This window comes from Chiloscyllium plagiosum, unplaced genomic scaffold (genome assembly GCF_037043375.1).
Source record: "Chiloscyllium plagiosum isolate Xiang-an unplaced genomic scaffold, Cpla_swu_hap1 HiC_scaffold_18, whole genome shotgun sequence".
Taxonomy (NCBI): Eukaryota; Metazoa; Chordata; class Chondrichthyes; order Orectolobiformes; family Hemiscylliidae; genus Chiloscyllium; species Chiloscyllium plagiosum.
Window position 1 is genome coordinate 35,986,157 of NW_028270156.1, and position 144,179 is coordinate 36,130,335.

General features: G+C 40.7%; 3 protein-coding genes across 5 annotated transcripts in view; 2 read left to right on the top strand and 1 right to left on the bottom strand.

Moving 5' to 3' along the window:
* Positions 1–2,136, top strand: part of LOC122557771 (uncharacterized) — a 23,240-nt gene extending 21,104 nt beyond the window's left edge. The window contains exon 8 of the mRNA XM_043705769.2: positions 1,155–2,136. Coding sequence (XP_043561704.2) covers positions 1,155–1,343 — 189 coding nt within the window. The 3' untranslated portion in view covers positions 1,344–2,136. The remainder of the gene's footprint in view (positions 1–1,154) is intronic.
* A 15,004-nt stretch (positions 2,137–17,140) lies between these two features.
* LOC122557773 (uncharacterized) lies at positions 17,141–34,895 on the top strand. Its single transcript, XM_043705772.2, has 8 exons — positions 17,141–17,211; positions 20,536–20,718; positions 21,762–21,880; positions 23,097–23,163; positions 26,610–26,763; positions 29,476–29,621; positions 32,813–32,923; positions 34,282–34,895. Exons 2-8 carry the CDS (start codon positions 20,566–20,568, stop codon positions 34,483–34,485), a joined length of 954 nt encoding a protein of 317 aa, XP_043561707.2. The 5' UTR covers positions 17,141–17,211; positions 20,536–20,565; the 3' UTR covers positions 34,486–34,895.
* A 5,727-nt stretch (positions 34,896–40,622) lies between these two features.
* nucb2a (nucleobindin 2a) lies at positions 40,623–117,904 on the bottom strand. 3 transcript variants are annotated; one of them, XM_087996493.1, is made up of 13 exons: positions 117,662–117,898; positions 108,537–108,674; positions 77,860–77,967; positions 75,807–75,933; positions 70,592–70,695; positions 67,728–67,913; positions 66,054–66,144; positions 65,089–65,147; positions 55,647–55,739; positions 54,091–54,180; positions 52,534–52,704; positions 45,149–45,233; positions 40,623–43,922 (listed from the first exon to the last, which is right to left on the bottom strand). In XM_087996493.1, exons 2-13 carry the CDS (start codon positions 108,672–108,674, stop codon positions 43,813–43,815), a joined length of 1,362 nt encoding a protein of 453 aa, XP_087852619.1. In that variant the 5' UTR covers positions 117,662–117,898; the 3' UTR covers positions 40,623–43,812. The 3 variants fall into 3 exon arrangements, with proteins under 3 accessions (XP_087852619.1, XP_087852618.1, XP_087852620.1); XM_087996492.1 differs by having other exon boundaries at positions 75,801–75,933; XM_087996494.1 differs by lacking the exon at positions 40,623–43,922 and having other exon boundaries at positions 45,141–45,233; positions 117,662–117,904.
* Positions 117,905–144,179: the final 26,275 nt, after the last annotated feature.

Sequence of the window (144,179 nt, forward strand, 5' to 3'; positions counted from 1 at the left end):
ATTGATAAGCCAGGGAACTTTTATGAATGAGCTAGCCACTTTGTGTTGTTGCTTAATCAGAAGAAGCATATTGAGAAAGATGGCTGAAGCAACATGCTAGCCAGCAGAAGAATCATAAAGATCATCTGAACAACAAAACCTGGGAGCAAAGACTACTGAACAATCTTTCCAGTTTTTCCCGCTCCCCAATAACCTATTTTCACAGTCTCTGTTTTTGTACATGTGCATAACTGGGAATTTATAAGAGGATTAGAATTTCAATAACTAGTATTGCCAATGGTTTATTATATTTATCTGATCCTGTAGTCTAATTACTTTTAATAAAAGATGATTCTTGTTCAGTAGAGAAACAAAGTCCGTTCTTGCTGTCAACCTGGGGTCTCAAAGTCAGGCAAATTTGTACCAACTCTGCATATAGTGGAATTCAATATCCAGCATGTTCCTTTCGTAATTTGTAGCAGGTAAAAGTATCATGCTTATATGTAGACTGTATGCCATATAGGTTTGTGGATATTGCCAAACAGCATATTTCCTTGGCTGTTCTCAATAAGTCAGGTACTCGCCATACACAACAGCCAGTGCTCACAAACCTACAGCACAGTGACTAACATTTGATGCGATTCTGTAATTGGACACAATTGCTGCATACTCCTGAGTGTAAGGCTAATGGCTAATGTTATTGCAACTTTATAAAATTGTGAAATAAGTCAACAGAATAAGCTTTCAACAGGCTACAAGGCAGTAGGTACAGTTTGGAAGTGATCTTTTTTACAAATACGAAATGCCTTTGGATTGTTTGCTGGAGAGAGTCAAACTCCAATGTTCAGTTTGTTTCTTCGTATACTACTGTACAGAAATAAAATGCTTCAGTGGCTATATATAGACAAAAATATTTTTGTGAATAAAGTATGTTATTGAAATTAAAAAAGTGAGAGACAGACAGACAAACAGAGTACCATAAAGACACAAGTTGTCTGCATATTACTGAATTTCTTTGCTTTTCAGCTCAAAAAATATGTACGACTCATTCTTTGGTTGGTCAGCAACTGCAATTACCCATTGCTTGTTTGGTTAGAGTCATTGATAAAGTTACTGTTAATTCTGTTTTACAACATACAATTTAACTTGGGTAAATATTTTCTCTTTTGCTTTAGGTTCACCGAGTCGTCCTTCCAAAGTCTGAAGACAAGATGTGCAAACCTAGACAGTCGTTGGTTTTCTTTGTTGATCCAGACAGTGATGTGATGGTCACATGCTGTAATGGGCTTCAGAAGTATCCACCCATCCCGGCTCTGCAGCACATACAGGGGCGTTTGAATTCTTCAAATGTAACAAAATCCTGATCCAATGAATTAATTCATTGGCAATTGTGAGGCAAGGCTTCAAGATTATATAGAAGTCAAAAAATAAAAAGGGTATTTGATGAGCTTTTTGATAAAAGCGATAATCTGATTAATTAAACTATGATTTCTGAAGGTCATTTCTCGGCATAAATTTCTGATCCCATAGTGATAATTTGGTCTCTTAGTTCATGGAACTCTACGTCTCATTCAACCTTCTGTGAGGACAATCTGAGGGGTGAAGAGCATGAATTGCCTTAGATGAAGGAAGTAGAGAGTCTGTCCCTAGAACGTTAAAAATCACACAACGCCAGGTTATAGTCCAACAGGTTTAATTGGAAGCAGTAGCTTTTGGAACGTCCCTCCTTCATCATGTGGTTGTCTGATGAAGGAGCAGCACTCCGAAAGCTAGTGCTTCCAATTAAACCAGTTGGACTATAACCTGGTGTTGTGTGATTTTTAACTTTGTACACCCCAGTCCAACACCAGCATCTCCAAACCATGTCCCTAGAACTTCCTGCTTGTTGGCTGCATGGGAAAAGTATTTCATCAAATAAATGGGGAATAAATTAGAAGGTAATGCTGGTAGATACAAAACAAAGCAGACTGCAGTTCAGTATTTTTTACGAATTTACAGTTAAAAAGTAAATGTTCATTTGTTTGATAATGCATCTGATATGTTTCAAATCAAGATGAGACTTTGTCAACTTTTCCTGAGATTACTTCCTCTCCATCATACCATTTATGGATCTGTTTTGCATGTTAATATTTTTATTAAAATGGAGAATGCCTTGACTGTTTTGTTTCAGCTGACTTTCATTGGGGTTTGATTTGATGCATATGCCCTGAACTTCTGAGCCAGTTGCACACATTACAGATTGTACACCAGTTTGTTGAGGAGCAGAGTCATATTTGTACTTGACAAAGCATTAAGGTCCAAATCTCTTTTGGGCATTTGGTCTGTCTAGCTGCCATCTCAAATGGGATAAAATACCTTTTGACTCCATTCTTATTAAATTTAGGCACTAAGAGAAGATTCTTGGCTAAATCAAATGTCTCACTGAAATCAGAATCATAGAGTCCCTATATTGAGGAAGCAGGCAATTCAGCCAGCATTCCACCCAGACCCACCCCCTGCAACCCTGCATTTTCCTAGCCTGCACATTCCCCGGACATTATCAGAAATTTAGCATGGACACTGCAGACTGTGGGAGGAAACTGGAGCACCCGAACAAAACCCTTGCAGACACAGGGAGAAGGTGCAAGCTCCATGCAAACAGATGCCTGAGGATGGAATCAAACCCGGGTCCCTGATGCTTTGAGGCAACAATGCTACCACTGAGCTACTGTGCCATCCCATATCATTGATTTGATTTTATTATTATCACATGTACTGAGATACATGTACTGAGAAAAGAATTGTTTTGCGTGCTATCCAGGCAAGTCATACAATACATAAGAACATATAGATAGTAGAACAGAATGGAGATTTTAGTGTTATAGCCACAGAGAAGGTGCAGAGAAGGATCAAGTCTGATAACAGATGGGAAGAAGCTATTCTGGAATCTGTGGTACTCTTTTCCAAACTTTTCTATCTTCTGCTCAATGGAAGAGGGTTGAAGACAATATAACTGGGGTGGGAGGGGTCTTTGATTATGTTAGGTGCTTTTCCAAGGCAATGGAAAATACAGATGGAATCAATGGAAGGCAGGCTGGTTTACATAATGGGCTGTGTTCACAACTCTCTGTAGTTTCTTGCAGTCTTTGGCAGAGCAGTTGCCATACTAAGCTGTGATGTATCCAAATAGGATGCTTTCTATGATGCATCTATAAAGGTTGGTAAGAGTCATTATGGACATGCCAAATTTTCTTAGCCTTCCGAAGAAGGAGAGACATTGATGTGCTTTCTTAACAGATGTGATTGGACCAGGACAGATGGTTGTGATCTTTACTCCAAGGATTTTGAAACCTCAATCATCTCCACCTCAGCACCATTGATACAGACAGCAGTGTGTCCTCCCCACGCTTCCTGAAGCAATCTTATAAGTAGAGTTATAATGGAATTTGGCCACACAGTCATGAGTGTATAATGAATATAGTTAGGGGCTGAGTATGCAGTCATGCAGGGCATTGGTGTTGAGAATTATCATGGAGGAGATATTGTCATCTATACTTACTGATTGCAGTCTGTAGGTCAGGAAGTCGAGAATCCAGTTGCAGAGGGGGAGCAGAGTCCTAGTTCTCAGAGTTTGGAGATGGACTTGGTTGGAATTATAATGTTAGAGGTGGAGCTAAAGTCTATTAGTAGGAGTCTGACATAGGTGTCCTTGTTATCCAATGTCCCAAGATGAGTTTAGGGCCAGGAAAATGGCATTTGCTGTGGATGTATTGTGATGGTAGGCAAATTATAGTGGATCAAGGTAATCTGTGACATTGGAGTTACCATGTGCCATAACTAATCTCTCAAAGCACTTCATAATGATGGAAGTCAGAGCCATCAAGCGGTTCAAACTACTACTTCTACTACTACCACTTTCTTCCTTCTTTCGTCAAAACATTTCTTTTTTTTCATTATCTTCTTTAATTTCCCTATCTCTTTGGAGTTTTTGTCTTTTCAATTGAATTTCATTTGTTTCTTTATTCCTCTTTTTCCATTTCAAGTTTTATTACTCTTTTTGTCCTCCATTTTCCATTTTTCTTCAATGTCAAGTTTTTAAATTTAACCTTCTCTCTCCAAATTCAGGTCTGTATCATTTCTAACTGTCTCTTAACTAATGCCAACAGAGACAATCTAATTTTAAATGTTTTCATCCCACCAAATTGACAAAAGTCATATAATCATTTGAAAGTCCTCATCATTACACAATCCTGCTTTTGCTTCTACATTCAACTTATCTGCTAAATTTGTAAGTTTAGCTCCTTAAATAATCCACTGTTATATTTGGCACAATTATTTACAACATTTAAAAACATCTTCAAATTTTGGAGAATAAACTTCACCACAACACAGCTGTTTTATGCTCTGTAGTCATAACTTCATGAATTCATAAGTCGTAGACAAACCACCGCTTAGAATCCCTACAGGGCAGAAACAGGCTGTTCAGCCCATCAAATCCACACTACTCCTCCAAAGACCATCCCAACCAGAATCAGTCCCCCACCCTATCACTGTTCGCTTGCAGTTCCTGTGGTTAGTCCACCTAACCTGCACACCTTTGGACTTTAGGAGGAAACCCATCCAGACATGGAGAGAACATGCAAACTCCACACACACAGTCACCCAAGGGTGGAATCAAACCCAAGTCCCTGGCTCTGTAAGGCAGGAGTACTAGCCACTGTGCTGTCCCCAAAGCTTCAAACCTTCTGTGTAGATCAGATCTTTTCCCTCTGTCTAATCACTTAGAGTCATAGAGTCATAGAGATCTACAGCATGCAAACAGTCTGACCCGTCCATGCCGACCAGATATTCCAACCCAATCTAGTCCCACCTGCCAGCACACGGCCCTCCAAACCCTTCCTATTCATATACCTATCCAAATGCCTCTTAAATGTTGTAATTGTACTAGCCTCCACCACTTCCTCTGGCAGCTCATTCCATACACGTACCATCCTCTGCGTGAAAATGTTGCCCCTTAGGTCTCTTTTATATCTTTCCCCTCTCACCCTAAACCTATGCCCTCTAGTTCTGGATTCCCCAACCCCAGGGAAAAGACTTTGTCTATTTATCCAATGCATGCCCCTCATAATTTTGTAAACCTCTATAAGGTCACCCCTCAGCCTCTGACGCTCCAGGGAAAACAGTCCTAGCCTGTTCATCCTCTCCCTGTAGCTCAGATCCTTGTAAGTCTTTTCTGAACCCTTTCAAGTTTCACAATATCTTTCCAATAGGAAGGAGACCAGAATTGCCGGCAATATTCCAACAGTGGCCTAACCAATGTCCTGTACAGCCACAACATGACCTCCCAACTCCTGTACTCAATACTCTGACCAATAAAGTAAAGCATACCAAACACCTTCTTCACTAGCCTATCTACCAGCAACTCCATTTTCAAGGAGCTATGGACCTGCACTCCAAGGTCTGTTTGTTCAGCAACACTCCCTAAGACCTTACCATTAAATGTATAAGTCCTGCTAAGATTTGCTTTCCCAAAATGCAGCACCTCGCATTTATCTGAATTAAACTCCATCTGCCACTTCTCAGCCCATTGGCCCATCAGGTCCAGATCCTGTTGTAATCTGAAGTAACCCTCTTCGCTGTCCACTACACCTCCAATTTTGGTGTCATCTGCAAACTTACTAACTGTACCTCTTATGCTCGCATCCAAATCATTTATGTAAATGACAAAAAGTAGAGGGCCCAGCACCGACTTGTTATGATTCTACTGGACAAGTCAGATTCTGAACAGAAACTTGGGTTGATAGATCATATTTTGATTTGATTTGATTTTAATTAAGTGGCTGAAGGTGGGGGCTTCCTTTATGTTCAATAGTTCTCTCACTGAAACATTAACATGCAAAGTTAAAAGTTTATTAACAAATGAATGCAACCTAGAATAAACAAATCTATTATCTTCTAATACAAAATCAAAGATAATTAAACACAGTAAAACTATACTTCCATTCACTCTAAAAATGGAAAATAAAAATGCTTTTCTGTAGGAACCAAAACTTCACTCATTTAATACTCACATCACAATTGCTGTACCTAACATTCCAGAAGCATAAAGTCACTTGTGACTTAAATATACTCCACATTAAGTAACCTTTTCTGGATTTTATCCCAACTGTTCTGATTTGAAACTAACACTCACTATATTTCCCTCCCTTCACAGGAGCACATATATATATATAACCATGTTGCCAGGATGGTGTAGAGGAGAGGAGTCCTCTTACCAGAGGACTAGCAAAGCAAACTGCACAGTGCCAAAGAAGATCAATGATATCCATTGCCACAGGAGCATATCACTTCTCTCACCTACCCCACACTAACTCTATTTCTGCTGCTGCACCCACCTGCCACCAAGGCTCATATTTTACTATTCTCATTACTGCCTGCACTGTCTTCCCCCACCTGCTCTTATCCCACCCCCATACTCCCACACTATTAACCGTATGTGCTCTCTGTGCTGCAGGAAAAGGACAAGAGTATTCCTCAGACACCAGCTCGCAGCTTCCACGTGCACTTGTTGGTGAGCCCCTGAATATCCACATTCCCTTCCTCATAGCCCATCCCATAAATCCCAGATAGGGGTTTCCCACCACCCCTCCCCAGTTCCCCAGTTATGCTTTACATAACTGCATCTAACTACATTTCTCACCCAGCCCTGGTATTAGAGGTGAGCTTACCAACTATGTAATTCAGTGCCCCATTCCCACTTGGACTTGCCCCTACAATCAGAAAAGATGCAAATCCTGCTGGCACATCACCCCCTGCACCTCCATGCAGGGCCCCAAACAGTCCTTCCAGGTGAGACAGAGGTTCACCTGCCTCTCTTCTAACCTAGTTTACTGTATCCAGTCCTCCCAATGTAATCTTCTCTACATTGGGGAGACCAAACATGAACTAAGGGAACAATTCACTGAACATCTCAGCCAGGCTCACATGAGTCAACCTGACCTCCCAGTCACCCTCTATTTGAATTCCTCTTCCTACTCCCTTTCAGACCTGACTATCCTTGGCCTCTCTATTGCCACAATGACTCAAACCGCAAATTGGAGGAACAACATCTCATTTTCTGTCTGGGCAGCCTACAGCCTGGAGGACTCAACATTGAGTTCTCCAATTTCAAATAACCTCCCTTCCTATCCCCACCTCCCTTCCCAGTGCTTACCCTTCCCTTCCATTCCTCTGAATGATCCTTCCTTCCAGCCACCAAGCAGATTCATTCCTCCTATTGACCAACCAGCTCACATCCTCTACCTGTGTTCAGCTATCACCACCTCACCACCCTGCTCCCCTCCCCAACAACTTTATCTGCAGCTCCCCTTACACCCACCCCCAGTCCTGAAGAAGGGTTACACCCAAAATGTCAACTTCTGCACCTCCTGATGCTGTCTGGCTTACTGTGTTCTTCCAGCCTCCCCATTGTGTACTCTCCCCACTTGAAGCTAGGGTCCTTCTGAATGTAAATGATACCCCCCATCCTGTGTTATCCCTTTCCCATCCATGCTTTACCATAATGCTTCCCCCACCCGTTGCAAGTAGTAAATCTTTACAATTGTACTCTTCCCTTCCTCAGGGTCTACAGCCACCAGTACAAAAGACTAACATGCTGAATCACCTTCCTACAGCAATGGTCACCCTTGGCCTTTAGCTTCTGTGGACAGACCCAATGGACTGACAAAAGCATGCCCCCTTGAGTGACTTAACCAGAAAGCCCTGGGCAAGCCATGCCCAGATTCCTAACTAGTGGCTGAATATTGCCCTGAGTGTGAAACCCTGTCAGCCCAGAATGGCTGCTTCTATGGACTCACAGTAACACATTCTCTTTCACAGTGGCATGTACCTGTTGACCCAGAAGTCCACAGCTGAGTGCCTGACCCTGTCCAATTCTCTAGACTGGTCTCTGATGCTGCCCTTCACTTACAGTGCTGGGAACCTTTGACTGGCAAGTGCCTTGATGGACTTCTCTGAAGAAAAGTCACAGAGTCATAGAGATGTACAACATGGAAACAGACCCTTTGATCCAATATCAAAAATTAATCTAGTCCTATTTGCCAGCACCTGCCCCATATCCTTGCAAAATCCTTCCTGTTCATATACCCATCCACATGCCTTTTAAATGTTGTAATTGTACCAGCTGTCACCATTTCTTCTGGCAGCTTATTCTATTCATGCACCACCCTCTGTGTAAAAATATTGTCTTTTAGATCCCTTTTAAATCTTTCCCCTCTCATCCTAAACCTAAACCCTCTAGTTCTGGACTTCCTTATCCCAGGGAAAAGACCTTGTCTATTTATCCTATTCAGGCCCCTCATGATTTTATAAACCTCTATAAGGTCACCCCTCAGCATCTATTCCTCCAGGGAGAACAGCCCCAGCCTATTCAGCCTCTCCCTATAGCTCAAACCCTTCACCCCATCAAAAAAATCCCTTTCATCTGTTCCATCAGTGCACCTTAAGCAAATATTTCAGTTAATTAAGCAGCAACAACAGATATTTTGCTTTATCGATTCCAAATGTCCTTGATTGAACTGTACAGTTCAATATAATAACTAACCAAATGTTGCACAAGGGCAAAGTACTGATTTATTATCAAACAAGCATAACGGCAGGGTGTCATCGGGGTGGTGATAACTTGGTTGGGGATTGGGAAATGATTTTGAAGGGATCAGGGAACAGCAAACAACAGAGAAATCAACATAGAAGGGATAAGGCTGAGGAGAAAAGAAAAGGAGGAATACGAGAAACTCGGCAAAGAAATGAAAAAAGGAAGAAGAAAGAATGAATTAGCTTTAGAGAACGAGAAGGAGAGGATGGGGAAAAGTCGAGTCACTGATCTACAGTTCTCTGCCTCCGCCTCTTCCCATCACCTGCAATTTGAAGTTCTCAATCTCATGTTCAAATCCCTTCAGAGCCTCATCCATTCCTATCTCTTTCTACCTTAGAATCCAGTCAAATCTTACAGAAATCTCAACTGTTCCAACAATTGCCTATTATATAGTCTCTTTCCATCTTTTCATTAATAACTGTGCCTTGTGCTGCCAAGTGCCTGAGCACTAAAGTTCCTAACCTTGGCCATCTATCCACTTTGCTGTTCTCCCTTTAAAACCCACCTGTGTAATCAAGCTATCGGCTATCTTCTTTTTAGATTATTCTTTGGTTCAATGCTAAGTTTTGTTTAATTAGATTTATAAGGATATTTTTGCACATTAAATAGATTAGGAACACAGGAACATAAGCATAGAAGTGTGTCATTCAGCCCATTAAGCATTCAATATGGTCATGGCTGATTGATCACTTCAATGCCTCACACTCACCTCCTCCACATAACCTTGAATACCATTGGTGAACTGAAATCCATCAATCCCAAAGCCTCTGCAGTAAAAATATTATAAAGGTTCACAAACTTCCAAGTAAAATAATTTCTCTTCATCTCTGATTTAGGTGGACCCCTCTTATTTTTAAACAGGGTTCCCTGGTTTTACACACCCCCTCCCTCCCCAGCGATCTACCCTGCAACTACCCTGTCTATCCCTTTAAGTATTTTGTACATTTCAATGAGATGACCTCTCATTCTTCAAAACTCTAGTGAATACAGACCCACATTTCCTATGTTCTCTTGTTCAGAATGTCCCACCATCTCAGGAACAAGTCTAATTGCACTCTTTCTATGGCAGTAGTATCTTTCCTGAGATAAGGAGACCAAAGATGCACACTGCATTCAAAGTGCAGCATAAACAAGCTCTTACACAATTTAAGTAAAACTTGACTTAATTCCTCTTCCAATTCCATTAGCCTTCTAAATTGTTGCTTCCTAAAAACTGCTGTAACTTGCCTGGCCAAACTTCCTGCATTTCTTCTCCTTAACCTATCCTGGATTCACATTTTTCTTAACTTTCTTTCCTATCTCCCCTTATGCACTCTCCTTGCTCAATTGTCGATGTGATACATCCTTCTGTTCCCTCAATCGTTTTCCCAATAAACTGCTGATTGCCAAACCTGACCCTCATGTTCGCCCACAATGTAAATGGCTTTCTCTCTTCAAATGTTGTCCTTTTCTCCTTTAAATTAAATGCCATCACCCCTCCCAAAACAACATTTGACTCCACCAAGTTTGTAAACTACTGTCCAATTTTCAACCTCTCTCTCTTCTCCAAAGTATGTTCGCACCTCCCAGATGCAATCCCATCTTGCCCAAAATCCTTTTTTTTTGCAAAGGCAGACAGTGGTTCCTGTGTAGCGAGCAGGAAAGTGGTGTTGAGGCTGAGATGAGGTCAGCCAAGATTGTGTTAAGTGATGGAGCAAACTCAAGGGGCTGAATCCTTTTGCTCCTGGTTCTTATGTTAATGAGTGCATGTAAAATCCTGCAAAGATGAGCTGTTTGCAATACCTACATGCATGACAACTTACAGAAAAAATAATCACCCCATTTCACTGTTCAAACTTGCCTGCTGAAGAGTTAAGGGAGATATGTGTTTCCTTTAGGCTTTTCAATGGCTAGCATTTACATGCGATGTACATCCAGGGTATTGGAAAACTGTGAGATTATAAATATCCTAATCATCCTCAGAAACCATTGCTACTGTTAGTCTAAGTCAGCAGAAGTTTCACCTTAAAAGACTCTGACATTATGTTAACATGTGATACATTTCCATTCTGAATCACACTGAGTGGGGAGCACACTGCTCAGAAGGGAGATAGATAATTGACTTAGAACTGCTGACAGTTGAACATTTTTCATGTCTTATGAATCAAATGATGCGTAATGTCTATCTGACTTAATTGCTAATCTAACCAACATTATGTAACTCAGGGTTACGATCTGTAAATCATCTTTGTTGACAATTCCAAAGTGCTTGCTATTTTGAAAATTATAGGATAAAACGTAAGTATAGAATTGTTGGGTGCAAAAGGAATCTCTACACCAATGAAGTTTAATGCTGTGATGCATTGTTAAGTATGGTGGATGGAAGCTCAGAAGATATATAAAATAAATGTTTTAAAATTATCACAATAACAGTTCAATCTAAGAACTCTGTTTATGGCAGTTCACATATATCTATTCTACACTGAATTGACCGAAGGGGCAACCTTTTCATGCAAAGGATGGTGCACATGTGGAATGAGCTGCCAGAGAGAGTGGTGGATGCTGGTACAATTACAACATTTAAAACCCTGGATGGGTTTATGAATAGGAAGCTTTTAGAGGAATATGGGCCAAGTGCTATCAAATGGGACTAGATTAGGTTAGGATATCTCATTGACGTAGACAAGTTGTATATGTTGAAGGATCCGTGTTGTACATCTCTGTCACGATGACTCCATAAATCTTGGGTGTGTGGTAACCCTATGTGGAAGTGATGGTTAGTGCAGAACATCCTAATAATTTTAAAGTCAGTTTTTTTAAAAATGCAGAAATTAAACTTTAAATTGCAAAATGCACTGTCTTAAGTAAAGTTTTCATAATATGGCTAATAGAGTCATTGTGTACAAAATGAGGCCATTTGCCCAAAAACTCCATGCTACTTCTTTACAAAGTGTCTTTGTCCTGCTATGTTCCCATAGCCCTGCAAATGTATTTCACTCAAGCACATATTCAGTTGTCTTTTGAAATGATTAATTGTCTCCACCTCCACCGCATCATTGACAACGAATTCAAAATCATTGCCATTTATCATATTAGAAAAGTTCTTCTGCACATTCCTCCATTGTAACTCTTGCCAAAATGTTTAAAAGTGTGTTCCACAGGTCTTGTGCCAACAGTAATTGGAACAACCTCACTTTGTCTATCTCATCTGAATCTTTCACATCCCCCTTTAAGTTGATTTGTTTCCAAAACAATCCTTGCTTTTCCAATCTGAAATTCCCTCAACCGTTTCACCATTATGGAAAATCTCATCTCAAGGGCCTTCCTAGACTGAAGTGACTGTATTTTATGCAATATTCTGGTTGTGATCTAATCAAAGCTTAATAATGGTGCATCAGAACATTTCAGCTTTTGTATCTAATGCTTCTATATATGAAAACCTAATCCCAAATGTTCTGTTAACTATTTAATGACGTCCTACCACTTTTGAAGATCTATGCACACAATTCCCAGATCTTCCGTCCTTGTGTAGACTTTAAAACTACACCTTAAATTATACCTTTCTTATCCCTTTCACCAAAATGCATCATTTGATATGTCCCGTGTCAAATTCAATCTGTTCCTTGTCCATCTATTTTGCTGGCTTATCTATGTCTTGTTTCAGTCACTTGGTGTCATCCTCACTGTTTTCAGTAAATCCAAACTTTCCTTTGTATTCCAACATCTACATCATTTAAATGAGAAATATGAAACCTCCAGCAGCAGGTGGCAGGAGGAGTTGAATGGACCCTGAATAGAAAAAGGGAACCCTTGGGGAAAGGAGGCCTCATGGGAAGAACGTACAGACAGAAAAAGATTCCTCAACCTAAAGTAAACCACAGGCTTTATTATATGTGAAGACTACAAATATTTTCTTGTTTAATCTTAATACCCCTTCACATTTGTAATGACTTGATTCCAATGGAATAATAAATCCCTGTTTCCTGATCTTTGGGCCACTAAGGCCTCATCTATAGCCAACTTGTTAGTACATGATTGAGTTTCCATTTTGGTGTTCCACATTTGAATCACAGTGATTGGGGTGCAACTTTAAGAGCAAGACCCTATCGGAGATTTGCAACGTCTACAGCAATGCCAAAATCTGCACCACTCACCTATGATCCAGAGGGAAATGGACAGTAGGAATGAACTTGACTGTTTGTCCAGCTTGCCTCCTGAGAGTTAACAAAAATAACTTGAGTACTTTCTAGAGCTGTATTATGCCTATAATAGCAGCCTGGAATCATTAGCAGGCTGCTCTCCACACTATCTCTTGTTTGGGCAAGGTAAAAACAATGACTGCAGATGCTGCCTGAATTGTTTGGACAAGGTCCAGTTCCTGTTTTTGACCATTTCTTTGGACTTGCCATACTGCTAGGGAAAATGGCCAGGTCAGTGAATGGATAGTTGAGCATCACACAAGGTGAAGCCACACCTTGAAAAGAGGATTGGGAGAGAAATGCTGAGAAGAAAAACATTATACAATTGGAAAGCTGGCAGGACTGACCTTCCAGTCAGCGTAAGGTTGGAATAACATACAGGGGTGTGTCAGACCCTGAACCCCACAGTGTCATCAAGTGGCTGTCCATAGATAGTCAGACTTATGTTGTTGAAACAATAGTTGGAGGCAATCTCAGAAAATGACTCACAGAACAAAGTTGCTTAGACAATGGGGAGACATGCAGTTCATCCTGCAGTATTGCAGAACCTGCAGTATTGGTGGATAATGGCTTGAGAGAAGTAGAGTCAGATAGTGATATGCTCTGGAGTGACCAGCACATTGCTAATCCAGGAAGTGTATCCAGTGTGCGGAGGCCCATTCCCACCCTGGAACCTATCACTGGGACACATCACCTTAAACGATACATGCTGTTGACAATACATTCCTGCATACCTGACCAACCTAGACCACAGTGTGGCTGATCCTTTGCAATGTACCAGTACCAATAGTGGGCTGAGAAGGTCTTCCCTCCTTACCCAATTCTTATAATTTGCCCAGATTAGTGATGGAAGACAGGAATGCATCCACTAATGTGATCTTGAACATCCTAGCAATGGTGATAGCTAGACATTTGTTGAAGACAATATGTTGACAATGTCTTCAACATATGTCTAGCTATCACCATTGTTAACAGCTAACCCGAGAATGCAACTTTAAAAAAAAGGTTTTGTGATTTAGACATGAAAGAAGTGAAACTATCACTATATTCTAACAGATGAAAGGCTTAACAGACAATCAATTTTTCAATGTTTAATTTCAGTTACATCACACTGCAAATTTTTGCTATAAATTCTGTGTTACAATCGAGCTCTCCACTATCACCTGATGAAGGAGCGTCTCTCCGAAAGCTAGTGTGCTTCCAATTAAACCTGTTGGACTATAACCTGGTGTTGTGTGATTTTTAACTTTGTACACCCCAGTCCAACACCGGCATCTCCAAATCTCAATTTAAGTGGTAGGCTTCATTCTATGTAACTATTGAAAATGTGCCTTTGCTTAACCTTTATTTGCCTTCACATTTGTAATGACCTTATGTCAGTGGAGTCAAGATTCCCTGTTTCATGATCTTTGAGCCATCCACGTGTTCAAATTTCTAAATCTAAAAAAATGCAGTGACTTCTGCCAAATGTTAGTGTCTACTGTCATCCAGTCTCAAAAATAACATTGACCACAACTCATTGATTTCTGTCTTTAAACCAATTTTTAATATATTCTGGCACTGACCCCCCCATTCAATAAGCCTCAACTAAATTTACCAACCTTTTATATAGTGCCCTGTCAAGCATTTTCTTAAAATCCATATAGACATTCATTCACTGCATTGACTACATAACCTTCTCAACCAAAAACTTAAAATATCCAAACAGAACTTGCCTTTCAACACCAGGGATATATTTCCCGCCCCACCCCTTTGCTTTCCACAAAGACCATTTATAGCAAAAGTTTATAGTGTGATGTAACTGAAATTATATATTGAAAATGACCTGGATTGTTTCGTAACATGGTCATCTTTTAGAATGACCATGTTGGTTTCAATTCGTTCATACATAAATCGCAAAACCTTTTGTAAAAGTTACATTCTCAAGTGTCCTCTAACAATCGGTGTCATGTCGGCCCAGATAATGTATTGAAGGTGTTAACTCCCTGTGAGGCTGTTTGCGCCACAACGGTCAGACTGATTCTAATCTAAAAAACGGATTTACAGAATCTTACATGAATTCATGCAGTTTTTGAGCAAAGTAAAATGTAATTCTGCAAGTACAAATTCACCCCACAAACTTATATGTGTACGTGTGCATGTGGGTGTGTGTGTGTTGGGGGGAGGGGGTGTGGTTTTATAAGTGTCTGTGAGAGGGTGTGTGTATGTGTGTGAGTGTGAGTGTAAAAGGGTTTAAGTCTGTGAGAGGGTGTGTATGAGAGTGTAAGTGTGAGTGTATGAGCGAGGGTCTGTGTGTGTGTGTGTGTGTGAAGGTCTGTCTCTCTGCATCTGTCTGTCTGTGTGTGTGTCCGTCTATCTGTGCGTGTGTATTGTGCAATGGGGTCACCTTTGGTTTGACATGAACCAAAGATCCCGGTTGAGGCCATCACCATGGGTATCGAACTTTGCTAACAGCCTCTGCTCTGCAACGTTTTGTTGTTGCCTGTCCCGAAGTCCGCCTCGGTGCATAGTCACCCGAAGTTCTGAGGTTGAATGTCCTGGACCACTGAACTGTTCTCCGACTGGGAGGGAACACTCCTGTCTGTTGATTATTCTGCAGTGCCCATTCATCCATTGCCATAGCCTCGATTTGGTCTCGTCAATGTACAATGCCTCAGGGCATCCTTGCCTGCAGTGTATGTGATAGACAATGTTGGCTGAGTCGCATGAGTACCTGCCACGTACATGGTGGGAGGTGTCCCCACGCGTAATGGTGGTATCCATATCAACATTCTGAACATTTTGCAGCATCTACCATGATGAGATTGTATGGTACACACACACCCACACACCCACATGCACACGTACACATATAAGTTTGTGGGGTGAATTTGTACTTGCAGAATTACATTTTATTTTGCTCAAAAACTGCATGAATCCATGTAAGATTCTGTAAATCTGTTTTTTAGATTAGAATCAGTCTGACCATTATGGTACACACAGCCTCACAGGGAGTTAGAAACACACCTTCAATACATTATCTGGGCCAACATGACACCAATTGTTAAAGTGCACTCGAGAATGTAACTTTTAAAAAAAGTTTTGCAATTTACATATGAAAGAACTGAAACCAACATGGTCATTCTAAAAGATGAGAGACTTAACAAACAATCTGGGTCTTTTTCAATATATAATTCCAATTATATCACACTGTAAACTTTTGCTATAAATTCTGTGTCTTACAATCTTATTTTCCACAATCACCTGAAGAAGGAGCAATGCTCCGAAAGCTAGTGCTTCCAAATAAACCTGTCGGACTATATCCTGCTGTTGTATGATTTTTACCTTCATAACTTCATGCATTTTTTTTCTTAATTAATACAGACTTCTCTAAGTTCCTATATTATTTTACAGAATCAAAAAGTGCTCGACAAACTCAGCAGATCTGGCAGTGTCTGGGAGACAAAGCAGAGTTAATACTTCAAGTCCAGTTACCCTTCTTTGAAACAGTTACTGCCAGACCTGCTGAGTTCCTCTAGCAATTTTTGTTTTTGTTTCAGATATCCAGTATCCATTGTTTTTAATTTGATTTTATTTTACCTACTATTCTTTTCCCTGGTTATGGTTGTAAAACTGTACCCACCATAGATATTAAAGCGACAATCTTGTAATTACTAAGAATGTCCTTTTCTTGAACAAGGTGTGACATTTGCCACTTTCCAATCCACTTGATATTTCCTTCCTATCTAAGTAGGAATGAAAGATTATGACAGGTTATTCTGTCCTTAATCACTCACCATAGGCTTTGCCAGCCTTTCTGATAGATTCTGCCTATCTCTTTTAACCTAATAAATTTCATTTACTACTATACGTTTACTAATAATTTGTCAGATCCTTTTCTTTTGAAAAATGTGATACAACCACTCATCAAGTGTTCCAGCTTTGCCTGAACCTCTCTGCACTTTTTGTCACTTATGGACCCAATGTAGCACTTTTCTGCCCACTTGCTATTTAGATTCCAGCAGATGATGCTTGGGTTATAATTATATTACTGACATTCTATTTTCTTCTTCCCTCTTTGCCAATTTTCCTCTTCACTTTTCATTTCAACTTATTTAGCATGGTTTGTGCTTGAAACATTCTCCTGACATCCAATCAAATTTTGGTGCAGTTCATTTGGTTAGATGCTCTCTCACCCCATTCAAGTTAGTCCCTTATAATTTTGGAAGTTCTTCTTTAAATTGTTCCTTTCTTTTCTCCATTATTAACATGAATGTCATGCCAAAGAGTCAAAGTCTAACTGATTGTTTTTCTGGCAAACATTTATCCAAAAAGCACTGAATAAATATTTGAATAGCTACTTTTATAAATTAGCAACTCTATCGAGTTTAAGCAAATGCATAAAGTCAGCTTCCAGAACTATTTAGCAAAATTCTTTTAGTGGTAAGTATTGTAAAGATTAATTTATTAAAAATTGTCAGCATTTGATAATTAAAAGTTTAGCATTGCTTTTGTCACCAATTAGGAGAACAATACATTTATGCTGCAATTTTAGATTATATTTGTTTCAATCAAAATTTGAAATCTGGCATGTTTTGCTTGTCTGAGAATATTCTATAAAAATGAACTTAGTAACTTTTGAAATAAGCATCCTGTGAATCCTGGATCTAAATCAGAAGTTAGGAAGTTGACATTCATTTTTATTGAGCTGTACATTTTAGCAAGAAGGGAAAAAGGAAATGAGAAACAACAAAGACAGAGTCTGTATTTTCAAAATGTTGAAATGGAGTTGGAAGCTATTGTGTTATTAGTGAGAATTGGAAATGGTTCTTGGAAATTAACTATCAGCACAATAATAAATTGGAAAAAAAAGAGGAAGGAAATGATTAGAACCTTTTAGTTGTCTCCTCAATGACATGTATGCTCATGATACATAACCTTTCTCTCTGAGGATACTGACAGATCTATTATTTATGACCATTAATTTTTGTGCTCATTGAAAATCTGTAAAATAATTTTAGTTCATTTTTTCTTAACATTTTTTCCTTTTAGATGGAAATCTGCTTCATATTAATTCTGTTACAAAGTCCTATAAAAGGTCCATTAAATTAAAACCCATGTACTCCTTCCTCTCAACTGACTGCCTTTCAACTTTAAGGCAGCTTTGCAATTCTAGTGAACATGAACCAATCAATAATGTCTGATCCATTTTTAAACTTTACACACCGTGTTCAAACTTGTTGCTTTTGTTACTTACTGAGCAATGAAGCAATATGACTCAATATGCAACTGCAACATAGAATGCAATATATTGAAGGTGTCATGGCAGCTGCCAGAATATTGGGCATTGATTTGCAAGATTTATTGTATATGGTCACATGTCAACTGGATTTAGAGGCAGTGTAATTTGCTTTCAGTTCTAGCATAAAGCACAACTAGATTGCAATATTCACACAGTAGTACAGCATGAGGAAACCTAAAATCCAAGCAGCACTTCACATTCAGTCTGCCTGCATCTGCCTGAGAGGAGAGAATGAAATGTAACTTGCTCTGTAAATATTGAGCTTCAGTGACCATCCTTATACATGAACAGAATGCAAATTGGAAGATGTTGCAAGTATCTCTGCTCCAGTTTTAACGTTTCCAGATGCATAAAGTTTCACAAACAGTAGTATAATGGCCCTTACCCTGCTATGAGTCGTAGATGCAGCAGTTGGAGGATTTCAATGATATGTTCTTTCCTCAAGGCAGGTGTTGAACACATTGTTCATCATTGAGGTTCAGATCAGAGAATGGCTTCCTGAACACTCAGTCAGATCCTTGTTTGAAGCCCTTACAATACTCTACTCCTCCTCCTCCATAGGTTTAATCAATTCTGCCTTGACTCTATTCATTCTTAAGGTCATATAGTAGCTATTGTTTTAAAACATTTGTTCAGACATTGCAACAAATATCTGGGGCAGGTGGAATTTGATCCCAGATGTAGGTACACTACCATTGAACTTCTAGATCCTCCAGGTTATGCTGTATACTAAAGGTATTGCTGTTTTAACTCATCTATGTCTAGGACCAATTGGTTTGCCTGACAGGAGTCAGCAAGATGTTATTCAACACCCATCAAAGCAATTTCTTTATCTTTTTGAAACCTGAAACTGCAATGGAAGGTACCAAACGTTGGTAGAATCCATGCAATTGAAGAAGAAATTAACCACATACTTACCAAAAAGTGACCCCTTGAAAAGTCATGACAAAGGGTACTTCCTGCTGCAAAACATATGTGTATTAGGTTGAGGCAATCGGAGTGCTAGCTGGGAACAAAGGTAATAAATCAGCCTTGCATGCTGATTCTATTCCAATCTGCCTGCTCTCCATACCTCTGATGGATGTTCAAAGCTTAGACTAAGACCTATACCAATGTAACATCCATTGTGTTTTACCCCATATTTGAGTATATGCTTTTTGGAGCATTCATAGAATCTGACAAATAAGTGACACCAAGGCCTATTTCTCAAGTCCAATATTTGGCAAACATTTCAACAGCTGAAAATGTGCTGCTGGAAAAGCGCAGCAGGTCAGGCAGCATCCAAGGAGCAGGAGAATCGACGTTTTGGGCATGAGCCCTTATTCAGGAATGAGTAAAGTGTGTCCAGCAGGCTAAGATAAAAGGTAGGGAGGAGGGACTTGGGGGAGGGGCATTGGAAATGCGATAGGTGGAAGGAGGTCAAGGTGAGGGTGATAGGCCGGAGTGGGGGTGGGGGCGGAGAGGTCAGGAAAAAGATTGCAGGTTAGGAAGGCGGTGCTGAGTTCGAGGGATTTGACTGAGACAAGGTGGGGGGAGGGGAAATCAGGAAACTGGAGAAATCTGAGTTCATCCCTTGTGGTTGGAGGGTTCCTAGGCGGAAGATGAGGCGTTCTTCCTCCAACCGTTGTGTTGCTATGGTCTGGCGATGGAGCAGATGCCAGACCATAGCATCTGCTCAAACATTTCAACAGATCATGTTGAATTTATAATTAGTTTACTTCATAAACTTACTTTCCAGGCAAATTTTTAGCTTTTATTTGTCATTTCTGGTATAGTAAAAAAAAGGAGAGAGCTTTCCTCTAGGAGCAAGGTGTTGAATGGACAGCACAAACCACACGATCATACACAGGGCGGCATAAAGTGCATAAGAAGTGCGAAACATGCAAATTACATTGTAGTAAAAGAATTATAATTAATAGGCATTGTTCTAACAACAATTCGAAGTTGTGCGAAGAATTTCAGATGGAAATGAGTCTGATCATGCAGGGTTAAGGAGCCTGATGGTTTGGGGGAAACAACTGTTGCACAGTCTGGCTGTGAGAGACAGAATGCTCCGGTATCTTCTGCCAGATTTCAGAAGGGAGAGGAGTTTGAATGAGAGGTGTGTGGGGTCTCCCACAAGCTCTTAGCCTTTCGAATGCAGCGTGTGGTGTTAATGATTGTAATGGAGGGAAGAGAGACCCCAATGATCTTCTCAGCTGTCCTCACTATCCATTGTAGGGTCTTACGATCTGAGACAGTGCAATTCCTGAACCAAGCAGTGATGCAGCAGCTCAGGGTACTCTCAATGAACCCTCTGCAGAATGTGGTGAGGATGAGGTGTAGAAGGTGGGCTTTCTTCAGTCTACCCTGAAAGTAGAAATGCTGCTGGGCTCTCTTGGCTATGGAGCTGGTGTTGTAATAGCTTCAATTTCACTTTTAGTTAATCTTATTTCAATCAATTTGTCTGCCTTTTTTACTGAAAGCACTGAAGGAGACAGAAACCTTGCAACAAGATGAACATCGAAGTGGTTGATTTTGGTGCAGCTGGCTTAGGGAAACCTGAGCCCTCAGCCACTGAAATGGAGCAAATATCCAAAGAGATCATAAGAGCCTTCAGAGATATTGGGTTTGTGTATCTGAAAAATACTGGAATTGAAGATCAAACTGTGCGTATTAATTTTATTTTCTTATTTTATATGTAGTACTCTTCAATTTGCTGGACATATTAAAATTGCATGCTTAATGAAACAAGATGAGTGGTCTTGTCCTACTCTGTTGTAACTTTACCAAAATAAAGAGTGATTCATTTTCACAAATGTGCTTTGCATTATGCCATATAGATATTAATATGTTCATATTTGCTTGCTCATTATTCTGAACTGTTAATTTGTTCAATGATTATACTTTAAATTTTTTATTTTTAACCTCTTTCATAATGTGACACATGCCCAAATGCAAAATTTAAACGTGCCATGTCTAAAAGTGTTAGATTTATAGCACGTTAAAATTTCATCTAATCAAACTTAAATATATTAAGTATCACAAATGCATCCAGACAGGACACATCAATAAAAATGCTGTGTAAAGTTATTATCAGAAGGGCATTTGAACATACAGGTGAGGAGGCACAAGCATTGACAGTAATTAACCTAGTGTGGATTTAACTCAGTTTTTATCATGAGAATCGCATAATGAATAGAAGATGGAATGATGGTGAATCTGATTCTCTAAAATGAAGATTTTAAGTGAAAATACTGGCTACCTATACGACGCACACCTCTTCCCTATTTTCTTCACTTCTATCTATGGGAAAAGGAACAAAACATTTCTTCAGTGGTAAATCTTCAGTGAAGTCTGTCTAAAATGGCATATGTCACCAGGAGTTGATATGTTGCCATAAAAATCTACTACTCCACCAACGGAAAGGCCTGTATCTAAAAAGTATCTTTCATTCAGGTTAGGTTCCTACAGGCATCACTACTCTGTCCCAGCTGTCTCAAAAGAAAAAGCCAATCTCCTCAGACACAGAGTTAGTTGGAGGTACAAGGCCTTAAAATGTTCTTCCTCCACCACAGAATCAGTTGTGCAGCATTATAGATGCTCTGGCTAAGTGTGAATGTTAAAGTTTATAAGCTAGTGAAACCCCAGCGTTGCTATAGTTAATATAGAGCACACATTTTATAATCATTCAAACAGTTATGTTTCTCAGGTGTTTAGAATGATGGACATCAGCAAGAATTTCTTTCAGCTTCCGAAAGACATTAAACAACAATATGCTCGTATAGTGGACTGTGAGATTCCAAGCCAAGGGTGGATTGAATTAGAAAGGTAAGATTCCCAGAAAAATGTCATCCAGTATGACCCAAGATACTTCAGTCCCAAATACAAGCACATAGAGTCATGAGGATGTACTGCATAGAAACAGACCCTTCAGTACAACTTGTCCATGCTGACCAGATATCCTAACCCAATCTAGTCCCATTTTCCATATCCCTCTAAACCCTTCCTATTCATATACCCATCCAGATACATTTTAAATGTTGTAATTGTACCAGCTTCTACTATTTCCTCTGGAGGCTCAATCCATACACACAACTCCGTCTGCCTGAAAAAGCTGCCCCTTATGTCTCTTTTAAATCTTTTCCCTCTTACCATAAACCAATGCCCTCTAGTTCTGGATTCCCCCACTCCAGGGAAAAGACCTTGTCTATTTACCCTATCCATGCCCTCATGATTTTATAACCCTCTATATTGTCATTCCTGAGCTTCTGACTCTCCAGAGAAAACAATCCCAGCCTATTTAGCTTCTCCTTATTAGCTCAAACCCTCCAACCCTGGCAACATCTGTGTAAATCATTTTCGAATCTTTTCAAGTTTCACAACATCCTTCCTATAGGAGGGAGACCGGAATTGCACACTATATTCCAAAAGTGGCCTAATCAATGTCCTGCACAACTGCAACATGAGCTCCCTATTCCTGTATTCAATGCTTTGACCAATAAAGGCAAGCATACCAAACACCTCCTTCATTATCCTATCTACCTGCAAATCCACTTCCAAGGAACTATGAATCTGCAATCCAAGGTCTCTTTGTTCAGCAATAGTCCCCAGGACCTTACCATTAAGTGATCTGTAGATAAGGAATGCTGAATGGAAGTTGCATTATGCTGAATAAAGCATTACTTTGTCAACATTAGTACAGAGGCGGTTTGGTACCATCATGACTCATTAACAGCAGTTGAAAATCATGCATTTGTATTGGTTATCTCATTATTCCTTAAACAAACCAGTCCAGGGTTACTTGACAGATATCTCTGCCAATTAACAATGAGGCATGGGAATCCGTTTGTGTAGTGGACTGTGGTTTGTTTTACATTTGGGAAGGAATATTAATGCAGAATTTTTCTCTGAATTGATTGCTTGGCTTGGGTAATTGCTGATAGACATAAATCTTAGTATGTGAAAGGAGTGGGCTTGAAGATGAACTGAGTACAGTGTATTAATTCTGTATATCTCTGTTTATTAAATACTGTATTCTTTACAGTTTAAACTCCACAAACTCTGAAGACCTGAAAGAAGTTTTTAATCTAACATCGCTGTCTGAAAGTCATGTAAGATCTCAAAATTTGGACTGAATTTTGTTTCTCTCTTTATATGTTACCTCTGTGGTAGGATTGAGAATTTTATGCATGATTTATTTCTTTCAAAAAATTACAGGAAGGAAAAAGTACACAATAGACAGGCTGCAGAGAACTTTGTGCTTTATTAGTAATGTAATCAATCCTTGATTTCCCTCACATCCCAATGACCATTTCCAATAAGACAATCTAAATGAACCTCCTTGTCACTCCCCAGTGTTACCATTACTGAAGCCCTCACTATCAATACCATAAAGGTTACCATTAACCAGAAGCTCAACTGGATTCACCACATAAATACAGTGGCTACATGAGCAGGTCAGATGCTATGAATATTGCATTGAATGACTTATCCCTTGACTCCCCAAAACCTGTCCACAATTTGCAAGGCATAAATCATGAGTCTTATGGAACACTCCCCACTTGCTTGGAGATGTGCTGCTCCAGAAAAACTAAACTTAACACCATCTAGGACAAAGCAGCCCACTTGATTAGCATCATATCTATCAGAATCCACTCCCTCCAACACCATCACTTAGTAGCAGCAATGTGTATTACCTACAAGACACACTGCAATTCACCAAAGATCCTTAGACAGCACCTTCTGAACCCAATGACCATTTTCATCTAAAATGGCGAAGGCAGTAGATACCTGGGACGACCACCACTTGCAAGTTTCCCTCCAAGCTATTCTGACTTGGAAATGCATCACCGTTCCTTCACTGTTGCTGGGTCAAAACCCTGGATCTCCCTGCCTAATAGCATTGTGGGCCAACCTATTGCATGTGGACTGCAGCTGTTCAAGAAGTAGTTCACCAAACCTTCTCAAGTGAAGCTAGGAATGGGCAATAAATGCTGGCCAGCCAACAAAACCCATGTCCCATGAAAACATCTTTGTGTCCTAATCATCTATTATCTCCTTAACTTGAACACATTGTATAATATATCTCCAATTAAATTTAGCGTCAGTTGGCACTAAGTTCTTTTAACTCAGCATTCTAAAAGCTCACTATTTTTGTAGCAGGGATAAGAGCTTTCACCTCAAACTAGATCTTGGATAGAAACTCCTGCCTAACAAAACAGAAGGTTAAAAGTAACTCTTTATATGGCTCAACAGAGTTAGACTTATCAACCAGAAAGAGACAATTACACAAAATACCAACAACTATCTTAATGACTCCAGGATGTATCAACCACTGAGATTCCTTAATGGTCTGAGCTGATCCAGAAATGTTTCAAATGTTACCCCTCTCCCAACTCAATTGTTTTAGCAGTTTACGACAAACACTCACTAAACATCAAAATGCAGTCCTTTGAAGAAGTTGGAGCCCGAGAAACAATCTCAGGTAGCAAGTTCCCATTATATTGGAACTGTTAAAAATAGTGATAGACAGTGAGAGGTTGCTGGAATGATTTAATACATGGCTGATGAAATTTAATGCACAAAAATGTGAAGTGATACATTTTGTGGAAAAAATGAGGAGAAACAATATAAAGTGAAGGATATACCTCAAAACTGCAACAGTTCAAGTAGGTAACTCACTATCACTGTCTCGAGAACAAAAATGAGCAATAGATAGCAACAACCATATTCCAAGAATTAATTAAAATAAGTTTAAAGGTGGTGCACACTGGGTGGCATGGTGGCAGAGTGGTTAGCACTGCTGCCTCACAGTGCCAGAGACCTGGGTTCAATTCCCACCTCAGGCAACTATCTGTGTGGAGTTTGCATGTTCTCCCTGTGTCTGTGTGGGGGTGCTCCGGTTTCCTCCCACAGTCCAAAGATGTGCAGGTTAAGTGAATTGGCTATGCTGAATTTACCCGTTGTGTTAGGGGAATGGGTCTGGGTGGGTTGCTCTTCGGAGGGTTGGTGTGGACTTGTTGGGCCAAAGGGCCTGTTTCTACACTAAGTAATTTAATCTAAAAAAGAACCTGCATATGTTACTAGGCTAGATGAGAAATTAAAAAGGTAAACAGGATCCTGAACTTTACCAATAGATGAATTGAATGCAAATCCATGGAGAGCAAATCATTCGCTTAGCCCCAATTCTAAATACCAAACTTTAGGTTGGATGTGAAGCCTTTAATGAAGGTGATGAAATGATTTAAAAGAACGGTTTCAGGAAAGAGCTTAAGCTTTTAATAACTCATTCATGCAACCTGGGTATCACTGGGTGGCCAGCATTTATTGTCCATCCCTAGGTACCCTTGAGAAAGTGGAAATAGCTGCCTTCTAGAATGTTTGCATCCTGTGCTGTAGGAAAACCCAAAATGCCCATAAGGAGGGAATTCCAGGATTTTGACCAAGTCATAGTAAAGGAATGGCAATATCTTTCCAAGTCAGGATAGTGAGTGACTTGGAGGGAACTTGCAGGTAGTGGTTTCCCCATGTGTCTTCTGTCCTTGTGCTTTTGGATGGAAGTGATCATAGGTTTGGAAGGTGCTGTCAAAGGATCTTTGGTGAATTTCTGCAATGCACCTTGAGATACTACATACTGCTGCTACTGAATACTGGTATTGGAGGGAGTGGATATTTGTAGCTATGAGGCCAGCCACTTTGGCTGCTATGTCATGGATGGTGTTAAGTTTCTTGAGTGTTGCTGGAGTTGTACCTAACCAGGCAAGTGGGGTGTATTTCATCAGACTCCTGATATGTTCCTTGTAGATGGAGGACAGGATTTGGGCAGTTGGGGGTGACTTACTTCCTGCAAAGTTCCAAGCCTCTGATCTGTTCTTGTAGCCATTACATTTACATAGCCAGCCCACTTGAGTTTCTGGTCAATAGTAACCCCCAGGATGTTGATAACAGGGGATTCAGTGACGATAACAGCATTTAATGTCAAGTGACTGTGATTAGATTGTCTCTTGTTGGAGATGGTAATTGGCTGCCACTTATTGGCCCAAGCCTGGATATTGCCCAAGTATTGTTATTTAAACATGGACTGCTTCAGCACCTTAGGATTGTCAGTAAATGTGCTGAATATTGGTAAATAATCAGTGAACATTCCCACTTCTGACCTTCTGTTGGAGGGAACGTCATTGATGAAGATGGGTAGGCCTAGGACATACCCTGAAGAACTCCTGCAGACAGGTCCTGGAGGAGAGTTGACTGACTTCAAATACCCATAACTATCTTGCTATATGCTAGGTATGACTCCAATCTTTAGAGTTTTCTCCCTGATACCCATTTATCCCAGTTTTCCTAGGGCTCCTTGATACCACACTAGATCAAATGCAGTCTGGATATCAAAGATTGTAACTCTTACCTCACCTCTGGAATCCAACTCTTTTATCCATGTTTGAGTCAACACTAGAATGAGGTCAGGAGTTGAGCTGCCCTGGATGAAGCCAAACTGGGTGTCACTGTACAGTTAATGCTGGGTAGGTGCTGCTTAAGATTTTTTTTTCATTTATATTAGAACTGGCCTGTTGACCATGATCCTGAGTTTACAAGGAGTATGGAATCATTCTTCAAAGCCTGTTGGCAGCTGTCTGTCCGAGTCATGAAAATTATTGCACTGGGTCTGGGCCTGGAGAGTGATTTCTTTACGAGCAAACACAAACGAATTGGGAGTAAGTAGTTATTTTGACAATAGTAAAATCTGCTGCAATTGTATCCATGATTAAATGGTCTGTCAACTTTCACAGTCATGTCTTACACAATGGAAGCTGCTCAATCAAGGTAGACAAAGATGTCAGAAATCAACAAATGCTGGTGATCACAGCAGGTTAGACAGCATTCACAGAGAGAGAGCAAGCTAACGTTGAATCTTGATGACTCTTCAAAGCTGAAGTGTAGCGGGGATAGCATCAATGTTATAGCTTAGGTAGGGGTGAGGTGGGGAGGAGCTGGGGTTAGTGGGTGTAGGCTGCTGGTGAAGAAAAGATGTTGATAGTTCATTTTAAATGTTTGGAATGTGAGAATAGCAGAACAATGATGTGTCTCCTGCCAGACTTGAAAGGATAGTAAAGTGGGATGGGGGTGCGGGTGGGTGTGGGATGGGAGCACATGATAACAAGTGAACAGAAAAGGAAAAAATGCTCACAATCTAAAGAGGTTGAACTCAATATCAAGTCCAGACGGCTGTAAAGTGCCTAGTCTGAAGGTGAGATGTTGTTCCTCCAGTTTGCGCTGTGATTCACTGGAACTCTGCAGTATGCTAAGGACAGACTATGGGTATGCAAGCAGGACACAGTGTTAAAATGACCAGCTATGGGAACATCAGGGTCCTGCTTGCACACAGACCATAGGTGTTCTGTAAAGTGAATCACCCAGTTTGCGTTTGGTTTCTCCAATGTAGAGTAGGCTGCATTGGGTGCAGTGAACACAAGATTGGAGAAGGTACTGGTGAAATGCTGCTTCGCCTGCAAAGACTGTTTAGGCCCTTAGATGCTGAGCAGAGAGGAGGCGAAGGCGCAAGTGTTGCACCTTCTGCGGTTAAGTGGGAAGGTGCCGTGGAGAGGCAAAGGGTGGTGTTGGTGATTGAGGAATGGATTAGGGTGTCCCCAAGGGAATGATCCCTGCAAAATTCAAATGGGGGAGTGAGAGGAAGATGTGTTTGGTTGTAGTGTTCTGCTGGAATTGTCTGAAATGGTGGTGAATGATTGTTTGAATGCGGAGGCTAGAGGGATGAAAAGTGAGAATGAGGAGAACCCAATCACACTGTTGTTGGTGGGGGAGGAGGGAGGGCGGTATTTTCGATTAGAAACTCACTGTCTGGAAATCTTTACCACAGAAAGCTGTCAAAGCTAAGTCAGTAATATATTTAAGGCTAAGATAGATTTTTAATCAGAAAGGGAATCAAAGGTACTGGGGATAAGAGAGAAAAGTTGAATTGACAATTTTCACATCGAGCACGCTGTCACTGAATAACAAAGCACACCTGAACGACATTATATGCCATTCAGAAAAGGTAGCTTTGTCACTAGAACAGTGGATTTCAGTAAAATTGGATACGCTGTCAATACTTAAGGATGTTGGAACAGGATGATATGACCCAAGGATATTAAAGGAAGTGAGAGTGGAAATTGTAAAGGCAGTAGTCATAATCTTTCAGTTTTCCCAAGATTCAGAAGAGATGCCAGAACACTACAGAATGGCAGACATTATGTCATTGTTTAAAAAAAAGGTTATAGGATAACTACTAATTACAGGCCAATTAGCTCAGTAATGTCAATTGTGGGGGCATACATCAAAACAGTAATTTGCAATAAATTAGTAACCACATAGAAAAAAGTTGATTGTTTAGAAAGAGCTAGTACAGATTGCTAAATGTAAAACTGTAGTTGACCAACTTGCTGGAGTTTTTTTTGGAAGAGGTAACAGGAAGAATCATGAGAGTAATGATGTTGATGTGGTAAACATGGACTTTCAAAGGACCTAGAAACACAGGAACAGAAGTGGTTCATTCAGTCTGTCGAGCCTGCTTTGCCATTCAATACAATGGCTGATCAAACAGTTCAATGCATTTTACTCATACTATCCTCACAAACATCTATTGATAAATTTCTGAAAAGTTGACATTCAAAAATTTATCAGTGTAGCATTCAATACAATGCCACACAACACTTTAAAAATGTTATAGCTCATGGAATAAAAGGGACAGTGAAACACTGATTTAAAAAATAAATTGGCTGAGTAATAAGAAAGATATGTTTGAGATAGAGGAAGGTTTGTCTTGAAGCTTCCCAGTGGTTGGAATTGGGATCTTTGCTTTTCCAATATATATTAACGATCTATATATTGACGGGCAAGGGACAATTTTAAGATTATGGGTGACACGAAATGTGGAAGAATGCTAAAGTGTGACAAGTGTAATATAGAGTGCCAAAACAACACGGATAAATGGGTAGCTGAGTCAGATAGATGGTGACTGAAGTTCAATGTGGAGAAGTGTGAGGTGATGTATTATGGTAGGGAGAAATTTACAGACCGTATAAAATGGAGGTTACAATATTAAAGGGGGTACAGGAGCAGAGGGGCCTGGTTCTTTACATACATAATCACTGAAGGTGGCAGGACAAGTGGAGGGATCAGTAAATAATTTGTGGAGCTGTACGCTAGTAAAGAATCAACAGCTTCAGAAAATGAGAAGCAGAAGGAATTTGAAAAGAAAAGTTATTCAAGCTGATAGTATGACTATTTAAATGGAAAATGTGTCAAATTTCACAGAGAGCAGATTAATAATTGCTATTTGTTTTATTTGGGGCTTAATAAGAATAGGTTAATATAATTGTGCTTTTCAATGTAAGTTTATAATGTAGAAATAATGTAATCTCCCAAAGGTAATCAAAATCCTACAACTTTGAGAACTGCATACTACCCACAAATACAGAGATCCTCTGTGAAGGAAAATCAAGTGCGATGTGGAGAGCATTCTGATTATGGGACATTCACCTTACTCTTTCAAGATAAGAACGGAGGGTTGGAGGTAAGTTTCAATCTCTAAACCATGATCCTACTTTAAGATTCAAATTTTCAATGAGTTGCAACTATATACTGACTATATACTGAATCACATTTAACATATATTGAAAAGCAAGCTTCAATCAAAAGACTGAGGGTAAGTTCAAACTGAAATAATGCATAGCATGGCATCTTGAAGTTTTCTGATACTGGAGGATAATACAAAAGAGAAGAAAGGGTAAAATCATGGAGGCATTTGTAAACAAAAATGGTCATTTTAAAATCAAAACATTGCTTGGACAGGAGTCAGTGATAGTTAGCAAACATAGGAGTAAAATATGAAAGCAGCTTTGTGTAAGATATAACGAGCAAAGTTTTGAACGATGACAAGTTTACAAAAGGTAGGAAGATTGAATGTCACTGACATGAGAGTAAGACAATTCTCCGAGCATCTCAGTCATCTCTATTCTAAGAAACAAACAAATCAATACCTCCATGTTTGGGAGCAACCACTTTGTGCAGAAGACTTGAAGCGAGCACCTGCCATATTGGCAGCCAATCTGAATACAATGTATTGCTTTTAAAGGTAATTTCTGTGAATTATCTGTGAATTAAAATTTGGAAGAGTACTTTTGATGTCATTCCTCTCTTTCCATGAAACAATGAGCAAATGGCTCCTCATAACTCAAATAGCAATTTTAAATTTGTACATGAATAGTTTGTAGACAAATAATGAACATAAATTCATGCCATTTTATGGCAGAGGCAGGGAGAGTTTTCCCTCTGAGGGTTCTACAATTTTGTAACTCTCTGCTAAAGATCATGGAAAGTTGGGTCACTGAATTTATTTATCTCAGAGATAGATTTTTGTTAGGCAAGGAAATAAAAGTTTCTCTGGGGTCTATGGGAATGTGGAATTTGAAACACAGATAGCCATGATATTGTTGAATAACAGAGTAGCTTATCAAATAGTCTACTTCTATTCTAATTGCATTCCATTCCTGATATTTGAATCTGTAAATTGGCATCTGAGGATATTAGGCATCAGTACATCCCTCCTCTTCAAGATTTACACCCTATGAAGAATGCAGCGCCTTTCTAATGTCCAATAAGACAGGTACTAAACATGTTGCTCGCCTGGAGTACCGTGTGCAGTTCTGGGCAGCACACTTGAGAAAGGGTCTGAATACATTGGAGAGAGTGTGCAGAAGATGTTTGAGTATAGCTCCAATGATAAGAAACTTCAGGTGATGAGGAATGTTTGGAGAAATTGGGGCTGACTTCCTTGGAGAAAAGGCAGCTATGGGGGTGTTCATTAGAAGTTTTCAAAACGATAAGGGGCATAGACAGAGTAGAATGGAGAAATTTTTCCCACTCAAAAGAATTGAGAAGGAGAAGGCATAGATTTAAAGTAATTTGTAATAGAAGAATCTGTGGGAGAAAAAAAAACTTTTTCACAGCATGGTGTTTGGGTCTGGAATCATCGGGAGTGTAGGGGATGCAATTTCAATTTAGGTATTCAAGAGAGCATAGAATAGAAATAATTTGTAGGGTTACAGAAAAAGACAAGAGATTGACATTAAATCAAGATGCTTGAAGAGCCAAAAGCAGACACAATTGACTGAATGGCCTCCTTCTACACCATAATGATTCTGTTGCCTTCACTGGCACCACTAAATCAGCGTCATTATTTAGTCAAGGTCAGAAGTCAGATGGCATCAGGTTACAGTCCAACAGGTTTACTTGAAATCACAAGCTTTCATAATGTTACCCCTTTGTCAGGAGAAGGGGCAACACTCTGAAAACTTGTGATTTCAAATAAACCTCTTGGAGTATAACCTGGTGTCATCTGACTTCTGACCTTGTCTGCTGCCCCAACCCAACACTAGCACCTCCACATCATTACATATTCAAACCAATGATTCTCTGCCAAACATATTTCTTTCAAGATGCAAATAAACATATTAATAACATTTTGAAGCTAAAGTTAAAAGCATTGATAATATTGATGCCTTATCACTTGTTAGTTGAGAACAAACTTATTCATTGCGTAATTTATTCGACTCCTACAAATATTAGGTTTATTTACAGAGACAATTTAACAAGAAATGTTATCACCCTTTTGTTCATGTTATCACTTATCTTATTCTTAAAATAGGTGATAGAGATAGCAATAAGCAGATAATTTCTAGCTTATATTTTCTCTGAAGCGGAGTGATTTTAGGAGGTCTTTAAAAATGGTGAGTGGGTCCAAACTCTGTTTCTCGACCTCAGGGAAACTGCCCCAGTTTTCACTGTGGCCTTTTAAGGATGTGGGTTGATTTGTGTTGCAAGCCTGGATGCTGCATTGGGGTAGGTAGTGGTGCATGATGAGTAGTAGATGGCAAAAAGGGAGTTTTGGAATACTCAAGGTGGATATGGGGCAAGGGCAGGAGGACCTTTTTTATTATAATTGGAACAAAATCCCACAGCGCTGAGGTGAACCTTTTAAACTATCCATTTAGCTACTCAGCATCGTCAAAGGCTCACCTGACTGCAGTTCCTTTATCCCTAAAAATGAAAGCCCCAAAAAGTTGGGATATTTTCTCAAGGTGATCCCACAAATATGGGAAATTTCCCTAGCACTCTGCCTCAAAGCAGAAAACACTTATTGTATTCGGTCTTCCTTGAGCATAATGCTCCTTTGAGCAATATTTAATTGAAAATAAAGTTTAGTTGACTTGTTAGTCATAAGTAATTTACCATTTATTTGATTTCAATCATTAATAATTATTTTATACATACGAAACCAAGAACAATTTATAAAGAAAAGTCAAAATAAGAGAACACGGAATGCCTCAGATGGAAACCTGTTGTGGCAATGAATTATAGAAGGCCAGGAATTCACAGGTTCAATCCTTGGCCTGGTACAATGACAATGGGGAAATTCAAATTAGTTACAGAACTAATGTGCTACAAAGGAGAAAGTCAAATGCACTTCAGTGTCATACAATGTCCTTTATAGAACTTTGCAGATTTCAGTTAAGAGGATTGAATTTAATGCCTTCCATAAAGAAAATAGCCTGTTATTTCTCATCAACTGGACAGATAAAGAACAGCCACAAGTTGTGAGTGCATAGCAGAATTTCTTCCCAAATTGGAAGAAAGGGAAGAAGCAAACAAGAAATGCTGTTTGATGCAGTTGTTGGTGGAGTTTTAACAACATTTGTATTTTAGGTCATGCACAAGTCTGGCCAGTTCATTGCTGCTCCCTACATTCCAAATACTGTTCTACTCAACATAGCTGATACCCTACAAAGGTGGTCAGCTGACACACTGATTTCCACGGTGAGACCACTTATTTTGGTAAAAATAGTAATAATTTAGATCTTGGCAAATCATTTATTTCCATGAATTTAAATTTTTAATGAACTTACAACTTATTTTAACAGTTTTCTCAATTAAAATGCAATATCTGTAAATTTGTGAAACACGATATGAAATAGCAATTATATTTACTAAGATACAGTGCATTGTTATTGCAATTATCTGCTAATTTGTTTCAAAACAGTGCATTTTATTTCATTCAAAACTGTCTAGGCAAGTGTGTGTGTAGCTATAAATATGATGCAGTGAAGTGTGTTCAAATGCATAACAGAGAAAAAAAATGACTAGGTATGTTTTTCATAAAAACAGCAGTGTTCCAGTAACTGTACTGTAGCTTTAGAAGTGCACTTCTGCCCCACTGAGCTGACCTCATTTCATATTGACAGAAGTGACATGAAAGACGGAAATGTTCAGTTCTAGCAATTAAAAGGGTTTTAACTCACTAGAAAGATGTTTCAATTTTGTAATTTGTGAAGATTTTTGGATAGGTCTACATTAAAATAGGAATAATGCACTGGGACAAGAATGAAAGATTGATACATTCAACCAGCTAAATTACCTTTTTGTGCACTTCACTTATCTTTATGCCTTTACAGTGCATGAGCCAATTATGTTTATAAAGTGTAAAAGACTATGTTATTAAATTAATGCACAAACAAAATGAAAAAATATGGCACTATAGAGTGAAAGTACAGAGGAATCTCTCTGTTCAATGTCCCTATGCTGGCCCTTTGATACACCTATCCATTACTCCAACTCTATTCTGTTTTCCTCCTGGTTCTACAGTTACTTTCTGCTTCAAGTATTTATCCAATTCCTATTTGAATCAGTTTCTTCTACCCTTTCAATCAACGTATTCCGGAATCAAATAACTTACCATGTTAAAGACAAATTCTCTAGTTACTGATCCATAGGCCACAAGAACCAATTTCTCTCTATGGTTCACAAGCAATGATTTTTAATACTTTTACTAGATCTCCCCCTAACCTTCTCTACTCTCTCCATGTAGTTGAAGTTCCACATTGCTGCTAACCTGCCAGTAAACCTTTTTCACACTCTAAAGTCTTCTCAACAGCTTTTAATTCTTCTGCATGATTCTAATGGCCAAGCTTCAATCACCCCATGTAGACCTTCTTCAAATGATTAATCTAAGAGACATTTGTTCACAGCTGTCCTACGTTTATCATTTTCAGTCTTGAACATGCTCATGTGCCGAGTCTCAAAGGGTTGAATTTCTCAGCATGGACTCGGATCACAATAGAAATCTTTATGCTTGCACTTATAGTGACATGAAGTAAATTATTATTTCTTTCCCTTAGAAACATAGAGTTCCAATTCCACAGGCTGATGACATGCTGAACAAACCTCGACGGTCGGTGGCATTCTTTGTTCATCCAGATCATAATGCATCACTTGAATGCTTTGGAGGATTGGACAAGTACTCACCTATCACCTCTCTTCAGTTCCTAAAGGAGAATTATGGTAATTTATTTATAAGGGATTCTTATCCAACAAGTGATTGAACAAGATGGCATCCACTGGACATGCATGAATATTTTTCAAGTTGCAAATTTAAGTTAATTAAAAGGAGTTATCAAAGTATTAATGAGTTTATTAGAATAGCAGAATACAAAAATCATTCAACTCATAGGTTTTCTCTTAATTTGATAAATTACCAATTTCTGAAGCATTGCATACAACAGTGAAAAATTAAGAAAATTAGAGATCATTAATTGGGTTGTTACCAGATAATGCCTAGTTGCAAAGAGAAATCTATTATTGTTATTGATGTTATATGATAACTAAAACAAAAAAGCCAAAATCTCTTCAAATGCTATACTTTGAATACACCTTTCTGAATTTATGGAAATTAATTCCTCACAAATATTTAAATGACATTATTAATAAAAGCTCAATTTAAAAGGAAACATTATTTACAGTACTTTGTGCATTTATTTGAACAAATTATTTCAAAAACATTATACATGATTTTGTTTATATTTATTCCTTTCAATGCAACCAAATAGTTAAACATCCAAAGGCAGTACTATGTTCAATAGAACAACTCAGAACCCTCAGATAATGTTGTTGCTCCAATATGATACAACATGGACCACATGAAAAATATATAGTCTCATATTCTAACTTATCCATGAAGAATAATGACGTACACTTAATGGTATTTATGGATGTAAGAGCAGAATTAAGAAACAGGAAATTGGAGGGAGAAAATATGAATAACCGTTATGTCTTTGTCAGTCTTTTTTGTTTATTCATGGAATATAGGTTTTCCTGGCTGAGCTAGCATTTATTGTCCATTCTTAGCTCCTTTGCAAATATGGTGGTGAATTGCCATATATGTCCACTTGATGTAAATATATCCAAAATGCTATTACGGAGGGAGTTCTAGGGTTTTGACCATGTAACACTAAAGGAACAGTATATATTTCCAAATCAGGACGGTGAATGGCTTGGAGGGAAATTTGCAGATGGTGGTGTAGAGAGGTATCTGCTGCACTTGTCCGCTAAGATGGTAGCAGTCATCATTTGGAAGGTTTTGCTGAAGGAGTCTTAGTGAATTTGTGCAGTGCATCTCCTAGGTTGTTACACATTGCTGCTATTTTGCATTGGTGATGGAGCGAGTAAACATTTATGGATACTGCCAATCAGGTAAAAAAAATCACAACACCAGGTTAAAGTCCAACAGGTTTAATTGGAAGCACTCTACCACCTGATGAAGGAGCAACGCTCCAACAGCTAGTGTGCTTCCAATTAAACCTGTTGGACTTTAACCTGGTGTTGTGTGATTTTTAACTTTGTACACCCCAGTCCAACACCAGCATCTCCAAGCCAGTCAAGTAGGTTGTTTTGTCCTGGATGGAGACAAGCTCAAATACTGGTAGAAATGCATTCCCACGTTAGTGGAGTGTATTCCATTACATATTCAATGCCACCTTGTACTGAACTCAAAACAAATTAAGAACATTTTTTTGTAATCAACCAAACACCTGATATTGTACGATAATGCGTTATGGTGAAGATTTTAAGGCTAGTGCTGCTTATTATACATTTCACATTTACTAACCACCACAAATCACACTGGAATTATTTTGTTTTCATTCTCAGTATGTGAACAATCTAAGGTCATACTTATTCACCCAACAGAATGGTTAGCCTTCCTCTGAAAATTACTTGTCCTTTTGGCGATAGTGTTCCTTTAATGGAGTTAAATAAGGGGTACACTATTGATCAAACAACAAAGGAAGAATGCAGCTATGAAAGATAAAGAAGTGTATGATTTGGAAATTATGTTGTTCTTATGACAATTTTATCAATAAGCCAAGATAACAAAGAGCAAAGAGGAGATAGGTGCTGGCTTAGTAGCCTTTGGAGAGCTTGAAGTGCATTCTGAAGATAATACATATGGTAGCAATACTGGGGGACTGCACCAATTAAGTGAACTACTTTGTATCTTGAATGGTATTGAGCTTGAAGTGTAAATTACACTCAGGTATTGGAAAGATTTTTCCCCTTTACTGTCTGATTTATTTCACTTTTACAGCTTCTCCCGTGCCTTATTATGCTGAATGTGGCTTTGATACCAAGATAAGCTATGTTACTTTTCTTAAAACACTCAGATCCTGTAACAATGTCTGAATCTAACATTTAGTTAGCAAAATGATACTGATGTCACTCAAATTGAAAACTGTTAATATTAATTAAGTGAACTAACTTGAAGTTTATTTTTGTAACTGGGATTCAGGTAACTAGTTTCTAAACATAAATATAACAACCAAAATGAATATCATTGGGTAAAACTTGAACAGAATGCTTGAATTTTGATGACTGAGTTAGGAGGGGCAGGAGGTGCTTTTTGTCTTTTTTTTTAAAAAACATTTCAACACTATTAATTAATTCCTATTCTCAAGTATCTTATTTGTAGATGCAGGAGAGGGAGATGATTGGGGCATAAAGGTGAGTAAATCTACTTTCTACTCTCATCTCCAGTTTGTATTAAATAGGTCAAATTTAAGCTCAAGTTATGGCAACTCCTTGAAATTCCAATTCTGCTGTGTACGGACAGTCATTAACACTTAATATTGCCTAGGAATTAGCACATGCGCAGGAAGCAACAGAAACCCAAGTTCTGGGTTCAAAGCTCAAGTATTGGTTGAAGTCACCATGGTGCATCTGCAAGGCTGAGGATTATATGGTTAAAAATCACACAACACCAGGTTATAGTCCAATAGGTTTAATTGGACGCATATATATAAATAGCATGCTATAGGGCATGAATGGAATGGATGACCATCTGGCAATCCAAGAGAACGAGGCAGGTAATGCAAAGATTCATCAGATGATTTTGCTTTCTAATTAGGTTCCCATGTTCAGGAGCAGGCTGATGATAATGTAACAAGCTGGAGAGAATTGATTTTATTTAGTGGAACGAACACTTGAACAACCTTTTACAGCGCTGTTCAGAAGCCCACTTAATAACTTATAGCTTGGCTGGTGAAACACCTAGCTCTGGTACATAGGTATTCAAATATCCTAACATTGCCAAAACCCGCATCCTTTGCGCTAAATACAGAAATGTGATATACAAAAAACAAGAGGTGGTCATGAGGCTCCTCAAGCTGGCTCCACATAATAAGAACATAGAACAATACAGCACAGAACAGGCCCTTCGGCCCACGATGTTGTGCCGAACATTTGTCCTAGCTTAAGCACCCATCCATGTACCTATCCAATTGCCGCTTAAAGGTCACCAATGATTCTGACTCTGCCACTCCCACAGGCAGCGCATTCCATGCCCCCACCACTCTCTGGGTAAAGAACCCACCCCTGACATCTCCCCTATACCTTCCACCCTTCACCTTAAATTTATGTCCCCTTGTAACACTCTGTTGTACCCCGGGAAAAAGTTTCTGACTGTCTACTCTATCTATTCCTCTGATCATCTTATAAACCTCTATCAAGTCACCCCTCATCCTTCGCCGTTCCAACGAGAAAAGGCCTAGCACTCTCAACCTATCCTCGTACGACCTATTCTCCATTCCAGGCAACATCCAAAGCTCTCCAAAGCTTCCACATCTTTCCTAAAGTGAGGCGACCAGTACTGCACACAGTACTCCAAATGTGGCCTAACCAAAGTCCTGTACAGCTGCAACATCACTTCACAACTCTTGAATTCAATCCCTCTGCTAATGAACGCTAATACACCATAGGCCTTCTTACAAGCTCTATCCACCTGAGTGGCAACTTTCAAAGATCTATGAACATAGACCCCAAGATCCCTCTGTTCCTCCACCTTATTAAGAACCCTACCGTTAACCCTGTATTCCGCATTCTTATTTGTCTTTCCAAAATGGACAACCTCACACTTGACAAGGTTGAACTCCATCTGCCACTCCTCAGCCCAGCTCTGCATCATATCTAAGTCCCTTTGGAGCCGACAACAGCCCTCCTCACTATCCACAACTCCACCAATTTTCGTATCATCTGCAAATTTACTGACCCACCCTTCGACTCCCTCATCCAAGTCATTAATAAAAATTACAAACAGCAGAGGACCCAGAACTGATCCCTGCGGAACTCCACTTGTAACTGGGCTCCAGGCTGAATATTTACCATCTACCACCACTCTTTGACCGGTTAGCCAGTTTTATATCCAAACTTCCCTCTATCCCATGCCTCCTGACTTTCCGCATAAGCCTACCATGGGGAACCTTATCAAATGCCTTACTAAAATCCATGTACACTACATCCACTGCTCTACCCTCATCCACATGCTTGGTCACCTCCTCAAAGAATTCAATAAGACTTGTAAGGCAAGACCTACCCTTCACAAATCCGTGCTGGCTGTCCCTAATCAAGCAGTGTCTTTCCAGATACTCATAAATCCTATCCCTCAGTACCCTTTCCATTACTTTGCCTACCACCGAAGTAAGACTAACTGGCCTGTAATTCCCGGGGTTATCCCTATTCCCTTTTTTGAACAGGGGCACAACATTCGCCACTCTCCAGTCCCCTGGTACCACCCCCGTTGACAGTGAAGACGAAAAGATAATTGGCAACGGTACTGCAATTTCCTCTCTTGCTTCCCACATAATCCTAGGATATATCCCGTCAGGCTCGGGGGACTTGTCTATCCTCAAGTTGTTCAAAATGTCCAACATATCTTCCTTCCTAACAAGTATTTCCTCTAGCTTACCAGTCCGATTCACACTCTCCTCTTCAACAATACGGTCCCTCTCGTTTGTAAATACTGAAGAAAAGTACTCATTCAAGACCTCTCCTATCTCTTCCGACTCAATACGCAGTCTCCCACTACTGTCCTTGATCGGACCTACCCTCGTTCTCGTCATTCTCATGTTTCTCACATACGCATAAAATGCCTTGGGGTTATCCTTGATCCTATCCGCCAAAGATTTTTCATGCCCTCTCTTAGCTCTCCTAATCCCTTTCTTCAGGTCCCTTCTGGCTATCCTGTATCCCTCCACTGCTCTGTCTGAACCCTGTTTCCTCAACCTTATGTAAGTCTCCTTCTTCCTCTTTACAAGACATTCAACCTCCCTCGTCAACCAAGGTTCCCTCACACGACCATCTCTTTCCTGCCTGACAGGTATACATATCAAGGACACGTCCTATCTGTTCCTTGAAAAAGTTCCACATTTCCACGACATCCTTCCCTGACAGCCTATGCTCCCAACTTATGCTCCTCAGATCCTGTCTTACAGCATCGTATTTACCCTTCCCCTAATTGTAAAACCTACCCTGTTGCATGCACCTATCTCTCTCCATAACCAAGGTGAAAGTCACAGAATTGTGGTCACCATCACCAAAATGTTCACCCACTAACAAGCCCATCACTTGTCCCGGTTCGTTACCAAGTACCAAATCCAATATGGCCTCCCCTCCGGTCGGACAATCTACATACTGAGTTAGAAAAGCTTCCTGGACACACTGCACAAACACCGCCCCATCCAATCTACTTGATCTAAAGAGCTTCCAATCAATATTTGGGAAGTTGAAATCGCCCATGACTACTATAGAAAACACCCAACAAGGTGACTGCACCTTTCCTATTTCTGACTTCAGCCCATACTACCTCGAAAGGCAGATCCCCCTCGAATTGCCTTTCTGCAGCCGTTATACCATTTCTAATTAGCAACGCCACCCCCCCTCCTTTTTTACCACCTTCCTAATCTTACTGAAGAACATCACTTCTCTGATCATGCTCTTATTTCTAAATTCATATGCGGCTGCCAGAAGATAGATTTTAATATGGATGAAACTATACCAGCTGGACACATATCTGTGAAGGTAGGAAGCTCAAGCTGAAATAAATAAGGATCATCAATTGACATATTTGACTGAAGATTTTTATAACCACTTTAGCCTTGTTTTTTTAAAGCAAGTGTAATCCATTTCACGATTGTTGAGGATGGAGATGTTCGTAGAGAGCCTTCCTTCCGTTAGTTGCCTACTTGTTCAAAAGCAATTAGATTTGATTACTTTATAGATCTGTGTGTTGATCTGCTGGTAATGGGAATGTGTAGCTGTCTGTACCTGCATTTTGCATTTGTTATGTAGTTGGCCTGGTGTAGTGCTGAGAACCAAAATATGTTTTAGAAGTTACCAATAAAGAAACGGTATAAATAATTTAAATATTTTGCTTTATGCTCAAATGCAATTATTTTATAAACCAATCTTACAAAGAAATTAATAGAACCTAAACAATTTCATCTACTAATATTGCACCACAAAACAAAACCAGGACAATAGTCAAATAAAAACACATTAACAACACATTTTAAAATACGTACTCAGAAATTATACTTTGGAGCCAAGACAATAAACTTAAGTTTGAATACAAATGCTTAACAGATTTCAAAATGCAATGGAATACCTGTACACATAGTAGTAGCAGATATCTCTTTGGAAAGGCTTTACTTGGTAAGTAGACAATGAAACATTGTATTCCTTAAATCAAGAAATGTTGAATATGTTACACAAATAAACTGAAGGGCATTTCAACTCCAGATCAAAGACAGCATTTTCATAACTTAAAGTTTTATACTTAGCAAGGCAAAATATGTGATGCCAATTTATTTAACACATTACAAGTTTAGATACTCAGTGCCAATATTAAGCATTCCCCAGGTCAGGTGCAATATAGTTAGATTCAGAGTAGAGGACTCCCTCGTGTGTCTGAAATGTATATTTTCACTCAAGACACTTCAACGTACTGGCTATATTTATGTAACATTTTATATTTCCAACATCAGCCAGTAATTAGGAGTGCCAAAAAGTATTACAGTAGGGGCAATTCTGTGCTGTGAATCCACACATAATAGAAACTACCTACTAGAAATTCAGACAAATTACCAACTTTATTTTACATTGGACTTTCACTGACCAGATGGTCTTCAGCCTTGGTGGACTGAAGTCCAGGCTTCAAGATTAGAGGCTACAATTCAACCCAGTGCATCACTTAGTATTTAAATTTGGGTAAAGACTGTGTCAATTCCTGGCAACAAGCATTTTAAGTCTAGTGTTTTGAATTGTCAATTCAACTGTCCCATGTGTCACCTTCATAGTTTCCTCTGTTCTCAAAAGGTATCCTCCCACCAACTGCTTATTCTCACTCAAGATGCTCCTAGCTTTTAAGTGTTTCATGCCAACAGTTCAAACTCAGTTCAGCCACTCATGGCAGCAATATCAATCTGCCAATAAACCTACAAGAACAAATATCCCGGATATTCTCTTCTGTTCCACATGATCCCACTCATCTTCTTTTCAACAGCATAAAAATCATTACATTGCTATCCTTCCTAAATTTGGAGGAAATCATACTGGACTTAAAACATTAACTCTGTTCCTCTTTCTGCCAGATTGGAGGTTTTCTGGCATGTCATTTTATTTCATACCTCCAGCAACTGCAATATTTCATTTGTGCAATTCCTAAATTTCAAACATATTTCAAATATTACTTTATGGCCATTATGCAGCATCTTTTGTTAAGAAGGATGCTCACCTTCTACGTTTCTGCCAGCACCATTCTGAAACTGACCTGTGTGCATTTTAAACCACATCCCTGTGGCAGAATAGCTGGACTTCAACTGATCGTTCTCCAAAATGGCACAGCTAAGCCTAACACGTTGAGGGGAGATTGCATTGCAAATCCTTACCCATATAATAAAATCATCAATGCATTGTTACAGTTAAGTCAAACAATGAGGTTCATTAAGACAACTTGTCTGTCAGAATGCAAATACTGTGAGAAGCAGCTTTTCTAATTTAACTAAATCTATTAAAATGCTGAAATAAAATCAGTCCACAATCTTCAGATCTTCAGTATTATTCAACCAACAGTTTACACATGATAAAATGCAACATTCAATTTGTGACTACACATCTATTATCTGTGCATTATGGCAATCAGCATTCCCACTGTGGCAGATAAGTTAAGTATCCAAGTAAACCAAACCATGCTAACGAAGGCAAATGGGCATTGGCTCCTATACAAACAGCATACATCTTGGGGAGGACCATACACTTCTCTTTTGTACTTGGTGATTCTATTATGCATGTTGATACATTACTACGAGCTAGTAAATGTTGGTGATCTTTAACAAATCTGAAATGCCAAGAACCTAAAACCCTACAAGTTCAGGAGTAAAATCAGTCCAACATTAAAACAGAATACCCATATCCATTATGATGAACAGTTCTTCTAGTTACCGTTACCTTAAAATGGATGTATTGAGATATTAATAAGCATCTTTTATGAAGTAAAATAACAGGCTGGCAGTTGCTGAATTGGAAACTGCAAATTGGCAACTCATAACAGCCAGTTAGCATTTTTGGATTATCAACTGACTTGAATATCAGCTATGGCAACTGTGTGAATTTAAATCCTACCTGGGAAAACCATGGAAAGAGATGGTCCACAGAACTTCCACTGAGAGGATTGTCTCCAGTCCTCAGACTGGCAGGGTAATTAGTAACAAATCGAAGGTTAAAAGAAGTACCAAAAATACTTTGATAACCAAACACAATTATGAGTAGCACACTGGATATCCATCTAAACCCATCAACAACAAAAGGATGAATCAATGTTTCAAAATAATCAAACTTGTAAAAAAAAAAGCATTGAAAGTGTAAGCACTTGCAATAAAAGCCCACCCACTCACTATTTTCCAGCTGACATTATCACACCCAAATATTGTTGGCCAAGATATGGCATTGAAGACCAAGACTGAGTGAGATTAATTGCAGCTGAAGATAGCTAAACTAGCTAAAGCCAAGAAGAGAAACCAGCAGTAAATCATACTCAACAATCTTGAACACAATGCCTCACAAATAAAATGATTAGCTTTTCTACTTACAAACCTAAAATACTAACCCAAATATCTTAGCTACTTTTTAAATCCCAAGAACCATCGCAATTTTAATTATTAATACACTAAGGATTTTCTCCAACATTTCATAAAAGAATCATACCAACCACAGGATGAAAATATTTTTCCAAATGCTCACAACCCAGTTGCAGCCATTCTATTCTACTACAATTCACAAATGAATCTCAGATCTCTGTTCAGGGTTTCAAGTGAATTCTGCTCACTATCATAGGTAAATCACCTTTGTTGGATAATGAAATATTTGCACGAGTGTTTCAGTAACCCCCATGAAGAAAATGCTCGCAGACAGTGGTCTCTGCATAATGTGCAACTTTAACAGGAATAAACAGCAATAAAAAATTATCGGATTGGAGCAATGATCATTTGGACCCAAAAAGCCATTCAGGAACTCATATGCTCGCCCAAATCCTGGAGGCATAGTGATTATTGTTGAGGTTGATCCTGACCAGGAGCTGGCTGGTTTAAACCTTGGGGCTGATCATGGCCTGGAGGCATAGCTTGCATATTTCCAGGAGGAGCTGCTTGTTGTTTTTCTAAGAAAACAAACATGCAAAACAACCAAGATCAGTCAGTTAATAGGAAAAAGAAAAGAGGAAATCAACATAACAAAATATGTATCACAGGCATTTAAGTATTGCTGGCAGCATGGTGGGCTTGCACTAACAACCAAAAGAAAATTTCAGCACAGGAACAGGCCCTTCGGCCCTCCAAGCCTGGGTCGATCCAGATCCTCTATCTAAACCTGTCGCCTATTTTCCAAGGATCTGTATCCCTCTGCTCCCTGCCCATTCATGTATCTGTCTAGATACATCTTTCATGACCCTATTGTGCCACCTCTACCACCTCCACTGGCATTGCATTGCAGGCACCCACCATCCTCTGCATAAAGAGCTTTCCACACATATGTCCCTTAAATGATTCCCCTCTCACCTTGAACTCATGACCCCGAGTAATTTTTCCTCACTCTTGGAAAAAGCTTCTTGCTATCCACCCTGTCTATACCTCTCATGATTTGGAGATGCTGGTGTTGGACTAGGGTGTACAAAGTTAAAAATCACACAACACCAGGTTATAGTCCAACAGGTTTAACTGGAAGCTCACTAGCTTTTGGAGGGACGCTCCTTCATCAGGTGATAGTGGAGGGCTCAATCCTAACACAGAATTTATAGCAAAAATTTACAGTGTGATGTAACTGAAATTATACATTGAAAAATTGATTGTCTGTTAAGCCTTTCATCTGTTAGAATACAGTGATAACTTCTGAAAGAAGTGAAAACTTCTTTCAGGTGTAGATTACAAAACTTTTTTTTTTTTTAAAAGTTGCATTCTTCAACATATTGACTAGCTATCATCATTATTGACAGCTAACCAGAGAATAATTTCAGTTACATCACACTGTAAATTTTTGCTATAAATTCTGTGTTAGGATTGAGCCCTCCACTATCACCTGATGAAGGAGCGTCGCTCCGAAAGATAGTGTGCTTCTAGTTAAACCTGTTGGACTATAACCTGCTGTATGATTTTTAAACTTTATACCTCTCATGATTTTGTAGACCTCAATCAGGTCTTCCCCATCTCCCAACCTCCATTTTCCTTACAAAAATAATCCTAATCTACTCAACCTCTCTTCACAGCTAGCACCCTCCATACCAGATGAAAGAATATTTTGCATCAGACTATTAAATAGCCATTTAAACACAGCTATGCAAAAGGAAGCAAAGACTTATTGGTCACATGATCTTAACAGCAAGTTACAAACCTTGATGGAACTGGAGTTCTCCATTAGGTCCTGCTGGAGGATGAACCTGCTGCGGCTGTTTTTGTTGCTCCAGATGTTGTACAGCCTATTAGATTTGAGATTAAAAGAAGACAACCTATTTTAAAAGTTACACTTTTTGTGTTAATTTTGCCCAAGATGCTAACTAGAAGTCACTGGGAGCACAACAAAATCCCATCTTGTTTCCACAACTGATCAACTCTCATTGAATTGACCAGTGAATAATGCATATGCAAGAGCATGGACAGTTTTTATACTTTACATGTTTTAAGCAATCCCAGATCTAGATGGTGATCAATAAAATCCATTACTTCATTCAAATAATGTGCTCAGTTTTTTTGCGTCCATCGTTCACACTTCTACATGAGGTATTCTTAGAATCTGAATCTTGTGCCATTGATCAATCAAGGTCAGCATTATTTTGCATTGTTTCATGTCAACTTATCTGCAATAAATTTTCTTTACTCATTATTTTGAAACTTCTATCAGATCTCCTCTTGACCTTAATCTCTCAAATGAAAATAGTTCCACACTCTGTCTTTATAACTGAAATTTCTCACCCCATCAACCATTCTTGTATATCTCTTCTGTACTCTCTCCAATGGATTCACATACTCCATATTAGTATGGTGTTCAGAACAGTACACAATACTCCAGCTGAGGTCTAATAAAGTATATCGGATAGGTTTATGATAACCTCCTTTCTCATGTAATCTGTGCTCCAGTAATAAAACCCAGGAAACTGTATTCTTTTTTAAACTGTTCTCTCCATTTATCTTGCCACCTTCAATGCAGATCCAGATCTCTCAGTTCATGTACCCATTTATGTGTCATATCCACTATTTTATATTAACTATCCATGTTCTTCCTACCAAAACACTTCATTTCACACTTCTCCACAGTGACCTCATCTCTCATATTTAGCTACTCCATTAACTTCTCTGTATCATTCTGAAGTTCTACATTGTTCCCCTCACAATTTACAACACTTCCAAGTTTTGTATCATCCGCAAATTTGAAATGATTCCTGCACACTGATATCTAGACTGTTAATATATCTACTGTATATGTATATATCAGGGAAAGCAAGGGTCCCAAATACAAACTCCTAGTGATCTCCACTACAAAAACCCACTGTTCAGCTATGTTTCTCCCCAATCCTTTGTTCCAGTGTATCCAACCCAGCTTTGTTCTTTGTTTACTGAAACTGGCTTCCCCCAGCTAAGTTATGCTGACTCTGAATTGCCTACTGTCCTTTTACACATCACCCTGCCTTCAGATACAATGAACACTGTCTCCTAAAATGTTCTCCAATGATGCTTTACCAACTTGCCCCACTTCATTTCCAAAAAAATATGTCCAACAGTTTCTCCTTTCAAGTTGGATTTCACATATACTTCTATAGAAACATATCCTGATCATAATGAATGGAGATTTGCCTCTCCCTAACCTTCATGTCATCTCTGTTCTTATCCATTTTTGGGTCGTAATTAAACTCGAAGGTTTGCATGTTTCTGTAACTTCCCTGAAGATCTGTTTTTCTACATCCTTCCCATCAGTTGGTGGTCTATAGGTTGCATGACTCAATGTAATTGTGCCCTTTTTGTCTTATGTCTGGCCAAACTGATTATCATTGAGCCCCCTGGGGCATTTACATTCTCCAGTAATTCAATGTTCTTCATTATCACTAGCACCACCCTTCCTCCTTTAATTTGTTTCCCAGATTTTCCAAACATCTTGTACCCAGGGATACTTAACAGTCTGTCTTATATAAAAGAGAGAACACAGAACAGTACACCAATGGAACAGGCCCTTCAACCCATCATGTCTGTGCTGACCTGGATGCTATTCTAAACTAAACTCACCTACCTGCACATGGTACATTTCCTTCTTTTCCCTACATGTTGATGTGTCTGTTTAAATGCCTTTTAAATTGTAGTATTGGATCTGCTTTTAGCACCTCCCTTGGAAGCATGTTCCAGGCACCTACTGTGTAAAACACTTGCCATGCACATCTTTAAATTTCCCTCTCTCATCTTAAATCTATGCCCCCAATCACAAAAGCAGCAATTACTAGCAAAACTCAGCAATTCTGGCAGCATCTGTGGGGAGAAAGCAGAATTAACGTTTAGAGTCTGCTTACTCTTCACCAAAATCCTAAGCTCTCTAGTATTCAACATTTCCGCTCTGAAAAAAGGTTTTGACTATCTGTCCTATCCATGCCTCTCAAATATTTTTTAAAACTTCTGTTATGTCGCCATTCCACCTTCAATATTGGAGTAAAAACAGTCCATGTTTGTCCAATTTTTCCTATAGCTAGTAAACTCCAATCCAGCAAATCTCCTAGTAAACCTCTTTTGCACCTCCTCAAAAACCTCTATATCCTTGTCATAGCGGGGCAACCAGAACTGCACACAAGACTCCAAATGTGGTCTAACTAGAGTCATAGAATTACAGAGATGCACAGCACAGAAACAGACCCTTCGGTCCAACCCATCCATGCCGACCAGTTATCCCAACTCAATCTAGTCCCACCTGCCAGCACCCGGCGCTTATCCCTCCAAATTCTTTCCATTCATATACCCATCCAAATGCCTTTATCAATTGTACCAGACTCCACCACTTCCTCTGGCAGCTTATTCCATACCTTACCACCCTCTGCATGAAAAAGTTGCCCCTTAGGTCTCTTTTATACTTTTCCCCTCTCACCCTAAACCTATGCCCTCTAGTTCTGGACTCCCCGAACCCAGGAAAAAGACTTTGTCTATTTATCCTATCCATGCCCCTCATAATTTTGTAAACCTCTATAAGGTCACCCCTCAGCCTCCGACACTCCAGGGAAAACAGCCCCAGCCTGTTCAGCCTCTCCCTATAGCTCAATTCCTCCAACCCTAGCAACATCCTTGTAAATATTTTCTGAACCCTTCCAAGTTTCACAACATCTTTCCAATAGGAAGGAGGCCAGAATTGCATGCAATATTCCAACAGTGGTCTATTCGATGTCCTGGACAGCCGCAACATGACCTCCCAATTCCTGTAGTTGAAAAATGTGGTGCTGATTCCTGAAGAAGGGCTTATGCCCGAAACATCGATTCTCCTGCTCCTCGGATGCTGCCTGGCCTGCTGTGTTTTTCCAGCACCACATTTTTCAACTCTGGTCTCCAGCATCTGCAGTCCTCACTTTCTCCTCCCAACTCCTGTACTCAATACTCTGACCAATAAGGGAAAGCATATCAAACGCCTTCTTCACTATCCTATCTACCTGCTACTCCACTTTTAAGGAGCTATTAACCTGCACTCCAAGGTCTCTTTGTTCAGCAACACTTATCAATTAAGTGTATAAGTCCTGCTAAGATTTGCTTTCCCAAAATGCAGCACCTCGCATTTACCTGAATTAAACTCCATCTGCCACTTCTCAGCTCGTCAAGATCCTGTTATAATCTGAGGTAACCCTCTTTGCTATCCACTACACCTCCAATTTTGGTGTCATCTGCAAACTTACTAATTCTACCTCTTGTGCTCTCATCCAAATCATTTATATAAATGACAAAAAAGAAGAGGACCCAGCACCGATCCTTGTGGCACTCCACTGGTCACAGGCCTCAGGCGACTGACTGTGTGGAGTTTGCACATTCTCCCCGTGTCTGTGTGGGTGCTCCGGTTTCCTCCCACAGTCCAAAGATGTGCAGGTCAGGTGAATTGGCCATGCTAAATTGCCCATAGTGTTAGGTAAGGGGTAAATGTAGGGGTATGGGTGGGTTGTGCTTCGGCGGGTCGGTGTGGACATGTTGGGCCGAAGGGCCTGTTTCCACACTGTAATGTAATCTAATCTAATCTAATCTAATCCCTCCACCACCACCATCTGTCTTCCACCTTTGAGCCAGTTCTGTATCCAAATAGCTAGCTCTCCCTGTATTCCATGAGATTTAACCTTGCTAATCAGTCTCCCATGGGGAACCTTGTCGAACGCCTTACTGAAGTCCATATAGATCACATCTACTGCTATGCCCTCATCAATCCTCTTTGTTATTTCTTCAAAAAACTCAATCAAGTTTGTGAGACATGATTCCCCACACACAAAACCCTAATCACACACTATCGCTAATCAGTCCTTGCCTTTCCAAATACATGTACATCCTGTCCCTCAGGATTCCCTCCAATAACTTGCCCACCACTGAGGTCAGGCTCACCGGTCTATAGTTCCCTGACTTATCCTACCGTCCTTCTTAAACAGTGGCATGATGTTAGCCAACCTCCAGTCTTCCGGCACCTCACCTGTGACTATCAATGATACAAATATCTCAGCAAGAGGCCCAGTAATCACTTTCTCTGCTTCCCACAGAGTTCTAGGGTACACCTGATCAGGTCCTGGGGATTTATCCACCTTTACCAGTTTCATGACATCCAGCACTTCTTCCTCTGTAATCTGGACATTTTGCAAGATGTCACCACCTATTTCCCTACAGTCTATATCTTCCATATCCTTTTCCACAGTAAATACTGATGCAAAATATTCATTTAGTATATCCCCCATTTTCTGTGGCTCCACACAAAGGCTGCCTTGCTGATCTTTGAGGGGCCCTATTCTCTCCCTAGTTACCCTTTTGTCCTTAATGTATTTGTAAAAACCCTTTGGATTCTCCTTAATTCCATTTGCCAAAGCTATCTCATGTCCCCTTTTTGCCCTCCTGATTTCCCTCTTAGGTATATTCCACTGCCTTTATACTCTAAGGATTCACTCGATCTATCCTGTCTATACCTTACATATGCTTCCTTCTCTTTCTTAACCAAACCCTCAATTTCTTTAGTCATCCAGCATTCCCTATACCTACCAGCCTTCCCTTTCACCCTGACAGGAATATACTTTTTTTGGTTCTCGTTATCTCATTTCTGAAGGCTTCCCATTTTCCAGCCGTCCCTTTACTTGCGAACATCTGCCTCCAATCACTTTCGAAAGTTCTTGCCTAATACTGTCAAAATTGGCCTTTCTTCAATTTAGAACTTCAACTTTTAGATCTGGTCTATCGTTTTCCATCACTATTTTAAATCTAATAGAATTATGGTTGCTGGCCGCAAAGTGTTCCCCCACTGACAACTCAGTCACCTGCCCTGCCTTATTTCCCAAGAGTAGGTCAAGTTTTGCACCATCCACAGACTGAATCAGAAAATTGTCTTGTACACACTTCACAAATTCCTCCCCATCTAAACCTTTAACATTATGACTATGTTTGGAAAGTTAAAATCCCCTACCAGAACCACCCTATTATTATTACAGATAGCTGAGATCTCCTTACAAGTTTGTTTCTCAATTTCCCTCTGACTATTGGGGGGTCTATAATACAATCCCAATAAGGTGATCATCCCTTTCTTATTCCTCAGTTCCACCCAAATAACTTTACTGGATGTATTTCCAGGAATATCCTCCCTGTAATGCTATCCCTTATCAAAAATGCCACTCCCTCTCCTCTCTTGCCTCCCTTTCTATCCTTCCTGTCGCATTTGTATTCTGGAACATTAAGCTGCCAGTCCTGCCCATCCCTGAGCCATGTTTCTGTAATTGCTATGATATCTCAGTCCCATGTTCCTAACCATGCCTGAGTTCATCTGCCTTCCCTGTTAGGCCACTTGCATTGAAATAAATGCAATTTAATTTATTAGTCCTTCCTTGTCCCTGCCTGCCCTGACTGTTTGATTCGCTTCTGTTCTCAACTGTACCAGTCTCAGATTGATCTCTTTCCTCAGTATTTCCCTGGGTCCCACCCCCCCACCTTACTAGTTTAAATCCTCCTGAGCAGTTCCAGCAAATTTCCCTGCCAGTATATTAGTCCCCTTCATGACTTCCTCAACAAACAATCAAATTTGATACACAAGACCTCTCCAGCACAAAGCCTTGCTGACTATCCCTAATAAGTCCATTTTTTCCCAAATGCAAGTAAATCATGTGCCTAAGAATCTTCTCCAATAATTTCCCTAACATTGATGTAAAGCTTATCAGCCTATAAGTTTCATAGATTATCCCTGTCGCCCTTCTTAAACAAAGGAACATTAGCTGTTCTCCAGTCTTTTGGGACCTTGTCTGTGCCTAAAGAGGAAACAAATGCCCCAGCAATGTCCTCCCTTGCCTCCTTCAGTATTCTGGGGTCGATCCCATCAGGCCCTGACAGCTTATCTGATTAATGTTTCTCAAGAAACCTGTAACAAAGCTGGTCCCTTTTTTCTAAACGTTGTTCCTTTTCTCAAGGATACTGTGTCCTTGATTTTTTTTCACAGAGGTTGTAAACAGGCTGTGCTCTGATTAGACTTGTTTGGTACAGAGATGAAAAGGATTTTGAGAGACCTTTTGTTTATATGTAAACAGATGAGATTTCAAGCAAAGTGGTCATGTTTTAGAAATGACCTGTATAATGGGAGGGGAGTGGTCAGCTCTCTAGCTGAGCAGTTCAGTCCAGAACTAGTTGGGAGTTCAAAGGTGAGTTGTGTGGAAACTCTGTCTCCTTGTGCTCTTCTCACTTCAACCTGTAAGCATTTATTCCATTATTTTAAACTTTTTTAATGGAGGTTTGCTTATTGTGACTGTTGTGTATATTCGGAACAGCATAATTAAGTCTAGTTTGGATAGCCTGAGTTCTGGTAGGGGCTCTTTAATCTATTCTTCGTGTTTCGGTGTGTAATCTTGTGAATACATTTTTGTCTATTTTAAAACATGGTAGTCAACTTAGCTAACTCACTCGGAGTAATTTTCACTGTACACTTACCAAAACAAATTGTAAAGTTATGGTCTGAGCTACCTACTTAAGAATGTTTTGAGTGGTATGGCCGAGTCCATAACACACCCAACACCACTTCCTCCCTAATGCCGAGAATATCAATTACCCCTCTCTAACCTCATCATCATCTATGCCCTAGTCCTTGTGAATAGTGACATGAATTACTCATTAAGGACTTCACTCACTTCTTCTGGCTCTACACATGAATTCCCTCCTTTTTCCTTGAGTGGTCCTACTCTTTCCTTAGCTACCCTCTTATACCAGATATATGTATAAATTGTCTTAGGATTTTCCTTAGTCTTATTTGCCAAGGACCCTTTTAGCTCTCCTCATTCCTTGTTTAAGTTCTTTCCTGCTTCCTTAAACTCAAGAGACTTGTTTGATTTCAGATTGCTAAACCTTAAATGCACAGAGCATAGGAAATAAGATTGTGGAGTTACGGATGCAGATTCCTATTTTGAAATATAATGTAGTGGTGATGATAGACCTAACTCAATGAAGTGCAAGACTTGCACAGGAGTTCACTGACAAAAGGACAAAGTTGAGGTGAATAGAAAGAGCTGCATTTAAGGAGAATGCAAATAAACACAGAAGGTTTACCTGCTGGAACTCAAATTTCTGTGCTTGGAGCTGGTCTTGTTGAAGCTGCAGTGCTTCACGCTGTTTCAACAGATCATCTGATTTCATTTGCAGTTCATGCTCCTGCTGAGACAGTCGTCTTTCAAACTCTTGCAGCTCATCTTCTGAATAAAGCTCCTGTTCATCTAGAGTCTGAGCAACAATATGCACAAGGAAATCAAACAGCTCACAACCTACAAATAACTACTGGGTTATTAGAGAAAGGAATAGTTAACCAACTGATAATTATTTTGAATTGAATTTCATAAAATTTAATTAGTTCACAATTAGTAACTACTTTAAAATAATGAGATAGGTTCATGGGTAGCAAATGTAGCACAGCAAGTAAGGCAGCACCCGAGGAGCAGGGGAATTGATGTTACAGACATATGCCCTTCATCAGGAATGAGGCTTATGGGCCGGCGGACAGAGATAAATGGGAGAGGCAGTGGGGCTGGAGTGAAAGGCAGCTGGGAATATAAAAGTTAGATGGGGGGGGGGGGGGGTAGGGGATAGGTCAGAGAGGAGGGTGGAGCAGATAGATAGGAAAGATGATGCTGAGGAGCTTCAGGGCAGAGGAGATGAGAGACACAATCAATCAATAAGATCCTTGTAGGAGGAGGAGGAGGAGGAGGAGGAGGAGGAGGAGGAGGAGGAGGAGGAGGAGGAGGAGGAGGAGGAGGAGGAGAAGAACTTCTTCGAGGTGGGCATCCTAGGAAGAGGCTTCGCAGTAGGGTTATAATCAACTAGGAGATAGTGAGGACCGCATATGCTGGAAATCAGAATCGAGAGTGTGGTGCTGGGAAAGCACAACAGGTCAGGCAACATCCGAGGAGCAAGAGAATCGATGTTTCGGGCATAACCGCTTCATCATGATCTCTGAGACACCCGCACTAGCCAACCCCACTGCCCCATGGCTAAACATTTCAACTCTGCCTCCCACTCCACCAAGGACATGCAGATCCTGGGCCTCCCACATCACCAAACCCTAAGCACCCAACGCCTGGAAGAAGAATGCCTCATCTTTCACCTTGGGACCCTGCAACGACACGGGATTAATATGGATTTCATCAGTTTCCTCATTTCCCCTCCTCCTCCCCACCTTATCCCACTCCCAAGCTCCAACTCAGTACTGCCCTCCTGACGTGTCCATCGTCTTTCGTACTTTCTGCTCCACCCTCCTCTCCAACCTATCACCTTCACCTACCTATTGCATTCCCAGCTAACTTCCCCCCAGCTCCACTCCCCTCACATTTATCTGAGCCCTCCAGCCCACAAGCCCCTGATGAAGAGCTTATGCCTGAAATGTGGATTCTCCTGCTCTTTGGCTGCTGCCAATGATCTGTTGTGCTTTTGCACACCACACTCTCGACTCTGATCTCCAGCATCTGCAATCCACATTTTCTCCAATCTATCATACATGCAATGAACAGAAGTGTTGACTGCCCTCACTCTAACCAACAATTGGAAATCACAACGGTTGTGGTCATATCACTGTTCCAGTGAGATCTTTTCCCCTTGTGTTACAGGTCTCCTTACCTCCCAATTATCTGCATCCACAAAATCCTTCTTCTCAGAAGCAGTTAAAAATTCATCAACAGATATCAGTCGGTCTTTGTTTGTGTCAATCTGAAAAGATCACAAAATAACATTTGTTGTACAATGTAATGTTTAACATATTGAACACAATGATAATTTGCTTTTATACAGTACCTTGAAAAAAAAAACTACCATCACAAGAAGAGTTAGAGGAAACTTTTCATTTTTTTTTAAAAGAAGGCAATATGCTGAGCTTTGCCATGAGAATGCGGTGAAGTAAACTAAAGTTTGTCAAAATACATTGGTTTCAAGGCATGTTTTAAAGACACAATGCAGACGGTGAAGCCAAGGTAGCTAAAGGCTCTGCCAAAAAATGTGGGAGTGACATGTAGAAATAAAGCAAAACCAAAGAACACAGGATACTGGAGGAGCTAGAAGATCTAAAGGTTCCCATCGGCTAAGATAGAACCAAGACATATCTGAAGATTAAGTCTTAGCATTCAAATTCAGTGAGAATAGTATGATCAGCAAGGATAAAATAACATTCCAGTATGAAATCAGATTTAAAAAAGGAACTTATATCTGAACTTTGAAAGAGTTTGATAGAGGTTGATAAAAGACTGAGGAAATTAAGTCTCGGTAAAAGATTTAAGTGGCAATGGGAGTGAGATCAGTGTAGAAGCAGACAAAAGTAAGCGATTTTGTGCTGGGTAGGACATGTTCTAAACATCATCCAGTGTCAAAATTGGCAAGGGAGTGAATTCTACAATGGGGACTTAAAACAACAGATTGTGTTTCTAACATTCAGATGGAGGTGGTTTTGACTAATGCTTGAACGTGGAGATGATCATCAAATTAAAGGAAGGAGTAGGTAGTGAGATCTGGATTTTACAGAATGGCCAGGATGGTCTTGGTGCTGTGAGTAAAATGTAAACCAAACCAAAATGTATTTTAGGAAAAGACAGATTTACAGCTAGGATAAGTTGAAGAAAATAGGGACGAAAGGGAATTTACATGGGACAGTGGCTGGAGGATAAATAAGACAGTAGTAGATTACTTGGTGAAACAAGATGATATTAGCAATTTTTAAAGAGAAATGGATATTGTCTGAAATGACAGCATCAGCAAACAAGTAGTTCAGAATATGGTGCAGATCAACTGAGTATATTTCAGAAAACTTGAAGAATCTAATTTGATGAAGAATTATTTGATGAAGAGTGTCATTTGATGAAGAGTGTCATTTTCTAGTGACACTCAAGTTTGCATCCCTTGGACTTAAACACAAGTGTCAATGGTGGACTATGACACATAATGCAATATTATTGTTAATATGCAAGTCTTAAAACAAGTTTCATTAATTGAGGTTCATCAATACAAACCAAAATCATTTGGATAAGGAACAAATTAAATAATTGATTAATTGACATTTCAAACCCTTCAAAAATCTTAGTCTAAATTCTCACTTAAGCAGGTCAAATGTATTGTTCAAATGTATTTGAAGAGCATAAAAGGACAGCATTAAGCATTGTTTTCTGCTCATCATACAAGTTCAATACCTCTTTCATAACATGCTCCCTCATTCTCAATCGTTCTTCTTCCATTTCTATCATATCATCTTCCTCATTGTTCGGGTCATAAATCTTCTCCAGCTGCAAGGTTAATAGAAAGAAAAAGAAACTTATAACTAAATCTCTAACACTGCCATTCATCCAAGTGCAACTTAGCAAAGCCAACATCTATGTACCTTTAGCAGAAACACATCATATTGTTATCAAACATGCTCGAAGTTAAATGAACTTTTCCAAGAATTCTGAAGTTCTTGATTTTATGATCTGGCAATTACTGAAGTGTTAAAATTAGAGATACAGATACCAGGGTTGTGGTGTGGCAAGACTTAAAATGCACTAGAATTTACACAAAAATTTTATTTCTCCCTACTGGTTTGGAATAGCTACCAGTTAGGTTAACAAATGCTTAAAATAGTTCAGATAGAAACGTAATGCAAACATCAGAGAATAAATCATCTCCACCATATCAAATTTCTCCATGATAAAATATTCCACGTTTTTAAAATAATATATATTTTTAATTTTTTTTCATTTTAATCTTGGTTTCTATTTTAATCCTATCACACACACTTATTTTGTTACTTGAAAATTTACACTAAAGCAAAGGATACCAAAAATGTTTGACTTTCTGACAAGTACAACAAATGCTCCAATATGACTGGCAGCTTATTTACCTTCTTGCTGATATCACTATTGTTGAATGACATTGACCTGCCCCCAAACTTGAACCCCTTGTCAGGAAAGAGACAAACAATGCTACAAGGATCACAGAAATTTACTGACTATGGTGAGTCAATGCCTCACCATTGACTGCAAAATTTGGCCCAATATGTTTCATTAATGGAGTGAGGCAGCTTTCGCAGTGCTCTCAAGGGCTGTGCATCACCCCCCTTAAGCTGAGCTTCAAGCCAGGGGATGTGGAGATCTAGGAATTGAATATGCTTGGTTTTGCTTCATATTCTAAAAGGTCATCACATTTGTGGGAAATTATAATTACAATTGTAATTACAGATTATTTTCATCAATGTTGATATTGTTGAAAGCATGAGAGGTAAAAGCATAGTGATGTTGTTGTTGGATTAGTATCCAGAGAGCCAGGTATTGTTCTGGGGAACCAGGTCCAAATGCCACCACAGCAGATGGTGAAATCTAAAATCATCAGATCACAAAAATATAGAAATATAGATAATAGGAGAGGTAGTAGGTCATTCAACTCTGAGTCTGTTCTGCCATTCAATATGATCATCCAACTCAGTACCCTCGTCTGTCTTTCTCTCCATATCTTTAATCCCTTTAGTGCAAAAAACTACATCTAACTCCACTTGAAGAAATTTAGTGTTTTGGCTTCAACCACATTCTCTGGCAGAGAATTCCACAGGGTCACCACTATCTGGGTGAAGGAATGGCTCTTCATCTCAGTACTAAATGACCTATCCTGTATCCTTAGACTGTGACCTCTAGTTCTAGATTCCCCGGTCACTGGAAACATCCTTTCTGTATTTATCCTATCTAAGCACATTAGAATTTTATAGGTTTCTGAGATTCCCTTTCATTCTTTTCAAATGAAGTTAATATAGTCTTAACAGATCCAATCTCTCTTTAAACATCAATCCAGCCACCGCAGGAATCAGTCTGGCAAACCTCTGTTACTCTCATTCCCTAGCCTAAGTGTATGTCTCTGATAAGGAGATCGGAAATGTGCACAATACTCCAGATGTTGTCTCACCAAGACCCTGTATAAATTGCAACAATGATGTGGAGGAGCCGGAGTTGGACTGGGGAGGACAAAGTTTTTCCTTCTAATGAAGGAGCAGTGCTCCAAAAGCTAGTGCTTCCAAATAAATATGTTGGGTTATAACCTGGTGTTGTATGATTTTTAAGAATTACAACAAGACATGTCTGCTCCCATACTTGAATCCTCTTGTTATGAAGGCCAACGTACAATTTTCTTCTTGACCACTTGCTGCATCTGCATGTAAAAGAACTCCCAGGCCTCAATGTAGCTCGCTTTTCCCAAACCATCTGCCTTGTCATTTTTGTACCAAAGTGGATAACCTCACATATATCCAGAATATACTTCATCTGCCAAGCATCTGCCCACTCATTCAACTTGTCCAAATCACAACAAAGCACCTTTGTATCCTTCTCGCATCCAGTTTTTGTCATGTGCAAACTTAGAGGTATTACATTTAATTCCCTCGTCAATATATATTTTGAAAAGTGGGATCCATGCACTAATCACAGCAGTACCTTATTAGTTGCTGGCTGCCACTTAGAAAAAGACCAATTTTTTCTTACTCTTTGTTTCCTTCTGCCAATCAATCTCTATCCGTGCCATCTAATAATAACTATGAAATGATCATAGGATTTTTATGACAATCTATCTCATTCATTAATATCCTTGCCTGATCTGGCCTATACATGATTCCAGAACTGTCCTCTGAACTGGCTTAGCAAGATACTCAGTTCTATCAGACTGCAAAACAAAAGCCTTGAAGACGACAAGAAACCAGATGGACCACCAGGGATCAACCTAGAGGCGGGAAATATAAATGCCTCCTGAAAACTGCAAAAGTCCTTGTTACCAGTATCTGGAGCAGTGCCAAAATTGGAATAGCTGACTCTCAGACGAGTCAAGGAACAGCCCAGCATCATGCCCCATGTATCTGTCATATCCCACCATTAGAATAGACCAAGCACAGTGGCAGCACAGTGGTATAAGTAAGGAGGAAGTTGCCCTAGGAGCCCTCAACATTGACTCTAGACCTCATGAAATCTCATGGCATTAGGTCAAACATGTGCTATTACCACATACCTTCACCAGCCACTCAGATGATGAATTAGTACTCCTCTATGTTGAATATTACTTGGCAGAAGTCCTAAGGATGGCAAGATGGAGTCTTCATAATCTACCACCAAGACTGGCTTGGCAGCAGCACTACTGATTAAGTTGGTCATATCCTAATGGACTTAGTTGCCAGACTGGGTCTGCTGCAAACGAAGAAGCAGTTTGTCGGTGATGGCATCAATAGGCCTGAACATTGCACAGTCCTTGTCTCTTCTTCAGAGTGAGGATGTCTTCCATCTTGTTTTAGGGTGCTACCACTGTGCTACAGGAGGTAGATTTTGAATACAGCTAGCAACTCAAGGCTAGGCATCATGATATACTGTGAGCTAGCTGCAGCAGTAAAATTTTATGCTAATACAATCTGGCCTGACACATCCGCAACTCTACATTAAAATCAAGCAAGGGATCCACACTAGCTCAAGGAAGAGTTCAGAAGGATATGCCAGAAGCAGCACCAAGTATACCTAAAAATGAGGTGTCAACCAGGTGAAGCTACAACATAGGATTAACTGCATGTCAAATAGCATAGCAGCTGGTAATAGGCAGTTCAAAGTGATTTCACAACCAGTGAATCAAGATCTAAGTTCTCCTTTCCTGCAACTTCCAGATGAGAATGGGATTAGACTATTAAGCAGCTCACTTGAGGAAGAGAGTCCACATGTATCGTCAACCCCAGCAATGGGGAGTTTAGCACATGAATATAAAAGATAAGGGTGAATTGTTTGTAACAATATTCAGCCAGAAGTGCCAAGTGGATGATCCACTTTGGCCTACTCTGTTGGACCCCAGCACTACAGATGCCAGTCTTCAGAAAATTTGATTCACCTCAAAATGATAACATAAAATGACTGAAGGCCTTAAAATACCACAAAGTCTATGAAACTTGACAACACTGTGGCAATAGTGTTGAAGACCAACATTCCTTCTAAGCGGTGCACAGCCACCCCAAGGTCCATACACTGTGACTGGTGTACCAATACCATTTGCAGCATTGGCTTCTGGATCCTGTACCACACACAATCCTTGGAGGTCCATGCAGAAGGAAAGAAAAAAGGAAATAACAGTATACTGCTGAAGATTTGTTCTCCAGAACTTGTGATACCTCTGGCCAAAAGGTTTCAGTATAGCTACAAATGTGGCATCTACCCAATAGTGTGGAAAACTACCCAGGTATGTCTTGTACATAAAATGCTTGACAAAGGGGCACACAGTGTGTCAGTAGTGTCACTGGACCCAGGGTAATATTCTATAGAGATGGTTTGAATTTCACCACAGCAGATGAAATTTGAATTCAATTTTTTTAAAATCTGGAATAAAACCTAACATAATGACAACTCATATGGCCATAGCTGACTGTTGTTAAAACTCATCTGGTCCAGTAATATCTTCTAGGGAAGGAAATTTGCCCTCCTTACCTGATCTAGCCTACATTGGACTCCAGACCGACAATAATGTAGATGCTCTCTGAGCAACGAGCTGTTGAGGGCAGAAATAGGAGGATAGAGCAGATGAATACATGGCTGAGGAGATGGTGTATAGGAGAAGGATTCACATTTTTGGATTATTGGAATCTCCTCTGGGATAGAAGTGACCTGTACAAGGACAGATTGCACCTAAATTGGAAGGGCTCTAATATACTGGCAGGGAAATTTGCTAGAGCTGCTCAGGAGGATTTAAACTAGTAAGGTGGGTGGGGTCGGACCCAGGAGATAGTGAGGAAAGAGATCAATCTGAGACTGGTACAGTTGAGAAAAGAAGCGAGTCAAACAGTCAGGGAAGGCAGGGACAAAGTGGGACTAATAAATCAAATTGCATTTATTTCAATGCAAGGGACGTAACAGATGAACTCAGGGCATGGTCAGGAACATGGGACTGGGATATCATAGTAATTACAGAAACATGGCTCAGGGATGGGCAGGACTGGCAGCTTAATGTTCCAGGATAAAATGCTACAGGAAGGATAGAAAGGGAGGCAAGAGAGAAGGGGAAGTTGCATTTGTGATACAGCTGTACTGAGAGAGGATATTCCCGGAAATACATTCAGGGAAGTTATTTGGGTGGAGCTGAGAAATAAGAATGGGACGATCACCTTATTGGGATTGTATTATAATCTCCCTAATACTCAGAGGGAAACTGAGAAACAAACTTGTAAGGAGATATCAGCTGACTGTAAGAATAATAGGGTGATTACAGTAGGGGATTTTAACTTTCCAAACATAGACTGGGGCTGCCATAGTGTTAAGGGTTGAGATGGGAAGGAATTTGTTAAGTGTGTAGAAAAACTTTTTCTGATTCAGTATGTGAATGTACCTACTAAAGAAGGTGCAAAACTTGACCTACTCTTGGGAAATAAGGCAGGGTAGGTGACTGAGGTGTCAGTGGGGGAGCACTTTGGGGCCAGCGACCAAAATTCTATTAGATTTAAAATAATGATGGAAAAGGATAGACCAGATCTAAAAGTTGAAGTTCTAAATTAGAGAAAGGCTAAATTTGGCAGTATTAGGCAAGAATTTTCGAAAGCTGATTGGGGGCAGGTAAAAGGACAGCTGGAAAAAGGGAAGCCTTCAGAAACAAGATAACAAGTATCCAGAGAAAGTAAATTCCTGTTAGGGTGAAAGGAGAGGCATAGGGAATGCTGGATGACTAAAGAAACTGAGGATTTGGTTCAGGAAAAGAAGGAAGCATATGTCAGGTATAGACAGGATAGATCGAGTGAATCCTTAGAAGAATATAAAGGCAGTAGGAGTATAATTATGACGGAAATCAGGAGGGCAAAAAGAGGACACTAGATAGCTTTGGCAAATAGAATTAAGGGGAATCCAAAAAGAGTTTTTACAAATACATAAAGGACAAAATGGTAACTAGGGAGAGAATGGTGCCTCTCAAACATGAGCAAGGTGGCCTTTGTGTGAAACCACATAAAATGGCGGGGGGGGGGGGGAAGATACTAAACAAGTATTTTGCATCCATATTTACTGTGAAAAAGGATATGGAAGATATAGAATGTAGGGAAATAGATGGTGACATCTTGAAAAATGTCCACATTACAGAGGAGGAAGTGCTGGATGTCAGGAAACGCACAAAGGTGGATAAATCCCCAGGATCTGATCAGGTATACCTGAGAACTCTGTGGGAAGCTAGAGAAGTGATTGCTGGGCCTCTTGCTGAGATATTTGTATCATCGATAGTCACAGGTGAGGTGCCGGAAGACTGGAGGTTGGCAAATGTGGTGTCACTGTTTAAGAAGGGCGGTAAAGACAAGCCAGGGAACTATAGACCGGTGTCTATATGGACTTCAGTAAGGCGTTCGACAAGGTACCCTATGGTAGACTGGTCAGCAAGGTTAGATCTCATGGAATACAGGGAGAACTAGCCAATTGGATACAGAACTGGCTCAAAGGTAGAAGACAGAGGGTGGTGATGGGGGGTTGTTTTTCAGACTGGAGGCTGGTGACCAGTGGAGTGCCATAAGGATCGGTGCTAGGTCCTCCACTTTTCATCATTTATAAAAATAATTTGGATGCAAACAAAAGAGGTATAGTTAGTAAGTTTGCAGATGACACCAAAATTGGAGGTGTAGTGGACAGCAAAGAAGCTACCTCAGATTACAACAGGATCTTGATCAGATGGGCCAATGGACTGAGAAGTGGCAGATAGAGTTTAATTTAGATAAATGCAAGGTCCTGCATTTTGGGAAAGCAATTCTTACACACTTAATGCTAAGGTCCTTGGGAGTGTCGCTGAACAAAGAGACCTTGGAGTACAGGTTCATAGCTGCCTGAAAGTGAAGTCACAGGTAGATAGGATAGTGAAGGAGGCATTTGGTGTGTTTTCCTTTATTGGTCAGAGTATTGAGTACAGGAGTTGGAAGGTCATGTTGCAGCTTTACAGGACATTAGTTAGACCACTGTTGGAATATTGCATGCAATTCGGAAAGATGTTGTGAAACTTGAAAGAGTTCAGAAAAGATTTACAAGGATGTTGCCAGGGTTGGAGGACTTGGGCTATAGGGAGATGCTGAACAGGCTGTTTTTCCCTGGAGCGTCAGAGGCTGAGGAGTGACCTTAGAGGTTTACAAAATTATGAGGGGCATGGATAGGAAAAATAGACAAATTCTTTTCCCTTGGATGGGGGAGTCCAGAACTAGAGGGCATAGGTTTAGGGTGAGAGGAAAAAGATATAAAAGAGACCCAAGGGGCAACCTTTTCACGCAGAGGGTAGTACGTATATGGAATGAGCTGCCAGAGGACGTGGAGGAGGCTGGTACAATTGCAACATTTAAAGAGGAATTTGGGAGGGTTTGGAGGGATATGGGCCGGATGCTGGCAGGTGGGACTAGATTGGGTTGGAATATCTGGTCGGCATGGATGGGTTGGACCGAAGGGTCTATTTCCATGCTGTACATCTCTATGACTCTAAGTAGGGATGAGTAATAAATGATAGCCCTGCCAGTAATGTTACTTCTGTATATTACAAGTTCGGAGCCTGGCCAATTACTGACCCATCAGTCTGCTCTCAATCACTAAAGTGATGGAAAGGATCATCAACAATGCAATCTTGCTCAGTCTGGGTTATGCCAGGGCCATTCTACCCCTGACCTCATTGTACTATTGGTTCCAACATGGATGAATGGCTGAATTCCAGAGGTGAGGTGAGCATGATTCCCTTCACATTAAGGTTGAATTTGACTGAGTGGAATGTCAAGGAGCCCTAATGAAACTAGAGCCAATAGGAATCAGGGAAAAAAAAAACTCTCCTCTGCTTGGAGTCATACCCAACTCAAAGGAAAACAGTTGTGGCTGTTGGAGATCACCACTACCCACAGCTGCATCATGAATGATTTTGCCTCCATAACAAAGTCAGAAGTGAGTTTTTTTGCAAATTGCTCAGCAACATTCACAAACCATTAGGCATTGAAAATGTCCAAATGCAGTAAGACCTGGACAATATCCAATTGAGAAGTGGCAAGTAACATTTTCAAGGCTATGCCCATCTCCAACAAAAGAGAACCTAACCATACTCCCTGGACATCCAATGACATTATCATTACTGAATCTCCCACTATGAACATCTTTGTGATCACCAGTGATCAGATATTCAACTGGACTGGCCACACAAATGCAATGATAAAAAAAAAAAGTGTCAGAGGGTAGGAGTCCTGCAGTGAGTAACTCACCACCTGACTCCCCAAAGTCTGTCTATTATCTTACAAGGCACAAGTCATGTGACTCCCCCACTTACCTGAAAAAGGTGCAGTCCAACAACACTCATGAAGCTCAACACTATCTAGGTCAAAGCAAACAAAGCAACAACTGCACAGTAGCAGCAGTGTTTACCGTCTATAGCATGCCCTGCAGAAATTCACCAAGACACCTTAGGCAACACTTTCTAAACCACAATCACTACCATCTAGAAGGATAAAAGCAGCAGGTACCTCAGAATACCACTACCCTGCACGTTCCCCTCCAAGCCACTCACCGTCCAGATTTAGAAATATATCACCATTCCTTCAACGCCATGGTCAATATCCTAGAACTGCCACCATAACAGCATTGTAGATCTACCTACACCAATGGACTGCAGGCATTCAAGGAAGGCACCTCATTACCACCCTCTCAAGGGCAACCAGGGATGGGCAATAAATGCTCACCCAACCAGCAACATCCCCAATACAAGCAATCAATCAGTAAATGAAAAAATGTTACAACAGGAATCACATTTAGAAATTCCAAGTTGTTCAAACTTATGCATTACTTACTAAATATTTCTATCATTTTTTTCATTCTTTCATTAATTTTTTTTTTTAATTTGGAACTTGGTGATATGAAAGTACTCAATGAAAGTAATGCAGCAACATGTACAAAAATGGGCAAAAGTCATAATCAAAAATCACATGGATTACTATTTGTCAAATAAGAGTTCGCAACCCTAAATGTAATTGAGTTCAGTTTTCCATTATGTACTCCTGTTTAAGACATTCTGAATTCCATCATATGAACCAAAAATTAACATTCGTTAAAAAGTATTTAGAAGGCATTAGTCCAGCGCAGTGTGGGTACCAACTATAAGCTTCTTTAAGGAAAGCAATGCCTCAAAGTAAGAAATTTAAAATGAATATTATTCAAAATCTGGCAGATATATAGTTATTTTATCAGAACATTATTGGGGGGGGGGGTCGAAACCTCCCAATTATTCATGACGAGTGATGATAGGACATCGGGTGAGAATCAAGACTTTTATCCTGTCGATAGAAGATAAAACATATTTAAAGTAAAATAAAAAAAGTTCACAGAAGCACCTACAAGTTTGGCCACCCTAATAAAGTAAAAAGAACCCAAGATCAGATATACAGAATGGAAAGTCAATGAAATGATGATGGTCATGTCTTTACTTAGAATGTGTAAAGGAGCTTTTCATCAGCACTGGTGGCTCCAAGCATACAGACCACCACTTTAGCTCTGAATTTGATCATTGATCATGCATGAATTTTACAATGAGACTGGAGACTGCAAATTTAATCTAATTGTGCATCTTCTACTGTCAAAATGTTCTCCAAATGAACTATAAAATATTAGTTAATACCTCTTTAGTAAATAATGCTTCCATCTCCTGCTCATCCAAAAAACCATCACCATTAGTATCTAAGGAGAAAAATATTCTCTCAGTTAATATTTCATAAAGTACAAATACAAACCTAAAACTACTGTTTCAACTTCTATAATTGGTTCTTGGATTTGAAATTAGACCATTACCGCCAACTTAACATTTCCCTTAAAATGCCAGAAATTACTGTGGATATTTAATTTTACTATTCACATACCTAAGTTGCCTTTTATTTATTTACATTATCATCAAATTCTACACTATGCTAAATTTTAAGAATAGAAAAGATCTTAACCATTTACCACAGACCCAACAAACAGCTAGCTCCTTTCTCTATCCTAGAGCAAGATCCAATTCCAATCACCTTCAATAAATTTACCTATACCTTTGACTGACTGACTAATGGTCCTTCACTTACTTCCCTGGATGCTACTAATTATCTGTTTAAGTTTCTTCAAATCACCTATTCCTCTCTCCTCCACTTGTCAGTATAGGAGAATGTGCAGCACAGTCCAGAGACCAGCCGAATCACTTAATTGGCCATTGAAGACTTATAGCTGTGGCATTTTGAGAGACCAACTGGTGTACACGAGTATTCCCCCTGGATGGTCACTGGATGAGGGGGTTATGGTCTCCTGATCAGGCACTCCAACAGCTCCTCTCCAACCACAACGGTCACAAAACAATGTGTGCCTCTGGGACTGAAACACTTCCTGCTCATCAATTAGAGTTGGTTTCTCCACCGTAACAGAAATGGGCACCTTAACACCAGCTCATTAGCTGTGGTCAAAATGTAGTCAAATGGCTAAGAAGGCTTTCTAGCCCATCATGTGGACCACAACTATCCTAAGAAAGGTCCAGTCACCATCTCAATTGCTTTGTTCTTTTTAAGTGTTATCCGGCCCAGATATAAGAAGCTGAAAATTGATTAGTCGCAACCTTACCATGCAGCTTGAAGAAGGTCTTGGTATCAAAATCTTCAGGATCAAGGCCATCTGTTTCCTCCCAGACTTCTTTCAACTGATCTTTGCTTCCCTGAAAAAGAATAAATTGAACAGTTGGCAAAAGCTCTTCTGTGTTGGAGTTATAGCCACCCGTGGAGGGACAAGTTCCAGCTATTTGTCAAATGATCACCAAATTCGGATCACAGATGAAGTCTATTTGAAAAAGAAGTGGAAGGATTTAACTTAAAAATATAATTTCAAAGAGAGGACAAACTAAATCACTAACAATTAGGAGATGCCGGAGTTGGACTGGGGTGTACAAAATTAAAAATTACACAACACCAGGTTATAGTCCAACAGGTTTAATTGGAAGCACACTAGCTGTCAGAGCACTGCTCCTTCATCAGGTGGTTGTGAAAGACTCAACAGACAATCAAGGTATTTTTCAATGTATAATTTCAGTTACAACACTGTAAACTTTTGCTATAAATTCTGTGCCTTACAATTGTGTCCTCCACAACCACCTGATGAAGGAGCAGTGCTCCGAAAGCTAGTGTGCTTCCAATTAAACCTGTTGGACTATAATCTGGTGTTGTGTAATTTTTAACTAAATCATTAACATGTGAGAAGTACAAACTGGGAGGGGTCTGGCAGTGAAGCAATTGAATCCTCCATGTCAATATCGCATTCATAATTGAATTTGTGTAGCACTTTAACTCCTCTTTCTCAAGGCCTTAAAGTTGGAAACAATGAAAGTTGTCTTTATTTTAAACATATTGTAAACTCAGTTTAAGAACTTTATCAAACTGAGTCGAACCGCCCACTTGACCTATGTTTCTATCAGAATGGAAGTATTGATAGAATTTGGCATGTAATTAAAATAAGTGAATTACTGTATTAGAGAAGTGTTACTTTCATGGAATAATTATTCTTAAACCCTCCATTATTTCACACATTATATTACTATTCTTTTTAAGGATGTTTAGTGAATTTGAAACTCCTTGCATTGCCCCTACTCTAATCCTTCATCTTCACAAGAATTATGGAATTCCTTATCTTAGAATCCCTCCCACTTAGATGCTAACTATGTATGAAGTGAGTTTAACAGTATGCAGGTGGAAGGTATTGGCCGGATCAGTACTTGAGCATACATAAAGAGGGACCTACACTCAGTGGTATAAGAGTCAAAAAACTTGTAATGTTTCACTCTAAATATCTAAACTTGTAAAGATAAGCTCTGGTTTCATTTTAACCAACTGACTAATCAGAAGTTTGACATTACAATCAGAGTTTCTAAAACTAGTTCCACAATCATTACTTGTTTCATTTCAGCTTGACTCTTACTTTGCCCAGTTTGGCTCTCCTCCAGTTGAATTGTGAAAATGTGTGTTAATCATGTGACATCTTCACGTTTACATCTTTTCTATGTAGTCTGATAAATCAGATTGACACCCTGGGATATTAATGAAAAATTTGAGTAATGGGCACACAGGTCTGAAGGAGAATCTAATCAATAACAAAATTATTGTCACACACAGTTGCTTATTCTAAGGAACAGGCATTGGGCGTTCATCTAGTTTTGATTGAACTTGCTCAAATTAAATTTAAGCAAAGTTACACAAATCTCCATGGCAATCTACTTTCCTTTCTAATTTACTGTGTGGCTTCTCTTACTGGATGATTAATTTTTGGGTGATCCTGGTGTTTCCTTTTCATCTCATCAAACCGAGCCTCCTCCTCTTTCCTCTTTTCTTCATCTAATGTTTTCAAATACTCCCTCCTCTCATGTTCCTTCAGCATCTCATACTGCTTAAATTCTTCATGCCGTTCTTTATCATAGTTTTCCAGATCACTGGTTGCCTATATGTATTAAAAACAAAAATAAAACAATAATACTGCACTGAGCATTTAGTCCCATAATTCTTGGTGACACCTGGAATGAGAGTGGAAATAGAAATGTTGTGCTTTCCGGACTGCAACCAGATGATATACAATAAATAATAAATCAATGAATGCTTTATAGATACAGTCATACATTTATTGGAAGAAAATTGGAAGATGGGCATTTTCAGGAATGAAAATTGTTTAAAGCCATATGGTTTTATCAAGAAATTAAATCAGTACAATATTGAGAGCTGCAAGCCAACTGCTGTTTACAGATATGACAAGGTCACTAGAGATGGGTTTTTCAGTGCTTAGTTATTGGAAAATCTGATTTTGTAAAGATGCAGAGCTCCTTACTATGGATTGCTTAGGAGCACTTTCGAGGCTTTGTTTTCTGTTTACAGGATGAATCACTAAGGAGCTGAAAATGTGTTGCTGGAAAAGCACAGCAGGTCAGGCAGCATCCAAGGAGCAGGAGAATCAACGTTTCAGGCATGAGCCCTTCTTCAGGAATGAGGCGAGTGTGCCAAGCAGGCTAAGATAAAAGGTAGGGAGGAGGGGCGTTGGAAATGCGATAGGTGGAAAGAGGTTAAGGTGAGGGTGATAGGCCAGTATGGGGGTGGGGGCAGAGAGGTCAGGAAGAAGATTGCAGGTTAGGAAGATGGTGCTGAGTTCGAGGGTTGGGACTGAGACAAGGTCGGGGGAGGGGAAATTAGGAAACTGGAGAAATCTGAGTTCATCCCTTGTGGTTGGAGGGTTCCTGGGCGGAAGATGAGGCGCTCTTCCTCCAGCCATCGTGTTGCTATGGTCTGGCGATGGAGGAGTCCAAGGACCTGCATGTCCTTGGTGGAGTGGGAGGGGGAGTTGAAGTGTTGAGCCACGGGGTGGTTGGGTTGGTTGATCCGGGTGTCCCAGAAGTGTTCTCTGAAACGTTCCGCAAATAGGCAGCCTGTCTCCCCAATATAGAGGAGGCTACATCGGGTGCAGTAAACGATGTGTGTGGAGGTGCAGGTGAATTTGTGGCGGATATCTGCCACAAATTCACCTGCACCTCCATACACATCATTTACTGCAGCCGATGTGGCCCCCTCTATATTGGGGAGACAGGCTGCCTACTTGCGGAACGTTTCAGAGAACACCTCTGGGACACCCGGACCAACCAACCCAACCACCCCGTGGCTCAACACTTCAACTCCACCTCCCACTCCACCAAGGACATGCAGGTCCTTGGACTCCTCCATCGCCAGACCATAGCAACACGATGGCTGGAGGAAGAGCGCCTCATCTTCCGCCTAGGAACCCTCCAACCACAAGGGATGAACTCAGATTTCTCCAGTTTCCTCATTTCCCCTCCCCCCCATCTTGTCTCAGACCCAACCCTCGAACTCAGCGCCATCTTCCTAACCTGCAATCTTCTTCCTGACCTCTCCGCCCCCACCCCCACTCGGCCTATCAGCCTCACCTTAACCTCCTTCCACCTATCGCATTTCCAATGCCCCTTCCCCCAAGTCCCTCCTCCCTACCTTTTATTTTAGCCTGCTTGCAACTCTCTCCTCATTCCTTAAGAAGGGCTTATGCCCGAAACATCGATTCACCTGCTCTTTGGATGCTGCCTAACCTGCTGTGCTTTTCCAGCAACACATTTTCAGCTCTGATCTCCAGAAAATGCAGTCCTCACTTTCTCCCTGAATCACTAAGGAATAAACCAAAGAAGCTGCAAATCTTTTTCCTCTCAATAGAAGATTTTGGAAATCTCAGTTTCCAAATGCCAGTACTTCCGACTACATTGTAAAGGCTGAAAAGAAACTGGTGGCAACCATTTTCCAAAATCTTGGACCCAGGCTAATTACAGTCCTGAAGCTCTCCAGTCAGTCTAGGGCTATCAATAATTTGATTTTGTCAACAGAAACCCAGTGAACCATGCAAATTCATCACATCCTAGCCATTGTTCTCAGACCCTTGGTCCACAAGGCTTTTTATCCCTCCCTCCCTCCCTTTTGCCTTTTTTAATAAAAGGCAGGTCATCCCTACACAGATCTTTGTCCTTTTGTGTTGTCTTCATTTGGGATTAAGAAGTTACAGTGTTAAATCTAAATTATAGCTTGACGTTAAGCAGTTTTGGCCACTCATTTGTTTGTAATTAAGAGATTATTTTCAATTTATTAATCCAGCCCGGTAAAGGTTTTCTATTTTGAATAATGATACAAAAAAGCAATTAGCCAGTTTGATGATTGGATTAACATATGTGGTAGGCTGCGCTTGCTGACACCAACGAATACGTTCATTAGCAGCAAACCTCTCAAATATAGAGGTATTTGCAAAACAAGATAAAACTTTCATGAAACAGTAAACTGCATAACTTTTAAGCAAACTAGATCTTTTATTTTAATTTTGAAATAATCAGCCTAATATTGTGCGCATGTACAACCAGCAATAATTGGCAGTGCACACACAAAGTTGGCAATCAACATCAACGTGTCGGTTTCAGCAAACAGAACCTTTACATCAGTGATGGAACAGGCATGAGGGGCAGAATGGCCTATCCTGTTCTTACATTCCTATGGTGTGATTGGAGGAGCAATGTAGCTTGATCATCAGTGCATTCCTCCCATCACATTTGTGACAGATTGCACAATATTTAAACGACTACTTACAGTTTTAATCAATAATTCCAAATCTTCTGGCTCAAAGCTATGCGGGTTTTGGTGATTGAGGTGCTCAAATTGTTTCAACAAAGCATGATGGTCTATTCCTGCATCTGAGAGGTTAAAAAGGTGAAGATGTTAGTTTGCTATGCAGACAACTAACATTTTATTTTTTGTAGCTGATAGCGATATTTCCAATGGAAGTAAAAAACCTACAATTGAACACACAACTAAAACCAAGATTCAACTGCACCCAGAGGTATCAGGCCATTTGAACCACAGATAATAGCACAAGAAACCATCTGCAAGAGGGGTACATTCTGAATTCAAAAAGCATTTCCATTCATGCAGCAAGTTCTTTTCTAATTGGGTCAGCTAACAATAAGTTGATTTAAGATCTGAGATCTCTGTCCTCTGGCTAGTAATATTCATTATTAATTGCCTGAATCCATCCTTTGGCATACCAAGCACATATTGATCACTTACTCACTTTAACCTTTATTAAAACTCGGAATCCCCAGTGAAACAAGGATGGCTTAACAGTGTATATATTCAAGTCTGAGTCATTGCAGGTCATAAAGAGCTTCACTTAGCTTTCCTTAAAGATTTGTAGAGTCATGATGAAAATAAAGGTTCTATATCTCACCAGAGAAAAACAAAAATATTTCTCTACACGTAGAGATATTACATGTGTCATAGACATGGTCAGACATAATAAAAAAATTATATTGCAACTATATTTATATGTTTTTTGGAGATAAGTCTCTTGATTAAACTTAAAATATAAGCCATAGCTATTAATTTAACCTGGGGCAGTGTTTGTAGAGGAATAAGACGGTGTTATTTTCTGGATCTGTAAATTGTGAAGGAGACAAAATAGCCTTTGCAGTGATATGTACTTCTTGTCAGATGTGGGAGTTTAAAGAGAGTTTAAGGGTTACTGCGGATTATATCTGCCATAAATGCTGTTGGATGCGAATCTTATCAGATCGAGTGGATCAGATGGAGAGACAGATAGAAGCGATGAGGAATTTGCAACAGCAACAGTATGTGATGGATGGCATTTATAGGAAGGGGGGAAAGTCTCAGATACAGATACAGTCACATAGATGGGTTAACTCCAGGAAGGGTAAGAGAGGTAGGCAACTAGTGCAGGAGTCTTTTGTGGATATACCAATTTCAAACAGATATGCTGTTTTGGAAAATGTAGGGGGTGATGGATTCTCAGGGGAATGTAGCACGAACAGCCAAGTTTCTGGTATTGAGACTGGCTCTAATGCAACAAGGGGTATGTCAGCTTCCAAGAGAGCAATTGTGTTAGGGGATTGTGTAGTCAGAGGTACAGGCAGACGTTTCTGTGGCCAGCAGAGCAAAAGCAGAATGGTGTGTTGATCCCCTGGTGCCAGGATCAAGGATGTCTCCGAGAGGGTGCAAAATGTTCTCACAGGGGAGAGAGGCCAGCAGGAGGTCATTGTCCACATTGGAACCAACGATATAGGGAAGGGAAAAGATTGAGATTCTGAAGGGAGATTACAGAGAGTTAGGCAGAAATTTAAAAAGGAGGTCCTCAAGGGGAGTAATATCTGGATTACTCCCAGTGCTACCAGCTAGTGAGAGCAGGAATAGGAGGATAGAGCAGATGAATGCATGGCTGAGGAGCTGGTGTATGGGAAAAGGATTCACATTTTTGGATCATTGGAATCTCTTTTGGGTAGAAGTGACCTTTACAAGGATGGATGGATTGCACCTAAATTGGAAGGGGACTAATATACTGGCAGGGAAATTTGCTAGAACTGCTTGGGAGGATTTAAACTGGTAAGGTGGGGGTGGGGGGGGGGAAAACAGGGAGATAGTGAGGAAAGAGATCGATCGGAGACGGGTACAGCTGAGAACAGAAGTGAGAAGTGAGTCAAACAGTCAGAGCAGGCAGGTACAAGGTAGGACTAATAAATTAAACTGCATTTATTTCAATGCAAGGGGCCTAACAGGGAAGGCAGATGAACTCAGGGCATGGTTAGCAACATGGGACTGGCATATCATAGCAATTACGGAAACATGGCACAGAGATGGGGAGGACTGGCAGCTTAATGTTCCAGGATACAAATGCTACAGGAAAGATAGAAAGGGAGGCAAGAGAGGAGGGGGAGTGGCATTTTTGATAAGGGATAGCATTACAGCTGTGCTGAGGTAAGATATCCCCAGAAATACATCCAGGGAAGTTATTTGGGTGGAACTGAGAAATAAGAAAGGGATGATCACATTATTGGGATTGTATTATAGACCACCCCAATAGACAGAGGGAAATTGAGAAACAAACTTGTAAGGAGATCTCAGTGGTCTGTAAGAATAATAGGGTACTTATGGTAGGGGATTTTAACTTTCCAAACACTGACTGGGACTGCCATAGTGTTAAAGGTTTAGATGGAGCGGAATTTCTTAAGTGCGTACAAGACAATTTTCTGATTCAGTATGTGGATGTACCTACTAGAGAAGGTGCAAAACTTGACCTACTCTTGGGAAATAAGGCAGGGCAGGTGACTGAGGTGTCAGTAGGGGAGCACTTTGAGGCCAGCGACCATAATTCTATTCGTTTTAAAGTAGTGATGGAAAACGATAGACCAGATCTAAAAGTTGAAGTTCTGAATTGGAGAAAGGCCAGTTTTGACGGTATTAGGCAAGAACTTTTGAAAGCTGATTGGAGGCAGATATTCGCAGGTAAAGGGACGGCTGGAAAATGGGAAGCCTTCAGAAATGAGATAACAAGAATCCAGAGAAAGTATATTCCTGTCAGGGTGAAAGGGAAGGCTGGTAGGTATAGGGAATGCTGGATGATGAAAGAAATTGAGAGTTTGGTTAAGACAAAGAAGGAGCATATGTCAGGTATAGCCAGGATAGATCGAGTGAATCCTGAGAAGAGTATAAAGAAAGGAGGAGTATACTTAAGAGGGAAATCAGGAGGGAAAAACGGGGACATGAGATAGCTTTGGCAAACAGAATTAAGGACAATCCAAAGAGTTTTTACAAATACATTAAGGATAAAAGGGTAACTCAGGAGAGAATAGGGCCCCTCAAAGATCAGCAAGGCAGCCTTTGTGTGGAGCCACAGAAAATGGGGGAGATACTAAATGAATATTTTGCATCAGTATTTACTGTGGAAAAGGATATGGAAGATATAGACTGTAGAGAAATAGATGGTCACATCTTGCAAAATGTCCAGATTATAAAAGGAGGAGGAAGTGCTGGATGTCTTGAAACGGTTAACGGTGGATAAACCCCCAGGACCTGATCAGGTGTACCTGAGAACTCTGTGGGAAGCTAGAGAAGTGATTGCTGGGCCTCTTGCTGAGATATTTATATCATCGATAGTCACAGGTGAGGTGCTGGAAGACTGGAGGTTGGCAAATGTGGTGCCACTGTTTAAGAAGGGCGTTAAAGACAGCCAGGGAACTATAGACCGATGAGCCTGACCTCGGAGGTAGGCAAGTTGTTGGAGGGAATCCTGAGGGACAGGATGTGCATGTATTTGGAAAGGCAAGGACTGATTAGGGATAGTCAACATGGCTTTGTGCATGGGAAATCATGTCTCACAAACTTGTTTGAGTTTTTTGAAGAAGTAACAAAGAAGATTGATGAGGACAGAGCAGTAGATGTGATCTATATGGACTTCTGTAAGGCGTTCTACAAGATTCCCCATGGGAGACTGATTAGCAAGGTTAGATCTCATGGAACACAGGGAGAACTAGCCATTGGGATACAGAACTGGCTCAAAGGTAGAAGACAGAGGGTTGTTTTTCAGACTGGAGGCCTGTGACCAATGGAGTGGGTCAGTGCTGGGTCCTCTACTTTTTGTCATTTACATAAATGATTTGGATGCGAGCATAAGAGGTACAGTTAGTAAGTTTGCAGATGACACCAAAATTGGAGGTGTAGTGGACAGCGAAGTGGGTGACCTCAGATTACAACAGGATCAGGACCAGATGGGCCAATGGGCTGAGAAGTGGCAGATGGAGTATAATTCAGATAAATGCGAGGTGCTGAATTTTGGGAAAGCAAATCTTAGCAGGACTCATACACTTAATGGTAAGGTCCTAGGGAGTGTTGTTGAACAAAGAGACCTTGGAGTGCAGGTTCACAGCTCCTTGAAAGTGGAGTCGCAGGTAGATAGGATAGTGAAGAAGGCATTTGGTAAGCTTTCCTGTATTGGTGAGAGTATTGAGTACAGGAGTTGGAAGGTCATGTTGCGGCTGTACAGGACATTGGTTAGGCCACTGTTGGAATATTGCATGCAATTCTGGTCTCCTTCCTATTGGAAAGATGTTGTGAAACTTGAAAGGGTTCAGAAAAGATTTACAAGGATGTTGCCAGGGTTGGAGGATCTGAGCTACAGGGAGAGGCTGAACAGGCTGGGGCTGTTTTCCCTGCAGTGTGGAGGCTGAGGAGTGACCTTATAGTGGTTTACAAAATTATGAAGGGCATGGATAGGTTAAATAGACAAAGTCTTTTTCCTGGGGTCGGGGAGTCCAGAACTAGAGGGCATATGTTTAGGGTGAGCGGGGAAAGATATAAAAGAGACCTAAGGGGCAACTTTTTCATGCAGAGGGTGATACATGTATGGAATGAGCTGCCAGAGGACGTGGTGGAGGCTGCTATAATTGCAGCATTTAAAAGGCATTTGGATGGGTATATGAATAGGAAGGGTTTGGAGGGATATGGGCCGGGTGCTGGCAGGTGGGACTAAATTGGGTTGGGATAACTGGTCGGCATGGACGGGTTGGATGGGTTGGACCGAAGGGTCTGTTTCCATGCTGTACATCTCTATGACTCTATGGCTCTATATTTGGGCTCCGATTTAGATTTTTACATATTGAACTAGAATTGATACAAAACCTGATTAGGGAGCACATGACCCTCATAACATTTAAGAAGCATTCAGATGGACATTTGCAATGCCAAGGCATGATGGCTACGGGCTAAGTGCTGGAAAATGTGTTTTGAATAATTTTAGGTGATTGTTTTTGACGGGTGCAGACTTGATGAGATGAAGCGGTGTTTTTCTGTGCTACAGATATCTATAAATGTGACAAAATCTGATTAGAAAATACACTTTGCAACACATCCAGTTGCGGTATGAACTAAGATTTTATATTCTAATCTGAACAGCCTTCATTAACAAAACAAATAGTAGAAGAGGCAGCAACAAACTGTTTATGTACAGTACCTTTACCTTGTTGTGCATCTATTTTAGCTTTAATAAGCATTCGTAACCGGGACACCTCCTGTCGTTTCAATTCATCTAATTTGGTTCTCACAAGATGACTCACTAAGTTTAGTTCTTTAGCGAGTTTTCCACTCTTCATTAAAGAAAATAGAAAGAGAAATATTCACAGAATCATCTAAAGGATTAATTAAATATCACAGTGATCACAAAATTTTCACCGATGAAGTTCAGTTTCTCTCGCCAAAACTTCCTGCAGAAAACCATAATCTTTAACAACATGGCCCACCAGTAACCATTACCACCAGAACAATCATCACATCATCCAATGGTCTGTTTGTGGTTGAAAGCAAATAAACTTTTAACCAATGATCCCACAACTCATTCCACACTCAACTACTCAGACTTAGCTAACTTGCAGGAGAAACAAGTGCTTCTGTGATATCACTTCAGGGTATAAAAACAAAGTAGCCCCCACCCCACACCCATTAAACAGAGTGGGACAAGCTTTCAGTTTACAGACAATCCATCATCTCAGAAGGACAGCACAAATAAAGCTCTTTCTTATATGTTTAGTCTCAGATTTGCTGTGTTTAATAATCTTACACCTATAAATAAAGAAAAAATGACAATGGAAATTTGTATCTAAATATATTTTATGAATTTTTATTTTATGAATTTACATGGTTGGAAACAGCTCCAAAATGTTGAAATAGAAGTCTGAAGTATAGCTGCAGCACAAACAAATATGCAACACTGCACATTCACAGTTGCAAAGAGATTGTAAATGAGTCATTGTTCAGAATCTCAGCTTTAATTGGTATAAGTAGCATAAATTTGACAGGGTTTCACAAGAGCATAAGGAAACAAGATTTGACACAGTTTCACAAAAAGTAAAATGAGAGGTGGCTAAATGGACACTGAGACTTAAGGAGAGATGCAGCGATTTACACAAGTTTAGGAAGAGAAAGCCAGAGAATAATTAATGCTTAGTAGCTAAACTAATAACAGACAATGGCGGTATGTGAAAATCATGAATGCAGGGTTCTCAGACAGTTCTAGGTTTGGCAAGAGATGACAGGGATAGTGTGGAGTAAGGCCAGGAATACAAGAATTTTAAATTTGAATCATTGTTGGACCAATGAGCAAACATTCAACGGGTGAACAGGGCTTTGTGCGAGTTAGAATATGGGTGAAGGAATTTTGGGATCTTTGAAGTTTAGAAATCGAGTGTCTCCGCAGGACACCACTGGAATTAGTAGTTCTGTAAGTAACAAAGGCATGGGTGAGGTGGATGTATTATTGGGTGGTGTTACAGAGGTGAAAGGAGTAGTCTGGGTTATGGAGAGGATATGGATGGTTAATGTAGATCAAATAGGATGCCAAGATGCAAACAAACAAACAAATAATCTAGTCAGCTTCTGCCAGTGGTTAGAAATCAGAATAGAATTAGTGTACACGAAACAAAGATTGTGGCAGGAGGTGAAGACAAGGCTTTGGTAGTCCCAGTAATTAATTCGAAGACTTTTCTGTTCATTGGATAAGTAGCTCAACAAATCAGATATGAAGATGTCAAGATAGAGCTGGATATCATGAAGAACAGAAATTGTTTTTCTAATAATGCTGCAAAGGTGCAGCATGCAATTAAGAAACAGCACTGGGGACCAAGTGGGTATGCTCTTGTGGCATAGCAGTAGTGCCCCTAACTCTGGGCCAAAAGTTTCAAGTTCAGAGGTGCCTTAGTGGAGTGTCATAACATCTCTGACAGGTCGATTAAAAATATTTATATCTTGAAGGACTTCAGAGGTGACAGAATAGAGCAAGAAAGAAGCAATTTCAGCAGACTGTCTAATGAAAGCAAAACTACTATGGGTGCTGGAAATTGCAATAATGACAGAAAATACTGAACAAACTCAGATCTGACAGCATCTGTGGGCAGAGTAGAGTTAATATGATGAGCCCAATGTGTTCTGAACTCAAGTTCTGAAAAGTTGTATCAGATATTTTCCGTTTTTATTTCAGCAGCCTCTCTATTAACAATAATTCTTAACAGGTAGCATACCTTTATTTCATCTATATTTGCTGTCTGAAGTTTGTCCCGAAAATGTCTGTCTGTTTCCAATACATCAATTACTTCACGGAGGTAGCGATCATAATACAACCCAGTGTCCTGTGGGAAATTGGATGGGGGGGGGGGGGGGTACAAAAAAAAATCATGTTATTAGAACTCTGGTAAAGTAAATGGAGTTCCATCAGTTAGGGAGTGCACAGCCCACTGTTCCAATTATGTCAAGAGATGGATTTTTATAGAACATAACCTGTGCAACAATGAGACAGCCAAATAGTCATAACTTCGGCTCTTTTAAAACAAAGTGCCTCACGCTGGCCAAATTAAGTATCAGAAGAATTAGCGAGGTGATGTTACTGAGGATACGACCAGAAAGACAAATTTTCAGGATGCTATGGGTAGCAAAGAGAACTGATAAGATAAAGTGGTTTAGGCAGAAAGTTCCAAAGTGAAGGCCTGCAGTGACCATGCTCCAAACAAAATTGTAGGATACGCAAAACCATTGCATCAAAAATTATAATTTATTATTTGTTCTCCTGTCAATATTGTCTCTAGAAAGTAAATGGGCTTATGAAGTGTTCATGTTTAAACGGTCAAAAAGCAACCAGGAGTACACATATAGACTTTGTCCAACCAAGCATTTGAACAATGTAGGACTGAGTAAAGTCTGATGATTATAGGTTAAAATGGTTATTAGAACAATTTAAGATGAGTTATCACTAATACACCGAAGAATTTACATCAATGCATACAAAGTTAAATTTGTGTGAAATTTCCTAAAGGGTATCAACAAGAGTGAATAAACAAGGTTCACAACAAACACAGTTATACTCGGATGGAATAATATGAAAAAAGCACAGGGTTCTAGGTTTAATTATATAATTCACAATTGCACTAATTTCTTTGCATGGTACTATATGATTATAATCCACATTTGGCTTTACAACAAACACAAACTAATATTTTTTGTTTTGAAATTTTGAGAAAGGCTGACCAATACTATTTGTCTTAAGAATGCAATAAGTAGCATTCATTGCTACTTATAACAATGAATGGCATAACACATTCATTTAGGACTCAGTGATAAAGGTTCAAAAGTGGGCTGAAATTGAACAGTCAACTCAACACAGATCACAAATTGATCCCAATTCATAGGAAATGTACAGAACCAGAAAATATCAGTTGTTTCCATCTGGCCACTTCATGCATGGGTAAAGCTTTACCAATAAAGATATCAAGGTATCTCCAAGTGAAAGAAGTTGAAGTGGCCCTTTCAGCAGAGGAGGAATGGTGCAAAGGAAATGGCCCGTTCCCTAGCACTGTCATTATCTCTGACCGTTACATAATTTTTCTTCATTGAAAAACAGATAATTTTCAGTAATACCTGTGTAGCATTCTAGGAAAAATAAGAGCAAGATCAGATCCTTCAATTTATAGAAAAATCACTTTCCTTAGAAAGTGAAAGTGGGTCAAAAGGAATCAAATGGAAACAAACAAAGTCATTTTTGATCATTACTGAAGCAAAGGGAAAAAGGTTCCCTTTTTCACCCCAACAAATCCTTGTCATCACCGTGTTCTTCAGTGACCAAAGCTGTATATTCCTTGGGCCCTTGACAAGTGAGATGCTGATATCATCCCATTTCACCCCTTCAGTCGAATCAAAACACTCAGAGACACAGTATAGTTTTACCTCCTTCATCTTTATTCTGGGCCCTGGAGGGAGAGAAAACGATCGCCCACGTGCATGGAGACATGAGTTCACAGTCTTCTCTGGAACAGCCGTTTCTCAGCGAACTAGAGAGTCATTTTACAGGGAAGGGCATCCAGATAAGGCACCATACATAATGATTGGGTGACCGTTACAATCAGCGAGTGTCAATAGCAGAGACCAAGCCCTTTACTGTTATACAATGAATGTTCTTAACCTTGTTAACTGGATTGATACAATGGATACTTTTTCCCTTGCTAGCTGACCTTACATACTGAATACTTCCAATATTGTTAAATGGCTCTATATAGTGAATGCTTTTCCACCTCGTTAACTCACTACCCTTGCCTCCAGCACCCCATTGTTAACTGTAAGTTCTTATCTGATCTGAGTCATGCTCAGCTGAACCTCTTGTTTCACAAAACTCAATACTTAACTGTTTCCCTGCCTGCTCAAATCCTCCAACCCTGACAACATCCTTGCAAAACTCTTCTGAACGTTTTCAAGTTTCATAACATCTTTCCTACAAAAAGGTGACCAGATTGAATACAATATTCCAAACGTGGCCTAATCAATGTCCTGCACATCCGCAACATAGCCTTCCAATTCCTATACTCAGTGCACTGACCATAAAGGCAAGCAAAGCAAATGCTTTATTCACTACCCTGTCTACCTCCGACCTCATTTGCAATGAACTATAAACCTGCACTCCAAGGTCTCCTTGTTTGGCAACATTCCCCAGAACCTTATAATTAAGTGGACTGAATGTCATTGAATAAGGTACAATAAAGGGGTTTGTTTCTCAACTCCACAAACACTATACTTTCTCAAACATTTAGCTGGTAGGAGAACTGAAATGCTCATCATTTGCCTCTGTGGCTGCAATTGTAATAAGATACAGAGGGAACAGAGGGATCTGGGTGTGCAAGTACATAGATCCCTCAAAGTTGCCACCCAAGTGGATAGAGTTGTTAAGAAAGCATATGGTGTTTTGGCTTTCATTAACAGGGGTTTTGAGTTTTAGAGCCATGAGGTTTTGCTGCAGCTCTACAAGTCCCTGGTGAAACCACATTTGGAATATTGTGTCCAGGTCTGGTCGCCCTACTATAGGAAAGATACAGATGCTTTGGAAACGGTGCAAAGAAGGTTTACCAGGATGTTGCCTGGACTGGAGGGCTTGCCTTATGAAGAAAGGTTGAATAAGCTCGGACTTTTCTCTCTGGAGAGGAGGAAGAGAGGAGATCTGATCGAGGTGTACAAAATAAATGAGAGGAATAGAGAGAGTCAATAGCCAGAGACTTTTCCCCAGGGCAGTATTGACTGGTACGAGAAGTCATAGTTTGAAGATATTAGGAGAAGTGTATAAAGGAGACATCAGAGATAGGTTCTTTATGCAGAGAGTTGTGAATGCATGGCCAGCAGAGGTGGTGGAAGCAAAATCATTGGGGACTTTTAAGCAACTGCTGGACATGCACATGGATAGCAGTGAGTTGAGGGGTGCATAGGTTAAGTTACAAATTTTACATTAGGATTAAGTCTTGGCACAACATGGTGGGCCTAAGGGCCTGTTCTGTGCTGTACTCTTCTATGTTGTCTAAAAAGCCAAGAGAAAGCGAGGTAGTTTGCTCGAATAAAGCCCCTGCCAGCCTTTTCACTATCCACCCCTCAAATTACTGCAGACATGACTGAAACATTTATAATATACAAGAATATCCTGGCATGGAAGTATATTGCCATTTCTTCATGGTCACTGGATCAATGATCTGAACGCTGTGGATGTATACACTGGATAACTGCAGCACTTCAAGAAAGTGGTTCACCATCACCTTCAAGGGCAATTAGGGATGGACAATAAATGAAAATTATTTTAAAAAAAAAGAACTTTAGATTAGATTAGAATCGATTCCCTACAGTGTGGAAACAGGCCCTTCGGCCCAACCAGTCCACACCGACCCTCCGAAGAGTAACTCACCCAAACCCATTTCCCTCTGACTAATGCATCTAACACTATGGCCAATCCACCTGATCTGCACATCTTTGGACTGTGGGAAGAAACTGGAGGACCCGGAGGAAACCCACGCAGACATGGGGAGAATGTGCAAACTCCACACAGACGGTCGCCCAAGGCTGGAATCGAACCTGGGACCCTCTACTGTGAGGCAGCAGTGCTAACCACTGACATTTTACAAACATACAATTCTTAAACTGATTGCCCAATGATGTCAATTAGGGAGAAAAAGGAAATTTGTCTGTGGACACAGATGACAAAGTTGATTTACTGAATGGGTAAAGGCATCACATAGGGCTGCTTTGCCATCAGAGACATTTAATCGGAGGATCACTACATCTCAGGTGAGGGGTGAGGTTGAGAAAGATGGTGACTTCATGATGACTGCAGCCAGACAAGAATTGAACCTGTGGTTTTGGCATCACTCTGCATCACAAACCAATCATCCAGCCAACTGAGCTAACCACCCACCCACTAAGTCCTCACCATCTGCTTTCATTAGAGTTGAGCATCCTGCCAATATAGACAGAGCAATATTGAACAGGATAAAAATGGAATGCAAGTTATAAGATCAGCAGTCCACAAAAAAAAAAATGTAAGGCTCAAGACACAATCATTTTTGGTGCTCGAGGACTACAGAATTGCAAATATTGCACCCTTAATTTACAAAAAGGGAAACAACTATAGTCCTATCAATGCGGAGTAATAATTCTGGACAAAATTTGTTGGCATTTGAAAAAGTCTAGGCCTCTGAAATGAGGATCATATCACCATCCTTCAACCCTGTCCCTGCCTGAAACTGAACCAGACTGTTCACAGCTTTGGTTTTACATTTGATTCCCAAGATAAACATCTGAGTACATATTCAGAACATCACTGAGGCTGCTTATTTCCATCTCTGCAACACCATTATAATCCTTTAAAATATCTGTGCTCATCGAATTCTGGTCTTAAGGAGACAAATTTTCATTCTTCCACTATTGATGTCCCTATCGCCAGCTGACAAATGTATACACTCTGTAATTACCTCTGTGCAATTCCCTGCCTCTTAAGTCTTCTTTTCCTCCTTGAAAGCTATGACAATCTTCCGTTATCTCGTCTTGGATCTTCTTTTATGGCTCAGTGTACTGTTTTGTTTTGTAATGTTCTTGTTGATACAGCTCAAAGTGCTTAACAAATGAAAGGTGCTATACAAATTGTGGTTGCTGAACATATATACAATGATTGGCCCAATGCAGTAGGATCATGGGATCATTACCAGCACTACAAGTATTACAGAGTTCAAGATGTCCCACCATCTTCTTGAGGCAACTAACAAATTCTATTAAATGTAGCATTGCTAGAATCTTAAAATTCTTTTTAAAAGCAAGTGCTACATCTTTCCAAGGTGGATAAAATGATTACAAATCTCCTTTTGGACCAAAAGCAATTGCACTCGCCATTTTCTCCAATGCTGGATGATCTACTATATAGTTGATACCAGTATCTAGAGATATTTCCAGTTTGTATTTAGTCTGAATAAATAATGTGTTGGGAAGCTCAAGTGCATTCCATTTACATTGCCAAGCATGATTATAGGATATGCAACAATATGGAATTAAGCAAGTGGGAAATGTCATTCGCAATCACAGCCTCTGCCCATCACTGGAGTTTTAAACTGGGAACACGTCAGCAAGGGACATCAGAATCGAAATATACTTAAAAATTTCTGAAGGTGGAAATACAGGTTTCAAAACATTCCTCAACCATATATTATTTAAATATTGTCCGCTTGTAAGAACAATAGATAACTGGAATGAACAAAGTACTGTGCAAAGATTGACAAGAATAATTTAGTTTTTTTTGTATAATGGCCTAAAATTTTAAATTATGCTCAAAATGTCACAGGACAAGAATACAAGTGGCACCAGGAAGCCAAATATTTGTACTTCATGTATTCAAAACATGAATGCTGATAGGATTGAATGCATATTGGCAGAATTCAGGGTTAAATCCTCAAATTCCTCAGCCAAGCTATGCTTACCAAGTGTTGTTTAATAGAAGCCAACAACTTCTCAAATGGCAATGCATATTAATCAACACGGATATCTACTACAAACCGACCAACTCCCACAGCTACCTGGACTACACCTCCTCCCACCCTGCACCCTGTAAAAACGCCATCCCATTCTCCCAATTCCTTCGTCTCCGCCGCATCTGCTCCCAGGAGGACCACTTCCAAAAACGTACAACCCAGATGGCCTCCTTCTTCAAGGACCGCAATTTCCCCCCCCCCGACGTGGTCGACGATGCCCTCCACCGCATCTCTTCCACTTCCCGCTCCTCCGCGCTTGAGCCCCGTCCCTCCAACCGCCACCAGGACAGAACCCCACTGGCCCTCACCTACCACCCCACCAATCTTCATGTACAGCGTATCATCCGCCATCATTTCCGCCACCTCCAAACGGACCCCACCACCAAGGATATATTTCCCTCCCCTCCCCTATCAGCATTCCGTAAAGACCACTCCCTCCGTGACTCCCTCGTCAGATCCACACACCCCACAAACCCAACCTCTACTCCCGGCACCTTCCCCTGCAACCGCAGGAGGTGCAAGACTTGCGCCCACACCTCCCCCCTCACCTCCCTCCAAGGCCCCAAAGGAAACTTCCATATCCGCCACAAATTCACCTGCACCTCCACACACATCATCTATTGCATCCTCTGCACCCGATGTGGCCTCCTCTATATTGGGGAGACAGGCCGCCTACTTGCAGAGCATTTCAGAGAACACCTCTGGGACACCCGGACCAACCAACCCAACCACCCTGTGGCTCAACACTTCAACTCCCCCTCCCACTCCACCAAGGAGATGCAGGTCTTTGGACTCCTCCATCGCCTGACCACAACAACACGACGGTTGGAGGAAGAGCGCCTCATCTTCCGCCTAGGAACCCTCCAACCACAAGGGATGAACTCCGATTTCACCAGTTTCCTCATTTCCCCTCCCCCCACCTTGTCTCAGTCAAATCCATCGAACTCAGCACCGCCTTCCTAACCTGCAATCTTCTTCCTGACCTCTCCGCCCCCACCCCAGTCTGACCTATCACCCTCACCTTGACCTCCTTCCACCTATCGCATTTCCAACGCCCCTCCCCCAAGTCCCTCCTCCCTACTTTTTATCTTAGCCTGCTGGACACACTTTCCTCAGTCCTGAAGAAGGGCTTATGCCCGAAACGTCGATTCCCCTGTTCCTGGATGCTGCCTGACTTGCTGCGCTGTTCCAGCAACACATTTTCAGCTCTGATCTCTAGCATCTGCAGACCACATTTTCTCCTCAATGCATATTAAGAGGCAGTATTCATTCCAATATAAGCATAAGCTTTGGTCTGGGAGTTTTTTAAGATTTCAACAACACAATCTCATTTTCTGTAAAAGATTCAATTGTGCTGTTGAACTACCTAAATCTTACTTGGTTTTCATTTTTCAGTTACAGCTACATGTAATAAATAAATCAACAAGATCCATTTTATCATTACACCACAAAGTAAAGTCGGTTGGCCTTACGAAACTAACCACATCAACTATCTCCCATCTCAAATTCAACAGTCAGCACTTCTTTTTATAACGATTTTGGCACCAATACAACTAACAACATTAGCAAAGGAAAGAGACAGTATTCAGCTTTCTAGGAGCTGAGCTTTCAGTGTTTAATGAAAAAAAAAAGACTAATTTGAGGTTAACTTCAAATAAACTAATAGATCAAATAAATGCCTGTTTTCAATAACAGAAATTTAAGCATCACACATAATGAATGTCATGATTGCATCGGACTACTTGATCTCATTTTCACCGGGAAAAGTTGAGGTTTGTGCAGGGAAAGCATAATTTTGAACTGCCAAATTAAACACCTTTTAACTTTAACTATTCTTCTCCCAGTGCAGGTAATGAACCTTTTTGCTGCAATGGGAAGGAGGGAATTCACAGAGAGGAATATCAAGGTAATAGTCAGAAATAGTGAATTCACATATATGCACATGGAGACAACCTTAAATAGGCAATAGATAAGAATATCTTGCTCCTATCTCGCCACCCAAAATGTGCAAAATTCAAGATGCATTTTAAATAGGATAGAAACTGGTACTTTTCATGTGCCATGATTGGTTTAGTTACAGGATTCTGGATTAGTGGTGCTGGAAGAGCACAGCAGTTCAGGCAGCATCCGAGGAGCAGTAAAATCGACGTTTCGGGCAAAAGCCCTTCATCTGGAATACAGGCAGAGTGCCTGAAGGGTGGAGAGATAAATGAGAGGAGGGTGGGGGTGGGGAGAAAGTAGCATAGAGTACAATAGGTGAGTCGGGGAGGGGGTGAAGGTGATAGGTCAGGGAGGAGGGTGGAGTGGATAGGTGGAAAGGAAGATAGGCAGGTAGGACAAGTCATGGGGACAGTGCTGAGCTGGAAGTTTGGAACAAGGGTGAGGTGGGGGAAGGGGAAATGAGGAAACTGTTGAAGTCCACATTGATGCCCCGGGGTTGAAGTGTTCCGAGGTGGAAGATGAGGAGTTCTTCCTCCAGGCAAAGGATGGGGAGGGAGCAGTGGTGAAGGAGGTCCAGGACCTCCATGTCCTCGGCAGAGTGGGAGGGGGAGTTGAAATGTTGGGCCACAGGGCAGTGTGGTTGATTGGTGCGGGTGTCCCAGAGATGTTCCCTAAAGCGCTCTGCTAGGAGGCGTCCAATCTCCCCAATATAGAGTAGACCGCATCGGGAGCAATGGATACAATAAATGATATTGGTGGATGTGCAGGTAAAACTTTGATGGATGTGGAAGGCTCCTTTAAAGCCTTGGATACAGGTGAGGGAGGAGGTGTGGGCGCAGGTTTTGCAATTCCTGCAGTGGCAGGGGAAGGTGCCAGGATGGGAAGGTGAGTTGTAGGGGGGGCGTGGACCTGACCAGGTAGTCACGAGGGAACGGTCTTTGCGGAAGTCGGAAAGGAATGGGGAGGGAAATATATCCCTGGTGGTGGGGTCCATTTGGAGGTGGTGGAAATGTCGGCGGATGATTTGTTTTATGTGAAGGTTATCCGCCATGACCAGGGCCTCCAAGCCCTACATTTCTTCCTCTCCCGACGTCCCTAACAGTACCCTTCCACCGACACTCTCATTCTTTTGGCCAAACTGGTCCTCACCGTTAACAATTTCTACTTTGAACCCTCCCACATCCTACAGACCAAAGGGGTAGCCATGGGCACCCTTATGGGCCCCAGCTATGCCCAGCTCTTTGTTGGCTACGTAGAACAGTCCATCTTCCGTAATTACACCAGCACCACTCCCCACCTCTTCCTCCGCTACATTGATGACTGCATTGGCGCCACCTCATGCTCCAGCGAGGAGGCCGAGCAATTCATCAACTTCACTAACACATTCCACCTTGACCTTCAATTTACCCGGACCATCTCTGACACCTCCCTCCCCTTCCTGGATCTCTCCATCTCCATTAATGATGACCGATTTGACACCGACATTTTTTTTTTACAAACCCGACTCCCACAGTGACCTGGATTACACCTATTCCCACCCTAACTCCTGCAAAAATGCCATCCCGTATTCCCAATTCCTCCGCCTCCGCCGTATCTGCTCTCAAGAGGACCAGTTCCACCACAGAACACACCAGATGGCCTCCTTCTTTAGAGACCACAATTTCCCTCCTCATGTGGTTAAAGATTTTCTCCAACGCATCTTGTCCACATCCCACACCTCCGCCCTCAGATCCCACCCCTCCAACCGTAACAAGGACAGAACGCCCCTGGTGCTCACCTTCCACCCTACCAACCTTCGCATAAACCGAATCATCCACCGACATTTCCGCCACCTCCAAACGGACCCTACCACCAGGGATATATTTCCCTCCCCAAGCCTTTCTGACTTCTGCAAAGACCATTCACAGAACATAGAAAAATACAGCGCAGTGCAGTCCCTTTGGCCCTCGATGTTGTACCGATCCAAGCCCACCTAACCTACACTAGCCCACTATCCTCCAAAAACGCCATCGAATGCCCGTTTAAATGGCCATAAAGAGGGAGAGTCCACCACTGCTACTGGCAGGGCATTCCATGAACTCACGACTCGCTGAGTAAAGAATCTACCCCTAACATCTGTCCTATACCTACCCCCCCTTAATTTAAAGCTATGCCCCCTCGTAATAGCTGACTCCATACGTGAAAAAAGATTCTCATGGTTCCCTCCGTGACTACCTGGTAGGGTCCACACGCCCCTACAACCCACCCTCCCGTCCTGGCACCTTCCCCTGCCACTGCAGGAATTGCAAAACCTGCGCCCACACCTCCTCCCTCACCTCCATCCAAGGCCCTAAAGGAGCCTTCCACATCCAAAGTTTTACCTGCACATCCACCAATATCATTTATTGTATCCGTTGCTCCCGATGCGGTCTCCTCTACATTGGGGAGACTGGGCGCCTCCTAGCAGAGCGCTTTAGGGAACATCTCCGGGACACCTGCACCAATCAACCAAACCGCCCTGTGGCCTAATATTTCAACTCCCCCTCCCACTCTGCCGAGGACATGGAGGTCCTGGGCCTCCTTCACCGCCACTCCCTCACCACCCGACGCCTGGAGGAAGAACTCCTCATCTTCCACCTCGGAACACTTCAACCCCGGGGCATCAATGTGGACTTCAACAGTTTCCTCATTTCCCCTTTCCCCCACCTCACCCTTGTTCCAAACTTCCAGCTCAGCACTGTTCCCATGACTTGTCCTACCTGCCTATCTTCCTTTCCACCTATCCACTCCACCCTCCTCCCTGACCTATCACCTTCACCCCCTCCCCGACTCACCTATTGTACTCTATGCTACTTTCTCCCCACCCCCACCCTCCTCTCATTTATCTCTCCACCCTTCAGGCACTCTGCCTGTATTCCTGACGAAGGGCTTTTGCCCGAAACGTCGATTTTACTGCTCCTCGGATGCTGCCTGAACTGCTGTGCTTTTCCAGCACCACTAATAAGGAATCTGGTTTCCAGCATCTGCAGTCATTGTTTTTAACTAGTTGGTTTAGTTACAAACTTGTGTGAAGTTATATCTTCCAGGCAGAAAGGAGGTGAGTAATCAGTTAAAACAAAAAGAAAAACATAATACAACATTAATTAAATAAAATCAGACAAAAACGGCACTTCAAAAAGGACAAAGATCAAGTACAGTTCATTTGAACCAATTACATTTAATGAAAACCATGCCCCAACAGCCTCAGAAGGCAAAACAAATTCAGGGCAAATGCTATTTAACTACCAGCTCAACAATTCACATGAAAATAGGCCACCTGTGATGGACCCATTAAAAACTGCAGGGCTCATGCCAATATGCAGAACATTCTTACTCAACAGTCTGGAGTTTTGTTGAAGTTGCCTCCTTGCAAGTATTGCATTTAACGGTCAATAGATTGTTGCATGAGATATGGAGTTGAAAGACTAGCTTCAACATAATGCTGATTTTCTATGCAAACTCAGCTGGCCTCGACTTTTTAGCTAGGGCAGCTAACTGTACTTGGACAACTGATGGTCCAAATCTAGGGATCATTGTTTGGAAACTGACCAACTCATATAACTCAAGGCTGGAAGTAGGAACCAAACCTTTCATGTGTCCCAGAAAAAGGCTGCTGCAAATCCAGAAAAAACAGTAATGACGTCAAAAAAAATTTGTACCAGACCAAAGCATACATTTGTCTGAGGGTTCATAATGTCTCTCAGTTCTCTGTCCAATTCTACACAATACACAAATTTCAGCAGGATTAAGAAAAGCTGGAAGGTTCGTTTTCAGACATTTTGTCACCATACTCGGTAACATCATCAGTGAGCCTCCAGATGAAGCACTGGTGATAGGGCCCGCTTTCTATTTATGGGTTTAGGTTTCCTTGGATTGGTGATGTCATTTCCTGTGGTGATGTCATTTCCTGATCTTTTTCTCAGAGTGTGATAAATGGGATCCAAATCGATGCGTTTGTTGATCGAGTTTCAGTTAGGATGCCATGCTTCTAGGAATTCTCGTGCATGTCTCTGTTTGGCTTGTCCTTGGATGGATGTGTTGTCCCCCTCGAAGTGGTGTCCTTCCTCATCTGTTTGTCAGGATACTAGAGAGTGCGCATCATGTCTTTTTTTGGTGAGCTGATGTTCATGCATCCCTGGTGGCTAGTTTTCTGCCTGTTTGTGCAATGTAGTATTTGTTACAGTTCTGGCAAGGTATTTTGTAAATGACATTAGTTTTGCTTGTCTGTATAGGGTCTTTCAAGTTCATTAGCTGCTATTTTAGTGTCTTGGTGGGTTTGTGGGCTATCATGATGCCAAGCGGTCTGAATAGTCTGGCAGTCATTTCTAAGAGGTCTTTGATGTAGGGGAGAGTGGCTAGTGTTTCTGGATATGTTTTTGTCTGTTTGTTTGGGTTTGTTGCTGAGAAATCGATGGACTGTGTTCATTGGGTACCTGCTCTTTTTGAAGACCTGTTCTTTTCCTCTGCGCCACAGTGTATGGTGACTCATTGAAATAATGTTCTAATGCAGCTTCGTTTGTGGGTGTTGGGATGATTACTGCTATGGTTCAGTATTTAGTTTGTATGTGTAGTTTTCTAGTAGACGCTGGTTTGATGTTCCCCATTGGCTGTTCGCTCTACTGCAACATCTAGGAAGTTGTTGAGAGGTTGGCATACCCCAGGTCAAGAGCTAGATATCCTTCCCCACAAGTTGGGCATCAAATTCAACATTTTACATCACCACAAAACAAAGTGTTATCTACTAACTAGAACCTAACAATGTCTTATCTATCAAATCAGCAAACAGCCTGAATTAGCGATGTAGGGAGAAGAAAGTAATAAGGACTGCAGATGCTAAAGATCAGAGTTGAGAGTGTACTGCCAAACCCTAACCACCTGACGCCTGGAGGAAGAACACCTCATCTTCCACCTTGGGATCCTCAAACCACACAGAATCAATGTGGATTTCATCAGTTTCTTCATTTCCCTTCCCCACCACCTTATCCCAGTCCCAAGCCTCCAACTCGGCACCGCCCTCTTGATCTGTCCGTCTTCCTTCCCACCCTCCTCTCCAACTTATCACCTTCCCCTCCTACCTTCATTCCCAGCTACCTTCCCCCCCCAGCCCCACCACCTCCCATTTATCTCTCAGCCCGCCTTGCCTACAAGCCTCATTCCCGATGAAGGGCTTACGCCCGAAACATTGATTCTCCTCCTCCTCGGATGCTGCCTGAATCAGTGAGGTATCAAAACATCTTTCCTTCCCATCAACCCAGAAATATATTGACACCCTTTGAATCAAGTTCTCCTCAAATACCATAAAAAAGCCCTTAAGAGGCATAATTCTACAGGCAGCAGACAGAATGTGAAAAAGACATGAAACACTATGATACTGTCAGCTCAGAACTAAACACTGAATGTGTGGTCATGTCCTCCCTCCTCCACCAATCCAGAAATCACACCAGACTGCACAAACCTCCTAAGCTATGATTCCTGGAGGAGATTTCAACAAAGGAAATACTTGGTCATGCCTATAACCACTTTTGATTCTATATCACGTACAATCTGGACTATGTTTGAACAATTCCAAATGTGCAAGATTTTCATATATTGCACAACACAACTTCCCTGATACAGCCCTTGTAAGTGGCTGTACTCTTTAAACCAAGACACTCTAAAGCCACTTTTATAGGAACAAAGTGCAGCCAACTGCAACAGGTTCTGCCACTACTTTACGTATGGATGGTCAGACTTAAAAATTAAACAGCATCACAGGCCAACAAAAATTTGGCATGCAAAATATGATTAAGGCCAAACTGAAGAAAATGAACTGCTCCCATGTTTCAGAACAATACCTGAACATATTAAATTTGGATAAAACGGATTTTCAAGGCCTTTTTGATAGATAAATTTATAAGTAAATAAACCACAATTTTGTACAGTTGAACTTTAGAATTTAGAATGAAAACTATATTCACAGCCCTAATGGGAGAAAAACTGGTTTATCTCAGTTGGACTGTGAGGAACTAGAATTGGGAGGGAGAAGGAGAGACATGTGGGTGTCTGAGGTAAAGCAAATCTTAGCAGGACTTATACACTTAATGGTAAGGTCCTAGGGAGTGTTGCTAAACAAAGAGACCTTGGAGTGCAAGTTATAGCTCCCTGAAAGTGGAGTCACAGGTAGATAGGATAGTGAAGAAGGCATTTGGTATGCTTTCCTTTATTGGTCAGAGTATTGAGTACAGGAGTTGGAAGGTCATGTTGCGGCTGTACAGGACATTGGTTAGGTTACTGTTGGAAAATTGCATGCAATTCTGGTCTCCTTCCTATCGGAAAGATGTTGTGAAACTTGAAAGGGTTCAGAAAAGATTTACAAAGATGTTGCCAGGGTTGGAGAATTTGAGCTACAGGGAGAGGCTGAACAGGCTGGGGCTGTTTTCCCTGGAGCGTCGGAGGCTGAGGGGTGACCTTATAGAGGTTTACAAAATTATGAGGGGCATGGATAGGATAAATGGGCAAAGTCTTTTCCCTAGGTTGGGGGAGTCCAGAACTAGAGGGCATAGATTTAGGGTGAGAGGGAAAGATATAAAAAAGAGACCTAAGGGGCAACTTTTTCACACAGAGGGTGGTACGGGTATGGAATGGGCTGCCTGAGGAAGTGGTGGAGGCTGGTACAATAGCAACATTTAAGAGGTGTTTGGATGGGTATATGAATAGGAAGGGTTTGGAGGGATATGGGCCGGGTGCTGGCAGGTGGGACTAGATTAGGTTGGGATACCTGGTCGGCATGGACGGGTTGGACCGAAGGTTCTGTTTCCAAGGTGTACATCTCCATGACTCTGACATCTGCTCAAAGATATGTCTACAGAGACATTAGGCAAGAGCAGATCAAGCTTGCAGATGAAACACCTCCTGACACCTTTCAAGCACCTATTACTTTACTGTTCGTAGGCCACTTGGACAAGTAAATCATACAACCAGCACCTGCGGAACTGTGCCTTAGAATAAATTGCTGTCACGTTGAGTGGGCGGCACGGTGGCACAGTGGTTAGCACTGCTGCCTCGCAGCGCCAGAGACCTGGGTTCAATTCCCGCCTCAGGCGACTGACTGTGTGTGGAGTTTGCACGTTCTCCCAGTGTCTGCGTGGGTTTCCTCCGGGTGCTCCGGTTTCCTCCCACAATCCAAAGATGTGCAGGTCAGGTGAATTGGCCTTGCTAAATTGCCCGTAGTGTTAGGAAAGGGGCAAATGTAGGGGTATGGGTGGGTTGCGCTTCGGCGGGTCAGTGTGGACTTGTTGGGCCGAAAGGCCTGTTTCCACACTGTAATCTAATCTAATCTAATCTAAAACAAACAGAAAAGTTTCTTTTTGTACTATTCTCACAACTAAATCCTTGAACATCAGCATAACTGTTGTTTTTTATCCTTTGAGGATTAATATGTGACATCAGTTGGATATGACAATACTGAACACAAACATTAAACTTGAAAGTACGAATGATCATGCGGTTCTGATCATGTTTGACATAGGACCAAGATGTAAATTTATCTAGTCTACATCTAGATAAACTCCATTGTATTAATCAGGTTAGCAAGTCAGAGACTCCTGAAAAATCAAGCATGCCTCTGTCACTCAGATGGTCTTGATAATTTCTTTGTTACCTGCAATATTTCTGCAATTGGCTGGTCTTGTTGGTCCAAGAGAAGCCTTTCTTACTGAAGAAAAGAAAATCAGATGCCACAGGAATAATTTTTTAATATGACTGGTCATATGGTGTATTAACTAATATTGATCTCCAGCATGCAGCAAATCAATCAGAACCAGATCAGTCACACAGCATTTTCCAAGAACGTACTAACTGAATAAAACACCAACAGCATGAAGCTATTATGCAGTAATATTTTGAAAAAATGCCAAAATGCATAGACATTTTCACCAGCCATATAGCGAAGGCATGAAGGGTTTTGAAAAAGGGTCAGCATTTTGTCATAATGGTGGTAAAATTCAGATCAATTTTCAATTTTCATCATCGAATTTTAATAATGGACCTTTCATGGACTGAAATAGTTTCAAAGAAAAATGAAAAACCATGGACTTGAGATAGTCACATTGTTGGACTGACCAAGTTAATCAATCCAATGCAAGATGATCAGACAATCAGAACCAAAACTAACAGTTTATCAAAAGTCATTGAAACTCTAAGGCATGAGGAACCATAGCTTTCTATTGTTGATTTACACCTTTCTGAAAGTTTCACATGTTGAGATGAAAGTCACCTGCAGATAATGCAACTTAAAAAAAACAAAAATAGAGCAATGATATTAGGCATAGAATGCACATGTGAAATCTTTTTTAGGCAAACAGCTTTTGAGCAGAGAGAAAAACATTGATTTGTAACAATGGAACTGAAAGACACTCGCACTCGATCCATTTCTCTCAGCTTCTCAAAATAACACCCAGTTACAAAACAAATTGGAGAAACATCTATTCACCGACAACTGATGGATATTTATAGATTTTGAAACTGTTGAGTATATATGACATCTGTTAAATCACCATGGTCTCAAGTTAAAATTCAATATCTTTAAATCAAATGACTTTTTAAACTGCACATTCTTTTTGTTTCATAGCCTCTCTTCTTTTGGAACATTATACCTGTGTTTGCATGTCTATGGTGAGATCTCACTTCCTAACCACACAAGGTGAGGAGATAATAAAACTTCTCTTTCCTTCATTCTGTTGAAGTGTGACATATATGCACAACAAAAGATGAAGAAGACTGTTAATAAAGGAAATTGAGCTCATTTTATTTTGGCAACCCAATGTCAAACACTTCCAGATTATGCTTAGTAGTTAGAACTGCAGTAAGTGAAATTCCCTTAGCTTTCCTATATCAATCTTAGAACAGTATCTCTAATTGCACCAATGCGACATTCTCTTTTCCCCATAACAACACCCCCCCCTCCCCCAAGGTTAATGCTAATTATTTTGAATACTCACTAGAAATTAGATTAAAACAATGCAAACTAATGTAATAAATTTCAAATCAAAGAGACATGAATGTTATTAGTCGGTAATATGCAGATGTTGTGTGTTTATGTTCTTTATTACACATCACTAAACAAAAGTTACGGAGGTGAACCATAGAAAAATGCACCAAGCACAAACAAGAAAAACTGTAAGCACTTAATTTTACAGACAGACACAACAACATACAACACAACTGAATGAGAAAGCTTTGGCTCTATGTGTCAAGTCTCATTCGTACCATTATATAGCATTTTTCTGAACGCACAACCTAAATCAACAAGAGTAGGTGCATGCGAACACTAGCCGTTCCAAGTCAAAGATTATCCAGACTTCAACATGCCACCAAAGTCCTGAATTCACCACCTAATGGCATTGTCACCACTTTCTGAAAGCAATCAGGATGTGGTCAATGTCAGTAAATGCAAACTTTGTTGGCATAATGTACATCCTGGGAATAAATAGAAAAGTAAAACTTTGAATGGGCATATTGGAAACAAAAAATCTTGGACTGAGAGATTCATTGAGAGTGTAATGATGAAAAATAACCATAACACAGAAATAAAACACAACTTCTAAACTACATACAATCACACTCATCATATTGTGTCACTATCAAGGATTTCAGGAAACCATCTTGAATTGTTCTATCCTAAATAAGTGCCAATCAAATATTTAAGTGGGCCTGTCTGAATAAGTGGATAAATGCTAGATCATTTTTGTGAAATATATAAATCTCAACTTTTGAAAGAAGGACATTGTGATTCCATACAATATAATGTTCTGTTCCCCAGATAAAACAGTGTCTCTGTGAAGCCACAAAATTTAATTGCTGCTCAATAAACATTGGATGAGGTTAGCATTTTATTGATTTTTATGCTGTTGGTCACAACACAAGACTCCATTCTCTAGCTTTTTTAAAGTGTTGGTCAGTCTGTCATAAGTTATCAGTATTCTAATTTTTAATTAAAGTATCTTCAGTTGCTGTGGTACACTGCACCTTTATTTCCTGTTTAAAAAAAGTGGGACACAAGTTTTTTTTACTGACTAAAATTGAATGCTAGACATATATATTTTATATTCTGGATTTGTGGTGCTGGAAGAGCACAGCAGTTCAGGCAGCATCCGAGGAGCAGGAAAATCGACATTTCGGGCAAAAGCCCTTCATCAGGAATAAAGGCAGAGAGCCTGAAGCGTGGAGAGATAAGCTAGAGGAGGGTGAGGTTGGGGAGAAAGTAGCATAGAGTACAATAGGTGAGTGGGGGAGGGGATGAAGGTGATAGGTCGGGGGCGGGGGGGGGGGGTGGAATGGATAGGTGGAAAAGGAGATAGGCAGGTAGGACAAGTCATGGGGACAGTGCTGAGCTGGAAGTTTGGAACAAGGGTGAGGTGGGGGAAGGGGAAATGAGGAAACTGTTGAAGTCCACATTGATGCCCTGGGGTTGAAGTGTTCCGAGGCGGAAGATGAGGCGTTCTTCCTCCAGGCGTCTGGTGGTGAGGGAGCGGCGGTGAAGGAGGCCCAGAACCTCCATGTCCTCGGCAGAGTGGGAGGGGGAGTTGAAATGTTGGGCCACAGGGCGGTGTGGTTGATTGGTGTGGGTGTCCCGGAGATGTTCCCTAAAGCGCTCTGCAAGGAGGCGTCCAGTCTCCCCAATGTAGAGGAGACCGCATCGGGAGCAACGGATACAATAAATGATATTAGTGGATGTGGAAGGCTCCTTTAGGGCCTTGGATGGGAGGTGATTCCAGCTCAGCACTGTCCCCATGACTTGTCCTACCTGCCTATCTTCTTTCCACCTATCCACTACATCCTTCCCCGCCCTATCACCTTCATCCCCTCCCCCACTCACCTATTGTACTCTATGCTACTTTCTCCCCACCCCCACCCTCCTCTAGCTTATCTCTCCACGTGTCAGGCTCTCTGCCTTTATTCCTGATGAAGGGCTTTTGCCCGAAACATCGATTTTACTGCTCCTCGGGTGCTGCCTGAACTGCTGTGCTCTTCCAGCACCACTAATCCAGAATCTGGTTTCCAGCATCTGCAGTCATTGTTTTTAACCTAATAAATATTTTATAGTTCATTTAATCTCTCCTGATCATCGGTTCAGTTCCCTATATTATGAGTACAGTAACATCACTATGGTACTATCCTCAATGATCAAAGCTGAATACATCACATTACTTAAATGCTAACTTGTGACTTAAGTGAGTGAACAAAATTCATGGGAATGGTAAGATGGAAGAGCAGAGACACGAGTTGAAGTGTCACCAAGGCACTTAGGAAAGTTAAACTCAGATAATTAAATAAATCTGAAATTAAATTTTAGGATCAATAATAGTCACTGTGATATTACCAGATTGTCATAAAAATTCAACCAGTTCAATTGATGCCTTTCAGAAAAGAAAACCTGACCTCCTTACCTGGTCTGGCCTAGATGCAAATCCAGACCCTCAGCAAAATTATTAACTCTTAATTTTCCTCATGAACAACAGAGCAAGTCACTCAGGTGTATAAAACTGCTAAAAATATTATAACCATAAGAACTAAACACTTACCTTAGCATTAGATACAGATGCAGCAAAAGCACACCAAGCCTTGATTCACTCAACTACTGACAAAGCTTTTTCTGAAATTTTCTGATTCAAAATTATTTCCATCCAAAGTAATTTTTAGACACGGCCACTTGATCATGTTCAAGAATAATATTTTGGCAAGTTCAAGCTCTCTCTGTCAACTCAATAAAATCTTCCTCATTTCCATCTGGAGACATGCTAAAATTGGAAGAGGTGTTCTATTCATTAGTCAAACATAAACCTGACAAAGTAATTCTTACAGTCTCATTTTCAGCAAAAGTCCCAGGTTCCTTCATCACCATCTCTGTACTGTCCCATAGGAAGGGCAGACTGAACAGAGCCGACAACAGTTACATTTAACAAGGAAGAAATAGCCTTGCGTGCTCAATATTACTCAAGATCCCACAAACATTCATGACATCACATTAAACACTGGCAAGATAAAGCCCTGTTGATTACCACCTGCCAACATCCATCAGTTGATGGACCATTACTCCTCCATGTTAAACACCATTTGAAAGAATGAATAAACAGAGACTGTAGTCTAGTGAAGAGATTTCAATAGCCAACACCAAGATTGTTAAAATCATGCTGCTAAAGCACATAGCTGCTGGAATAGACCTCTGGCACGTGGCAAGAAAATGGAGGCAAGAGTAAAAAATAGCTTGTCATTACCAATCTGACACAGATGCATCTGTCCATGACAATACTGTTAGCAGTGATTACTACATAGTGTTCACACTGAAAATACTTTCCATGTTGCATGGCGCTATCATTGTATTAAGTAGGATTGATATAGAACAATTTAACATTTCTAAACTTTGTATAAATGAGGCACTGTGGGCACATCAGCAGCAACAGAATTATATTTCAATATAAACTTTAGCCACATGACCTGACAGAGTCCTCACACTAACTGATGACCAACCCTGGCTCAATGAGGATTGGAGAAGAGCTTGCAGGACACAACACCTAATGCATCAAGAGAACAAGGTTCCAACAGAATGCTGTTAATGGAACTAAGTGACCCCACAACCAACAGTCTCAGTCAAATAGCAGTCCGGTTATATTCAATCGTGAATGGTGATGGACAACTAAATTACCAATGTCAAGTATGAAATTGTATGAACAATGAAGGCTGGGCTGAACTTGAATGTAAAACACAAGGCTGAAGCATTGGCAGCCATCATCAGTCAGAAATGCCAAGTGGCTGGTCTATTCTGGTCATTTCTGAAGGTTTCTGCATCACAGATGCCAGTCTATAGTCAATTCGCAATTTAAAAACTACTGAATAGATCAGATATGTTAAAAGCTATAGGTACTAACAAAACCCTGGCTGCAGAGCTAAAAACGTACCATGGACGTAGAGATAATTCCAGCCAAGCTGCTGTAGAACTTTCTCAGGTGAGGAGGAACAGAATTGACTTCTGCCTTTTTGTTCCAACAATTATTTTCCTCTTTTTCTGCAAGCAGCTATCACATTTCAATTAAAACAGAATTCACTGAAAAATTAAGGACTCAATTTTCTTTAGTTAAACAGGAATTTTATATCAACCCCAAGAAAACAATAAAAATAATATCAAGCATATTCACAAACAGGTAAAACGTTTAAAAAGGTGTACATCTAGGTAGAATATGGGTTATGATACTAAACAATCCCTAGAGTCTGAGGCGTTAGATTGTAAACCTGAAGCCATAGTTGGTTAATTTTTGATTCATATGCACAGCAGCAGACAAATCTGTAGATATCATTGATTTCTTAATGAAAGGTTGTTTGTCTAATTTGCCCTCCCCCCACCCCTTCCCACAGGTGCGAGATTCAGAAGTGAGAAAATAAGCAAGGAGTAAGTTGTCATTCCTGTTGTCACAAAATCATTATTCTTTCTCTCTGCTCTGTTGCTCAAAAACACTGCAGTTGTGTGTATTGTGAAGGCCAGCCTCATTGTTTCTCCTAGCAGTTAAGTGACAGACAGCTCTTTCAGCTGGCATGCAGGCTGCTGGATTTTAAGGTTTTAGTTAAAAATGGTAATTTCAGTGTACACAGCTTCATTTGCAAAGGTATTCCACATGGATATCCTGAAACTTTCCTCAATCTGTGGTCAGGTGACTACTCCAGTCATTTTGGGATCATATTTCTTCCTTTTTAAAGGATAGTTTGATCCATGAAAGGTGTTAGATACAACAGGTATCCTGCAACCTGCAATCTTCTTCCTGACTTCTCTGCCCCCACCCCCACTCCCACTCCGGCCTATCACCCTCACCTTGACCTCCTTCCACCTATCGCATTTCCAATGCCCCTCCCCCAAGTCCCTCCTCCCTACCTTTTATCTTAGCCTGCTGGACACACTTTCCTCATTCCTGAAGAAGGGCTCCTGCCCGAAACGTCGATTCTCCTGTTCCTTGGATGCTGCCTGACCTGCTGCGCTTTTCCAGCAACATATTTTCAGCAATTATTGCATTAGTCTACTCTAAATCAGCAAAGGCCTTTACCCTACTAACTGACCCACTAAGATCATTTGGCCTCAAACTCATTGTAGTCATGGTGCTAACATGGATAAACAGGTGAATTCCAAAAGGTGAGATAAAGGATTCCACTTGATGTCAAAGCAGCACTTGACTGCAAGATATAACAAGCAAAAGTAAACTTAAAGTGAATCAGGGTAAAATGCTCTATTGGTTGGAGTCCTATTTACACAAAGTAAGATGGTTTAGATTGTTTGAAATTAATCATCTGAGGCTCAGGACATTAGTGCAAGTGCAGTGTCCTAGGCCCAACCATCCCCTGTTACTTCAATGGACTATATGCATTGAAGTGTCTCCAGTTGTCTGAGCTCAAATTCAGGATTGCAAAGCTCGAGGGGCAGTCTGAAGTCAGTGCAGAGCATCAGGAAGGATGATAGTCTCCTGATCACACATTCTGGAATACACATTCTGGTGTCTCAAAACAGGTTGACTGGAAGATATCTATGAGGCAATAGCATGGTGGTATTACTACTTGACTATTAATCCAGAGACCCAAATAATTTTATGGCAACCTGGGTTCAAGTCCAGCCATGGCCGATGGAGGAATTTGAATTCAATTTTAAAAATATGTCTGGAATTAAGAGTTCAATGACAATCATTAAACTATTGCAGATTTTTTTTTTAAATCTGGCTCCAATATCCTTTAGGGAAAGAAATCTGCCATCCACACCTGGTCTGGCTTACACATGATGTCAGGTCCACAGCAATGTGATTGGCCAAGAGCAATTGATTGTCAATGAGAGATGGGCAATAAATGTTGGCCTAGCTAGTGATACCCTTTTGGTAAGGTTCATTACTATTTAATATGAGAAAGACTGTAGAATGCTAGAGTACAGCAGGTTCTGTGTTCTCATAAGAATCACAAAATGTTAGCATTCTGGTACAGCAAGTAATTAAGAATGAAAATGGAATATTGGCCTTTATTGTGAAGAGGATTGAGAATGTAAGTAGTAAAGGCTTGCTATTTAGGTAAGGTCTCTCTGTTACCCAGAATATTGCATAGAGTTTAAAATGGGATGTGTCTGCAAGGGAGGTACTTCAGATCATTCACTGGGTTGATTTTTTTTGGGGATGAAAGAGTTGTCTCACGAATAAAGGTAGAGTAATTTTGGTCTATATTCCTTGGACTTTAGAAGAATGAGGTGATCATTTTGAAATGAATCATATTCTGAGTAGACTTAACAAGGTAGATAAGGAGAGAATGTTTCCTTTGCCAGGAACTGATAATTGGAGAACCCAGTTTCAAAACTGGAGACACCTAATCTTAAATTGGAGAAGAAGAAGAATCTCTTCACTCAAATGGTTCATTAATCATTGGAATTCTCTTCCACAGAGAGGAGTGAAGAGTGCATCATTTAACATATTCAAAGTGGAGTTAAATCTACAAAGGAATGAAGTTTTATGAGGGTCAGGCAGGAAAGTGGAGTTAAAGACATAATTAGTCCAGCTATGATCTTAATGAATGGTGTATCTCTGATGAAGGGCTTTTGCCCGAAGCATCGATTTTACTGCTCTTCGGATGCTGCCTGAACTGCTGTGCTTTTCCAGCACCATTCTAATCTAAGCTCTGGTTTCCAGCATCTGCAGTCATTGTTTTTAACCACCTTAATGAAGGGTGGAGCAGGCTTGAAGGAGTAAATAGTCTATTACTGCTCATATATTCTCCATTCTATTTTAGGTACTTAGATAACCTCAAATTTATATCTGTATTACTACACAACTGAAAAATTATTCTTAAGTTATTTAACACTAAATTTTAGCTAGTGAGCTAGAATATAAATTTGAATGCATTCCAGTTTTAAAAGTTCCCTTACTTTTTTTGAAACTAAAATTACCCAGCACCCTCTAAACTATTAAATAGCATGACAATTAAAGAAATGCAAAGTTGTTTTTTTGGGAATGCCATTAAAGGTGATAAGTAATCTCTTTTAACCACCTTGTTGAAAGTACCTGCAAAACACAGTTTGATAGGAAATTCAAAAATCTTGGCTCAGCAACGATAAAGGAACGGACAACAAATTAGTTTGGAGACGACACGAGAAGTGTTGGTGTCCCATGCATCTGATGCCCTCATCATGTTCTAGACTGCAGTGCATCTTTTGCTTTGAACACATTGCAGCTGCAAAGTGCTGGTGATGGAGGGCAGTTTTTTTTTTTATGTTGCTTGATCAGATGGTTATTCATGCTTATTCCTGGATGATTGTTAATGGCATTTTTTTCATCAAGGCAAGTCTGAGTACTCCATCACTGGATCTTGTAGATGATGGTCAGATCTTGAAGGCCCAGGTGGTGAGTTACTTGCTGCAGAATACTAAGTACCTCTCAGCCACAGTATTTATACAACTAGATATTAAATAATATTACGCTTTTCTGTTCCTATTACCAAAAAGGGCAGCATGGTGGCTCAAGTGGTTAGCACTGCTGCCTCACAGCATCAGGGTCCCAGGTTTGATTCCAGGCTCAGGCAACTGTCTGTGTGGAGTTTGCATATACTCCCTGTGTCTGCGTGGGCTTCCTCCGAGTGTTCCGGTTTCCTACCACAGTCCAAAGATGTGCAGGCCAGGTGAATTGGCCATGCTAAATTGCCCATAGTGATAGGTGCCTTAGTCAGAGGGAAGTGGGCCTGGGTGGGTTACTCTTCGGTGGCTTGGTGTGGACTGGTTGGGCCAAAGGGCCAGTTTCCACACTATAAGGAATCTAATCTAATCTCATATTTTCACACATTATGCTCCAGCTAAATTCATGCCAACTCACTGTACCTATTTATATCCCAGAGATTCTGTTCACCTCAGAGTTCTTATGTAATCAGAATTTGGATACAAGATACTCTGTCCCTTCATCCAAGTCATTAATAGAGATTGCAAATAGGTGCACTCCTATGACCCTGCATTAGTTACTGTTTAACAAACTGAAAACAACTTTCTATTTCCTGTTAGTTAGCCAATTCTTTATCCTGAATTATATCTTCCACATCATGGTCTGTCATCTTGTGCAGTAAACTTTTAGCTTATCAAATCCTTCTGCAATCAACATACTGTGCTAGAACTATTAGTTCCCCTTTATCCGCACTGCTTGTTATATTCCCATAGAACATATGAATGTCTTGAATTATGGTAGGAGTAATTTTTCTCATCTCCAGAAAGAAGCCAGATGCAAAATACATGCTAAAGCCCTTTCCTTGGTTCCCAATATTAACTCTCATCTCCAAGAAACTAATGTTCTTTTTATGTACTCTTTCTTTTTTACATACTCAAACTCTTATTGTCAGATTTTATATTTGTGTGCTGAAAGTTCATAATGTAATGTAATAGTATAGAAACTTACATTCTGAAGCAGAAGAAAATGAATTTTAGGTTTCAGTTTTCTGAAGATCTAACTTGTTTTATTTTGCAAGGTCAGAGTGTCATTTTGAACAATAAACAATGATAAAACCATTCCCAAGAGACTGTGATTTTTAGCTAAATTATTATCAGGTAATTATTGCAATGGTGTTTTCTAACTTTAGTTTTACAACCCAGAGACAGGGGGGGCTAGGAACAGGTTCATTCAGAGAGAAGTTTGGGCGGCACAGTGGTTTGCACTGCTGCCTCGCAGCACCAGGAACCTGGGTTCGTTTCCAGCCTCAAAGCGACTGTCTGAGTGGAGTATGCACATTCTCCGTGTCTGCGTGGGTTTCCTCCGGGTGCTCCAGTTTCCTCCCATAGTCCAAAGATGTACGGGTTACCTGAATTGGTCATGCTAAATTGCCCATAGTGATAGGCGCATTAGTAGGGAGTAGGTAAATAGGTCTGGGTGGTTTGCTCTTTGGAGGGTCAGTGTGGACTTGCTGGGCCGAAGGGCCTGTGTCCACACTATAGGTAATCCAATCTAATCGTCAATTGCAGCATAGATACTGTTCATAGAAGTCACCACAGAACAGTCAGAGCCAGGTTGGGGAGAAGTCTAGAGTTGCTTAGATGAAATCTCCAGATGCAGAAGGAACCCATCTTCACTGGGTATAATAAGCTAAGTTAGCAGCTTGTTTAAGGTCTCAGGGAAAAAACATTAATTGAAGAAGAGCCGAATGATCTGCTACAGTTCCTGCCTCCCATGTGCTCTCCTGTTACTTACTCTGATTAACACAGGAATTGCCCATTAGACCCTACCATCAAGAGATTTATTTAAAGCACAAAAATATTGGTAGCAAAGGCCTCTTATAGTTCCACACTGGTGCCACTGCCAACTTTACATTTTTAAAATATTGTTGACAGGCAGCTGAGAGATTTCCAACACTCACTCACTGGCTATCCTTGAAGGCAATTTATGCTGATTTCTAACCCAAATTTGGTCGGATTCCTTGGCAAAAGGTGGATCTATTTCAGCATGAAAATAATGTTTAGATAGATGAGCAGACTAGGGAGACAAGAGATCTCCGCTCAATAGAAGCTCCTCAATCAGAATGTTAGTTAATTATTTTCAAACTGGATCCCAAGAGACTTTAAGCGAGGTTTTGAAATAATGTGAGTGTTTACCAAGTTGCATTACCACCAGATATAACAACATTACCAGATTTAAGAAGAAGACAGGCCTAACCAAAAATGAGCTGATAAAGTACATTGAATGAGGACCTTCAAGAGCAGGGCAGCATCTAGGCTGTAGAAAGAGACTGCAACGAATCTGGACTAGTGGAATCTTGCTGGCCAGACTTGTATCCGACAGAGTCTACTTTAAGTTTTATTAAATATTCATTTCTCAAATGTCTCTGGCTAGGCCAGGATTTATTGCCTATCTCCAATTAGAATGTGGTGAGCTGCTTTCTTGAATTACGGCAATCCATGTGGTATAGGTACACCCACACTGCTCTGAGGAAGGAGGTTCCAGGAGTGAAGGAATGGCAATATAATGTGAAGTCACATTGGTATGTAGCTTGGAGAATGTTCTGCCCTTTTCCATCTAAGTGGCAGTGGTTTTGTCAATTACATAAAAGAATGAGTTGCACAAGAGGCAGAATGATGGAATCCAGAAAATAAGTGCTACTGCTAAACAAGGAACATCCCTGGGTGAGCTACCTCCTCTAAAGATGGGCTCACACAAAGATAGAAAACTCTGCAGTGTGGTCCTCCATAAGACTGAGATACGGGAGTAGAAGTAGGCCATACAGCCCAGCTCTGCTCTGCCATTCAATGAGACCACAGCTGATCTGATCATCCTCACCTCCACTTTTCTGCCTTATCCCCATAACCCTGGATTCCCTTATTAATTTAAAATCTATCTATCTCAGCCTTCAGTAACCTTGAATGAGCCCCACTTCGACAGCCCTCTGCAGGAAAGATTTCAACTGATTCACTCCCCTCAGAAAAACATTCCTCCTCATCTGTTGGAAATGGGCAACCCATTTGCTCTGGCTCTGGCTTTGGCTTCACCAACAAGGGGAAACAATCTATCCACATCTTCCCTGTCAAGTTGTCTAAGAATCTCACAAGTGTTTCAATAGAGTCATCTGTCATTCTTTGAAATTTTAATAAGTACGAGACCAACCTGCTCAATCTCACCTCATAAGATCCTCCGTACCAGATAATCAACCTTGTGGACCTTCTCTGGGCTCCTGAAATGCTAATGGGTCTTTTCTTAGATCAGGGGATGAAAACTGTTTACTGTATTCTAAGAGTGGTGTAACTAGAGTATTGTATAGTTTCAGAGCTGAAAATGTGTTGCTGGAAAAGCGCAGCAGGTCAGGCAGCATCCAGGGAACAGGAGAATCGACGTTTCGGGCATAAGCCCTTCTTCAGGAATCCTGAAGAAGGGCTTATGCCCGAAACGTCAATTCTCCTGTTCCCTGGATGCTGCCTGACCTGCTGCGCTTTTCCAGCAACACATTTTCAGCTCTGATCTCCAGCATCTACAGACCTCACTTTCTCCTATTGTATAGTTTCAACAAAACCTCCTTAATTTTATATTCCATTCCCTTTTAAATAAAGGGCATTAGAGATCAGTGAGAAAAATGGACTAAGCACTCATTTAAAACTCGTTCAAAATATTTTTTAAAGATCTACATGCAGCACTTTTATTAATTGGTACTAGAAAGTATTACAAGGGAGGGATCCATGATTATTAAACCAACTGAATGAGATTTATACAACCAAAACCATTTGAAAACTACTGGCCTCAGCCAGATATATTTACAATTTGCATGTTCAGGCCTTCTTCATATGTGCCTATGATGAGACAGTCATCAAAAAAAATGTGATAATTTCCTTCAGAACACTTGGTATTATCTGATTCCAACACACAAAGTAAAATTACCAATAGCAGTTGGCACCACTGGGATAATTAGTACATTTTGTTTCAAATTAATATTGTCAATGGATTCATGCAACTGCCAACAACAAAACACAATTACTTCTAAGAGCAGGGCAGATGTTCCAAACCATAAAGCAAATATTTGCCATTATCTGTGTCATTCGCTCAGTCAAAAGCCTAAGTATGATAATATGCTATATGATAGAAAAGCACAATTGTGTAAGCTATGTTCAGTTGAGCAACTGTTTTTAAAAAAAAAAGTGCTGGACCCTCCCTTCTCATTTTAATTCTAAAGTGACACATGGTTCAAAAGAAATTGATAACATACTTGAACTTCTCTTCTACCTTTTCAGAGGCAAAACCACAAGCATAAGGAAATAATTTATTACTTAGACATCAAGAGAAATTTCAGAATTTAGAACGCGCGGCTCCGAGAGCAAGACTTTACCTGCAGTCAAAAAAAATTTGGATGTGGAAATGCCTTTTGCAGACTAGTACTAGTGCTCCCTAGTAAATTTGCTGATCTTTACACTGAAATCCATTTATTCACTTAAAGGAAGCACTCAGCTTAAGGTTCAAAATATCTAGTCATTTGAGACTGCATTATGTCCGGTAAATCCTTTGCCACCCAATGTAGGTACATATCATCAAGTGGCAGGAAACATTGCTCATTATGCCTCAGGATGAGTTTAATCAGTAATTATGGGCGGCACGGTGGCACAGTGGTTAGCACTGCTGCCTCACAGCGCCAGAGACCCGGGTTCAATTCCCGCCTCAGGCGACCGACTGTGTGGAGTTTGCACATTCTCCCCGTGTCTGCATGGGTTTCCTCCGGGTGCTCCGGTTTCCTCCCACAGTCCAAAGATGTGCAGGTCAGGTGAATTGGCCATGCTAAATTGTCCGTAGTGTTAGCTAAGGGGTAAATGTAGGGGTATGGGTGGTTTGCGCTTCAGCGGGTCGGTGTGGACTTGTTGGGCCGAAGGGCCTGTTTCCACACTGTAAAGTAATCTAATCTAAAAGTAACCATTGCTTCCTACTACATGGAACAGGGACATATAAGCACACATTGCATAAATTTTGTTCTCTTGTAAATGGTATTTACTTAAATCGCCAAAATTATTTTACTCCTTCAAGAACAGATATACTGTTCACAGCTAATCTTGGTTCTTGTTCTTGGTTAACACCATTAACTTCCACAAAATGAAGATTGCTATATGGAGAAGGTGGTCATGTCTGGCCAACTTGATTGACTGTTTCTGAAGAGATGTGTGGACGAGGGCAATGAAATCTACTTGGACTTCTGCAAGGCTTTTGATAATGTCCTGCATGAAAATCTGGCAGATAAGTTAAGAACCCATGGGACCTAAGAAAATTTTGTGAATCAGATCTACATTTGGCTGAGAGGCAGGAAGCAGAGGATGATGATTGAGAGATGTTTTTCTGACTGGATATCTGTGTCCAGTGGGATCCCACGGGGTCAATGTCAGGGCCTGCTTGTGATTTATCTAAAATTATTTAGACGTGAATGTAGGATAGTTGATTAATGTGCTTGTCAATGATACAAAAATTGGTGGAGTACTAAATAGACAGGAGGATAGCCTTAGATTACAAAGGATATACACCAGCTGGTCACATAGGCAAATGGAATTCAACCTGGATAAAGGTGAAGTGATGCACTGAGGATCAGAGGCACCTTTATTGTGCATGTACATGAGTTCCTTAAGGTATCAGGAAAAGTGAATAAAATGATTAAGAAGGTATAAGATGTGCTTGCCTTTGTTAACTGAGGCAAAGAGTTTAAGAGCAGGGTGATTATGCTGGAATTGTACAAAGTGGCAATTAGGCTTCAGCTGGATTATGCATAGCTCTGGAATCCACGTAAGTGGGATATGATTGCAGTGGACAGTGCAGAGGAGATTTACCAGCATGTTACTTAGACTGGAGAGTTTCAGTTATGAAGAAAGATTGGACAGACTGTGGTTGCTTTCTGAGGAGCAGAGGAGATTGATGAGACATGACTGTGATGTATGAAATTGAGGGGCTAGATAAGGTGGACAAGAAGAAACCTTTGGAGGGATCAATTACCAGGCAATAGATTTACGATAAAGGACAGTAGGCTTAGACCAGATGTAAAGACATTTTTTTCACACAAGAGTGGTGGGTATCTGGAACTCTCTGCTTTAAAGATGGTAGAGGCAGAAAACATCATAACACTTAGGTGGTATTTAGATGTACACTTGTGATGCAAAGGCATATAAGGCTATGGGCCAAGTGCTGGAAAATGAGATTTGAATAGTCAGGCGATTTATTTGACTGGTGCAGACACAACATTCCTAAGGGCCTTTTTCTGTGCTGTTGACAATGAATAAGGGAATAAAGCCTTGCATAACTGAGCGATAATTAATTATTTGTTCATTCACTGTTGTGTTTATACATCTCTCAAAAGTATACAAACCTAAGACCATTATTTCCAATACTGGTACTTCTGAATCTCAAATGATTCTATATATAAATTGCTTTACTTGCAATTGGAATACTTACTGGACTTTCAACTGTTGCCTGCACTTCTGGTTCTTCTACTTTGGTCACCTTTATCTTATCGATTGGTACAGTTTCAGCAGCAAGAAGGAGACAGAGCAGCAACCAACAGCGGGACAGTGACATACTCTTCCAATGCATCTATAATGTATTAAAAGAAAATTCCTCCTCAATCTCATTTACTCATTCAACTTGAACATTTCAATTAAATTAACCAAGTACCAAAATGGATGCTGTATGATCATGCCTATAACTACGACATGCAATTGTGAATTCAGAAGGCTGACATTAATCTAAAACTCCATGTTGAAATAGGCACACAAAATATGGTTGTTTCTTCCATCAACATAAACATAGTAGCCACTACAGATCTGCCATTTGATTTGATTACACCCTGCTGAAATACCATGTAAAACAACAGAAAGTTAAAGTGCATTAATAGCCTGAAATAATAAAATTGCAATCTTACAAAACATACTTTTTTTTAAAACAACTATATGATGTGCAAATCCTAAAACCTAAGCTTTTACATTGAAAATAGTGTTAGAAATACATATAAATTCAACAAAATCTGTTTTATTGCTGCATAACTGTTAGCTTAAATAAAAAGTAGATAACTTATGTAATGGAGTACAGATCTAAACAAGGAAACTCCTAGCCATGGCAACAGACTGATAATAAATGGTTACAATGCTCCTTTGCTGTGGAAAGAGACACAAAAATCTCCATTCTTAATCATGAACCAGTAAGCCTCATTAATAACTGTGCTAAGTGAATAACATTGGCATCTGATGCAACCCAAATTTACTTCTTGAATCCATAGCCTATTCTAATAGAAGAAAAGGACAAGGGAGCCTGTTTGATTAGCATCCCATTCACCAACTTCACCGCTGATATGCAGTTTTAGCAGTGTGTACCTTCTACAAAATAAACTACACTAACTCACCAGGGCTACTTGCCAGCATCTTTCAACCTACAATATCTACCACCTAGAACGATAAAGGCAGCAGATGCATGGGAACACCACCACCAAGTCCCACACCATCTTGACTTAGAACCATATTGTTATCCCTTCACTTACACTGGCTCAAACTCCTGAAGCCCTTTTCTTAACAGCACTCTGGGTGTCCCTACACTCCAGTGACAGCAATAGTTCAAGGCAGCAACTCACCATCTTCACCAGAACAATCAAATATGTGCAATAAATGTTAATCTAGCAACCGAAGTCCTCATCTCATAAAACAAAAAGAAACTACTTCGATGTCACCATGGGATGTGATAAACATCTTCTAGTTGAACAACAGAAAGACCATGGCATCCTCTGCTCCTACTACAAGGTTCCTAACCCTTGCCACTGATTCAGTCCATTTTGCAAACCATGCCTTAGACTAAGAGACTATCCACAGACTCCGCAACATATGTGGTCCTGAATACATTTTAACCTCAAACTCCTGAACAAAAATTATCTACTACTACCTTTAACATTGCCTTCCTTTATTCCTAATTTAATCTCTGTTGAAGCTCTCCTTCACGCCACTGACACCTTTGGACTCAAGTATTTTAGTGCATTTCCTGTTAGTCTTCCCTATTCTTTTAATCTCCACTTACCATCAAAAGTTGAGTAGCTATGTCCTTTAGCTACCAAGTCCTGTTCACTGATTGCCACCCCCAAATACTGTAATTTCAATTTTACGTTCAAGTGTTCAAATCACTCAATACCTTACCCTTAACTATCTCTCTAACCTCTCCTCGTACCAGCAACACTTACATATTTATGTCTCTGACTGTCTGTGCAGTGTTTCCCAATTCATCCCAAATTCAATAGACATTCTTTCAATAATAAAGATATAATGTTCTAGGATTCCATCTTTTAGATTTTTTCTCTCTTCATCTTCCTGCTCTTCCTAAGAAATGCTTGCTAAAGCTCTACTTTTTGCAAGTTTCAGGTCATCATTTGCAATATTTCTATGGTTGACACATTTTTTTTAACTCATTATACTTCTCTGAAGCACCCAGAAATGTTATGTTAGAAGTGCTAGATGGTAAATTATTATTGCCATTGCTTATGATTTCAAAGTAGAGCATGAATAAATTATTAAAATTTGAACCGGGTTGTCAGTGTAATAGGTAAAAACAATGGCTGCAGATGCTGGAAACCAGATTCTGGATTAGTGGTGCTGGAAGAGCACAGCAGTTCAGGCAGCATCCGAGGAGCAGTAAAATCAACGTTTCAGGCAAAAGCCCTTCATCAGGGATAAAGGCAGAGAGCTTGAAGGGTGGAGATATCTCAACATAAAAGCATTTGTTGCAGAAACTATTTATTCCCAATTAGTGACAGATAAAACGATGAATAGTTCTTGATAATAAACTATCTGCCATTTAGTCAAGTTATGGGCATCCCAGTTTGATACTGAAAAATTAATGTTTAAAAAAAAAAATCAATAAAGGGAATGTCATTAGATTTAAAGCTGCAGCCAGTAAGTTATTAAACTAACTTACTTAGTTCCTATATTTCAATGTCAGCTGGATTTCTGATCCAAAATTCAATGAAATTGTCCTAAATGAAAATGTTGGTCCAGTAAGCTGTGTAAAAGCAAATAATTCAAAGTGGAATGCCTTAAGATGTAAGACAAAATCTGAAATATCTTGCAGACGAAACAGAATTTTAAAAAAGGATATAATTGTAAAACTTAGTGGGAAACATGTTCAGTGCTCTTTAGATGATTCAAAATTATCTGAATTCTCTTGGGAGGTGTAACATATTGTAGCAATCAAAGTTTGTGAGATTTGTTGCTCGTTGTTGTGGTTCTGTTCGCCGAGCTGGGAATTTGTGCTGCAGACGTTTCTTCCCCTGTCTAGGTGACATCCTCAGTGCTTGGGAGCCTCCTGTGAAGCGCTTCTGTGATCTTTCCTCCGGCATTTATAGTGGTTTGAATCTGCCGCTTCCAGTTGTCAGTTCCAGCTGTCCGTTGCAGTGGTCGGTATATTGGGTCCAGGTCGATGTGCTTATTGATTGAATCTGTGGATGAGTGCCAGGCCTCTAGGAATTCCCTGGCTGTTCTCTGTTTGGCTTGTCCTACAAAATCCCATACAAGGACTGCACAAAACACTACATAGGACAAACAGGAAGACAGCTAACGATCCGCATCCATGAACACCAACTAGCCACGAAACAACACGACCAGCTCTCCTTAGTAGCCACACACGCAGATGACAAGCAACATGAATTTGACTGGGACAACACTATTATTATAGGACAAGCCAAACAGAGAACAGCCAGGGAGTTCCTAGAGGCATGGCACTCATCCACAGATTCAATCAATAAGCACATCGACCTGGGCTCAATATACCGACCACTGCAACGGATAGCTGGAACTGACAACCGGAAGCGGCAGATTCAAACCACTACAAATGCCGGAGGAAAGATCACAGAAGCGCTTCACAGGAAGCTCCCAAGCACTGAGGATGTCACCTAGACAGGGGACGAAACGTCTGCAACACAAATTCCCAGCTCGGTGAACAGAACCACAACATATTGTAGCAATTACTGCATTTACATAACCATGTGGCACACAGTCAGAAACAGCATCAAATACTTTGAAACCCACTGTATGAGGCCATATTGTTCTGCATTCTTGTGTTGCATTTTAAACTCCCAGAGTAACCCAAATTTAATCTCACTGACTATTTCCCCATTGCCTTTTATCTCTCTCAACTTGAAATATTTATCAAATTTCCACAAAAGAGAGGGGACAATCTCTATCTCAACCATGTTGCATTTTATATTTCAACCATCATCAATGCAAATAACTTTATTACAAGTCTTCTCATTCCCTTTGGAGGGGGGGGGGGGGGGGGAGAGAGAGAGAGCACTAGCGCAACAGAGTTTGGAAAGAAAGATGAAGGATGACCAGAGAAGTCAGTACTTTTTTTTCAAAACAGAACTCTGCATAATTTTGGTAAATATAAAACTTTTCTTAAAATCACTTCCTTATTTTACCAATTTTTACTTCAGGTGGAGAACCCAAAATTTACATTTCTCAAGATCAACAACGAACCAAGCATCTGTACCTTTGGTATGCTACTCCAATCACTTTTCTCTTCCAAATAACATATGCTTACCAGAATTGATCTTTGTTCAACCAATCTAAAAATTTTAAAATTGTTTCCCTGTTTAGATACTTTGCCTCTCCCTCAGCCTCTGCCTCAATTTCTCTCTTCTCCACCTTTGTATTCACCTGGCACTGTTTAAGGTTTGAATCTCACTTGTATACGGTGACAGCTATTTGATCACTCCACATATTCTCTAAAAAGGAGCCACAAAGCCACATGCACAACTTCCTTATGAGCATCAAGTCAAGTTACTTTACCTTTAATCACATTGAACTTCTCACTAGGTAGTAGCTAATATTATCAAGCTTCTTCCTTTGCTGCTCTCCCCAAATGCTACGACTAGCACAAGCTTATAATCACCACATTTGACATATTTTGCTCCAAAATGTTGAGTTCCCATGAAAATGATCTTACTTTGGATAATAACATTCTGATGTGGCTCATGAATGGCAACATGGTGATTCTCATTTTCTTCATCCTCCATAAGTTTCATGCTACCACAAACCTGTTCACCTATCAGTCTTAAGATCATTGCTGCCTGTGCTGTCATCCCCAAGCTTCAAAATTTAAAAGTTGCATGATTTTCACTTTCTATCCCTTCAGAAACCTGCCTCTTTCTCCCTATAATGATTGACTTAGTTCTTTATCCATGCCTTGCTACTTTTGCTCCACCATTAGTAGCTAAGCTTCAGGTGAGTCTAAGACTCAGTACCCTGGGTGTATTCCATCCAAATCCATCTGTTTCAGCTCCTCCAAGTCCCTTCTTTGACCAAGATATTAGGCAGCTGTCCTTTTCTTCCCTTACATCAACAAATATTTTTGTCCAAGTATACCTCTGTTGCAACTGGTAATGGTTTTCTGTGATAAAAGGCGGTATATAAATTAGAACATTGTTACTTTCATTATATCAAACTCCTGAAAGTGTGTGCCAGCTTTGAAAATCCATCTGTATTACATGTATTAAATCCCACTTATCTATTCAATCTGTCACTTCTTCAGAAATTATGTTAGTTAAATTCGACTCATTTTTAACAACAGGTCAACCATCACAGCCTTTGACAACATATACACTTCTAAAATTTATTAATATCATTTTGAATTAAAAATGTGTTCACAAATGTTTAAACATATTGATTTATAGTTATCCACATTGCCTTTCTATCCCTGCTTAACAGATATTACAAAAAAAACTCTCCAACTTCAGAATTGAAGTTATGTGTCTCCACAAGGTTAAACAAAATCGGGTCAGAGACTCTGATATCTTTCTAACTCACCTACTTTGCATGTCAATGAACATGACCCTGTTGAAATCCATCCACACCATATCACTACTGATCAAACACCTAATGTGTAACTAATTCCCAGTATTCATTTTCTACAAGGATGCTATAGCTCAAATAGCATGACAAGAAAGATTTTCCCTAACTTCTTAGTCACCATCACAAAATATAACAGACTAAATAATGAATCATCTACACATCAGCAAAATGACTATGGTATCAACAGACAAGTGAAATTGTATGGGAAACAATTAATGTCCAATCCCATATTTGGTAAGTAGATACATACATATTTCACATGTACATATGCATCTGATGGCAAAAACCTATTATATGATCAGTGTAATATTATAATTCAAGTCAGAATACAAAGAATGAGTTTAGAACAATTGACTTCCAAGGAATGACAGAATTTGAAAACCAAATACAAATAAGTATGGCATACATTTCTTCTGGCTCTAACTAGTGAGAAAATACCTCACCTTATCTGTTAAAATCAGGAAAATTGTTTGACAGTTTTAACTAGCGAGCACACCCACATTTTATCCAATTAATGCAAACTTGAAATAATTTTGCTTAAACTGTATTAACTTAAATGTTATTTGGAATATCAATGTGCCAGAGAAAACTTCAAACAAGTGTGGTCCCAGAAATTTGATTACAGTTTCTAAAGGTTCATAGCAATCCTCATACATAGATAACTTCATGAATTTGCCTCTCTAACCAAATATTAGTCAGAAAATACTCGTATGCTTGTGGCATTCACCATTCGTATTATGTGAAAGTTGTTGCAATTTTTTTTGAGAAAAGAAAGACACACCAAACAAGTCAGTACCTCACCATGAGGATCCCCACCATGTTACGATCCCAGCTGATGGTAACACTGGAAAGTTAGATTGGACCATGAGTTTTATTTTTTCTTTTTGTTTACCATGGCAGTCAGCCACTGAATATATTGAAAAGAGACTGCCAATGTACTTTTACTAAAAGTAAAAAAGCTTATTATATAAAACGAAAATGAAAACATATTATTCAACAAATAGTCCTGCTACAAAACGTGGAAGTAAAAACATAACCCTTTTATATTGAAAAATAATTTTACAAAGACTCAAACCTCAGTGGTTCACCGCGTCTTCACTTTAAATCTCCTTGTTCAGTTACAATGGCCTCAAATAGTTTCTGAAGTTTTTAAGATTAACTTCTAAACACTTTAGATGAAAACATATAAATTTTCCAAATATTCACCTTCCACCGACTTTTGGGTCAATCTTCTCACCAGCCAAGCACTTCCATCTCCACTATCTAGTGTCCAAAGTCACAGACTGGCTGATTTTCTAGATATTTTTCTTCTATCGTCACTCAGGAATTTTTCTCCAAGCCCTGAATGTTTTGGAGGCTGCTAAACGAACAACTTTTTGCATTACCTTTTCTTTTAGATTAGCAATTTCTGTAATTATAGACCTCTGTTGGTAGGCAGCTACAGATTTTTCCCCTCTTCTATCCTGGTTTCTAATGCACTGAGCTATTCACCTCAAGGGTTTTCAGGATCTCATATGTATGTAAACAAAATTTCAGACACTAATCTAAAATGAGATAAAACTATGTCTCGTCTTAACATATACAGAAATACAAATCAAACTTAAAATATATACATAGCTCTTCTATTTTAGACCAAAGATTTCCAAATAGCAATAATAAATCATGAATTATCATTTTAACTGTTTCATTAAATTGTTTTTTACATGAATTGTTCAAATCAGAGGTCTTTTGTTTAAGAAAACTGAATAACCTCATATACAGCTAATCTTTAGACTTTCTTTAGAAAAGAGAACAGTAAAATGAGGAGTCAATTCTCAAAGTAAATTGTTCAGAGACATTTTAACTTAAAAAAAAATCAATTTCTTTCTATTTTTCCTCCTTTTCCTTTCTATATTGAATTTTATTTCAATTCAACGCATCTTCATCTTCCAAATGGATTGTTTAAAACATAGACCATTGGAGATGACATTCACTGGTAATGTTACTGTGTCTTTAACCATTCTGAATCTGATAGAGGTATAGCCCAATCATAAATGGGGTGGGGGTTAATCTATAGTGTCTAGTCCCATAGCATTTGCTGGGAGAAGCATTCTTCCAGCGATTTCTAGGTGTTTAATTAATTATGTGTTTCCCTAAGATTTCTGTTACTGTATCAAATCAATAACTTTTTAATTTCCTTTGTTAGCAACAAGTGTCCAGTCATTAGAGTTTTTAATAAAAACAGAGTGGTGATCCCTGTATTGTGTAACTTCTCCCTCACAAACAGAAAATGAAAAAAATGGATGCATGTTTTTAATGTGCCTGTACATGCGCTGTATTCAACAATTATCCTCAAACAAAACTATTCAGGTCAGCCTTCTCCAGGGCGCACCAAATGTTCTGCAAATTGAATAAAATGTTTCAGGTCGTGTGTTGAAACACAATTTGCATTGTACTACAAAGTACTTGAGTTTAGTTATCATAGCCATTGTATTACATAATAGATAAAAATGATACTAATTTGATTCTGCTACTGTATCTATTAGATACACATGGATACAGTTCTATAAAAGACAGGACAAATTCAAAGAATGATGTAAACAGTAGGCACAGAATAATTCAAGCAAGTGATTTCATTTATAAGTCTATATCATGCAGAAATACATACTAATGATATTTAACAATCAGAACTCTTAATTTCTAGAGGTTCATAATTCTGCTTTCAGATTCAACAACTTTAATAGTGAAGAAGGCGTTTTGTAAGCTTTCCTTTATTGGTCAGAATATTGAGTACAGGAGCTGGGAGGTCATGTTGCAGCTGTACAGGACATTGGTTAGGTCACTGTTGGAATATTGCATGCAATTCTGGTCTCCTTCCTATTGGAAAGATGTTGTGAAACTTGAAAGGGTTCAGAAAAGGTTTACAAGGATGTTGCCAGGGTTGGAGGACCTGAACTATAGGGAGAGGCTGAACAGGCTGGGACCATTTTCCCTGGAGCGTCGGAGGCTGAGGGGTGACCTTATAGAGGTTTACAAAATTATGAGGGGCATGGATAGGATAAATAGACTGGGGTAGGGGAGTCCAGAACTGGAGGGCATAGGTTTAGGGTGAGAGGGGAAAGATATAAAGGAGACCTAAGGGACAACTTTTTCTCGCAGAGGTTGGTACATGTATGGAATGAGCTGCCAGAGGAAGTGGTGGAGGCTAGTACAATTGCAACATTTAAAAGACATCTGGATGGGTAAATGAATAGGAAGGGTTTGGAGGGTTATGGGCCGGATGCTGGGTTGGGATATCTTGGTCGGCGTGAACGTTGGACCGAAGGGTCTGTTTCCATGCGGTACATCTCTATGACTCTAAACCAGAAATGTGGTTTGGTGGTCAGTGTCAAGCCTTTAACAAGCTTTGGAACGAATATAACAAAGTTTTTAAGTTATGTTTTAAGTCTTAAACCGAATGTGCTGTGAAATTGTATGATGAAATATTTTGAACTCCAACCTGCAGAAAGAAAACGTTAAACATAACATGTTTCACAATTTGAGCAGAGATTTTGCCAAGGGTCACAAAGTGTCAGAATTTAACGGTCACCTGCTGTGGACATCAAGTTTAATGCCTTTAAGACAGCCTGCTCATGTCACGGCAGAACAACTATTAGGATTGGTACGGAATAAATTTCATACAACGATTCATTCTAGCGGCGTATCTGTACTTCTTACCCTGATGTCTGGTGCCTCCTACTTTCAGGCAGGACTCTGGGTAATGAAGTTCTTTTTCAATGATGAAGTTGAACATGAAAGATCAGGTTTAGTGGTGTTCCCTTTACCCTCGGCACCTCTAACCCGTAGAAAGATACACAGCTACGGTCTTTCGCAAACCCTCTATGAACGTAAACAGCACCTTCAGCTCCAATCCACCACAGCTCGACCCCGTTTGACAAATGTTGCAACGTAACCAAGCACCAGCACCGATAGGCCACGCCTCTATATCACCTCCATTGGTCAGGCTCCCCCAAGAGGTCCCGCCTTATACACCAGTCCATCTCCTAATGGTTAATTCTACTGTCCATCAGGAGAGTTGCGTAGTTTGTTAGCAGGGTTGGTTGAGAGCTGAAAATAAATCCACGTACGTGGCGTTCGGGGATCAGACTCCTTTTACAGGGGATGTGACGTCAGCTGGTAAGGAGGACTGCATTTTGTTGGCATCCAAGATATAGGTGGGATTGACTATGCAAATGTGATTTTCCGTTCCCCCTTCCATTGGAGACAGTTTTCCAAAACACCCAGAGTTGTACGGTTTGCAAACATTCCAACTGTGGGTTAATTCCAGAGTGGACAGGTCTCAGCACTAGAACGAAGTGATCGTCAGCATTTCCTTGCAGGACTCACATTGATAAACGCAACACAGGGTTTGCGGACTAAGAAAACAAAAGGTGTATAGTTTTCAATCCTAGCCCTGAGGTGAAACTGTACGTTGTTTATCAGAGTAGTTAGTTCTCAAAGTGTGTGTTTGTGTGGCCAACGTACCACCGTGAGACTCCTCCTCCAGGTGGCGAACGGGCTTACCTGGTTTTGCACAGCCGGATCGGCTCTCGGATGTCGGCAAACGATTCAGGATTTATGTTACTGTTCACTTTCTTCATTGATAGAGATGCAAGATAATAGTTTCTCGATGATAATTTTATAACACATTGGAATGTTTTAAATAAATGTGTTGTGTTCTCGTTTTAATGTTTCTCCCATTTGACCTGTGGTTGCCATGGAGCTGGTTGATCACTCCTCATCTCCTTCTGCTACATAGTGCTGTTCCAATTTCATTTTGTTTACGATTCTCATCCTTTGATCTGGTCTTCGGCTTTCCTAATCTTCTTCCAGTTCCATTTTTATCACTTGGGTCATCCCATGTCGTCTCTGCAACATACCATTTTTATTCCTGATGAAGGGCTTTTGCCCGAAACGTCGATTTCGAAACTCCTTCAGGATGCTGCCTGAACTGCTGTGCTCTTCCAGCACCACTAGTCCAGAATCTGGTTTCCAGCATCTGCAGTCATTGTTTTTACCTCGTTGAATATACCATTTTAACCCTGTCTTGGTTACATCAATCGTGTGGTTGATGAAGGAGCAGCGCTCTGAAAGCTAGTGCTTCCAAATAAACCTGTTGGACTATAACCTGGTGTGGTGTGATTTTTAACTTTGTAATCCCGATGTACTGATTTGCGTTTTTACAGCATGGAAAGAGGCTGTTCGATGCAGGGTCTAGTCTTCTAACATGGATCTACCCTAATCCCATTTTCCAGCACTTCGCCTGTAGCCTTGTATGCTATTGTGCTTAAATGTTTGTCTAAATACTACCTGTGTCTTGAGGGTTCTACCACCATAATTAGACAGTGAGTTCCAAATATCCACAAGCTGAAACTTTATTGCTGGAACAGCACAGCAGGTCAGGCAGCATCTAGGGAACAGAAGATTCGACGTTTCGGGCACATGCCCTTCTTCAGGAATGAGCAGAGAGTGTTCAGCAGGAGAAGATAAAAGGTATGGAGGAGGGACTTGGAGGAGGGGCGTTGGAAATGTGATAGGTGGAAAGAGGTCAAGGTGAAGGTGATAGGTCGGAGTAGGGTGGAGGCGGAGAGGTCAAGAAGAAGACTGCAGGTCAGGAAGGCGGTGCTGGGCTGGAGGGATTCGGCTGAGACAAGGTGGGGGGAGGGGGGATGAAGAAACTGGTGAAGTCCAAGTTCATCCCCTGTGGTTGGAGGGTTCCCAGTCGGAAGATAAGACGCTCCTCCTCCGACCGTCGCGTTGTTGTGGTTTGGCGGTGGATGAGTCCAATGACCTGCATATCCTCGGTGGAGTGGGAGGGGGAGTTGAAATGCTGTGCTACAGGGTGATTGGGTTGGTTCGTCCGGGTGGCCCAGAGGTGCTCTCTGAATCGCTCCGCAAGTAGGCGGCCTGTCTCCCCAATATAGAGGAGGCCACACCGGCTGCAGCGGATGCAGTAGATAATGTGGGTGGAGGTGCAGGTGAACCTGTGGCGGATATGGAAGTTTCCTTTGGGGCCTTGGAGAGAAGTGAGGGGGAGGTGTGGGCGCAAGTGTTGCACCTCCTGCGGTTGCAAGGAAAGGTGCCGGGAGTGGAGGTTGGGTTGGTGGGGGGTATGGATCTGACAAGGGAGTCGCGGAGGGAGTGGTCTCTACGGAAAGCTGATAGAGGAGGGGAGGGAAATATATCCTTGGTGGTGGGGTCCGTTTGGAGGTGGCGGAAGTGACGGCGGATGATGCGCTGTACATGGAGATTGGTGGGGTGGTAGGTGAGGACCAGTGGGGTTCTGTCCTGGTGGCGGTTGGAGGGGCGGGGCTTAAGGGCGGAGGAGCGGGAAGTGGAGGAGATGCGGTGGAGGGCATCGTCGATCACGTCGGGGGGGAAATTGCGGTCCTTGAAGAAGGATGCCGTCTGTGTTGTGCGTATTTTGAACTGGTCCTCCTGGGAGCAGATGCGGCGGAGACGAAGGAATTGGGAGAATGGGATGGAGTTTTTACAGGGGGCGGGGTGGGAGGAGGTGTAGTCCAGGTAGCTGTGGGAGTCGGTCGGTTTGTAAATATCCACAACCCTCTGATTGAAAACTTTTTACCTTAAATCCCCTCTAAACCTCAAATTCCTAACTTTAAAATTGTGCCCTTAATTATTGACCTCTCAAATAAAAGAAAAGATTTCTCCCCATCTGTTATGTTTATGCCCCTCAGAAGTTTGTCGCCTGCAATCCAATTCCGACTTAGCCTTCTCTGCTCTGAAGAAAACAATCCCAGTTCAATCTCATCTCTTTTCATAGCCGAACCATTGCAGCCCAGGAAACATCCTGGAGAATCTCCCCTACATCCTCTTCAGCCAATCATATCCCTTCTATAGTTTGGTGACTAAAACTGCACACAATTCTCCAGCTGTCACCTAATTGATGGTATGTATAGTTCCATCATAACCTCCTTGCTCCGATACTCAGTGTTTTGACTAATAAAGGCAAGTATCCCATATGTCTTCTTAACCACCTTATCTACTTACCCTGCTGCCTTTAGGGATCTTTGGACATTCTATACTCCCTAGCTTCCTATCATTCACCATGTACTCTCTTGCTTTTAGTCCTCCAAAAGTGCATCACTTCCCTTTACAAGATTAAATTCCATCAGCCCATCTGACCGGCCCATCTACCTTGGCCTGTGGTAAAAGTGAGTACTGCAGATGTTGGAGATTAAAGTCAAGATTAGACTGGTGCTGGAAAAGCACAGCAGGTCAGGCAGCATCCAAGGAGCAGGAAAATCAATGTTTTGGGCAAAAGCCCTTTGCCAGGAATGAGGCTGGGAGGCTTTGGAGTGGAGAGACAAATGGGTGGGGGTGGGGATGGGGGGAAGGTAGCTGAGAGTGCAAGAGGTGGATGGAGGTTGGGGTAAAGGTGATAGGTTGGAGGGGAGGAGGAGCGGATAGGTGGGAAGGAAGATGAATAAAATGGGGTGGGTCATGAGGGCAGTGCTGTGCTGGAAGGTTGGAACTGGGATAAAATGGGGGGAGGGGAAATGAGGAAACTGGTGAAATCCACATTGATCCCATGGGGTTGGAGGGTCCTGAGGTAGAAGATGAGGCGTTCTTCCTTCAGGTGTTGGGTGGTAAGGGAGTGGTGATGGAGGAGGCCCAGGACCTGCATGTCCTCAGCAGAGTGGGAAGGGGAGTTGAAGTGTTCACCCATGGGGTGGAGGGGTTGATTGGTGTGGGTGTCCCAGAGATATTCTCTTGAAGCGCTTTGCGAGTAGGTGTCCTGTCTCCCTGATATTGGCCTGTGGCTAAATCCTCCCCTCCTAGCTGTTTTACACATCACCAATTTTTGTGTCAACTGTGAACTTATTGATCAAGCCCTCTAAATGCATGTTTAGGTCAGTAATGTATGTAATAAACATTAAAGGACCCAGCACAAGCTCCTGTGGTACGCCACTGGACACAGTCTTCCAGTCACAAAAACATCTTTCACCATCAGCTTCTGCTCTTGCCACTGAACCAATTTTGGATCCATTTAGCAAATTATTCTGGATCCCATGGGCTATTAGCTTCTTAGCTAGTCTGTTTTACCAGACCTTGTCAAATGCTCCATTGAAGTCCACGTTGACTGCTTGAACTGCAATACCCACATCTAAATACCCAGTCGCTTCCTTGAAAAATTCAATCAAATTTGTTCAACAAGATAGCCTCCTCACAAACCCATGTTTACTAGCCTTGATTAAGTGAAGAGGAATTCTGTCCACCAGAAATTTTTCTAATCGTTTCCTGCTTTAAGCTGCCACTCTTCTTCAATAATGTTCCCACAATAATTCGACTGAAGTTGAGCCCATTGCCACCCCTTGTGTGGCCAAAGAGGATTGGAAAATTAATGTCAGAGACCATTGCAAGGCAAGGGTTTGGATACATCTTATCTGCAGATTTACCTACTTTCAACCATACTAAAAAAGATCAGCTTCCATTCAACTGATCTTGGCCTTGAGTACCCTCCATACACATCCCATTTCAGCATCTGTACGATGATCAGTATATTGTGTTAATGTTGATCACATTTCTACTTTATACAAGAAGGGTGGCCTCAACTATCTGTTCTTCCTTTCAGTTTCAGCCAAATATATCGAACGTACCAAACTCCATTGTACAATTATCAGTTGCTCCAAGTTGACCTGATCTGTTGCTAAATTTCAATTTGCCACCATTGACTCCAGGTTTTTTAAGCTAGTCATTTTCTTCAGATCTACATCTACAATCTTAACACTTTCAATGCAATCCTTTTACACTTGGGCAACATGGGCAACACTGGCTGGCCAACATTTATTGCGTGTTCCTAGTTGCCTTTGAGAAGGTGGTGGTGAACTTCCTTCTTGAACCACTTCAGTCCATGTGCTCTAGGTTGACTAAAACTGCCCTGAAGAAGGGAATACCATGATTTTGCCCCAGTGACAGTGAAGGAATAGCAATATATTTTCAATTCAGGATGGGGAGTGGTTTGGAGAGGAACATGCAGGTAGTGGTGTTTCCATGTATCTGCTGCCTTTGCCCTTCTGGATGGAAGTAGTTGTGGATTTGGAAGATTCTTTTTAAAGATCTTCAGTGAATTTCTGCAGTGCATCTTGTAAATAGTACACATTGCGGCAACAGAGTATGTGGTGGAGGGAATAGATGCTTGTGGATGTGGTGCCAGTCAAGTGGGCTGCTTTGTCTTGGCGTGTGTCAAGCTTCTTGAGTGTTGTTTGACCTGCACCCATCCAAGCAAGTAGGGAGAATTCCGTCACACCCCTGACTTGTGTCTTCTTGATGATGGACTGGCTTTGGGAAGTCAGGAGGTGAGTTACTTGCTGCAGTATTCCGAGTCTCTGATCTGCTGTTGTAGCCACTGTGTTTCTGTGGTGAGTCAGATTGAGCTTTAGGTCAAAGATAATCCTAGGTATGTTGACAGTGGTAGTGCCACTATTGGTAGTGCCATTGAATATCAAGGAATGGTGGTTAGACTGTCTCTTACTGGAGATGGTCATTGCCTGGCATTTTGTGGTGCAAATGTTTCTTGGCAGTGTCAGCCCAAGCCTGGATATTGTTCATATCTTGTTGCATTTCTGGGTATGGAAGTGTTGAGTTATAAAGAAAGGCTGGATAGGCTGGGATGTTTTCCACTGGAGGGTAGGAGGTTGAAGGGTGATCTGATAGAAGTTGGTAAAATAATGGGAGGTATAGGTAGAATTAATGGTAGTTTCTTTTCCCTAGGATGGGAGATTTCAAGACTGGTGGGCACATTTTTAAGGTGAGCGAAGAGAGATTTTGAAACGTCTTAAGAGGCAATTTTTTTTATATAGAAGGTGGTTTGTGTGTAGAATGAACTTCATGAGAACACTTTGTGAGGTAAAATTACAATATTTAAAAGACATTTGTTTAAATACATGAATAGGAATGGTTTGGAGGGATATGGGCCAGGAGCAGGCAGGTGGGACTAGTTTAGTTTGAGATGATGTTTGGCATGGACTGGTTGGACCAAAGGGTCTATTTCCATGCTGTATGACTCTGACTGCATCAATACCTGAGGAGTTGTGCATGGTGCTGAACATTATGCAATCGTCGGTGAATATTCCTATTTCAGACCTTACGGAGGGAAGAAGATTGAAGAAGCAGCTAAAGATGGTTGGACTTTTCAAAACGTTGGCAAGTTGTCAGTTTCAGAAGTATAGCATAATGGAAGTATCAGAGGCTGACACAACTTCGTCAAACAGTGATGACATACCATTTGTACTGTTATTTCTGTAATGACAATGTATATTTATAAGGTCTCTTTATTCAAACAAAATATCCCAGGCAGCTTTATGGGAATATTGACGAAGCAAATTTTAGCACCAAGCTTCATTAGGGTAGCTGACAATGCTTTGTCAGACATAAAAGTTAAAAGAGGAATTGGAGGAAAAGAAGTGAAAAAGTTAAAGAACTTAATTGCTCCACTTTGAATTGTGTCTTCAGATCCTTTACATGCATCCAAAAAACAGTGGTTTAATTTCTCATCCAAAACAAAGGAGGTAAAGGACAGATGAAGAATTTTCCAGCATTTGGCATTAACAGTCACAAAAAAGACAGAGTCTCTTTCTCCCCACAGATGCTGCCAAAACTGTTGAGCTTCTTCACTTTTTTTTATTTCAGGGTCTTTCATTTCAGTGGGAAGACCAACAAAAGGTTTCTCATCAGATTAATAATAACTAAGATGCTCTTTCTCATGGGTGCCATTTTTAAGTTGTAGAATTGTCATCTTCAGCAGCTCAGATGGACTGTAATGGCACACTATTCAAGGGAGAAAAAGAGAGTTCTTCAAGTATCCTGAACAATATTTTTCACTCAACCAATATCATTAAAAACACATTACTTACCATATTGCTATTTCTGGGAGCTTGAGTGCAAACTTATGCCATATTTCCTCAAGTTACAACAGTATCATAACAAAGTAGCTCAGAAGTAACATACCTTAGGTCTCCTAAATGCATAGAAGGCACAATGTAATGAAAGTTTCTTCTTTTAATTTGAATTACTTTTTTCCCAAAACGTAAAAATGACTGATTAATGTTAGCTGATTCCATTGGTCTATGGTTAAACTGCCTCAGTTTTGGGGGGATTCAAGATGGCGGCGACCCAGTAAGTCGGAGTCTGTTGTGCTCTGCCTAAGACTTGGGCAAAGTGGGGTACCCACCTTCACCTCAGCCTTTAAATTATTTAGGATAGCTTTAGCCCAGCGTACTCAGTCATTTTACATCAAACTTGAACAGTTTGGTGTTTTTAAAAAAATGACTAAGGTCAAAAACTCCCGCAGCTCGCAACAGGCAGGGACCCCTCCCCCACCCCCTCTCGCAGCAGCAGAGACATCCGCGGCCACCTTGGGGGATTTACCCTCGGTGATGAGCCTGTTCTCCGGGATCACCAAATTCCAGTAGAAGGTCGACGCTTTCATTGAGGAGACCCGGTCCAGGTGGGAGTCGATCTCGGTCATGCTGCAGAAGCATGTCCGAGAGATTGAAAAACTCGAGCCGTGTGTCGGAGGGGCTGAGCAACGGGCCGCGCCTCGGAGACTGCTGCCAAGTCATCTGTGGGTCAGGTCTGGGCTCTCGAGCATCGAATCCGGACCCTGGAGGAGCACATCGATGACCTCGATAATCGGGGTCATCGGAAAAATATTGCTAGGCCTTCCCAAACGGGAAGAGGAACGCCACCTTGTGGACTTTTTGGAGCGATGACTCCCAAAATTATTGAAGTTGGAGTCAGGACCATGCTGGGTGCGGGTGAAGTGGGCCCACCGGGTTGCTGTACGCAGGCCCTGGCCTGACTAGCGCCCCCACCCAGTCCTAATCTGACTCCAATGCTACAAAGAAAAACAAATGCTCGTGGAGGCCTCCAGAGTCCTGGGGAAGGATCCCAAGGCCATGATGCACAAGGGTTCCAGGATAATGTTATTGCAGGACTTCTCTCCAGCCATGGTCTGCAAGCGGAGGGCATTCGATGAGGCGAAGAAGCATCTGAGAGGCCTCAATAGTCAATACTCCACGCGTTATCTGGCAACGCTGAGCCTCAGCCATGGAGGATCTGCTTATAACTTTGGATCACCAGAGAAAGCAAAAGAATTCTTGGTCTCTCTTAAATAGACTGCGGGAGTTGGGAGTTGAACCGTATGGATAACGACTTTATTTTGCCCCCCTTTTGTTTACCCTTTTTTTTCCTACTTCATCTGTTTTCCATTCATCTTTCTGTGGGAGTGGGGGGCTTGCTCTTTACTCTTCCCTTGGTCTTTTTTTTATAGTTCGTGCAGCTTACTTGATTTGTGGGAGGGGGAGTTTGTTCTGATTTGCTTTTTTTCTAGAGTGGGCTTTCCTTTTTCTTCATCTTACTTAATTGCCTAATACTTACTGGGATTGTAATTTTGTAACGTTATATATTTCTATTTTGTATTGTTTTTACTAAATGCACCCAGGTGTTGGTGGGGGGCGCGTTGGGTCACTCACTTTTAACTCTGGTTTTACAAAACGCTTGAATTTGTTTACTCCATTCTACAATGCCTGGGCCGGGGGGCAGGGCTCTAGCTAGGAGAGGTTATGGTGGGGTTATTGATAGGTAGTTATACCCCCTAGGAGCAAGGGGAAAGTCTCCTTTCAAATATGTTTTGCATTGTGTATTTCTTTTTTAGGAGTAGTTTTTATTTGTGTTGGTTTAATTGTTTTAAAGCTTTTTTTGTATTTGAGAATTCTCTATGGTCTTTATTCAAGGTCTTTTGTGTGGGGTTCTTCCTCCTGGAGGGTCTCGGGCTTGCCTGGACGGTCATGGCTAGCCATTCGTTTAGGTGGTGCACCTGGAATGTCAAGGGGAGTAATTCGCCAATCAAAAGGAAAAAGATATTATCAAGTCTTAAAAACGAAAGGGTTGATGTAGCTCTGTTACAGGAGACACATCTACTTGATAAAGAACACTTTAAAGGTACAACAGGGTGGATTTGATCAAGCTTTCTTTTCATCTTTCAGTTCAAAAAATTGGGGAGTAGCCATTCTTATTCTGAAGAATCTTCCTTTCCAAATGTTAAGCCAGATAAAAGATGAGTCTGGACAGCATATATTGATCAAAGCCCTAATACATGGAGAGGAATATGGAATTTTGAATCTTTATTGCCCCCCAACGCACCCTTTTAAATTTGTAATGGAAGCGTACTCTACATTGATGGTTTTTAGGGTCCGCCATGCAATTATAGGAGGAGATTTTAACTGTATTATGGATCCAGAGACAGGTAGGATACCTAGGAGCACTACGGGTATAGATCTAGACAACTGGTGGATCTGAACAAGGAGCTAGGGCTAGTAGATGTGTGGAGGTGCCTTAATCCCCAGGGTAGAGCCTTTACTTTCTACTGTAATCCACACAAGTGCCATACCAGAATTGATATGTTTCTTTTGCCTCCTCGACCGTTTTGAATTCGATACTGTCTTGTAAAATAGGTAATATAGCTATTTCTGATCATGTCACAGTATATATGGAAGTCAAGACTAGGGATGATGGGATAGGCCCCTGACATTGGCATATGGATCCCTTCACATTAAAGGATAGCAAATTTATAAAGTATTTTTCGCAGGAACTCAAAACCTTCTGGGAAATTAATTCAAGTAAGCCAGTAACCCATTGATGATGTGGGAGACCACTAAGGTATATGCGCAATGCTTGGTCATCTCATATTCTGCGACTTGGAAAAGACAAAAGGGAGAGGAACAGCACCTGCTTGAGGCTCACTTGAAGGCAGCTGAGACAGCATATGTTGACAGGCCCTCCATTACTAAACTACAAAGGATCACAGCCCTTAGGGCAGCCTTGAATACTGCACTTACCCAAACAGCAAAGAGGGAAATATTATTCGCAAAGCAGAGATTATTTGAATAGGGCGATAAGCCTGGCAGATATCTAGCGTACCTTGCTGGAAAGAAAAAGGTTCCCCCAGCCATTACGTCCATTAGAGAAAGTGCTGGTACCTTGACTTGTGATTGTTTAAAAAGATCAATATAGCCTTTACACCTGTATAAATTGTAGGACTGTGAGGATAGAACTGGAAAGATGGAATCCTTCTTTAAAAATTTGGCCCTTCTAGACTTAACCTCTGAGCAGGTGTGGATCTTGAATGCCCCTCTGACAACCCAGGAAGTACTCGATGTGGTTCGGCAGCTTCAGAGTGGCAAAGTGCCTGGGCCATACGAATTCCAGGTTGAGTTCTATAAAGAGTTTATAGGGGAACTGGACGGGCCACTCATAAATATGTACAATTGCTCACATAGTAAGAGCTGCCTCCCGCCTTTGTTGAAAGAAGCAAATATCTCTCTCATTCTTAAAAAGGGAAAGGCCCCAATAGATTGCTCATCATATAGACCCATATCCTTGCTAAATGTGGATTTCAAAACTCTTTCCAAAATGTTAGCATTAAGACTGGAGAGGGTCTTACCATACATTATAAAAAAGGATTAGATGGGGTTTACAAAGGGTCGCAGATCAACTAATAATATTAGCAGGGTCTTAAATACGATACAAGCCTGTCAACAGGGAACAATACCAGGTTTAGTTGTCTCCCTGGACACAGAGAAGGCATTTAATCGGGTAGAATGGCCATATCTTTTTTATACACTGGAAACGTTCGCTGTCAGAGAGGTATTTACTAAATCGGTTTCAGTATTGTATAATGATCCCAAAGCAGCGGTGATGACCAATGGTTTAGGTTCGGATAGCTTTAGTGTTGGCAGGGGCTGTGTCAGGGATGTCCTCTTTCACCATTATTATTCACGCTGGTGATTGAACCACTAGCGGAAGCTGTACGAACTGACCCTAACATAACTGCTCCGAGGGTTGGATCGGGCAAGCACAAAATCACTCCCTATGGGGATGATGTCTTCCTCTTCTTAAGTGATCCTTTGATATCCATATCCCGCCTAATTCAAGTGGTCAATCTATTTGGTATGTTTTCAGGTTATAAAATCAATTTTATGAAATCGGAGGCCATGCTGTTGGGAGGTCTTGCCAGTGTATCTAATTTACTGGATGGATCTTGCTTTCCCTTTCAATGGTCACTAGAAGGTTTTCTATACGTAGGTATTTTTATCACTCTAGTATTTGGTCAGCTGTATAAAGCCAATTTTGTGCACTTATTAGAGAAAATAAGGAAGGACCTTCAATGCTAGGGAGATCTCCCAATATCCTGGTTAAGCAGAGTAGCCTTAGTTAAAATGAATATTCTACGTCATCTTCTTTATCCTATGAGAATGCTCCCCCTGATGCTGCTGAGATTGGCGTTGCGTAAGCTCTACGGCTGGCTCGGCTCCTTTATTTGGAATCAAATATGGCCCCTTCTCAAATTAGAAAAGCTGCAGCTTCCACAAGCAAGGGGAGGACTAGACTTTCCAGATTTCAGGAGGTATCAATTGAGCTCCTTATTGTCCTATGTAGCTGATCGGGTCTCTTGTGACCCACAATAATCTGGTTAGACATTGAGTCCTCCCAAGCAAAATGTTCCCTCCTCAATCTTTTATTTATGGACAGGATGAGAGCTATTATGGACTATTGTAAAAACTCTACTGAATGAAATACAATTAAGGCATGGAGGAATATGCGACAAGATGAAAATGACCTGCAAAACAACCCCCTTAATACCCCAGTAGTGGGAGCATCAGGATTTCAGCCAGGGCTGACAGGTGCTACATTTAAAACTTGGAAGTCGAGAGGTATCTCTTGCTTGGGAGACCTGTTCAATGGGGAGGTTATTATGTCCTTTTGAGCAGTTGCACCACAAGTTTGGACTGCCTAACAGGGACCACTTTCGGTATTTCCAAATACGAGACTTTATACAAAAGAAGACCACACTGATAGTTAATCCCTACAAATCGGATAGGGAAAGAAGAGTGCTATGGCCGATGGGGCTGCCCTCGGTCAGTACTCTTTATCAGTCATTATATAATAAGATATCGAAGGACATGGAATGATTATATAAAGCCTGGAATCAATAATTAAGGTTGGAAATTTCTTTAGAAATGTGGGAGGACATCTGGGAAAATGCCAGAAAGATATCTATTTGTAATAGAACTCAGGCTATTTAATTAAATTACTGCACAGGGCTCATATGGCACCTGAACGATTCGCAAAATTCAAAGCAGGATCATCCCCAATGTGTCCTAAATGTAAAATAGAAGTTGGCACTCTCATGCATTGTCTATGGACATGCCATAAGATCCGCAGGTATTGGGATATAGTAGCGAATGCCTTGACAGAGATCTTGGGTACAGAGATTAGATTGGATCCAGTGTCCCTACTTTTGGGCTCTTCAGATTTTTCCTCCCTGGATGTGTACAGGAGGAAATTATTTACCATTCTCTCCTTTTGTGCAAGGAAAATATTTTAGTGAATTGGGTGAGGGCCCCCCACAACTTTCGAACTGGCACAGGATAGTCGTGGAATATATCCCCATTGACTTCCTCACAAATATAGTGCACCAAAAAATGAAATTATTTTAGAAAACATTTTGGCCATACTGTCCAGGGTTTTTGTTTTTCTGTGATAATGGTTCTGGCTGGTTCGGGGACCCCTGGGGAGAGGAATCCTATAAATACTGGTTTTGTTATGACTTGAAATAAATCCATTTTGAGCATGTATCTAGTTATTTAATTGTTTTGTAGTTTACTGATAGTAATGTATGATATCCCATTTTTTGTTTTGGTTGTTTGAAGGATAGATTAGTAGTTAGTTGGTTTTTTTCCCCCTTTTTTGTTTTTTTTCTTATTTATTTAATTTTATATTGGTGCTTATACTTGTTTGCATTACTTTTGTAATTTTGTAAAAAAATCTTAAGTTTTCTTTTTTCAATAAAAATACCTATTTTAAAAAAACAACAAAAACTGCCTCAGTTTTAAAATTCCCACCCATGTTTAGACAAGCATCCCAAGTGGTCTCCATGGGAATACCAACTGCAGTACAAATGGTGGTGACAAGATCTCACTTTTTTGCAAATGTTCAGTCACCAAGAATCTGCACATTTCAGATAGGTTATAGTAGCACGTAGAAAAGTACAGTAAAAATGTGAAGAAACAAGCAAACAACAAGTTGGAGAAACCTAAACATAAGTGCATGTGAAGAAAGAAGACATGAGTGTGAAGGAGACCCAGTATTGTCTAATCATCCACAAGATCACTTGCTAATGGCATCAACCATTTTTCTAAGCTCTGGCAATGATAGTGAAGGACTGTTTTCATTGTCAGGGGCAGCAGATGTAATACTGTAAGGATTAGTAAAGGCTCCCAAATACAGTGACAGTCGTGGATGATCTGAAACTTCTCCCTGAAATTTTGCGGCAATGTCTATTTATGGGGATGACAGCAGTTGGAGTAACCATGAGTCCATCAAATCTTGAAACCATGTTGTTGTAATACCATTTCTCATTCAATCATCAAACAGTGTTGTGCTACCCATTCCTGCACAATGTGTTTCTTTTCCTTAATTTATGTTGTTTTGTCCTTCACAGTTAATCTCTTCAAAGGTGATCAGTGTGAACACAATGTGATCAAGGAAGGCTTTGTGCAAATTATTAAACTGCTTTATTTCACAATGAATGAACACATAGGGAACCAGAGTTATGATCAGAATCACTTTGTTCATCTGAACATGTAACTTCATTTTGCTCAGTGAAATAAAGAACAGACCATGGTTTTTGATATCAGTATTATTTAGGTTATAGTATCAATCAAGAACAACTGTAAACAATTTTATCAAAGACTGCTAATGTTTTGAAATGCCTTTTTATGCTCTCCAAGATTTTCAGTTGCTTTTCATTCCAATTGTTAAGATATCTCTTAAATGCTCCATCTGTTTTAATTGGATTTATACACTGCTTCATTTTCTACTTTACAAACTTAAAAGATATTTTAATGATCTCACCTAGGAAGAAACTGTGTAAAGCATCTACTTCCATCGCTATTAAGCCCAAAAACCATTCTAATCTTATATTTGCCAAAAGAGGAATGCATGTGCAATGTGTGACTATAATGAGCATCATCCTGTTTTCCCTCCAGGAGAGGTCACTAGATAGTTATTTGGCTGAAAAGTCCTGTATGAATTTTGCTTTCCTCAACCACAGGGTAGCAGTGAAGCAAATTAGAATCACTTGCAGCACTAAGGAGCCTGTTTGCTCCATCAAATGTATGATGGGTAATACTCCCTCAGTTACCTGACTTTAGATTGGACCAAGGAAACAAGTATGTACATTTAACCAGGAAACTATTAAATGCTAAAATGAAAGCAAACTGGTACAGCAACTGCAGATCTGAAATAAAATAAAACAGAATATGTTGGAGAAACTCAGCAGGTCTGCCAGAAAATATGGAGAGAGAAACAGAGATAATGTTTCATATGCAAACTTAGACAGTGGATATCAAAAACATTTAAATATCTGGGGAAGAAATATTCACGCCTGATTCTGCAGTAGAACAGTGACTACATTTCAAAAAGTGCTTTACTGACTATAAGATACTTTGTTCTGGATTAGTGGTGCTGGAAGAGCACAGCAGTTCAGGCAGCATCCGAGGAGCAGTAAAATCGACGTTTCGGGCAAAAGCCCTTCATCAGGAATAATGAAGGGCTTTTGCCTGAAACGTCGATTTTACTGCTCCTCGGATGCTGCCTGAACTGCTGTGCTCTTCCAGCACCACTAATCCAGAATCTGGTGTTCAGCATCTGCAGTCATTGTTTTTACCTGTAAGATACTTTGGGTCATTCTGATGTTGTGAACAACACACTATAAATGCATGTCTGTCAAATGTTTATTCAGTCTTATTCTCAACCTTACTTCAATTCATTTTTCAGTAGAAGTCAACAGTAAATTTAAATGGAAATTTTGGATTATGTTTGCTTGCTGGTCATAGGATGGTTGAGATCAATTGTAACTTTGTTATTATCACCCAGTTCAGATCAGTTGTAACAGCAAAACTAAGTATCAAAGATGGAACATAGCATTCAGTACCACAGAAAATGAGTAATTGCTTTTACCATTGGAAAACTGTATCTGGTCAATTATTGTAGCTATTCTGAAAATAAGTAACCAATTAAAACTATGTCATCACTGAAGACCTAATGTTTAACTTAATCTCAGGTGATTGGTGAGTTGCCTAAAATCCACTTCTAGCTGACATTTTCAATTCCTTCTGATCTCGATATCATCCCTATTGGAAGCAAGAGTATTCCTTATAAGTATCTAACGGGTAGGAGTACATTTTCTATGTTTATACATTTCAGAATTTATATTTAAAGCCCCCTCCATTCCATATTTTGCAGTCTTTCTTGGAAGAGATTTGATAAAGTGAAGAATCATACTATGTTTTTGTTTCACTATTGTGAGATATTACGTTATGGGTTATCTTTATTAACTCACTCCCCAGCTCGTTATATTCATTAATACCAGATTCCTGTTCATTCATTCATAACCCGTTACCATCCCATTATTTACTATAACACGGTTTCATTCATTCATACATAAAGCTGCGGCTCTGTAGTATATTTTACAATTGCAAGATAGACTAATATTAAAGCAATAGTTCCAAACCCATTCAACTTAAACACTTGCCAGGCCTAATTCTACATCAAAAGCTATCTCTGCATAGGTGTGAATATCATAAACAATACCATCCCCATTACGTCTCCACAAAAGTTTATAAATTTATTCAGCCTTTACCAATCTTCTCCAGGACCTGAACAGATTACAGAACACTAAACAGTTTCCCCAATTAATATCACTAGCTTTCGGACAGCTGCTCCTTCTTCAGAAAAACAAGAGACAATGTTTCATATGCAAACTTAGACAGTAAATACCTGTTCAGAGTGGTGCTCCAAAGGCTAGTGCTTTCAAATAAACCTGTTGGACTATAACCTGGTGTTGTGTGATTTTTAACTTTGTCCACCCCAGTCCAATACCAGCACCTCCAAGTCATGAATAAAAGAGGTTATTTCACCACTCACCAATTTTGGTAGTTGTTTGAACATGATCCCACACTATGCAAAGGTAAATCCTATCAATTGTGACCACATCTGGCTGACCAGACTGTGGTTCTCTATGGAATCATTCAATGTGAAAAAAAGCAGCTTAATAATTGACATCAAGCTTTCCTTAACAAGTGTTTACTCTGATATTCTTTGAAGAGATTAAAGAAGCACCAGTATTAAAATCAAGAAATATCTGGGCCCAATCATATAGGATGCTATTATTATGTTTCTGGGCCATGAAAATACATATGAGATAGTACAGATGAACTTCCATAGCTTCCTCACAGCATATTTCCTGTAGAGCCTCCATTTTATTCTCCAAGTTTTGCCATTGCAAGTGTTCTGATGATCCATCACTTTTCAAAATATTTCCTTTTTCCTCAACAGAAGGTTCCCAACCAGTATATTTGACAAGACCATCCAATGTGTAGAATCCATTTCACTAACCCCTGCTCTCATCTATTTCTGTAACCCCCCCCCACTCCCTCCCCCGCCCCCCAAACAAAAGAATGATCCCTTCATTCTTATCTTTCACCCCATCTGTGTTTATGTTCAAAGGATCACCTTCCACCATTTCTCCAGCACATACATTATGCAACCACCAAATACACCTTCCAAATAAAGCAGTGATTTATATGCATTCCTCTCAATTTATTGCACTGTATTCACTCTCATACTGACTTCTACATTGGGAAAACTATATACAGATTGATGACTGTTTCGCAATTGTTTGTTGGACTTAGTCTCGAACTAGCTCCCATAGGCTGATCTTTGTGCCTGCTACAATATTCTCAGGAAGCTCAACACAGGTTTGAGGAACAAGACTTTATCTTTCGGCTTGGCACTCTACAACAAATTTGCTAGGACAAATGTTCGGCACAACATCGTGGGCCGAAGGGCCTGTTCTGTGCTTTATTGTTCTATGTTCTATTGTTCTATGTTCTAACTGTCTGGATTCAACATTATGATCTATAGTTGTTAAACTCAGACTATGCCTCAATCTTGCTCCATATGTTAACTTTTTCCTCTTTGTTTTGTTGGGTTGATCTTCATCGTGTTTGTCTGTTTAGATGATTTTCATGTGGAAATTCATGCCTCATTTGGCCTAACAGCCAATTTCTTTTCTTAATTCACATGGATACAATCTTTGTTACTTCACAAAATCTGTTCCCAGCATTTTCAACTGTTGCTTCATGAAACCTTCAGTTAATTACTGTAAGCTTCTCTGGCTTTGCCCTGTCACTTTTCTTTTAATAAATTCAGATACCTAGTATCTTCAGTGTTTTGCTCATGTGTTGTCCCACAAAAAGAAAGTTGTAAAATCCATTCATTTCTTGAAACTCAAGAAAGTATCTATGGTTGACCTCAATTTGGATCACAATGTCATATTCTACTCCACTCCAATTGTGATAAATTATGCAGTAATGTTTCACTTGTATCAAAGTTTTCATTTCACATTCAATCTGAAGACATCTCAATGGATTTCAAGCTTGTTTAGTTCATCACTCAAAAATCTCAGTGATAGGATTATCGAGCACTCAACTGTTTGTAAGACTGAGGTGTACAGCACACAACTGAGAGTAAATTAACATTAACCTGGTAATCTTGCCAAACTAGGATAGATTCATTGCTGTATGAGAAGTGGAAAAAAATATAATTGATACACTGGAAATTGCTTCACAAAAGTGCAACAAAAAAAGCATTATTGCAACAGAGTAGAAAAAACTACTTGACACCAGGGAATACCAAATGCAAAAATTACAAAAATAATAAAATACTGATTGAAAAGGATACACCAGATCTAAAAGTTGAAGTTCTAAATTGGAGAAAGGCCAATTTTGACGGTATTAGGCAAGAACTTTCAAAAGCTGACTGGCGGCAGATATTCGCAGGTAAAGGGATGCCTGGAAAATGGGAAGCCTTCAGAAATGAGATAACGAGAATCCAGAGAAAGTATATTCCTGTTAGGGTGAAAGGAAAGGCTGGTAGGCATAGGGAATGCTGGATGACTAAAGAAATTGAGCGTTTGGTTAAGAAAAAGAAGGAAGCATATGTAAGGGATCGACAGGATAGATCGAGTGAATCCTTAGAAGAGTATAAAGGCAGTAGGAGTATACTTAAGAGGGAAATCAGGAGGGCAAAAAGGGGACATGAGATAGCTTTGGCAAATAGAGTTAAGGAGAATCCAAAGGGAATTTTACAAATACAGTAAGGACAAAAGGATAACTCTGGAGAGAATAGGGCCCCTCAAAAATCAGCAAGGCAGCCTTTGTGTGGAGCTGCAGAAAACGAGTATTTTGCATCAGTATTTACTGTGGAAAGGATATGGAAGATATAGAAAGTAGTGAAATAGATGGTGACACCTTACAAAATGTAAATATTACAGAGGAGGAAGTGCTGGATATCATGAAACGCATAAAGGTGGACAAGTCCCCAGGACCTGATCAAGTGTGATCTGTGGGAAGCCAGAGAAGTGATTGCTGGGCCTCTTGCTGAGATATATAGTCACAGGTGAGGAGCGAGAAGACTGGAGGTTGGCTAACGTGGTGCCACTGTTTAAGAAGAGTAGTAAGGACAAGCCAGGGAACTATAGACCAGTGAGCCTGACCTCGGTGGTGGTCAAGTTGTTGGAGGGAATCCTGAGGGATAGGATGTACATGTATTTGGAAAGGCAAGGACTGATTAGGGATAGTCAACATGGCTTCGTACGTGGGAAATCATGTCTCACAAACTTGATTGAGTTTTTTGAGGAAGAGGATTGATGAGGGCAGAGCGGTAGATGTGATCTATATGGACTTCAGTAAGGCGTTCGACAAGGTTCCCCATGGGAGACTGATTAGCAAGGTTAGATCTCACGGAATACAGGGAGAACTAGCCATTGGATACAGAACTGGCTCAAAGGTAGAAGACAGAGGGTGGTGGTGGAGAGTTGTTTTTCAGACTGGAGACCTGTTACCAGTGGAGTGCCACAAGGATCGGTGCTGGGTCCTCTACTTTTTGTCATTTACATAAATGATTTGGATGTGAGCATAAGAGGTAGAGTTAGTAAGCTTGCAGATGACACCAAAATTGGATGTGTAGTGGACAGCGAAGAAGGTTACCTCAGATTACAATAGGATCTTGAACAGATGGGCCAATAGGCTGATGATTCTATGACTCTATAAAGTAGCCCAGTATTCTACTTCATTAAGGTTCAAAAAGCAGCAATGTTCCTCAAACATATGTTTTCTCTTTTTCTTTGTAATATATTATGTGTGATGTCTAGTAACCAAGATGGTTAAATTGTATTGCTTAAATTTTGCCAAAGACGTTGCTATTAGAGGACCTTTTGTGAATTCATAATATTACTTCTGTTTTTCTCTTTGTTCTTAAGGAGGCGGCTTAGAATATTTTATATCAATGTATTGTTTAAAATCAGAAACTAGATTTTAAAAATTACTGACTTGAACAGCATGTGGAAACAGAACCAACTACTTAAATAAAAATATTCAGGGTAATTTTATTTTGATAGAAGTTGTAGAATTATCGAGTCATAGAGATGTACAGCATGGAAACAGACCCTTCGGTCCAACCCATCCATGCCGACCAGATATCCCAACCCAATCTAGTCCCACCTGCCAGCACCCAGCCCGTATCCCTCTAAACCCTTCCTATTCATATACCCATCTGGATGCCTTTTAAATGTTGCAATTGTACCAGCCTCCACCACATCCTCTGGCAGCTCATTCAATACACATACCACCCTCTGCGTGAAAACGTTGCCACTTAGGTCCCTTTTATATCTTTCCCCTCTCACCCTAAATCTATGTCCTCTAGTTCTGGACTCCCCCCACCCCATGGAACAGACTTTGTCTATTTATCCTATCCATGCCCCTCATGATTTCATAAACCTCTGTAATGTCACCCCTCAGCCTCCAACGCTCCAGGGAAAACAGCCCTAGCTTACTCAACCTCTCTGTATAGCTCACATCCTCCAACTCTAGCAACATCCTTATAAATCTTTTCTGAACGCTTTCAAGTTTCACAACATCTTTCCGATAGGAAGGAGACCAGAATTGCAATATTCCAACAATGGCCTAACCAATGCCCTGTACAGCTGCAACATGACCTGCCAACTCCTGTACTCAATACTCTGACCAATAAAGGAAAGCATATCAAACGCCTTCTTCACTATCCTATCTACCTGTGACTCCACTTTCAAGGAGCTATGAACCTGCACTCCAAGGTCGCTTTGTTCAGCAACACTCCCTAGGACCTGACCATTAAGTGTGTACGTCCTGCTAAGATTTGCTTTCCCAAAATGCAGCACCTCGCATTTATCTAAATTAAACTCCATCTGCCACTTCTCAGTCCATTGGCCCATCTGATCAAGATCTTGTTGTAATCTGAGGTAACCTTCTTCACTGTCCACTCCCCCTCCAACTTTGGTCTCATCAGCAAACTTACTAGCTGTACGTCGTATGCCCCTATCCAAATCATTTATGTAAATGATGAAAAGTAGAGGACCCAGCACTGATCCTTGTGGCACTCCACTGGTCACAGGCTTCCAGTCTGAACAACAACCCTCCACCACCACACTCTGTCTTCTACCTTTAAGCCAGTTCTGTATCCAAGTTGCATTTATATGAGACGTTCCATGTTCCATCACAGTCAGTGAAACACTTATATTGTCACTGTTGAAATGTAAATAAACCCAACAGTAATTTGCTCAGTGCAAGATCTAACAAACAAAGATAACAAATAATCTGTTTTAATAAAGTTGATTGAGACATAAATAGTAGCCAATGTAATATTATTCAGTTCCTCAGAGTTCCTACAGTTCTCTAAGATAGTCTATTGCTTAGATTAGATTAGATTCCCTACAGTGTGGAAACAGGCCTTTTGGCCCAACAAGTCCACACCGACCCTCCGAAGAGCAACCATCCAGACCCATTCCCCTACCTTCACCCTGACTAATACACCTGACACTACAGGCAATTTAGCATGACCAATTAACCTAACCTGCACATCTTTGGACTGTGGGAGGAAACCGGAGCACCCGGAGGAAACCCACGCAGACACGGGGAGAATATGCAAACTCCACATAGACAGTTGTCCAAGGTGGGAATTGAATCCGGGTCCCTGGCACTGTGAGGCAGCAGTACTAACCACTGAGCCACCACGCTTATTTCATCGTAGTTCATAATTTAATCAAAATGATTAAATTGGAAAGAGAAAGTTCACCTTGAAACTCTACTCTAAACTAATTACCCACTGGTGCATATTACACTTGTCTGAAGAATCCATGAGAACCCAATCAGTCCCCTTCAAGTCATGGATTCTGCACATATACTTGGTTTGGGATCACATATAAAAAATATTGACTTCAGCAACATCCCTCGTGTGTTATGCTATGGATTAGTGCCTCCAGAAACAAAAGGAGAAAACTGAATTATTAAAGGAAGATAGTCAGAAACCAAAAGCAGTTGAATATTGACTTTTTACCGCAATTGGTATGTGTTCCTGCAAACAGTGAGATAAACATTTTGCAGTACAATAGTGTACCTAACACCTTAAAAGAATGAGAAGCTGCTCATTATTTGACAAAAGAAATAGATTTCAATGCAGAATATTTGTGTCACTTGAGAATTTACTGTTATTAAAAATAACACTTGTGTTTTTATAGTGTATTTAATGCAGCAAAATATACCAAGGCACATGAAGTTTAATGCAGAAAAGTGTGAGGTAGTTCACTTTGGAAGAAGTGACAGGAATGCAGAGTACTGAGCTAATGGTAAAATTCTTGGCAGTGTAGATGAATAGAGAGGTCTCAGTGTCCAGGTGCATAAATCCCTGAAAGTTGCCACCCAGGTTGATTGGGTTGTTAAGAAGGCATATGGTGTGTTGGCATTTATTGGTAGGGGGATTGAGTTTCGGAGCCACAAAGTCATGCTTCAGCTGTACAAGACACGGGTAAGGCCGCATCTGGAGTATTGTGTACAGTTCTGGTCACCACATTACAGGAAGGATATTGAAGCTCTGGAAAGGGTTCAGAGGAGATTTACTTGGATGTTGCCTGGTATGGAAGGAAAGTCTTATGAGGAAAGGCTGAGGGAACTAAGGCTGTTTTTGTTGGAGAGAAGAAGGTTGAAAGGTGACTTAACTGAGGCTTATAAGATAATCAGAGGGTTAGATAGGGTGGACAGTGAGAGCCTTTTTCCTCAGATGATGAAGGCTAACACAAGGTGACATAGCTTTACATTGAGGGGCGATAGATTTAGGACAAATATCAGGGGTAGTTTCTTTACTCAGAGAGTAGTGGGGGGTATGGAATGACCTGCCTGCAACAGTAGTAGACTCACCGACGTTAAGGGTATTTAAATGGGCATTGGACATACATATGATAATAATGGAATGGTGTAGGATAGATGGGCATCAGATTAATTTCACAGGCCGGCACAGCCTCAAGGGTCAAAGGGCCTGTACTGTACTGTAAGGTTCTATGTTCTTTGTTCATTTCACATGAGGAATATCAAAATCATTCTGACTCTGAATCACATTATAGCATATGTCCAAATGATTGGTAAAAGAGGTATGTTTTAAGGAAACCCTTAAAGAAGGAAAGTGAGGCAGAGAATCTTTGAGCTGATAACAGTGCAACCACTGGTGAAACAATAACAATCAGACATTTTTAAAGAGTTTAGAATTGGAGGAGCACAGATAAATATCTCAGAGAGTTAAAGGAGATTACAGGTAGAGGAAGCTGCCATGCAATAGGGGTATTTGAAAACAAGGATGATAATTTTAGAATCCAGGTCAATGATTCCCAAACTGCTTGCGAGCTTTTCCTTCTCCAATCTGAATGACAAACGTGGAGAGGAGAGTACCTCATCTGGACATCCTTGCACTCAATAGATTAGTGCCAGTAAATATCAAGCATATGGTAGTGAGCCAAAAATTACTTCCAGTGGTGAGTTCAAGTGGGCCTGGGATACTTATCTGTATCAAGTCAGTGCACATAGATTGGCAACTGTAATTCAGTCACTGACTCACGATGGAAACACAGTCAAATGGTTGAGCCAGTAAAGTTACTGTCAACATCAAACTTTATTGTTGTTTTTCAATTTGCCTTGTCTATTCTACAAGCTCCTTATCCTGGGTTAGCAATACAGCTTCATAGCACTGACACCTAGATCGAAGGAGCTAGGGGAGAATTGCCAGTGAATGTGTTTGAGGAGGCTGGGGAGGAGGAAGACAGAAGCATTTGTGATGAGGGACTGATGATTGAGTGAGGGAAAGAGAATTGGGGCAGGAGGTTGGGAAGCGGTACAGATGAGTGAGAGTGATATGCATAGCGGGAGGTGGGCTGCCAAGGTGAGGTGAAAGTCATTGCCCCTGACATCAAGGCAGCATTTAACAGATTGTAGCATCACAGACCAAAACTGGTATCAATGGAAACTGGAGGAAATCTCTGTATAGATTGGAGTCATGCCCATCACAAAGGAAGATGCTGTGATTGTTGGATATCAATCACCTTGGTCCTGGATATCACTGCACATATTCCATAGGGTAACGTCCCATGCTCCTAACCATCTTTAGCTACCTCGTTAATGACTGCCATTCCATTGTAAAGTCAGGAGGGAATACAAATGATTACCCAATGTTCACTGTCAAACACAACTCCTCCAAATGCAGACTGGAATTTTCGTAGCGTCAGAACAATGTGAACAATGGTGAGGAAGTTGGGAGAACACAGCGGGAATTGAAAATTTTGATTCTCAATATTAAGACAAAATCTGATTTTGCCATTAATGTTTTAGCAAGTAGTTGAGAATCTCGCTAATGATTGGCAAAGGGCCTCTTTGCATATATTAATATATTATTATCTGATCTCACCTCAGTTATATGTAGGTGGCTATTTTTCCAAGTATTGGTGAGAAACTAATTGGTGTCAATTCATGAATTAAGAGTCAGAGAGGTACCTGGTGGCTGCAGCTTTCAAGCGTCTTCTCGAGGCATCCATCTTGGCCAGCATTCCTGGACATCTCAGGGCAATGCATGCTGGCTTAGCCAGTAATGTCTGCATCTTGTGAGCCAATTCAAAAAAGGGGTCTATGAGTGAGTGGCTAAAAGGATTTGGGAAGAGAGGCTGCTGAAGGAGTGATTATGTGGGGAGGTCGGTTGGGAAGAAGGGTGCGAGTAAAAGGGTTGATTAGAGCATAGTCAAGAGCGTGGTGCTGGAAAAGCACAGCAGTTCATGCATCATCTGAGGAGCAGGAGAATCAACAGGAATGAGGCTTGTGGGCTGGGGACTTCAGAGATAAACGGGAGGGGCCTGGGGGAAGATAGTTGAGAATACAATAGATAAATGAAGGTGAGGGAGAAGGTAACAGGTCGGAGAGGAAGGTGAAGCAGATAGATGGGAAAGGTGATGGACAGGTCAGGAGGGCGGTGCCGAATTGGAGGCTTGGGGTAGGATAATGTGGGGGGAGATGAAATGATGAAACTGTGGAAATCCACATTGATACCCTGTGGTTGCAGGGTCCCAAGGCAGAATATGAGGTGTTCTTCCTCCAGGCAACACGTGGTAAGGGTTTGGCAATGGAGGAGGCCCAGGACCTGCATGTCCTTGATGGAGTGGGAGGGGGAGTTGAAGTGTTCAGCCATGGGCCAGTGGGGTTGGTTGGTGCAAATGTCCCAGAGACATTCTCTGAAATGATCCGCAAAGAGGCATCCTGCCTCCCTGATGAAGAGGAGACCACATTGGGTGCAACAGATACAGTAGATGACATTGGCGGAGGTATAGGTAAATTTCTGACAGATGTGGAAGGATCCTTTGGGGCCTTGGACAGAAGTGAGGGGAGTGGTGTGGCACAGGTTGAACACTTTCTGTGGTGGCGGGGAAGGTGCCGGGAGTGGGGTGTGTGTTGGTGACAGGTGGGAACCTGACGACGGAGTCGCAGAGGGAATGGTTTCTCTGGAACGCTGATGGTGTGGGGAGGGAAATGTAACTCTGGCGGTGGGGTCCATTTGTAAGTGGCGGAAGTGGCGGTGAATCATGTGTTGTATGCATAGGTTGGTGGGGTAGAAGGTGAGGACCAGGGGTTTCTGTCATTGTTGTATTGGGAGGGATGGGGTTCAAGGGCAGTGGTGCAGGAAGTGGACCACTACACCACTAAAGCCAGGCAGCAACTCTGAGACATCTCCTCCTACTGTCCCCTCGACCACAACCTCACCTCCCATCACTAAACGATCATCTCCCAGACCATCTTCATCACCTCTGGGGATCTCTCATCCACAGCTCCAACTTCATTGTCAATGAATCCTGCACTGCCCATTTCTACCTCCTACAAACTTGACTTCCCAAGTCCACCCACTGTCTTAGTCTGCTCCTGTCCCACTGAACTCATCTCTGCATACCTTGACACCATCCTGTACCCCCTTAGTCCAGGAACTCCCCATCTACATTCGGGACATCACCCACACCTGTCCCCTCCTCCAAAATTTTTGTTTCCCCAGCCACCAATGCCTCATGTTCACCATGGTATTCCAGTCCTTGTACACATCCATCCACCACAAAGAAGGCCTCCAGGCCCTCTGTTATTTCCTCCCACGCCATCCCAAGTACCCTTCCACTGGCACACTCATCTGCCTGCCTGAATTGGTCCTCACACTAACAACTTCTCCTTCCAATCCTCCCACTTCCTCCAAACCAAAGGGGTAGCCATGGGCACCCGGATGGGACCCAGCTATGCCTGCCTCTTTGTTGGGGACATGGAACAATCCATTTTCCACAATTATATTGACACCACACCTCACCTGTTCCTCTGCTACATCGATGACTGTATCAGCACTACCTCGTGCTCCCATGAGGAGGTCAAACAGTTCATCATAGAGTCATAGAGTCATACAGATGTACAGCGTGGAAACAGACCCTTTGGTCCAACCCGTCCATGCCGACCAGTTATCTCAACCCAATCTAGTCCCACCTGCCAGCACCCGGCCCATATCCCTCCAAACCCTTCCTCTTTATATACCCATCCAAATGCCTCTTAAATGTTGCAATTGTACGAGCCTCTACCACATCCTCTGGCAACTCATTCCATACATGTACCACCCTCTGCGTGAAAAAGTTGCCCCTGAGTTCTGTTTTATATTTTTCTCCTGTCACCATAAACCT

What these genes read in the sequence shown, in the direction of transcription:
- nucb2a (XM_087996492.1), bottom strand. Translation starts at nt 108,674, where the DNA reads ATGCATTGGAAGAGTATGTCACTGTCCCGCTGTTGGTTGCTGCTCTGT. An exon ending in ACCCAAAAATTAATCATCCA is followed by an intron (nt 66,145 to 67,727) that starts GTAAGAGAAGCC and finishes ATTCTTTTTCAG; the next exon opens with GGAAGCAAAGATCAGTTGAA. An exon ending in AGAAATTTGAGTTCCAGCAG is followed by an intron (nt 45,234 to 52,533) that starts GTAAACCTTCTG and finishes CAAATCTAATAG; the next exon opens with GCTGTACAACATCTGGAGCA.
- LOC122557773 (XM_043705772.2), top strand. Translation starts at nt 20,566, where the DNA reads ATGAACATCGAAGTGGTTGATTTTGGTGCAGCTGGCTTAGGGAAACCT. An exon ending in CAAACACAAACGAATTGGGA is followed by an intron (nt 26,764 to 29,475) that starts GTAAGTAGTTAT and finishes AATCTCCCAAAG; the next exon opens with GTAATCAAAATCCTACAACT. An exon ending in CTGACACACTGATTTCCACG is followed by an intron (nt 32,924 to 34,281) that starts GTGAGACCACTT and finishes TCTTTCCCTTAG; the next exon opens with AAACATAGAGTTCCAATTCC.